The sequence below is a fragment of the Orbicella faveolata genome, unplaced genomic scaffold, assembly GCF_042242905.1.
Source record: "Orbicella faveolata isolate gen_17 unplaced genomic scaffold, um_ofav_v1 contig_2, whole genome shotgun sequence".
Lineage (NCBI taxonomy): Eukaryota > Metazoa > Cnidaria > Anthozoa > Scleractinia > Merulinidae > Orbicella > Orbicella faveolata.
Genome location: NW_028301547.1, coordinates 18661324 through 18765000, shown reverse-complemented (window position 1 = coordinate 18765000; position 103677 = coordinate 18661324). Strand labels below are relative to the sequence as shown.

General features: G+C 40.2%; 7 protein-coding genes across 13 annotated transcripts in view; 3 read left to right on the top strand and 4 right to left on the bottom strand.

Annotated features, from left to right (window-relative positions):
* The window catches only part of LOC110046596 (WD repeat-containing protein 90-like), a 37569-nt gene extending 32204 nt beyond the window's left edge, over positions 1-5365 (bottom strand). For 2 of the 3 annotated variants that reach the window (XM_089290097.1, XM_089290098.1), the window contains exons 1-4: positions 5217-5364; positions 3790-3881; positions 2473-2794; positions 1160-1674 (exon numbers count right to left, since the gene is read on the bottom strand). In XM_089290097.1, the coding sequence (XP_089146223.1) occupies positions 1160-1674; positions 2473-2794; positions 3790-3881; positions 5217-5226 (939 nt within the window). In that variant the 5' untranslated portion in view covers positions 5227-5364. Of the gene's footprint in view, positions 1-1159; positions 1675-2472; positions 2795-3789; positions 3882-5216 lie in introns of all 3 variants that reach the window. The other variant, XM_089290099.1, reaches the window with a different exon arrangement.
* Positions 5299-9981, top strand: LOC110046603 (UPF0193 protein EVG1-like). Its single transcript, XM_020752288.2, has 6 exons — positions 5299-5527; positions 5611-5673; positions 6414-6608; positions 7603-7749; positions 8151-8251; positions 9045-9981. The coding sequence occupies exons 1-6, from the start codon at positions 5314-5316 to the stop codon at positions 9126-9128; spliced, it is 804 nt and encodes a 267-aa protein (XP_020607947.2). The 5' UTR covers positions 5299-5313; the 3' UTR covers positions 9129-9981.
* LOC110046581 (uncharacterized) lies at positions 9932-27539 on the bottom strand. 2 transcript variants are annotated; one of them, XM_089290101.1, is made up of 11 exons: positions 26896-27539; positions 26693-26741; positions 21258-21399; positions 20290-20543; positions 19576-19810; positions 16644-19211; positions 15931-16036; positions 14794-14867; positions 14018-14127; positions 13148-13191; positions 9932-12935 (listed from the first exon to the last, which is right to left on the bottom strand). In XM_089290101.1, the coding sequence occupies exons 1-10, from the start codon at positions 27132-27134 to the stop codon at positions 13174-13176; spliced, it is 3795 nt and encodes a 1264-aa protein (XP_089146227.1). In that variant the 5' UTR covers positions 27135-27539; the 3' UTR covers positions 9932-12935; positions 13148-13173. The 2 variants fall into 2 exon arrangements, with proteins under 2 accessions (XP_089146227.1, XP_089146226.1); XM_089290100.1 differs by having other exon boundaries at positions 14013-14127; positions 26896-27537.
* Positions 27540-34391: 6852 nt separating this feature from the next.
* Positions 34392-71187, bottom strand: LOC110046582 (uncharacterized). Of its 4 annotated transcripts, none has more exons than XM_020752262.2 (25): positions 70771-71187; positions 59206-59419; positions 53738-56334; positions 52654-52949; positions 51779-52084; positions 51328-51694; positions 50008-50908; positions 49227-49557; positions 48645-48707; positions 47866-47995; positions 46836-47471; positions 46387-46436; positions 45705-46166; positions 45343-45543; positions 44047-44388; positions 42832-42898; positions 42336-42450; positions 41807-41882; positions 41372-41480; positions 40489-40605; positions 38722-39617; positions 37982-38045; positions 36800-36903; positions 36406-36576; positions 34392-35854 (listed from the first exon to the last, which is right to left on the bottom strand). In XM_020752262.2, exons 1-25 carry the CDS (start codon positions 71042-71044, stop codon positions 35651-35653), a joined length of 9093 nt encoding a protein of 3030 aa, XP_020607921.2. In that variant the 5' UTR covers positions 71045-71187; the 3' UTR covers positions 34392-35650. The 4 variants fall into 4 exon arrangements, with proteins under 4 accessions (XP_020607921.2, XP_020607923.2, XP_020607922.2 ...); XM_020752264.2 differs by having other exon boundaries at positions 51791-52084; XM_020752263.2 differs by having other exon boundaries at positions 45343-45540; positions 70771-71186.
* Positions 71188-75673: 4486 nt separating this feature from the next.
* On the top strand, positions 75674-95519 carry LOC110046595 (centrosomal protein of 131 kDa-like). Its single transcript, XM_089290095.1, has 29 exons — positions 75674-76062; positions 78383-78458; positions 79304-79439; positions 80081-80159; positions 80420-80977; positions 81731-81877; positions 82415-82624; positions 83154-83260; positions 83380-83507; positions 83958-83989; positions 84216-84268; positions 84513-84554; positions 84963-85029; positions 85548-85618; positions 86202-86325; positions 87361-87593; positions 88022-88118; positions 88230-88319; positions 88979-89106; positions 89964-90111; positions 90531-90608; positions 90738-90812; positions 91186-91248; positions 91830-91915; positions 92214-92298; positions 92686-92840; positions 93584-93712; positions 94268-94328; positions 94939-95519. The coding sequence occupies exons 1-29, from the start codon at positions 75913-75915 to the stop codon at positions 95005-95007; spliced, it is 3477 nt and encodes a 1158-aa protein (XP_089146221.1). The 5' UTR covers positions 75674-75912; the 3' UTR covers positions 95008-95519.
* Positions 95520-95631: 112 nt separating this feature from the next.
* LOC110046589 (G protein-coupled receptor 161B-like) lies at positions 95632-98795 on the top strand. The gene has a single exon (XM_020752275.2). It carries the CDS (start codon positions 97387-97389, stop codon positions 98452-98454), a length of 1068 nt encoding a protein of 355 aa, XP_020607934.1. The 5' UTR covers positions 95632-97386; the 3' UTR covers positions 98455-98795.
* Positions 98796-100325: 1530 nt separating this feature from the next.
* LOC110046587 (uncharacterized) lies at positions 100326-101672 on the bottom strand. The gene has a single exon (XM_020752272.2). It carries the CDS (start codon positions 101584-101586, stop codon positions 100960-100962), a length of 627 nt encoding a protein of 208 aa, XP_020607931.1. The 5' UTR covers positions 101587-101672; the 3' UTR covers positions 100326-100959.
* Between the last annotated feature and the right edge of the window lie 2005 nt (positions 101673-103677).

The window sequence follows — 103677 nt, the reverse complement described above, 5'->3', positions numbered from 1 at the left end:
TCCCCTCCAAAAAAAATTCCTGAACATGATTATCAATGGTAAATCACAGATGCTCCTTCCTAAATTTTTTTTGGAGGGGAGGGGCAGTTGTACACAGGCTAAAAATTTATGACTTTGGCATTCTTTGGAAGTAGCGAAAGTGAAGCCCTTCAAGCTTAGGCCTGGGTCACACTATGAGAGGTTTGTTGGTTTAATGGTTAGTGTGCTAGACTCTGGGGTGGTTCAAGTTCAATGCCAGCAATGTTTTAAATTGTCTTGGACAAGTTTTGTGACAAATATTGCCTTGTGGGCGCACAAAACTGTGTCAGCTGACAACTAATTGGAACTGCACAGGCTTTGTGCTGCCATCTTGAAAGATATGTGACCGAAGCATGCAAAGCAATACAAAGCAAAGATGGAACTTTTTTTTCCCTTTCCCAGGTCCCAGGTCCCTGTGAAAGGACTTGGACTTGGGTAAGGAGTAATAAAGGACACAATCACAATATCATAATATCGCGATATCTTGTCATAATATAGATATTCATATAGTGACAAAAAATATTGCAATTCACCGGTGCATCAGTGTATCGTTGCAGCACTAGTAAATAAGTTGCCCCCTACTTATCACAATGGAGTTCACTAATCCTGACTAATAACAAATTCATCTCTGGCCTTTAGTTATTACTGCTACTACTTCAATCTATTATCCAACTGCTACTGCAAAACATTTTGACAGGGCTGAGATAGGGAAGGGTAGGGTATTCGTAAGGAAGACTGAGATAAGGCAGAGTACAAAGGGTAAGTTAGAGAGGGGTAGGGAAGAGAAGAGTTGGGTAGATCTGGATGTGGAAAGAACAAGGTACAACAAAGGCTCAGTGGAAAGGTTGAAGAATTTTATATTACAATGTAGCTGTCCAATTTGACCAAGTTGATTATTCTCATGCTCACAGAAAAAAGGGATCATGTTTATGGGAGGTAGTGTTGGCTTACACTAATGACTGATACATCGACCAACACTTAGTCTGTCGGCCAAGATAGCAGCCATGTATCAGTCAACACTTGGGTGATACAAGTGTCGGCTGATATATCAAGTGTCGGTTGATATATTAATCAATAGTGTCGACTGACACTACCTATAGTAAACATGATCCAAAAAAAGTGTCCACAATGTAACCCATACCTTGCCTTCGCCTCTTGCATAAATACTTCCCAAGGTCTCTTGCGGTGGCTTTCCACGCACATCAACATGATTGACCTGATTTAACTTTGTCCTTTTCTCCTGATAATGAGCACTTTCCTCCCAAGAATTGACATCAGCTACATCATCTTTATGGCAAGCGAGTGTAGACTTGACATTTGCCATGATTCCAAACTGAGCAATTTTAGAATCAGGTGGAAACTTGATATAGTCATACAGTTCATGCCAATCTGCTCCCTTTGGTAAGGGAAATGTCATTTCTCTTGGCAAGGGACTTACACCTTGGTCCAGCAAGCCTAACTTTCTGGCTTCAGAAGCAGATATCCCAGGCATATAATCTATATCACTCGTGAAGAGTCCTTTAAGAAACATGTTAGCACAGAAGCGCATGGTCTTCATGTATGCATACTGACGGTTTAAGTAAACAGAGAGGATGTATCGGAAGTCTAGTACCAAAACAGTCCAACGAGTTGTCTGAGAAGTTGTGCCAACAAGACCTGATAATTTAACAATAAAATAAAACAAATTAGCACAGTTGTTTTAACTTCCATTTGATGTTGATGTTTCTACCTTGAAAACTTTCTACCTTGAAAATTTCCTTATAATACTCATTTTAAAACAAAATCTTAAACAGCACTGCCCATCAACATGGCTCACTGAATGCTAGTGCTTAAGAAAGGTACAGTACATGAATCTCAAGCTAAAAGGTACCCAGCGATTCACCAATTACTAAACTCATCTACATGTATGTTTGGATAAATACAAAGACAATGAAACAGTAGTAATAAAAGGGTCTTGCTTAAAGTGCATATGACATGAAAAATAATTTCTGCTTATTTGAAAGGCCTTTCAAAATACAGAAGAATGGCATTTTTCTTTTTAAAATATCTTTCTTCATTTTAGAGATATTGACGTTTTTCTGTTATGCAAATTAGATCAGTGATGACGTCATCTTGTTTGCAACTGAAAATGGTAAAATACTGAATAAACAATATCTCTAGGAATATTGAAGCAGTGTTCTTGAAACTTGGCACCACGAATGTACATCACGAAAGAAACAAAATGACAAGTTAAGCTGTTCTTGGATTTGAAATTTTCTCCACAAGCAACAATACAGAGACACTTCATGAACCTCTGTAGAACATGGCACATTATCAGTGTGGAATATAACAGATTAACTCTCACACCTCTCCCAGTCATTATCAAGCGTGAAACAAACTGAGCACGCAAAGGGAAACTTTGCGTACTCATACTAACAATATACAGAATGAATGATTACACAATAATATCCTTACTGCTTATGGTGCCTGCTTCACCAAGAGTGACCTCATCAACCGAACCAGGAGGAGGGCTTGACACAAATGGAAACTGTAGCCATGTTGATGTTGATTTGAACTCCTTAAACATGTTAGAGAAGGAGATCCTAATGGTCAGTCCATCGTCTGTTGCCACGTCAATGTGTACCACAAAATACTTGCCAGCAATTGGTCGCAAGAGACAGTAGAGGTAGCGACCAGTCAATCCCAAGGACTGAGTGCTAGTGCGAGGAAACTGGATAAAGTTGCTGGCAGGAATTGAGCCTGTGATTCTGTAAACTGTGCCTTTCACCTGTTTGTCCTAAAGAGCAAAATATACTCTTTTTTAATGAATTTACTTCCTTGTGGTAATATCTTCTTTATCATAAATCAGATCTCATTTATTTGATAGCTAAGAACTTACATGAAAGGTTAAACAGTGAACATGTGAACATGTGTGTTACAGTGAACATGTGTTGAAGCAATTTACTGGGATATAGCCAGGAAAGAACTAAGCTGCATTTTTCAAGCCCAGTCCACTTTTCTTGTCTTTACACTTTAAAAGTTACCCCGAGTCTTTGTTTTCTAGACGAGTGAAATTTCAGCTGGTGAAAAGCTCTCTTTCAACTTAGCTGTCACCTGGCTCTCAGCTACATCGCTGAATCTACTGTACATCCATACCGTAGTTCCTACTCAACTATTACATGTACATGTCCATATACATGTAGTTCTGAATGAGTGCCAAGCATTATGCAAAAAGTTACTTTAAGTTCTTCCTTGAATAATAAAATGAGATTCTGTAGAAACCAATCCCCTGTCTAGTTCCCAGTCCAGCGTGGCCATCAAATGGTTAAATAGTTTTACTTTTGCGCAGGTTACATGTATGTACCTGTAAATGTAAAAGGGTTGGCTCACATTTAATAAGCAACATTACCTTCATTTATGCCGTCTGTCACCGTATCCCGCAAATCGCAGTCAGGTAAATGTGACCTTTCATCATTTGTCTCATATTTCCAATACATGTTATTTCCAATGTTGTAATAATTTTTAGTTGTTCTGCTCTTAATGTAACATGTTTGTTCCATTTATTTTAAAACCATTGGCAGTGATTATGATTAGTTAAGAGTTGGCGGCGTCTATATTAAACTTCTTTATGACATACAATTATTGTTGGTACGTTGGTTATTAATTTAATTGGCCATGGTGACCAATTTGTACTTGAGCAATATTTCAACAACCTGGTGATACATGTACAAAGCAAAGCCTTCTGAACATTCCTGATTAGTGGTACACGCTCTCCCTTCATGTTTGACTCACCATAATGGTTGACACCTCGCCTTCTTTTGAGCACTTCTTCCATTCTCCAATGTTGAAATGTTTGAAGACATTCACATTAGGATGTTGCCAAACTTAAATTAAAGATGTACAATCTGCTATGAATAACTTTGAGAGACTAATGAATGTGTCATGGAGGGAGCATCAACTTAATTCAGTTAGGGTAAGGAAGAAAAGGGTTTCATTTTGTCTAAAACAAGTCTGCACACACAGTTCTTATGCAATGTGAATGCATCTTTAACTTCCTCCAGTCTCCTTTCTATTTTCTCTCAATTATACAGTAGCTCAAGATGAGAGCCACAATATTGAGAACCGTGAAGAAGAGCTCACAAAACCAACTGTTGGTTAACTGTCAGCCGACAAACAGCCAATAGTCGGCCGACAGGTTTTTTAGGGAGCTGTTCTTTACAATTACCACATTTTGCTGATGGAACTGCTTTCTATATTTTAGCAGCTAATTGAAGCCCTAAGCTATAAGGGTAATATTCTGACATGGAACATGGAATAAACTGCATGGTGACAGCAACATGGAGGTTGATCAGTTCCATGACAGCAATGTGAGGACCTTCCAAAATTGTGATGAAATGGTTTGAAATTCAGATGGGAGACATGCATTGATGACCTTCCTTACTGAACCTTGAATACTTCTGACTGGCATCATATCATTTTCCAAGACAATACATGTCTAAAACTTTACCAGCAAAATCAAATGTAAATGTAGATGTAGAAGAACTGTCTGTAGAAAGAAGTAAGCTTTTTTAGCCATCAATTCTTTGTTTACTCAGATATTTATGGTCAGTGACTGTACCATATTACCTAAACCAGTTACTATAGTTTGTTCATTATCTGCAGTCATACATGTAAGTTCTCCTGAGCTTATGCCAGCCAAAGTGAGTAATAATAAAAACTTTCAAAACAGTAAACTAGCTTTTTCTCCCGGGGGAGGTACTTTGGGAATTTCTGGGTGGGGATGTACTGCTGAGACCCTGGAACCCTTAGCCTATACCAGAGCTAGTTCAGCTGAATTTTGCTAACCTATACTAAGGCTGATTTGCGTAAATTTAAACTTGCCAATTTGATTTTTTTATATTTTTGAGTGGCAATTTCTGGTTTCCTTACCCTAGATAAAATCTTCAACCAACCAGTCAGTTTTGTGAAAAATGATACCCTATTCTAGACCCAAACGCTCTGATTTATATACCCTATCCTAGAGTAAACTGCTTGAAAACCATACCCTTCACAGCGGCACATACCTATATAGCCCATATATGGCAGTGCCCCCCGCCCGGGCCTTTTCTGTACGTTTAAGCTTACGACAGTTGTTTCACAGTGTTAGAATGGAAGTTTTTAAAAACAATGTTAAACTCTAAACGGGTTGTTCATGTTCAAGACCCTTAAGTTCAACTTACACTTCGACATCCTCAGCTTCTTCCTAAAGTCTTTTTCCAATTATTTTCATCTTCTTGGTCTCCAAAGATCAAAATAACTTGGGAAAATGCTTCCAAAATGGCCCCTGGTTCGCGCCATATTATTCGAAGACTATGCACTGGGCATGACAAAATCTCTAATCCGCCGGTCAGCTGTACAGTATGTGCGGGGTCATATATGTCTAGTAACACGAAAACAAAGATGGCGTCGAACAGGCAGCCCGTTGCCAAAGGAGGTTTGTGGACATCACATTCAGCTCCTGTGAGCAAGGAAACTCAAAACCTACTGAAAGGTAATACTAGATTTCTCAGAGATACCTCACAAAGATTTCCAGGCTTTTGATGTTATTTGATACCTGAGGACTTTCATTGACAGTTATGATGGAGGAATCGAAATTAACAAACTTTCAGCGGAGACAGTTGCAGGAAAACATGAAAAGTAAGTTCTGTGTTTGGGCAGCTACATAGAGACCAGGATAGAGACAATTTACTCTTGTACATGTAGATTGTGTTTCTTGATTCAAGTTTTGTGGATTAATCTGTGCCTTCAGAATACATTCAGCTCTTGATCATATCGTCGAAATATATAACCATTTGACAAAATTAATACCAGGGGATACCGCAATTTTGAAATGTGCGCCATCAAATTCAAAATTCTTGTAATCTCCGGCCAACTTAACCGTTACCGTGGCTTGCCAAGACATATTGCCATGCAACGATACCAAAGTGGTGTGAAGTACTTTCCTCTATGTGTCACTTCTTTCTTACTTCGCATCAAGAAGTCCCCTTCTCTCCCTCTTCCTCCGCTCCCCCCCCCCCCCCCCCCCCGCAAGGAAAAGGATTCTAGATTAGGGATCTTCTTGTTATCACAAGCCCTGATTGTTCAAAGAGAGGATGATATTATCTGCCAGAAAAATCACTGTCCAGTGGATAGTGGATAGTCCAGTTTGTTTTGTTGACACTCATCTACTGGATATGCATTTAGTGGATGATGCTATCCACCCTTTGGGCCTAGATGAAAAGCCTCTGTGTTCTCCACATTATCATTCCTTCCCAAAATATTTGTGACAAGACAACACGGAATAGCAAGTGCCAAACTAGGGTTATAATTTACCAATATAGCTTGGAAAATACATGTAGAACATGTAACATTGTTGTTTGTTTCTGCTTGTATTTTAGAAGGTGAATCTCTGCCCGTTGCTTGCAACCCCACAACCAGCAGAAATGGAAGAGTACAGCCAAGAAGCACACCAAAGAAACCCTTACCCAAAGTCATGAATGCCAGGCATCTCTCAGCTGGAAGGAGAACAAAGGAAGCAATTGACATTCAGCAAAGCTCAGTACCACAAGAAATTTACAAACCTCCTCCAGGAAGTATGTTCTGCATTAGTTGTTTTAATTCTCATCATCTGTCCGCTGCTTGACAATGTTTTGATATTGTAAAGAGAGATTACACATTGGTAAATCTTGTCCAGAATAAACCTCATGAGCATTCCCCCCCCCCCCCCTCCACCCCCAACACAACCCTGTCATTCTCAAGCATCCTATTAAGTTGCAGAACTTCATGAAGGTCGTATCAAGATCCTTAAGGGCCCTAGTCAAACACCTTGCCAAAATCCTAGAGGAACCTTGAAAAGATCTTAGCATTTCATTTTTCTTTCATATTCTTGAAAGAGTCACACCAAAAAGCTTACTTTTTTTGTCTTCAACTATAGCAAGTATCATTCAGCTTTTCCACTCACCGAAGTTGTAGCCTCTGAAGTGCCTACTATCCTGAAGAAGTTCGTCTCAAAAGAGGCGACTTCGGAGGCCACCATTTTGAACTGTGCCCCTGTGTATGTGACATCATTCTGTCCAACTCAAAATTGGCAGCAAGGAGAAAAACCTGCTACTGACTTTGCATCCTTCACAAGGTCAGCAAAATGTATTTTTCCAAGCGATTATCCAGTTCACTATCTTCACTGCTATCATTTTCGGAATTTGGAGCATGTTTGGCTCAAAAATTAATATTACAGGTCAAGAGCAGCCATAACCCAGCGTGATAGTTAACAAGGCTTGCCAGAAGCCATTTAGAGAAAATCTCTTGGATGGAATGATATCACAAAAACGTGGCCCGACTGCTGAGTACTGTTCAAAATGGCAGCAATGATGTCAAATTTTGGGCTTCTTTGGAGACGAATATCATAAGGAAACCCTACACTTTAGAGGTTGAAACTTCGGTAAGTGGCTAAATTTAGTGCTAGGTTTTTATTAGCGTAGACATAAAATATACATTTTTTGGAATGACCTTCTCCTTTAAGGACCCTTTTACACTTTAGCAGGTCTAGACAGATCTTGTAAGATCTTTAATATTTCTCTCAATTTCCAGAGTTGATTTCTGAGAAAGATAAAAGAAGACTACAGAATGTGATGGCTTATGGTGAGGATGGTAAAAACATTGAAGATGTTCCAAGACAGAAAAAACCTTCCCCTAGAGAAATGGTGCAGGAAAAAGAAGTTGATCGATTTGATGAAGGTAATCAGTAATATGAAGAATGGTTTGTGGAGCAAGAAACTTTGTTATAAAACAAAATCTGATTTGGATTCTTGTAAACTAATTATCAGTTCCAAGACTTGTAACAGTTTTGGTAGGACGTTTAGAATTTATTGACATTCATGTACAATGTACAGTGTATGACTGTTCTCTAACAACATTATCAACATATGCCACTTGTGTGTCACTTGTGTGTCATTTTCGTAGTTTGTCTTCAGATGTATGTATTATTACCTGGCATAGTAGGCGTGCAGAGCGCTAGGTAACTGAATTTCCTTTGTTTGCAATGCAGGCCTGTAATACTACAAATTTTGTTACGTAGGGTAAGTTTTACCATTTTAGTGTACCAAACTCTTTTTTTTATTATAATTGGTTCTTTACAGTTCTTCAAGAAATAGAGGATAGAAAAGCTTTCTTAGATGAGATGGAAGAGCTTGGACAGGGCAAACAGTATAGAACAATAATATCAACAGAGATATCACAGGTAAATAACAATTACATTTTTCTGTAGTTGGAAACAGCCACAAGGTGCATGTGACAGCATTATGTAAAACTATAATGGTAGTGCATGAGTAGTGGAAAATTCGAGAAAGACCTTATTTGAAATTTGGATCCAATGTCAAAGAAAAAATTTTGATCCAATGTCAGGCTTACCCACAGGTTGAGCTACAATAGCTGAGCTCAGAGGGAGAAAAATGTGGGAAGTGAGAGTACAGGAATAGGAACACAATCAAGCCCTTTGTGCTGAGACATCATCCAGTGTCGTTACATGAAGATGCTGTGACCACCCTCTAGGTGCATTTTCAAAGGGATTGGTCAAAAGTTCATTTCAGTCAAACTTTGTTGTCAACATTTTGATATGCTGTGTATCAAGAACGGTGAAACGTTTTGCATTTATTCATGATGTCAACAAAATGTTGACAATAAGGCATAACAGCACTTGTCTAGAAGATTCTGAGGCCATTTGTCCAGGTGTAAGACTGTAATTTTGTAAACACTAGCTGAATGAGACAAAAATAGAGTAGTATTTGTTTAGAAATTTCACTCATATGAATCCCCTACCACTGGGAAAAATCATCAAGATATCAACCCCCTTGGACAGCCCGGTCAGGTAAGTTTGGTTACACAGTAAACACCTGATATACAACACAGTACAAAACACAACAAATTACTTTGAGCAATAAAAACATTACAGTGAGAAGAGAAACAGTGGCAATGGTTTACATGCATTTCTGTACTGGCAGAAATATTTTAATTACGTCTTCTTTACTCAACAGAAAATAAGAGAGCTTGAACTAATAGACAAAGAAAGAAGCAAAGAGCTCAACCTTGTTGAGCAACAAGAACCAGAGCAACAGTGACAAATAGTGTGGAGTGATCAACAATCATGGCTGAAAAAATTGCAGAAAGTGTAAACTAAGCTTGTAGCTATGACTTAAAATGACAGGGGGGGGGGGGTGAAGTGAATGCTGACAACAGGTCATTTCGAGTGATACATCTTGGGAGCTTTTTATCAGTTATTAATTATTAATAAGGAATTTGTGAAAGAGGTAAACAAAATTATCTTTGATTTTCTCTAAAAGGAATGTTTTGCTCTTGCTAGCGACATCAAAGATGGAGGACTTACATGTACAGCACCACATTTAGGTTCTATAGTAGAAACCCAGCCAGTACTTTGTTGTACAAAATTGGCAAGCTATCAACTGATATCTTGAACTTCTTCAAGGTAAATTTGTCTTGTGTTACAGTTACAATTTGAACAAATAGCTATAAAGCTCCCAACATTTTATGAAGAGTGCTCAGATATAAGAGTCGCAAAATGCTCTGCAGTTAATTACACAAGTGTACAGGATCTAAATGGACAAGACCTTTAAACAACTCTTCCTAGGAGCAGTAAATTTATTTGTATAGGAGGCATGTCTGAGCATTTTAGAAATCTTGTAGGTAAAGGAATTCTTAAAATGGGGAATCTAATCTCCTATAACAATGAAATTTTTGTCAAAAGTTGTTACAAGTTTGGCAATTTGATGCCCTTAGACTTGTTTCTTTGAGAAATGCCTTACCAGTTGAATGGCATGAATCAATGGCTTGCTAGTTTAAAGTGTACTTGTTGCAATGACATACAGACAACACTTTCGGATTTACTCACAATACATACCACAGCTACTTGTAAAAAACACTGTTTATTAAAATTATATTTATTACATCGTAAAATTTTGTATCTGAGATATGTTTATATACATTTGTCATAGTTAAGCATTATTTAATACACATCTAACAATTTATGCAATCAATTAATTCACCCTGTGATTTACCCTTCCATTCCCAAGCCCAAGATTCAATTATTCGTAATTTATTATCTACATAGATATCTACATGTAACCATTTCTCCAAGAGTTGGTTGAGAAAATGTGGTGGTATACCAAGAAATAAGTTGTGCTAGTTAATGATGATTTTAAATATTTTCACTCGTGTGCAATTTGTCGCACCGTGTGACTGAATATTCCCCAGCTAAAGTTGGGGAATATCCAAGTGATATTCCCCAATTTTCAAAACTGCGCATGTTGCAAATAGTATTTGAACGATAATAAACACGATTTGGCACGAGAATTTGGTTGGATATTTGTCGTTGAATGTCCTCTAACTTTGTTCCTCAAAGCTCGCAGATTTCCGCAAGCATAAACTGTTCGTTTCTCAGAGAGATGTCCATGGACAAATATCCAAGCATATTTTCGCACCAAATGGAGGCTACTGTTTATTTAGCCTGATATTATGAGGAGAAAGGTGATCATGGTCAATCTTGGGAATAAAAGGTTAGTAAGAACTGCATGCTTTTCACCAGCAAGACATCATAAAGAGAAATTCAATCGCAGTCTTGCTCTTTCAGAACCACACTGACCTAAATAAATTATATCAAAAGATACAGATGGCTATGAGTCAGACTCCATAGGGTCTGATCACCGTGAAATTTTGCTGGTTTGTAGCATATCAAATGCAGTGAATAATTAAAATTATTGTCCCATCTAGAACATGGTAAAACAAATCCCCACCCTTCCCCCATAGTTACCCAATACAAACCCCCTCAACTCCACCCCACCCAATTTTTGATGAAAACAAAATTTAAGCAGAAAAATTATGAACAAGACACAGAGATTGCTCTGTTAAGACACCTGCAAGTGTGAAAAGCCAACAATATTGCTTATAATAGCATAGCTCTGGTGGCTCAAAGGGCTGCCAAGCGGAGCACCACACCTATATAGGAAACTAAAGGAAACCCAGGCATTGATTTTCTCATGGTTATCATGGCTAGCGGTATTGCTCGTGCACGACTATGACAACAACAGTGGAGTCACGCAAGATAGCGGCCATACTCCAGCTTATAGGTTGACAGAGACATGCAGCATTGGTTTATAGCATACTTCTTTGATATTGGACACAAAACAAGGTATCCACTGACCAGTATCACATGACTATATCACAGGCTCAAGTTAAGAGCTCATCAAGGTCACGTTTTTTTTAAGTTGACTGCTGACCAAGTGCTGGTTTTCCGGTTGGATTGTGGGCTCATGTCAGTTTAACTTGTTGTAAATAGTTGTTTGGAAGCCAGTTAAAGCTAACCCAGGATTAAAAGTTAACCAAAGTATCAATTTTTCTTGTATACAAGTGTTTTTCACTACTTTTGTTTTGTGTAGTTTGAGATTATTCAAACTCAAAACAGAAGGCCAAACCACATAGAGAAAATCTCAACGAAAAGTTATAAAACTCCAATCAAAATTCTCGCACGTCCTGATTTAGCTTAATTGAGCTTTGAACAACCCAGCTCAGGAGCTCCGCTTTTAGGCCTGGCTAAATCTATATATTACTAAAAGGAAAACTGATCAATCGGTATACCACCAACAGCTTGCATTCAGCACAAGTGCCTTATCAAAGGTCATCTGTGTCAGTCCATAACTGGAAAAATATACAGCAAACACAAATAGTAGATTCAGTTTCACTTGTTTATGTGATGTCTGACTACATAATAATCTGACTAATGCCTTAAAATATTAACACTTCCATAACAAAATAAGTTCTTTAAAACTGTGTTTCTCTTATGATAAATAATAGTATTTTACTTGACCAATAGTTAATTGAGGTCGGTCCATCCTGTTTTAGAATTGCAATCTTTTGAATAACACTCTTTTTCTAGACAATTTCAAAAATATTTTGCAAGATTATCTCAGACTGATCCTCAGTGATCCAGGGACACATCATTAGGGCAGAGTAAAGATTAAAATAAGACTAAAATATAAGATACATTAAAAAATAACTCTGATTTTTTTCTTTGCCAATATATTCTGCCCCTGGGTTACCAACATTAAGACAGACTTTCAGCAGAGTTAACTTAAGAATAATCTAGTTGATCCTTTGCTAATCGACATCTTCCATTGGTAACACCTTTACTGTACTGTCATTCTGACCACACACTTCTCTACACCTTTTTAAAACCTCTCGTTCATTCTGACATTCGAATGAATTCATCCCCTCACCTCACCCCCTCCCCCTGCTCCTTACTTTTCTCATTCACTCACAGTTTTGTTCCCTTTGCATGCTTTTCTGGAAATGCCTGCTACACAGGCTAATGATCATTGACATGGCAAATGACACGATGCACCAGAGAGGAATGCTGAGGAAAACACCTTAGGGTTTTTCGTGATCAAGAAAAAAAGTTTTACTGTAGTTTTATCTTTGTCTTCATTGCAGCAAAACAGGAATGAAAATATAACTTGAATACAACAAATAAGGAAAATATAGACCTGACTCACATACAGTTTTAAAACACTACAAATGTTAAAAAAATTAATTTAACACAATTTAATGATTAATCATGCTTGTAAGTAATGATTGTCGAGTATTTGAACCACTTGTGATTGCAGAAAATACAATAGAAACATTTACTGCTTGACAAGTCCAATCTTCATTAGCATTATAAGCATTTGAAACTAATGTACATATGTAAGTACTGGATTGAGGGAAAAGTACAAATTGTAAATTTTAACTTAAAACCTCTAAACAGTGCTATCTGAAACTGCACAACAGGAGTTGCTGTTAGCAATAAAATCTTGAAAATGCGACCTTGGTGCAATCCTGTCTCTGCTCCCAGCTGTTCTCAGGCAATGCTGCTAAGCCTGTCAAAAAAAAATGAAGACATTACTGAATTGCGATTGAAACTGTTGCCACTCAACAGAAGTCTGCAATTGGACACTTTTGATAACTTTCAGATAGGATCCGCTAGTCTAGCACAATATCAAAACTATCATGTTCACTGCGCCATTATAAACAGCTTATGTATAGAGGCATAAACTCAAGTCGCAGCTTGTTGCTCGAGGCCTTCACTTACCATCTGTCAAAGCTTGCTCAACCTTCTCATCCTCGTGGATTTCCCTGTAATACAATGACCATCTCATTATTAACCAATGAACAACAAGTTTCATCTAGGAACAACTTCACCTAAGTAGGGTAAAAAATAACTTAATCAAAATTAGAGAATTCGTGAAGTGTGGTTATTCAGGTACCACCAGTCCTGAGAACATCTGTTTTGGTGACTGAAAGTCTCAACAACCTGAATGGATTAGTCATCCTCTAGTTGTCTCTTATGTCACTAGATTTAAACAATTATTATTTCCATTTTCTTCTCAATTACAACTAGCTTCCATTGACAAGATATGTCCAACAATACCCCCTGCAAGTTATGTTATTTTATTTTTCAACTCTCTTCTCTAAGTCTGGAAATTTAGGGTAAAACAAGGTCTCTCTTGTTTGATACGTTACTTCTCAAACTCATTAATAATTCATCAAGTTAAAACAAAGAAAACCCCAACCGTGAAGGAGCTTTGGATCCCAGATTTTGACAGTTCTACTTCTCCGTTCACTCCTAAGTTTTTGCTTCTGTAGAGAAGATATAATTATCAAACATGCGAGACAGTGTTTTATCAGCTACCCAAACACTTCAAATTTCGTCAAAATACTCTGCTGTGCATCATATTTTCAACTCTCTTCTCGGTGCTTGGATATCCCAATGAAACACTGTCTCCTGTGTTTGATATGTTACATCAAAAATCTTGACACTGCTCTGAACCACAATATTACCAGACTTCCCCCTTTCACATAAATTATGATCAAACAGTGAACATTGCACCTTTGAAAATTGCTTCCAAAACAGCAGTGACCTACTAGATAATTAGTAAACCTAAATATTTATATACCTTACTCTTTCTTCCTCCAGACTGTCGACAATAAAGCTTCTCTTCTGAACCAACTCTAGCAACTCTGACAGTAACTCTCGCTCCCTCTTCAAATCATCAGATGACTTCACTTCATCTAAAGATCAAACAGACAACAAAATTGATGCCGCTGTGATGTTTTTGTCTCATTGTCAAATAATGTACAGCAGTGGCTGTTGTAAAAAAAAAACTGCCAACAAGAATCCCAATTTCTGCCATTTCTTTGTAAAAAGTCAAATCACAGCGAACAGCACTCTTCTGGAACCTAGACCCCTAGATCCATGTCTGCTTAAGACTCGGAGGAGCAAAGGGATTTTAATATTTGCGACGATCTAATCTTATCCAGAGTGTCGCCATCACAGGCACCATTATTTTAATATCGTTTTCTAAGACTTAAAACCAAAATTTTATTGCAGTAAAAATGTTAAGTTTATAAATATTATTATCAATGGTAAATATCACTGTGACCACAACAGGGATCATGGTAACTTGTACAAGCCCATATTGCCATAGAAAACCTACTAACTCAGCTGTGGGAGAGACATTTTATTTGCAAACTGATGACACAGCCCCCAGTGTTCTGAGTCATGCTAAGTCCTGTAGTCATCTCCAATTTAAGTTGTACTAACCTCTAGAACCAATGACTGTGTGATGTTTGCACTACATCAATTATTAGTAAATACATTTTCCTGTTCAACTAACTAGAGGTCCATCTCAGGGATGAACTGAAGCAAGCAAAGCACATAATGGGCCAATGACTTACCTCTCATGGCCACCAGCTTTCTCAGTTCTCCTTCCACTGTTCGGTATCTCTCCTCATAATTGTGAGATTGCAACCTTAAAGGAGAATCATACAAACTGATGACAATGTATCTCAGAGGAAAGCAAGCTTAGCCCATTTACTTCAAAACTCTCTTGTCTGATTATCATACATTTCTTTTAATGTTAGCTATTCATGAGAATTTGGTGACACATCAAGACAATATCCCTAAGGTCACTTTATGTTTGTCACCTGTCTGCTTGACAGTTTGACAGTGGGCAGCCTCTCTTTTGTTCTAAAACCTGTGGGGATGAATTATGAAAATCCCAGGGGGACTCCCATACAAAAGGACAGGGTGCTTGTCTTACCTTTTAGGGGTTAAAAACATGGTTTTGGTACCTCTTAGGGTGCTAAGGCTCAAAAGGTCCACAGCGGGAGCTTTTGCCACACCTTTTAGGGTATTGAGGTGAATTAAATAGGATAGGATACAATGTGTTGCTTTAGAATTGGTACCTGTTAGGGGTGAAAAACACTTCAAGTCACACCCACAAAACAGTATCTTGGTACCTCTTTGGTGGTTCTTTTCAAAATTTCCAACAAGCATCCCCATCCATCTTATATGGGAGTTTCCCGCCTGGGGTGAAAATAGGAGGCAAGCTTTTTTTGTATTCATCCCCACAGATTTTAGAGGAAAACAGAGACTACCTGGAGTCTACTAGCTCAACAGTGTATTGAACAACATTAAATTGTATCCAAAATGTAAGCTCACTTCAGATTTAAATCTCACAGACTGATTAGAAGACTTGCCATTTACTGACCCCTAATTGGAGTTGTGAAGGACAAAAAATTAATCAACTTGTGGAAAAATAACATTGAAAAATTAGGGGGCAAAATTGGGATTATATTGCCTCTCCTAAGCAGAAACAATACAGAAAACATTAACAGCACTTCCAACTCTGCCTGATAACATCCCAACATCAAACTCAAAATTCTCCTTGTCTTAGGAAACTTTGTTTGAGTCCAGAAATGTTCTAAGATGAAATCATCGCGTGTTTTAAGGAAAGAAGAAGTCAGGGATTGATCTCTGCACTGGATTTCTGCCAACAAATGATACCAAACTGTATAATGCTGGTTACTTACAGGTATATTAGTTCTGACTCTCTTCTCAAAATTATGTTTCGTTCATGAACCACACTAAGCCACTCCCGCAGAAGGTCATCTTCACAGTCATTGAAGGGTCTTTCGGCTATCAATTGAATGAATTCAAAATCCTGTCATATTCATTATATAAAGTGTAGAAACTGAATGGGCAATTTTAAGAACCAGATAAAGCATTCTCGCTCAATAGTCACTCATACTGATTCTGGTGTGTTTTTAACCAGCCAACAGAATCCTTTGTTTTCCTCCACCATGCATTGTGAGGACTTTGCAGACAATCACAAATAAAGCTTGTTTTAGTGCTCAAGTTGTTGTCACTGTGTTATAAAAGAAGTGGTTCATGCTTTTAGCTGTGTGTTAAACTCATCACAAATAGATGAGCTTGGGAACTGGTGCCTGAAAGGTTAGTGGGGAGCAGAAGCCGTAAGTGGAAGGGGAGGTATCCATGGCAACCCTGGAAGTGGGAACCACCCCAAAAAGCAGCCACTAACTGGCACTGTCACACTGACCGCAAAGATTTGCCAAAATACAAAGCAAATGATCTGCAACAATCAGCTGGCAGCACAGTACGTGCAATGCAATGTGACACAACAGCCCTGCAAATCTCCAAAGGGCCGCCGGGGAAACCGGACAGCACTTTTTGCCAAGCCCTGTAAGGGGCAATAAAATCTACTAAGAGATCATTCAATACTTACAGTCCATACTTTCTCTCAAGCTGTGCTCAATCTCCACACCTCTTCTTTCCAAATCCCTATGTAATGCCTCCAGGGACTGCAATTCAGAATCAATCTCTGATGGAGATAGGGTTATTTCCTCCTCTTTAATCAGGTCAGCACTATTAAAGCTGCCGCTTTTAGAATCACCCCGCAAAGAAAAAATAGCTTCTCTTTCTGCTCTGCTGGTTCTACTTTTCTCTCTGCCAAAGCAAAACTCACCCTCAACTTCCATCACACACTGATGTTCCTCTGCAATTCGATGATCCTCAAAGTCCCAAGGCTCCATGGTTTCAACAGTAAAAAATCGACTGTTAATTTTGGTTGTTGATGATTCTTGTGCAATGATGACAGACATTCGTGGAGAACTGCATGATGAACTTGTGTCAGTAAGCGAGGTTCTATTACCAGTTGATAAAGGAAGTGACCAAAGAACCTCTGGGGAATAATCACTTCCTGGTGACGATGGATGATTGGAGGTTTGCAGATCTCTGCTGGTTTCATTCAACAGTTGTTCACTTGGTGTCAAAACAGTAGCACCACCCCCGGGAAAAGAAAATTCTGCAGCAACTTTCAAATTTCCAGCCGGGACTTTGCCATCTGGTACAGAACTCAATAAATTACTTTGCGTGTAGGATGGCATGTCGATTCCACTGTCATGTGATGCTGCATGTCTTTTTAAACCTGGAGAACGTCGTTCCCCATTTAAAGACTCAGGACTAGCAGGTTCAATTTGAAGAGAGGGCACCTCATTGGAAACACCATCAGACTTAATAACAGTGTAAGCTTTTGTCTCATGAGACATACTACCAAGGTTTTCTGATGACAGTGGACTTTGACTGTCAGCTGCAACGTTACCTTCTGTTTTGCCCTGATTGGAATCAATATTTATCACTGCAATGTGTTTAGCTTCATCACAAGGCTCCTTTCCATCACTAGTAGTACCTTCCTCATCACCAGTAATACTATCGATATCTCTAGACAGAGATGAATTATCATTCACATCCTTAGATTGAGATGAATTCTCAGCACAGTTGGACTGACGTGAATTATCAAAATCCTTAGCTGATGAATAATTATCACCAACATCCTTACAAGACGCCAAATTTTCTCCAGCTTCAGGTCCAGTAGAATCACATTTTTCTTCAGCACCTCCTGTTGTAATATCTGTTGTTTTTGGTGCACTTGATTTCCGTTCTACACTCTTTGATGACTGAAATGATTTTGACCGCATCAAATTTGATTTCCCTCTTACAGCTTTGCTTTCGCTACTACTACCAGCCATGTACATTTTTCTTAACTCTTTGACGCTTCTGCGGCTTGCACCAAGGTTTGGTTTCTTGAGTTCAGCCGTCTTTCCTGTTCCATTTCCTGAAAGTTTTCTTGAGGTAGCAACATGAGAGTCTGTTTGTTGTTTCCAGGCAGAAATGCACCTTAGTTCTCTCTGAATTTCAACACTTTTCTTCGCTAGGTTGTTCTTGTGCTTCACCTCAATCATGTCATTGATATTGAGAAACTTTTCTCGCAGTTTCTGAACACTCTTTGGAGCCACCGGGGGCTCAATCTCATCAGAAACACTTGTCTTGTGTGACCCCACTGACTTTGTTGAATCACTGTTCACACTTGAACTATCCTCTGAACATTTACGTTTGTCACTGTTTGCCACGTTCTCTTCCTTAAAATCACTCTCACGACTGTCAAGATCACTTTTAGAAGAAATACCTTGTCCCCTTCCATCATTATCAAGTTTTGTTTCATCCTTGTCAATTGACGTTTTTGGTAAAACATCCTCACAGCCATTTAATAATTTACCTCCCTCAGTTACCTTACTTTCAGTTGCCCTCTTAAGCAACTCTTCTTTAAATGAAAAAAACAAGTTTGGGGAAGCCTCTTTCGTAGTCCTATCCTCATCATGTTTCTTCAATTCAAAAGGTTTTACCAGAATTTTCTTCCCTTCCACCTGTTCCTTATTAGATAACAAATCAAACTTTGGTGATGATGACACCAATGGAAGTGTGCTTGGCCCATCTGTATTCAAGGTACAATTTGTTGCATCACCACGATTATTTTCGACACTGTCACTTTTATCAGGTAACCTGGTAACAGGAGCTCGCCTTTTGTTCACTGGTGACCAAGAAGTTTTTTCCCGTTCCCTTGGTTCTCCTGAATTAACACCTTTCCCTTTTCCTCCAAGTTTGCCTTTAACCCTCCCACCACCAGAAAATCTCCTCTTCTTTTCTCCTTCACTCTTGGTCGCCTGTGACTTCTCCGGTCTGTTTGATGAATGTGAATGCCTTGGTCCCTTAACAGTATTAGTCTTCTTTTGGTTTAGAGGCTGAGGTAATGCAGGTAATGTTATTGCATTTCTTTTTACAACAGAAAATTGTCTTTGAAGAGGGCTTTTGTTGTGTTCTTGCTTGGGTGGTTTAGGTGAACTTTTATCAGACAGATTAGGGGAAGATTCAAAGGACAGGCTCGGCTGTGTGTGGGGTTCCTGTGACACATCTGTTAAAGGCTCCAGCTTAATTTTGATAGGTTGCTTTCTTGGAGCTGTTGGTAAAGCAGAGATAGAAATCTATTAGCTTGATTAAGTCCATCATTTGGTTAGTTGGCAACCTGATAACTACTGTTAAAACATACACGTAATGTGTTGTTCCAGAAAATATCCATACCTCTCCCACAGAGGATTTTTTGGTTTAAACCCCCACCCCCACCCCACTCCTTTCGAAATTCCAGTTTTGGTTCATACTTTCCTTTAATTATGTTGGCTTTTGAAACTCCCCTCCCCCCTTGGAATTTCCAATAACCCTCCTTGGGGTAGATATGGATATTTTCTGGAGCCACACAATGATAGTTTTGAGCCAATCAGAGCACAGCTGAGAATCCAATCCGTAATTTAATGATTAATTATTACCTCCGGTACAGTCAAACAAACAGCAAAACTTCTCTGTTTCAGGAAAATAATGATACGTCCCAGGTCGAAGGCATGCACTGCACTTATCACATCTGAAACATGCTCGGTGAAACAGCTTTCTTTCTGCAACCAGCCTCTCCATTAGAAACACTCTACTGTGACAAATAAAACAATCATTTCCCAAGAATGGTGATTTTCTTGCCATGCTAGGAGACCATTCTTCAGAAGTTCTGTTCTAAAGGGAACACAATTAATAGATCATAATTTGTACTTATTTGGTGATGATAGTTACTATTCTACTTCAAGCACAAAAACAGAATGAGGGGTGGTGAATGGTAATTGCAAGGAAGGCCTGGTGCAACTAGCATTTTTCTTTGCAAGCCTGAGAAATTTTGACTTTTTAAATTGCAAGACCAAGACTTTAAAGCGTTTTAAATGTGAGCACGAGACGTTCAGACCTCATATATGAAAACAAAGAAACAAATTGTGACTTCAAGACTTTTTTAGCCTTGCAAAAAATCAATATTCTGAGACATACAGCTTTGCGAAAAAATCAAGGGTGCAAGATGCACATAACCGCTCAAAAAACATGACTATGAGACCTGTGGAATTTGACAAAAAATTTGCATGCAACTAATGGTTTTTGAAGGATCACTCACCACTCCTAGAATGACAAACAAACAATAAACCCTGCTGGCTGTTTTCAACACTTACTGTCTCCAAGCTTGTTCTCATGGGGTCCACACTTAAGTATTTACCATGACTGTGAACCTGTTCCTTGCTCTTTGACGATTCCTCTTTGGTGTCTGACTTGAAAACATTGCGCAAGGCTGTAGCAACCCTCTTAGCGTGGCCGGACAGGAGGTAGATCTGATGCGAGGGTGACGTGCGCTTGCTGCCTTTGTGGCCTGTGGATTCACTTCTTGCCTTAGGCTGGATGTTCATCTTGGTGGAATAACCTTGGTTTGCTTCAAATAAATGAAAAAGGGAGTACACAAGACATTAAGTACTTCCAGGCATTGGAACTCATAGGAAAATCAGATAGAAGGGGGATTTCAAAACGATTTTCAAGGAAAGTATGAAGTAAAATTGAATAATTCCTGAGGGGTTAGGGAAGGAGCTAGATTCAAACCAAAATCTCTGTCATGTTCCATATTCTGGAACAACATGTGACTAGGGGTGCTGTTCCTCTCAATGGGTGGAATACCAGTATCATTCTATTTCAATAAACATATCACCCAAGGGTACTCCCTTATATGGGCTCTATAGGTGTGTGATGCCTTAAAGGGTATGGTTTTGGAGCCGTTTTGGTCAGAAATAGGGTACTGATTTTGGCCATTTTGGTGTCAAATTGGGTACATGGTATTTGCACTTTAGTCTTGAATTGGGTGCTTTTTAGAAGCTAGTTTGTCGTCATTATCAATACGACCACAGACAAAGCCCTTCACAATGCCTTTAACATCAGTCTGAAGTAGGGATCTAATTATAAGGCAGGTCTAAAACAGGGTATTGATTTAAGGGTCAGATCTTATTAGGTTATCAAATTTTTGGTCAGGTCATAAAAGGGTAGGGAAAGTCACAGATTTTGGTCTCAAAATAGCGTAAGGGTTTTGGCAAGCAGGCCACACACCCCCACCAAACTTTTCTGTGAGTACCCCCCTGCCCCCAGGCAAATCACGTACCAGGAGTCTTGTTTTTGAAGTATTCACAGAGCTGCGAGACATATGTGATAACACTCAGCTTATCTGGAATGGCATTCTCTATCATGTCACTTGCATCAAGCACCATTGGAATACCAAAGTGCTTCTCAGCCATGCTAAAAGCCTGTCAAAAGAGATGTTATTCAAGTCACTTTGAAGCTTACTACAGTAACTATAGTCTTCCTGGGGCGAATCTAGGGAATTCAGGAGGTTCAGTCAACCCCCCTAAATTAAAAGAGCTCACCTCGTAGAACTTGTAAAAATACATATTTAATAAATGCATTCTTGAAATCCAACTACTAACAACATTTTCTGACATATTTTCAGACAAATAATTTGACTTGGCCTTAGAAATACACCAAAAATCCCATTTCCAATGACCTCAATTTTAAAAATTTTAAGGGGAAGAAGGTCCCTGGATCCCCCAACAGGGGACTGGCTTTAATTTATCAGTACGTATCTTGAACTCCCTTCTCTAAAACACTTTACCCACCCCAGTCTTGTTATTAATTATTCCCATTATCTGCATTGAAGTTATCAGCCTGGTGTACCAGGTGCAACACTGGGCAGATATCGCCCTGATTCATCACTGTTTACACGTCACTTTTTGGAATTTCCCTTATTGAAATAATTATACAGCTTAAATAACTAAAGCATGTAAAATTCAATTACAGAGCAAAGTTAAAAACAAATATATCAAAAACACAGTTCAAATACATTTAGTGCATTCAAAAATATCTAAATCAATATTCAACATAATTTTCTCATATTTGTTACAGTCATTATTATGACAGACTTTATCAATTTGTTGTTTCTTAAATTTAAACCCAAACAAGCAATACATAACTGGTAAACCTGGTCAATGTTTTTGTGTCTTTAGGACACCGTGAACAAGCCATGAATAACACAAACCTTCAAGAGGAGGCGTGGGGGCGGCGGGCCTATTAGAAACCAGAAAACTACAAAACTGCAATAAATATCATCCAAAATCAAAAACCAAACTCTTTAAGGTTACAGTATACCTTCGGGTCGGCAATTTTTTTCAAATTTGGATTTTTGGGTCAAAATAGTGGTCGAAGAATAATCTCTAATTTCTGAAAAAAAAAATTGAAAAAGGCTAAATATTGGCGGAGAAATGGCGGTTTTACGTTTTCACCAGAAGTAAAAGTTTACCTCTTGATTGACAGCCCTATGGCGCGTATGCAATCAACCGAGACAATTTTCGCGGGAATTACCTATATGGATGTCACGAATTGACTACTCAGTTGATCAGCATTGTTGTTCTGACTACCCAGCATTTTTGGTATTGGGCGTGTCTCTATTAAGTTATAAGTAAACAAAGACCACGTTTAAACCATGGACCAGTTCGAAAAAGCGAAAACAGCGAAGAACGAATGAAAATACATCAATGAGTGAAGAAGCGAAAGTTCGCCACGCGGATGAAGCTATAGTTATCGTATAAGGCGGGCAAATATTCGTGGTAAGAGAAAAGAAAGGTTCTGTAAAAATTTCGGAACTTGACAGCAATAACAGGGATGCTGAGTCCGATATCGACGAATCGTCGGACTCATTGAGACCATTTGAAATATTATCCATGCACAGTTGCCCACACACAGTTCCTCTCTGCGCTTTCTTTTGTTTGTTTCCTTCGCTCAGCCACTCTAGCGTTCGTATCCTTTTCAGTCTTCCCCATTTTGCCAGACCAGCTTCAAGAAAAACCGAGCTACAGAAAAATTATCTCTCTGCCTTCGGTTCCTTGAGCGCATTGCTAAACACAAGCGTTTTTTAGCGATTCGCGCGTAAATTTCACCCGGAGGTTAACGGTAGTAAACTTTCCCTGCACTGATTGGCTTAGTTATCTGAGAACCCAGTTGAAGGCGTTTGTGGGCGGAGTTTGTTTGCGAAGCATAAAATTTTTCTTAGCGCTGTTTTCTCAAATAAATTTTTTCACTTGAAGTAGACACTTTGAAGAGCTATAACTCAAAGGGATTTTGTTCAATTGCTCTTAAATTTGGACAGTGGCTAGTTTAACATATAAACTACAAAAGCGTGTCTGGGAATTGTTAATTTCGAGATACTTTTTCTTCGAGAGCGATTTTTGTACGATCACTCCACATTTTTTTAATCCTATTTCGAAAATGTTCTGTAACTTTTTACTGCAATTGAATATGCCAAAACGCAGACACGCTTTTTAAGCGCTTTGGGCCCTGAAACCGAGGAAAAAATTAAATTGGTGAAAAACGAAATTCGCTTTGACTTGTAGCTTTCGAAAGGTGATTCGGGCGCTCGCATTTAGTGGTCGTGAAAAATTCGACAATTCATTTTCTTTCAAAATTCTTGGTATAGTTTGATAGCCAGCTCCATAAGCTTTAATTTGATATAGGGGTTTAGGTATCTACAGCTTAAACTGCACATGCTACATCGCTTGCGCGCGAGACACCCCTGAAGGTATACTGTAACCTTAATATGTGATTTAATTTTTAGACGTCTAAACTTGTTTTACTTTCCAAGGTTCTTTCAGTGAATCCCCTTGTTCAGTGGCAGATCCAGACCTTGAGCTAAGGGGGGGGGGGGGGGGGGGTAATTGTTTTGCTTGCCCTGCCAGCTTTTCTTCTTTTTTCACCCAAAATAAGGGAGGCCCACGCCCCTCAGGCCCCTCCTCTAGTTCCCCACTGTTGTTAGTGCAGAACTCATCATAATCTAAAAATTTGCTTTTTTTGTAAATTGGAGGCCTATAGCAATGTGAAACTAGAAAAAATTGCACCATAAAATGGTTTTAGGTGACTTTTGTTTAAAAGAAACACCTCATTCTGAAGCTGCTTTTTGATTGCCATTGTCAGACTTTTCACTTGTCAGAATTTTCATTTGTGTGGGTACAATTGGCGGCTGCATTTTACAACCAAACTACTTTATTTTACAACTAAACAAACAGTCTCTCCTTTACTTCTATTCTACGTGAATGGAGTGAGTGTGCCCAATGTTATTCCTGCAACAAAAAGGGGAGACAACTCGCAATCAAGCTATTAATAGAAACTTGATAGTCCACAGTCTAAGGTCAAAGTCCACAAGATATTATCCCGCGTGATACTTGAGAAACAGATTTTAAGCTTTTATATTATCTTTAGCTTTTCATAGTCTGCTTGGCAGTTGTTATGACCCAAATAAGGGCTACTAAAGCCACTAGGCTTGTCACGCATCATCTAAAAGAAAGTCTAGGTAGAAGGCTATATAAGTGGTCCTTGGAATTAGAGTTTTAGTATGATTGCAGGGTGTAACTTCCTTGACAAAACCAGAAAAACCGAGAAATGCATTGGACAGAAAAATCCGAAAAACCACCATCAGTGTTGACAAAAACCGAAAACCAAAGACTGAATTGGAGAAACCCTGCAAACCACACAAGAAACCAAAACAGAAAAACTGCTGTTTTTAAGTGCGAAAACCAAAAAACTGAACCAGAATTGGCCAAATCAGCAATACCAAAAATCCCAACACTCTCCTCCTTCAAACAAATTGTCAGGGGTGGTCATAGCTAGAATTAGCATGTACACTGTATGAGGCTATTAATATTAGCTAAACACCTTAGCACAAAAATTAACACCTTAACAAAGTAACACTCAGCCTTCATGTTCACATTTATCAGTTCTGAGGGTCGCAATGTCTGCAGAGTTTACAGGAGTTTACCTCATTTCTGGCAATTCCTTAGACTTTCAGAAAAGTCCTTCGTCTTGTGTTTTCACAACACCACTTTGCAGCCTAAAACCTCGCAGCTCGCTTCACTAGCTTAGCTATTCTAGCCTGAAACTCATGAGGTCAACTTGTGGCAAGTCTAACAATTCCTAAATGAAGGTTAATATTCTTCACAACTTGATATTGGTGACATGACAATGCCTAAATGTCATTCAGTTTCACTGCAGTTATTTTCTGCTTGTTAGCAAATGAGTTAATCCTTGTTGATAAGGATCTTAAAAATTCCTTGGCTAAATTTGGCCATTTATAAATAACTTTATGCCAATGAGGAGTTGCCTAGCAACTCAAGCTTTAGCATATAGAGAAATGGTTGTTACTATGGTAAAATCCTTCGGAATGATAAGAAGGAAAAAGCACATATGCAGGATTCCTAGGCGTGTTCACAAAAAATGGTAAGTTTGCCAAATGTAGTGATCTGGAACAAAATTTAAAAAAATCAGGAAATATTAGCAGAAACCCCTTTTGTCACATAACCTTCAATTATTGGATTGACCCACATTAAATCTGTCTAATTTATAATTATTGATCTCATGGTTGATTGTTTCATTATGCTGAACTTATTTCTGGAAATGATAAGATTAAACAAAATTCAGTGCATGACAACTGGAGAGGGCAATCTAGTCACTGTAAATACGTTAAATTTTTCGCTGTATTATAAATCAGTCTAAATATACTAATGTTACCGCAGAATTGTGTGACATGCAGTCAGCTGACTTTAATGAGTTTCACCCACCCACCCCATTAAAACCCTGAATTTCTGGCAACTGTAGCGATTAAGGAATTTGAAGCAGTCAGTGTTGACAAAAATGCAGATCAATATCACCACGACATTTACACTGAGATTTACTGTTATTGACGATATGAGGTGAAATAAAAAACAAAACTGCGCTTTTAAAGCAAACCAGACAATCTATCCTACTAGAAAGGACAATTGGATCATATCACCAAATTTAAAGTGCCGATGGCTAAATAACAGGCCCCGTTAACTAAATTTCTAATAGCTGACAAGGTTTAATGGCCACAGTGGTTTCGGGATCGAACGATATAGGTCCGAAAACAGGAATCCAAAAGCATAGGCGTGTTCATTAAAATTCAAGAATTACCAACGGAAGACTGATTCCTTTCACAGCTAAATTAACTGCATTCTTTTTCAAAAGAAAGAACTTTTAGAACCCTGCAGCGAAATCAAAATTAAATGGATCGCATTTGCATTCCGAAGCGTCACGCAAAAAAGTTGCTGTATGCAGAACCCACAAGAGATCAAACACAATATTGAACGCTTCTGTCGCGAAAACAAAAATAATTCGAAAGATCACCTATTCAACGGCGTTAACGGCTTTAATAACAGCCAAACTCTTGTGTTTGTGTACTGTAAACAAAGGTGTCGCTGCAAGAATGTTAGCATTCAATGCTTGCACAGCCGTGGGCCGGAAAGACATAAATCTTTGACAATAATATTTGTTTAGTTTCTCAATGAACCGCACATTTTCTTATCTCCTGCTTTAAGTATCTATTCTAGTTGCTGTGACACCATTAAAGAAAATAATTGACGAACAAGAGCGCTATCACCATGAAAAATTGAATTTCGAACGTGCAGAAGCAGAAGCGTTCTATATAGGAAACGGTTCCCATAAAAATTTTTCTCTTTACAAAGTTCAATATAAACCTACCAATTCATTGTTTTCCAAAATATTTTCTTTGGACAGCCTGTCAAAATCTCTATGGAACAGAAACAAAATTCTCCGTAAAAACAATGAAACAAAGCCGCATTTCAGCGGGCACTAGAGATAAATAGAGCAAAAGCAAACAGCGTGAAAAGCTTGTCAGACAAGCACGTTGCTTTGATTGCCCATCTCGAGAGCTTCAGACTTACATCAAATCCGGTCGGTAACGATGAATAATCGCACAGAACGCTAAACCATCCCGCCATGAGGTTGACATGTTAAACACATTCACCTCGTTGTACCCCTCCGTCTGCTGCCGACACCAAAGTAGCAGAGATCGTGTGCCGGAAAACGCCATTTTTGCAGCCTTCTGCTCGTTCTCCATGTCGGACCACTCGCCTTTTGTGAGCTCTTTGCAGATGTTTGTGTGAAACGATAGCTCAGGCATGCAAAGCGACTAATCAACGTGACGTGTTCGCCCGTCGTTTGAGAACACTCTCCAGCTCCACTGTTCAATCATGTAAATGAGCAAGTGACCATTTATAAACGGACACCAATTCCGTCAATTTCCTCACAGATGTCCTTGAAATCTCGATCCAAGAGCGGATTCCAGCGCATACTGAAAACACTAGCAACCCATCAGGTAGCCCAACTCAACGTTGGTTAAGTCATTGAGCCCTGCATGAAGCCAGAAGTGCACAAACGAAGCAGAAATTTCCGAATGCTATCGCTTTCTTGCAACTTCGTGGTTGGTAGTCTTCAACTACGTTCTTGTCATTCCAGTGCACGCTGACAGAACAGTGACGTTACCGAGGGCTCTAAACAACGCCAAAAATCTTTCCGGATCGGATAAAGTTAGTCTTATTTCTTTGGCTGTATCCGAGCTTAGAGATTTCCCGGTGTAGAAAAAATCCTTTCTAGGTAATTTTCTTGGCAATCAAAATGTACAGTCAAACCAAACTTGCAAAGAATTTAACTCCACCCGCTCAGGAATACCTCCACAGACTCACGCGATGGTTTCGAAGGAAATCATTTTCTGGGTGAGGCACTGGAGAGGAAGAGGGCGGGGACGTGTTAAGTTCTTTTTTATCCCTTCTTTAAAAAGCTGGTATGTTATATAAATTATATGAACGAAGGATTGAATTTACACTTATTCAATAACGAGAAAAGAAGATCGTGGTTATTTTTGAACAGGGGAGATGATGTACCCAATCTTAGCTAATCGATCGTGCTGCGCTCGCATGTCTAAAAGCTATATCACTTGAGTAAAAACTGGACCATTGGATAATGCAATTTAAGAGTTTTCATTGGCTTAACCATCATGGTAGATGAGCCATTATACCATGCTCTACAAATATGGTAAGCGTACGCGTGATTTCTTGGGGCGTTTTCTTTGATTTTAGTTTTTTATATTTTGGGGGTGTTTTTAATAAAACAATTATTCCACTCGCGCTTGTTGGATAGGAGATGGCTATAGCCAACTTAGCGCGCGCTACGCGCCTCGTTAGCTTTCTACCATCTTATATCCAACGCGTGCTTGTGGAATAATTGTTAAATACCCCGGCCGTTTTTTTTTTTTTTTTTACGGAACAAGTCTAGATCGACCTCTAGTGTCAAGTCCAATTGACTGTCGTTGAAAGATAGTCAAAGGAAAGGGTTACGATTAGAAACACACAAAAAAAATATTCATTCAATCAGATGATTTTTTTTTTTTTTTTTCAATCTGAGACGAAGACCACGTGCACAACAGTGAATTGGTCATAAGTAGAGCTCAAATTCTGAGTTGATTTTGTTCTTTAGTTCTCAGTGAGAAGTGCAACGTTTGTGTCTATCAACTAATTTTGATCGGCAAACGCGTTTCTCTGTCTCAGAGCGACTGGAGATCTTGGTCGAGACAAAAGTCTTAAATTCCGTGACTTGAACTAAGAGAGGAATTGGAACAGGCTTCATTGCAATTTTGTTCGACTCACGAGAGATCACGAGAAACTAGTCGACATTCCGTTGCTAATACTAACTCTCGCGTCTTGGCTTGTTTTGAGTAAAAGAACTTCCAAAACAAAAGTACTTACTTGTGTATGATAAGCCTCAACCCGTGAGATCAACCTGATCACTTTATGAACTGCTAAACGGCATAAGTAAATTTGCTTTCATGGGCTTGTTTCTCAAAAGTCCCGGAACCTTTTCGGGCCCGCAAAGCTATTTTCAATTAATCTGTATCTAAAAACAGAGATGTGTTTACGCCTGAAGTTTCTTGTATGAAGGGAACTTCTGTAACAGCTCTGAAATCATAAGATTTGAAATTTTCCTAGGGCATTGGGCGCGAAAACTTTTCGGGATCTTCGAGAAACGGGCCCCAGGTATGAATCCGACTCTGATCCGAGTGATCCATTATCTGCACGTTTCAGAACAGGAGGACTCATCGTGGTGAATTAGATGAACCACGAGCCATGGCCGTTCCGAAGGGACACGAAATCGAAAAGACATCTACGTCTACATCATGACTTTTATCATGAAATTCAAAATAATTACGATCAGACTTAATCTGAGAATCGTGGCTGCAACCATGTATTCATTTGGAGACAAAATGAACAATTTGATCGCGCCGGCAATTAAGAACTATTGCATCTTCGTCTGATATTAAACACAGCCTTTGGCAGTTTTCGCGCCCGTTAATGATCAGAATTCTGAGCCGATGGCGTGAGCCGACGGCAAGACATGAAAAAAAAACACTAGCTCTCTCCTAACTCGATTTAAAACTGTTAAAATATTGACCTTGTGATATACAATCCGAGTGAAACGCCCTTTAAAAAACACTGCTTTATGTCTCCCAGGGGGGATCCTTTTTCTAAGTACCTTCAGCTCCGAAATGAGTGTCGTATGTTCTAAGTATGCACAAAATGGCTATTCACCTTTTAATTCAAGGTGGAGTTGACAAGTTTAGGATCGTTTAGGCGGCACTTAAATCCAGCGCGTTAATCCATTCCTCGTTCTTAACACGATAAAAACTTAATTCGCTTGTTTACAAATAACGCGATACGATTTACGCATCTAAGTTAAGAATTATTCTAATGAAAGCCCCTTGTCCAAGTGTTGACTTCAATGTTTAACATACCGTGACATGATTTTTTTCCGTTGTCTCTATATTGCTAACCAGCGGAGAGATGAGTGGAAGCAACTGCGAGTTAATTGATCGTTGCTCAAAAAGATGCTCTTGAATTAACATTCTTTGGCGGATGAGGAACTATACGTGTTACAATCGAGAATTAAGAGACAAAGATTATGGGATTAAGATAATTTGCACATGCTTTTCCATTATTTTTCTTTGTCAAGAAAATGTAAAGGCTGACCTATATAGATTTTTTGCGGGTCCAAACATCAAGGATGTTGCTTAGAAACAAGGGTATTGCTAGGTTCATAAGATGCAGACTAGAAAAAGCAGTTTCCGAAGAAAAAAATGCACGAGTGGAAAGATAATTTTCTGACCTTTTATGGTATAGTTTAAGACGCCATATGCATTTACCCTCTGAACAAGGCTCATGTCTATCGACACTATGCTACACTTTATCAAGAGATTTTATGCACAGTCCTGCCCGAGTTTATTTCTGAAATCGGAAGGGGGTACTACACTGTTCACACCCCTATATTTTCTCGTATTTCAGTATTCGATCGTTGAACGCGCGGATAGAATCGCGAGAGAACTGGACGCCAGCGCAAAACTGGAGACTTGTCTTGCTCGCTTCCCTCGCAAACCCGCTCGCTTCGCTCGCTTTTTCTTTCGAGTGCATAAATAGAGAGGCTGTGAACAGTCTGGGGGGTACTGCCTTATATGAACCATATATAGGTATGTGCGGCCTCGAAGGGTTTGGTTTTTGAGGTGTTTTGGTCTCAAAAAAGGTATAGATTTTGACCATTTCGGTCTGAAATATGGTATGTTTTTCACTCTGGCTTGGCATTGGGTATTTTGTTTCCAAGGAACTATTTTTTCCTCTTCCACTTATGCACCAAGAAGTTTGTGAAACATAAAATTTAGTCCAGTTCAAATTCGAGAGGGGTGGTACGTATGTTGCATTGTTTCCCGTTCCCCGTTAATCATACCCCTAAAAACACTATCGATCTTATCCAGTCTAACAGCGCGCGTTCAAAGAATCGAATGGCCTTAATTTTAGTGAACCATAACCAGCTTACCCTCCCCCTCCTTCGCAGTTCACCACCTCCATCATGATCTCATACAATGGTCAATGCTAAAAAGCAGTTTTGTTCCAAATCACAAGATGGTGTTTCTGTAGGCTGTTTCAGCGATTTGAAGTTGATAATTCTTTGCCTGTTTTGAATGCTGGGGTTTTCTTTCAGCTATTTTCGGATTTTAAGTTTCCCGCGCGCCGCTAAGTCTATTTGTGCATAGCTTGATGGAAATTTATGACGTCAATGAGTGGCATGGTTTGACGTTATTGAAATACAGCATTGCGTAACTCTAACGGTATAAAAATACTTTAATCATTAAAAGTTCACTTCGTATTCGAACCACTTACAGAGATATCAACTTTTAAAAAACCCCAGAATCAGTTAAAGAGAACCATTAGGTATTCTTTGGAATTTGAACTGCTTTTCAGCCAAGATTTCCTTTACTACCTCTGGCATGACGCATAGTTAATAGGGGGGGATGGCAAACATCAAAGAAGCAAACAAACCGGCTAAGATTTATGTTGGAAGGTCCTTGACCCTGCGCATCTTTTGTTTTATGCTCTGCATAGACTCTGCATGAATTACGTCATCACAATGCTTCTATTGGTTACTTGTATGAGCACACATAACCACCTTTTGTATTTTGCCAGGCTTTTTGCAGGGTCAACCCCCAAAATAGCAAACAAATACATACAACAAAGAGCTTTGCCAGGTTTCATAACCATTCTTTCTATTATAAACTATGGTGTGTAGTGAGTGATGAACAAATCTAGAGATATCCTGAATCAAGCTTAGTTAGTTCTAATTGACTGGTGTTGAAACATAATAAAAAAAGGCTACAGACTGGGGAAAAACGCATAATAAAAATTAATTAAAAGGCTAAGGCTTTAAGAGAGTCTACTCTAGCCATTACGCACGTCAGTAATGGCTATACGTGCAATCACCAGAAAGGTCATAAGTTCTCTAGCTATGTTACTCAGATAAGTCGTTTAATTGAGCAGTAGCTGTTTTTTCTTTCAATCTAAATTGTCTGGACAAGACTGTCATTGATCCTTCCTAAGTTATCGAACTACTCTTGTATGTTTACGTAAAATGAGATACTTCAAAGTTCAAGCCAGTTGGACTACTTAACAGGCTCGTTGTGGCGGTTTATTAGAAATTAAAGAGCTGGAACAATCGCTCTTTAATTCATGAACAGAATGTTTAAAGCCCGTGCAGTTATGAACAATTTCCAATTTCGTTTCCGCTCAGAGCAGTAATAAAGTCAAAAAGTACAGGAGATCACTGAAATGAAAATAGAAAATCGAATTATCTCAGGATTGATATTCAAATTCTCTCAAGAAAAATTAAAGACTGAATGCGTGAAAAGCATTTAGAAGAACATCACTGCTAATGACACTGGTGTAAGGTGAGCCAGGAGGCAACACTGAAGACTTCAAAAAGTAAAATCGGGTAAATTGTGCCTGGAAACCATTTATTTCAGGGTACTTTATCCTTTCCTTTCTAGTCGATCGCCAAAGGATTACTATACCTCAATGAATTGAGCGCCAGAAAGCGCCAGTGGAGTTAGCCGACACGAGGCAAATAATACTACTGTCTAATCCATTAATTGATACTAGGCCTCATTTTCTGGATGGAGTATTATGCTTATCTAACTTTGGACCTCCTCCAGGTTCGAAATCAATATACCCTGTACTTCACTATCAATCAGCTGAGATGTCTACTATTTAATCCAAAGGGGAGTTAGCGTTTTTCGAAAACGTTTATGATGGAATTAATTTATTGACCGTTCTTGAGTTTCTTGCTCTGAAAAAAAAAGAAAGAAAGAAATACAACAAGCCAATGCACTCTCTTATAGAGAAAGGTATTATGCGTTACGAATCAGTCATGAGGTTATCCAAGCGTTGAGTTCAATAATTGGCGTAAAATAACGTGATTTTCTTTGTCTCAGAGCAGAGAGGACAAAGCAGAGAGGACGTGAGAAGAGACATTCAACAATTGTAAGTTAGTCGATCCTTGTTCTCAAAATAGTGCTCTTGAATTAACATTCTTTCGCGGATTAGGAACTATCAAAGGGAAATTATCGAGACGGCGCAAAGATAAAAGATACGATACGGAAAGATTACTAAACAAGCAATGGGCTTTCACACAATCTAGCTGTGCCTTCCTTGAAACAAGAAGTATCATTCTACGTACAAGCCTTGAGGCTCAAGCTGACTTAGATCCACAATGTTTCGAAAATGAAAAGGAACATCTAAAAATGTTTCGTGATAGAAGATCATCAGCAAGATCACTGATAAGAAACTGTCAGATCTGCTTCCGAGAACCGACTGACCCGACAGTTTTTCAGCGTCGGAGATGTTGCTAAGTGACATGACGTAAGATGGACGAGGTATGGAAAGGAAGAATTGTAAAAAAAAAAAAAAAAAAAAAAAAAAAAACTGAACGAGCAAAATTTTAGGGACATTAGCAAAATGAAAAATAAGTATGACGTTTTTCGAAATATAATAACATACAGATTAATTTTAGTTTCTCCTTGTTTCGTGTTGAAATGTCAAACAGTTCATCAACGTAATTATTGTAATCAAAAATAAACGACGAAATATTCCGCTCTGTGGGGTCCAGAACGTGAAATTTTCCTGCGATATGGTTTCTACGCCATAAAATCTATCGTCTGATTTCCCTGTAATTATCGCGATGGTCTTTTCTAATTGGTCCATATGTGCCAAGGGTCCCAAAGACTGCTCTGATTGGCTACCGCTTGAACCGCGACATTGACAACCGCAGATAAAATAAAAAACAAATCAGAACTCATTCGCACAAAGCGCGGGAAAATGCGCGAAGGACGAATCGCGTAGCTCCTTTAGAAATCTTTCAATGTCAGTAGTAGGCATCAAAACAATGCAAAAACGATTTCTCTGATCTGCAGTGAGGGACGAAGGTACCATCTCTCTCTGGTTGCAGGTTTACATTCCGTTTGTGTGATTGCTTAGTTTTCAAGGCACGCAGCTTAAAATTACCGAGGTAATGTTTGAATGGAAGGTCCTATAAACTTCGCCTGCTTTGAAATGTTTATGAAAGAAGGACGAAAGAAGACTAGTAACCAGTGGTAGCTCCCATTACAAGAGTGATGCGTCAACGAGGGCCTGCTGGATTATTGGGCAACCTCATTCCCAGGGTCTCTCATTTTCCTGCCCTTCTCTCGCCCCCGTAGGGTGGGAAGATGAGAGAACCTAGGGACAAGGTTGAAATAATTGCTTGATTGATTGATTGATTGATTATCGGGCCTGGGGGTGCACAATAGACTAGTATGGTGTGTAGCTTTATTTGTTGATTGTAATTCCATAAAGACTCGCAAAGTCACTCTGGCTCCAGCTGGCAGGACCATAACACTCTCTTTCATCTCCCTTGGAGAGAAAGCCTGGGATCTAGGTTGGTTCACCTGGTTGCCACTGTCTCTCTTCTTCTTCTCCCACCCTGGGAACGAGGTTGAACGTGTCGTACAAGAAACGAACAACAGCGCTAGAAAATCTAAAACTTTATTTCTTATCCTAAAACTAAATATTCATTATATTTTCTCTGTATAATATAAACGAGAGATTTCGCTGCACGAGCCAGTAGAGTTATGTTACAAAAGCATATCTTTAGAAGAGTGTACTATACACATATTTACAAGTATCGAGTCGGCTTTTCTTACATTTAACCTACAATACAAAACATTACAAGCCGCATGCTATCTCCACGCTTTCCTTATAAAAAAATATTTTAGAATTTTGTTGTTGCACACAATATATCATTTAAATCTTATGGTGAAGGGGGAATACTTAGTTCTTTCGTTTGTGTGAAAATTATGTATCCGAAATAAGTGAGTGTTTGAGAAGGCGATTTGCGAGTGCGCACGTGACATGCACGAAGCAATCGTTTTCTACGAAGCCACGCGCAGCGAGAGTTTCGCCCGAGGGAATGACCAGCAACATTCCCGCGGGACGCGACTTTCCCTCTTGTTTCTGAACTCGCGCATGTTCAATAGCTGCCAAAATGAAAGACAATGCTCGTAGTCGAAGCAGAGGACAATTAAATGATGAAAATTATGTACAATGATTTTTTTAACTCCGACAAAGCGTGCATAAGAAACTGAACAATCGAACGTGGTAATCAGTGGTGAAGAACGTTTAGGAATATATATCGATAACATTTGAGAGAAATCACGTGTGAAATGCAGAAACCCTCGTCTGACTGAGCATAACCCAGTCTCGTCGTTATATGACCCGTTTCAGCACAAGAAAGGAAACATTGAAAATGAATAATTTGGATGATCATTACATTTTCAACTTTTCCTCGCTAAGCAGGGTGATTTTAGTGATGTCATTCCAGTATCTGGGCTTGTCCCACTCAAGGCATGACTAGTAGCTCTCTAGCATTCGTCTAACTGCTTGTCCCATTTATTCTTAATCAAGGCCCTAACAAGAGGCAGACAGTTCTATCAGCAACACTTGTATCTATATGTCCATCACCCAACTTCGCCATAACTCAAATATTTTTCAACAAGTAACACAACTCTGGCGCTTTCTGATCTTGTCCATGGGATAACCAATAACTTCTGTGTTGCCGGGGACACCGACCTCCCGCGTTCGAAGCATCCGATCTCTGATTGGTTCATTTCAACCAGAAAGACAGCCAGTGACGGCTAATGGGTTTAATTCCCAACACAACCAACTAGAACGCAATGTGAACACGACCATCACTACCTACTCCGTATACCACGCACGTAATATATACACATTACAGCTCTGTCTGAAGAGTCTCACTGTTGGGATCGTAGCTACCGATGCAGCAGAACACGCGATCTGACAGCGAGGTCCTGGTGCCGGGTGTATCTAGAGACTGAGAGCGCCGTTTAAACTCTTCTGGAGTGAGCACCTCACATTTGTGGGATATTGTTTGCACGTCGTTTTCGTCCACGTGGGTTGAGCGATACAAGGATTGCTGTAAACAAGAAAACGGAATCACCCATGATCATTATTACCGTGACAAATAGGATATTGACAATAAAGTTGACAGTTACTTGTTAGCTAACAGGACTTTGAGCGCGATGCCCAACGACTTTACCAAGCAGAAGGGTGTCTGAAGAGTCCCTTAGTCGGGACGAAACGAAAGCGCTGCGTCAGACTAGCAACGATCACCGTATTATCACAAATAGGACATTTCCGCAAATTAGAAGTGCTGCGAATACTGCCACATCACTGACAAAGTGACGTGCTTCGAGGTTTATGATGTACAGATCTAAATTCGCATCGAAAAGAACACCAGCAGCACACAGCGGAAAAGAGAAGAAGAATGTTACTTATCGACCTAATTTTTCAGTCGCACACTTAAATAGCGGAAAACAACTGAGTTCTCTTTAACGCTCTTCAAACTTTCCTTATTACATTAGTCTGGAGAATTTTTTATATTTATCCTTTATTATTTTATCATTTATTTTCTATGGAACGAATTGTACTTATCATGTTCTCTCTGATCTCTCAACTTAACCATACCTTGCCATCTGAAGGCCTTCTTCCTGGTTTAGTTTCTTCCGGATGATAAAACCACTTGACTCGTACCACCATGTTCCCCACGCACCCCTCCCACATGTTCTCGATTCTACCAACATACGGGAGATTCAAGTTCTTTGTTGGGTTGGACATGAAAACTGCGCAATCACCAACCTGTTAAACAAGTACAACAACTTGAGTATGCATATACGAATCTGATTGGCTGAGGACACAACACCTTGACTCTGATTGGTCAGAGGGCGCTGCTTGAGTGTTATGAGCCAATGGGTGACGAGCGCAGCAAAAAGCGAAACAAAAGCAAATTAAGTCGTCGATAAAGCTCTTCAATTATGAGAAAAAACAATGAAAAAGACCGGGAAAAGGCAGAACAACTCACACAAATCGTTTCGTCTCCTCTCACGATGGACTTGTAGAAACTTTTCTTTCCTTTTCCTTTCCTTTTATTTTGGAAACTTCTCCCCGACCACTGCCACAAAGGCCCTGAAATGACAAACCAGAAAGGTAAGTACAAGAAAAAAAATCCTACCTTGTGTATTTCGTTCCTCATACTAACACTCAGGAATGATGGAATGTCATCACTTCAAGTTGGAACGTTACTGATTTGAAACCAACTTCTCCCAGGAAGTGGTTAAAAAATCTTTAAAACTGTGAAGAGCTACGTCACGGTTTGCGAATCTTGTAAAGGTTCGCCTAAATTTTTCAAGTTCGCCGTTTGTAATTCACGCAAATCTTGTCCATCCTTAACCATTCTTCTGTCTTTATTTAGCTCTTATTAACTGAGCAGGAGGTCTGTATGGAGGAATCTTGACCGAGCTCAACATTCTGCCATACAGACCGACTAAGCTCGGTTAATAAGATGTTTATTATATGCCAAACAAGAAAAATTAATCCATTTAATGTAACTGGTTTGTACTGTCTGACACTTCGCTTGCGAACGGAGATGAGCTGAACTTAAATCTGACAAAGTTTGCTAGATAGACTGAAAATCTAGAAATCTGACAAAGTTTGCTCGTCCTCTTTACTGTTTTTGTTGTTGTTGTTGTTGTTTCTCGTCAAGGTTTTTGGCACTTCCATAAATTATAAAGAAGAGAATAAAACAAAATAGTTAATATTTTTGTATTTTAGTTTACAACTTTGTTACCGCAAAATGTGAACGGTCTAGATAACGGTCTAGATGCCGGTCTATATGGGGAAAAACTATCGTTTTCAGTCAATCAAATTCGTGAATTCAGTAGCTCCCAGTCCCTGTGAGACAGTCTTATAATAAGGATTATTATTATCTCTTTGGTGTTTTTCTACCTTTGTAAACTATTATTTTCAGGTTTCCTTCAATTTAAAGGCAATTTTGCGTGTGGGTAAAATAACTCAAAATACCGTGACTGAGCTGCTTTAAGACAACAAGAGAAACAAGCCTCGTTGATCATCAAAATACACCGTACAACAGAAATTCCTCATCAAGTTTAAAATTTCAGCTAACTGGAAACTGGTGATTTAATGACTGACTCCAGATATTGAGCAAAAAAGAAAGTAAAAGCATAAACTATGGTACGCATCTCACCTGAATATTTCATGTCCACCTGCAAACGATCAATCTCTGAGCGACGTCTCCTTGCAAAACGAGGCTGAAATCGATGAAAGAAACACGATAAGATGTCAATACCCGCTGGTGATTGTTTGCAGAATCCTGGCACCCTTATTTGCAAGTGGAAGCGCTCCGCAATCTATGTCAGAGTCGCGAGGGGCACAATCAACATTGTTTCCCAAACGTAACGTAAAACACTTCGTATACACTAGTGCCGCTTTCAACTGAGTGTCGCAAAACCAAAACAAAAGTAATCGCTCTAGCCAATCACAAAGGACACAGACAGTACAGCGAACCAATCAAAACTAGAAGGAATTACATGTAACAGATGCAAAGCGCGGGAAAACGTTTACGAAAGAGTTATCAATAGTTTTGATTTACTTCTGATTGGATGAAAATGGGGCGCGAGTTTTTTTTTTTTCTAAGCCAATCGTGTAGCGTAGTTAGTGCAAAACTAATTGCTTTTCGACACTCAAATGAAAACCGCTCTAATCATGAAATTAAGGGAATGAGTTTTGCCAGCTGATTGGCGACAACACATGGTGGGGCGACACAACAGGCGTTTGTGAACAGTCGTGTCGTAGTTACAGACACTTCCCTGGGGCTTGTCAACCTTAAAATACACTAAATATTTTCACAACGCGACATCATAATATTATTCAATTTGGTTGTCTTGGAGTAAACTAATGCATGAATTTATGATAGTGCCATCTCACCTGAAAAGACTTATTTTCGACCAGCGGACTCTCGTCAAAAGCGTCACTGTACGACTCGCTGTCCTCGTCTTGTGACGTAGACAAAACATCACGTGTCGGGCTCTCGCCTTCGGCCCGTGAAGAACGAAACGAGCTACTTAAGCTCAAATTAAGGGACCTCCTTCTGAGGTCCTTTTCAGACTTTCTTGAGGAACCTTTTGTTCCAGCTCGAGGTCCTTTTTCGTGTTTAGGCGTTTCTACATCCGATGTGGCTTCACTTTCTTCTCCCTGATCAGAGGACTCCGTGTTATTGTCCATAGCTGTGCGCGTCTTCTCAGACGATTGTTTAGAATTATTTTCATAACCCTCCGTTTTGAGGGACGAGTCGCTCAGGTGAATCTCCTTCTCGCATTCTTTTAGTTCCGCCGAAGCAACTGTAGCCAAGTCTTGTTTTGTGTTCTCCACAGTTCTAGATGCCGCTTCCTTGTTCTCTACTTTCGTCTCCGTTTTGCCGCGCACTTTATTCGCCTTCTGTTTTGGTGCATCCGCAACTTTGCTTTCTTGGCCATCGTTACCACTTTGACTCTTATCTTTGACTCTTGTGAGAGATCCCATGTTTTCAGTGTCACACTTTTCCGCATCCTTCGTTTTATTCTTCAATGTTTCTCCTTTACTTGAACCAGTCTCTTTAGCGGTGTTAGCCAAGCGTTTTGAAGGAAGCCATGAGTCATCCTTGCTCTTCCTTTTCCCTCTCAGCCTCCGTCTCTTCGCATGAAGCTCGCCAGAACTCTCGTTCCCGGATGAAAACTCTGACGTGTTTTCCTCTGCTCTTAGTCTTAACCTTGAACTCGCCGTAGCACCTCCCAGGGAACTGGACCGAGATCTTTTCTCTGGCAGGGTGGGAATGGACTCCGAATCTGAAGGAAACATTGTATATGGGTTAGATATTGCAAATTAAGAAATGTCACCACCCCTGCTAGTACTTAACAAACCTCCGGATATCTATAAATATAAAAAAACAACAACAAAAGAACGATCCCGCCAGATTCTCCACTTAAGAGAAATGCCAAGCGAAATAATAGTTTTACCCCTGGAGATCATATTTTTGGAAGAAAATGATAGATTAATGCTAAAAAAAGTTCAGATACATGTGTGATAACCAACTGGCACGTTGGTAGATTAGTTTTGGCGACGAGAGTGAAGGCGAGGAATTAGAATGAAGAGATTTCTTAGCAGTTTGCGGGGAGTTTAGGCCCTGTCAACACTACTCCCGGGAAATTTAAAAAACGGCGTTTTCACTCTGAAAACACATCAAATATTTTCCGTCCACACTACGCCGGAGAAATTTGAAAACGCATCGATCACCGGCCATTTTGGATTTGTGTTTGAGCAAAACTCGGGAAGGGAAATCACGTGATTGCCGTGATGTCATCGTTTTCGAAAAAGCTCTGTTTTGCAAACATTGTCTGTCCACACTAAAACGCCGGGCACGTTTGAAGGAGCGTTTTCGAAAAGCTCCGTTTTCGGTTCAGATTAGTGTGGACAGTAGGCTTACCCATAGAAATAAAACTGCGTTTTCAAATTTCTCTGGCGTAGTGTGGAGGGGACCTTGGCCACTACCGGTCTCCTATATAGTCCAGGGGCATAGCCTGGTCTCCTATATTGCCCACGGGTACAGCATTCGACCAGTCTTACGGGAAGCCATGGGTCTCACTCCTAATAGGAGAACTCGCAATTTTTTCTGTATTACTTGAGTCGCTGAACAAGTTGAGCTAACGATACGTTTACCTTCAACAGGAAAGTCTGGATGTATTCTTTTGATTTCATTCAGCTGGAAGAAGCCGCTGTCTCCATCGTCAAACTCGATCCAGATTTTCCCATCCACTTCCTTCTCGTCCGGTGGAGCTGCAAATAACGACAGGAAAGTTAGATGTACATAAGACCCACGTGTTACCCATAAACAAATCAGTATATAGAAGAACCTTGACGATATAACAAAAAGCTCTGGCCAAACGGACTTGCAAGTAGTCGCAAGTAGCCGCAAGTTGAACTTGCGTAGAAACTTGTGTTGGGTGGCCAAAACGACTAGCACGTTTCCTCGCAAGTCGCAAAAAAACCCGCTTCCAGGGCTACACATCCTGTATTTCAATGACGTAACATGAACAAGGAACAATTCAACTGAATTCACTTTACGTATACGAACACTTTTAAAAATCCTTAGGTCTTGCTAACAAAAACAGCCGCAACCACTTTCACAGTCTGTCTCAGGTTCAAATGAGGTTCGTTAAACCATAAGGGAAAACAATTCTGTAGTTTCTCACGCTTTAAAACCAAAACATGCATATAAAATGACGAATATTGAGAACTGATTCTTCAAAACGTGTATTATTACGAAATATCACACAACTTCAAGAGTTTGCCCCATTAGTATGGGGAGTTTCAGGAGTTTAAGGGGTTTGAGACTGAATTGCAAAGACCTTGCCTTTTAGTTAGAGCGCCTCGGTAAACATAAACGACAAGCGCGCGTTGTCTAGGTTATTGTTTTCTTATAGTCAGTAAAATAGAGGTCATTTTATACTAAGCTGGAAAGACATTGATTTTGACCTACATAGGCTTGATTCTAAACAATGCAGATGTAATTTCTCACTTTCAATTTCAGATGTAAGCTCACCTTCTGTAACAGTTCCCGGATAGAAGCACCTGTATTGAGGACTCCAGTGGGCACAAACACGTGTTCCAATGGAAAGAAACTTGTCGCCAGGCGGTTGAATATCCTTCACCTGTTCCAAAACAACATAACAACATCAGGTTCAGGTGAAAGAAAAATAAAGGAAGGAATGGCTCTCAATGTAAGGGGAAATGAGAACAATTCTTCGTAAATCTACGTAAAAGAGCAGGAATGGATTCCCATTTCAGTCGTCCAATCAGCAAACAGCGTGAGCAATGGCGTCACTGTTACTAGGCAACCCTTCCAACGCAACTGGCGCACTAAGTCAAATTGCGACCTAAAGAAGAACTCGCTCTTCCGACTTAACGACGATGTGGAAGACAACAAAGATGACAGAAGATACTCAGAACACAATACAAGGTTAATCCCTCGACTTACCGCCTGATCAAGCAGTTGTTCCGTCGATTTCCAGTGTGGCCTTCTGCCCCTTTCACCATCCAGGACCACTCCGAATCTGAAAATAAGACACGGTTAATTTATTCACTCGGATTACGTAATGCTGTTAAGTCATGTTCATTTGTGCCCAGGACTTTGGAGACGCGCACTGCCGGACGACGGACGGCAGACGGTCCAGAGACCAAGCTTGGTTGTTTTAAATTGGGTCATTTTGTACTTCAAGTTGAAGGAAACCTCGAAATTTGCAGTCAATTAAGGTGGAATAACACCAAAGGGAACATGGATGTTAAAGATTCGGGAAGACTGAGAAAGATCTTTTTCAAGATGCGACTAACATCAAACTCGCTAACTCTCCTTCTGATTAATTCCTAGCTTCTCTTTTCTTTTTTACGAATTAAGGACCTGGTAATCTTGGGGAAAATGTATTGAATTGAAACCAATTTCTCCCAAAGAGAACTCTAGAAAATGAGAGAACAAGAGTGAGGAGAATTTTGACATAGATTATACTTACAAGTCGGGTTCATTGAATGTACTGATGCGTCCAGGATAGAAAACAGAATCCACAGGAAGCAAGAGTTTGACGCCTTCTACTAGTTCGTCGACGAGAAACGTGAAACGGACGTCAACTAGAAAAGGAAAGAAAGGACAAAATCCAGTCATTGAATTATGCAAGGTTGATATATACATAGAGCGTTTAGTAGGAGGACAATGTACGTTCTGGGTTGTTATTTTTTTTGCGCACAGTACTATAACAACAAACGCAAACAACGTAACTCGACTATGAATCAATCAAAACTAGGAACTAGAACATGCAGCTGGCGCAAAGCGCGGGAAAGCGTGTGACAGGCTAGAGACGACCGGTTTGGAGGTTGCTTCTGATTGGTTAAAAAAACAAGCATGTTTCCTTTGACTGGCTAGGACTGGCTGTGAGAAGGTTTAAAAAAACGTACGACCACAACATACAGAACTATTTTCGACAGTCAATCGATACGAAGAGAGCAACACACCTGGTGATGTGGGACGTTCAACAACAGCTTCTTCTTGTTCCTTTATTTCCTCATTCTTGACATATTCCTGTAGAAAGCATAAAAAAGGTTATTTAATAAAAGGAAATACGAGTCATGTTACTATACTTAACTTATTGTAAACCAGTTATTATCGCAGAAGGTGCTGCAACTACTGCATATGATCACTCTTGCGGTTTGTCTTCCTTTCTCAAACTTCCTGAGGGAGAAACACGTTAATTTGTCCATTAAGCATATACGGCAGATTATCCGAGAACACAAAACCACACAACCAGTTACGCGACGCACCTAAATTGGTCCCAACATTGGGATCCTTTATGAATGTGACCTGTTTTCCTGTTTCCTGTTGTGCATCACGTGAAATGTTACAAGGATTGCGGTATCAGATAATTCTTTTCCGCCGGGTTTCAGTCTTATAAAGAGGCACGCAGCGCAAATTTGTAACTAAAACCCGGCAGAGGTCCGTGGTTGATGGACGGAACGCGCAAAAGGAAACAAAAGTTTACACTTCAAGTTGCCCCCACGTTGTTTACTGCCTTTAATCGTTTAACGCCGCAAATTTAACGTGGAAATAACAGGAAACGGTGCTTCTCGCTTCTCCTTTATTCGTTTTTGAATTTACGAAACAGAATAAGTCAAACCACCGGAAGAAATGAAGAGCAACTTCAATACTTCACTACCATTTTTTAAATGTTCCTTGTGAATATCGCAGCAACTGTACATGTAGTGTTTCTTAAATCTTCCAGAGCAGTTTTCAATAGGCCAAGTTCGATATATCAATACTCTAATATGGCGTCGAGGCTTTCAGGACAAACTTCTATATTTGGTTGTGTTTTCTTTGTATCCAAGTCTCTTTAGGGAATCGAGAGACAAAAGAAACTTTAAAAAAATTGCGATTTTGTCCTGAAAGCCCCGGAGCCATGTTAGAATATTGATATATCGAACGTGGCCTATTGAGTATCGTAAAACCGAAACCAAAGTAATCATCACTCTAGCCAATCACAAGGACACAGACAAAGAACCAATCAAAGTGCGAAGTAATTACATGTAGCTGATGTAAAGCGCGGGAAAACGACTGCGAGTACGTAACAATTGATTTTGGTCTTACTTCTGATTGGATGAAAAAGTGGCGCGAGTTTTTTTAAGCCAATCGCGTAAACCAATTATCTTTCGACACTCAAATGAAAAAACGCTAACCTTTTTGACTTCTCCCTCTCCGGGTTTCTCAATCACTTCTGTATTTCTTATTTCGTCTATGACATTTCTCTCGTCCGCTCTCTCGTCTTCTTTCATCTCAACATCTACTTTCCCTTTCTCGTCCTTTTGGTCTTCTTCTATTGGCTCTACTTCTGTTTCCGGTGTTACGTCATTTCCGCTCTCTGCGCTGGCCACCTGTACACTAGGCTCTTCGACTGGTTCGTCTGTCGACTCTGTCTTGTCAGTCACGTTGATTTCCACGTCAGTTTCACCTTCTTCGTGTTGTTCTTCTTCGTCTTGAAGCTCGTCGGCTTCTTCCTCGTCCGCGTCATCAAAGTCAATCTGAAATCGAAAGATAACACCCCTAAATGAACACCAGATATAGCCCTCTTCCGATGACGATCGAAACGCGTGACCCAGAGGAATCAAGAATCACAGGGTAGCATAAACTTCACAGCTGTAGCACGGATGCTAACAAAAAGCAACTTTAAATTTATTCACCTGCATTACTTGCAAAAACTGTCGGACGAAAATAAAACCGTCCAACATTTTTAAGCGTCTGAACTATTTACAGTAGAGTATAAGACTTTTAAGAAGCTCCAAAGCTCTTAGTTTCCATTATGGAGCGATCCCTTGATGAGACACTGGTTGAGGTAAGTAAGAATTTGTTATTTTCTCGTCGGTGCATCTGTAAAACCCAGGGTACAGTAAAACTATCATTTACATAGATGTTGCTTCAGTGTAATTCGCGTTTTGTATGCGTAAATCTACTCATGTTACGTTTCCTCCGAAAGTTTAACGTCCGAGAGTTTTTGCAAGTAATGTATGTTTTGGTGTGAATTAGAGCGTTTAGAAAGCCGGATAAGCAGATGTTGTTTATTCAGGCGCATTTCAAACACGACCGTTAAATCACGTAGGAAAATGATCCAGTTTAAACTTCTAAACATATTTCAACAGGGATAGCGTCTCCTTTTAAAATTTTCACATTTTAAAGATCGTCATCTAGTAAAAGGGCTTTTGAAATTTTCGAAGCATTTTAAACGGTAAAAACTCTTGGTCACTGAGTTTGGAAAACACCGAAGGAAAACTGGCAGCATTACTGACCACGTTACAATCTAGGACAAAGTTGATTTAATACTCCAATATACATAAGCAAAATCCAATAAGCAAGCCTCAATCTATCAAAAATCATCGCCCCCTCCACCCCCCGTAAACATAGAAATTAACATTCCCCCCCCTTTCTTTCAAAGCATTGCCGTCCCCACCCCTCCCACACTAAAGTGAAAACCATTTTACCGTTTGCCGAGACTTGGAGCGCACTCTCCTGGACAGTTTAGATGATTCGTAGTCCTCAAATTCAGCAGTATTAGAAAGGTTTCTTTTCTTCCCTTTACCAGGCCCTTTCTTCTTCTTTGCTTTGGCCTTCGCTTTCTGTGGTATGACGTCACTCTCTCCCAGTTCCTCCTCGCCCTGGGACCCTGACCTGCTTGTTTTCTGCTTGAAAAGAACATGGAACTGATATCAACTCATTGTCAAGCTGTTGTAAGGTTAACTGTCGTTAGAAATTCGTCTTCGTCTCTCACTAAGGACTCTAGATGACTGTTGGCCATCTTCGGAGACCTCTTCAGCTAAAACTAAAATCCTTAAGTTCTACTCACCACCTTGGTTACGGACATCCTCTTCGTCTTCTTCATGTAAGAGAACTCACTTCCCTTGCTAGTGGGTGAGAGAGGACTGGAACTAGAGTTGGTGGTCACGCTGCTGTTGATGAAGATTCTCTCACTCCTTCTCGGTTGCCACTCGTCGCTTAGCAACGATGACACGCTCCCCTTCAATTCGTCACTCTCCCTCGGAGTGCTGGAGCCCGACTGTGTTGTCCTGACCTCCTTACTCTGCTCGGAAACTGGACGAAAGACTTCTTCATCTTGTTCGCTGTCTCCAGTCGCCATGGACGATTCCGGAAGCTTCTTGTCAAACTCGTCATGACATTCGAAAGTCGAGGGCACAGTTTCTTGGTGTTCTAGTGGTACTTCCGCGGGTCTCTCTTCGATGCTTTCGTCCTTTGGGGCACTGTCCTTCTTCTTCTTCTTTTTCTTCTTTTTGGGCTCTTTCGTTGAATCCTACAGAACAAAACAACAGTTTTTAAAATTAGGGAAGCTGTTGACAAGTTAAAACGCCGATCAATAATTTTAACTCTTGGCTTTTAAATCTCGGTCAATTATAGCGACAGAATGCAATGCCGCAGAGAGATAAAATAATACATTCTCGACAGTTTGAAGATGAACTGAGTTATTTGCAGAGAGGAGACTAGCGATTTTGAGCTTGAGAAATAAACATTACCTCTTCTATAACCTTCTTCTTTTTCTTCTTCTTTTGTGTTACTGGGGCATCTTCAATGAAATGGTGGAAGCATTTTTAATATTTTTCAATATTTTAATATTCAATATTTTTTAGAGATATCGATTTCAAATTCAGGATATCAGTAAAACCTAAATTAAAGAGGAACATCACATTTTACATTTTTGCTCACCTCTCTTCTTTTTTGCTCTCCCTCACTCCTTCCATCTCACGCCCCCTTCTCTCTTTCCTATGCCCCCCCCCCTCTATTACTCCCTATCTTCTTCCTCCCCATCTCATCTCTCGCTGCCTCCTTCTTCTACTCCTCGCCCTAACCCTGTCCGTCCCTCCCGACATTTCATCATCTCCCTTTCTCATTACCCCCAACTCCGTCCTTTCTCAGCTCCCTCTCTCTCCCACTTCCTCTCCCGCTTGACACTATTGTAATTTACCTGGTTCCAACGGTGGCGACTCCGTGGCTTTCTTGGGTCTTCCCCTTTTCTTCTGAGACAGGTCTTCTGAAGGCGAAACAGCTTCAGATCTCTTGCGTTTCGTAGGCTTATCAACACTTGCAAACGACGCCTGCGCTAACAAACTCAAACCATCGCGTCCATCATGGCTCGGAGAAAAAACATCGTCATCAACATCACTCGTCACCTCTCTGTTGTTCTTCTGCGCTTCCAGTTGCTTCCTCGCTTCTATGGCAACAACCTCTTTTGCAATATCGTTCGGAGACACGCTGCTGTTTTCGGAGAAACTATCGTCCTGTAACGTCACTTCTGGGAATTCGAATTTTGCTTTGGGAGGAGTGGTTGTGGAGGACTTTCGCTTCTTTTTGGTGCCCTTGGTTTTCTTGCCTTTGGTCGGCGATGGTACTCGAGGCGTTTCACACGTCGTGTCAGCACTCTCCGGGGGTAACTCGTCGTCCGCTTTCCCGTCGTCGTAACCTTCGCAAGTCTCGATGGTAAATTTCGGACGAGCTCGTTTCTTTGGCTTTGGCTTCTTCGCTTTCGCGTTCTTGGTCGTGTTCTTCGGCTCCGTAAAATCGGCGTTGCTGTCAAAGTCGTTGGCGGACCTTTCACTGATAGCTGCAAACAATAAAGAAATCCGCTTAGAAAACTAATAAAAGTACTCATTTTGGAACAGTGCCATGAGACAAAGAATTCAAAAACAATGAAACTTTGCCTGAGGTGTTTCCTTCGCGTGCTCACTTTCTCTCACCCTCCCCCTCCCCCCCCCCCCCCAAACCTCCAGCGTCAGAAAGAGGAACTCCATGCTGATGACGCACATTACGGCTATACGTGTAGTGTTTTCATCGGGTCGGTCATTGCTTGATTCGCGCGCACGTAACAACCAATCAGCGGCAACGAAAGAATCTCTGTAGGGCTGCGTCATCACACTGGAATTTTCTGGGTCAAACCTCAGGCGTCTTTGAATGAAAATGACCTCGCGACAAGAAGTAAATAAAAACAGTTTATTTACCAGCTGGTGGCTCTGGGGTAGTCTGTCGGTTAAGTGTATCTTCTGTTGGCGATCCTTTCCTTCGTTTCCCAGTACCAGGTCCCTTCTTCTTCACGTTGGTGGGTTTGTTCTTGGAAGGTGCTACAGTGGGCTGCAATGCAAGTAAACAAAATATAAATTTAGACGGAACGTTCGTAAACAGACATCGAAGGTGCAATGGGTTAAATTCACGTTATTTAAGTAACGTAAAACGATAGACTCAAATTCTTTTTAAGCCGAGCCCAAAATAGTTAAACAAAACACCGTCATCTTCACCAACAACAGTGATATTTTGCATTTTCAAAGCTGGTTTTCACTAGCGACGGAGTTGAAGTCGGAGTCGCACTCAGAAGCGTAGAGCCATACGATCTAGTTAAATTCAAATTGACCGAGTTGGAAGCAGAACAACGATTGCGCTTATAAATTCTTCGCTACTGTGAAGACTAGATTGTCGGAGTCGCAAAGAGACATTTATAGCATTTTGCTTGGTTGGTTCTTCCGCTCCTACTTCCAACTCCGACAATCTAGTTTTCACTGGATCACAACCGACGGAATCGGAAGCGGGATCGAAAAAACAGAAAACGTTTTTGAACCGTCCAACTCAGATTCCGCCTAGCTTATGACTCCGCTAACGACTCCGTTTTTCGATTTTAACTAGGTCATAAGCACTCTTCAGACTCCGACTCTGACACCGAATCCGACGTTAATGAAAACGAGCCTTCATTCACAACCATAATCAAAGATGAATTGCATTCCTTTACCTCCTCTTCCATGCCAGGTGGCTTACGAGATTTCTTTTTCTTTTCAACAGGGACCGGAAAATCCTAATAAAAAAGATAGCCAGATGAAATAAAAACAACAACAACAAAAAAATGACGCTGAAAAACAGATACTGCCTAATAGGCCTTTCGCAGCTGGGGTAACGTGACAAAAGTTTTCCTAGAAAATTTTTATATTATGGGCTATAACTTAAAGAATGCCAGAAATGGAAAGAGCGTATCGAAAATACGAAAATGGCCAAGTTTGAGGCCCCTGGAGTAAGTTTATACGACAGTTTGAATTTTCGGAAAATTTAGAGGATTTGTATGTAAAATGTTGCTGGAGAACAAGGTCTTGCTCTCCAGCAACTTTTTCCATACAAATCTTCTTATTTTTTTAAAAATTGGGACCGTCATAAAATCTCCATCCTTACTGATGGGGGCCTCAAACTTGGCCATTTTGATATTTTCGACATGTTTTTCCCATTTCTAGCATTCGTTAAGTTATAGCCCATAATTTTATGAAAAATAGGTCACGTGATGGGTTAGCTGCAAAGGGTCTATACTTCACATCACTCCACTTACCGTAAACTCCACGGGACTGAGTCCGCGGGAAGGCGGCGCTGACCCGCGATCGTCCCGCTCTACGGGACTCTTCTGTTTGGCCCTTTTCTTCTTTTTCTTGGGCGGCTCGCTTTCCTTGGATACCAGGCTCTCCGACTCACTCCCGACAGCGTTCAACTCGGGCGACTGGGCCCTGCTCACTGGTAGCTTTTCTTCGCCTTCTTTGCCATAACTAGTTGGGGGTCCTGGGGAAGACTTGTCACCCTTGGAACTTGCGCCAAAGTACTTCCGCTTCCGGGGTCTTCCAGGGCCTCTTTTGATTGGTGTCGATTTGCCGTTTCCATCGTCGGCCCTGTGGAGGAGACAGACAATCCAAGGCAATGAGCTGATGCCTCAAAGTATTCACAAGTGTACCTACCACCTCAGCCGGTTTTCGTGACCTCGAAGTTTATAAGAGATCAAAGCGAAAATATGCAGGATTTTTGTTACAAAACAAGCAGTGGTAAATCAAATTTCGGCCGATAAACTAGGTGGATAACAAGTATTATTATATTTCCTTTTTGGCATATGCGGCGTAAAAAGCATAACTTTTCAATGAGTGACTCAAACGACGGGGGTGAACAGCGCAAGCGCAGTACGTTTGAACGCCGTTTGACCGCTGTGGTTAGAATAGTAAGGCAACACAACATCTTCGCGCTCTTACTTATATTGGGTTCTTTTAAAATCAAATGTAAAACGTAATCGAGGAAATGCTATATCTTCCATTGCAACTGGAAAAATAAAATTTTATTGAATTACATACCCGTACTTGGGCTGCAGTCGGGCAAGTTCCCTGACCTTCTCTCTGTATTTCTTCTGTAACTCAGCTAGTTTCATCCGCATCTCTTTCTCCACCGACTCCACGCCCGCCACGTCACTGATAGCACTCGTCACGCTGTTCAAAATCGTCGTCGGACTCCGAAGATCTTTCCGACGACTAAACACCATGAATCGGTCTTTGCTGTTCCGTCGCTTCGCCATTGACCGGAGTCGATCGATGTTTTCTCGGATTTGTTTTCGCTCGGCTTCGGACCTGAACGGCCTCAGTGAAAAGATTGTGGAATTTTCCTTGTTTTCAAGGTCTGTTTTAAGAGGGACAAAAGACGAGGCTATTCTACGAAGTTCGCACTTTGTGTTAAAGTCATCTTCCAACTCAGAATCGCTACCCATCTGGTCTGGAGGCGACAGTTTTTCGTACGAAGACAGCGCTTGAAAATTTCCCCTGTTATCTTCTAAAGAGTCCACGTTTTCCCTTAATCTAACGTTTGCAGGCTGCAATCCCCTTTCTGATCGTTCAATGTCTGATTTAACAAACGAGTTCGTCATCTCTCCATAGGAGTCAACTCTTTGAGAGTGTTCCCGTCGCGGTAAATGACTTTCCAAGTTCGGCACCATGGCTTTCTCAGAAACATCACGCACTATTTCGTTGTAGCTTACAGGAAGTCCCCTCTCGTAAGCCCTGAAAGAACCCTCGAACCGCTCTCTTTCTGCCTCGTGATCAGGTTTCTCTTGAGCTAGACGTTCAGAGGCGACATTTCCGAACGCCATCAATTTTTGAGGAAATTGCAGCGCTATCTGTCCCGCGGGGACTTCACGGGATTCCCGTGAGACGAGCCTCTCGCCAGCCAAGTTGGGTTGAGCCTCAAGTCTTCGGGGTGTTTCCACTACAGAAAGAACAAGAAAGATTTTGCTGTTTAAGAAATAAGTTTTGACAGTCTACTTCATGGGACAACAAACAACTTAACTGTGCATAAATAAAACAAATTCCTGCTTGTTTGCTATGTTTTTGCGTCCTCGTCAACTATCACGCGATAGAAATCTCGAGCGCATAATCTAACTGTTTTTGAATACATCCGTCTTCTAGCCGTTTAAACCTCTATCGAAATCCTCTTTAAAAGACAATTCAAAAAGGTCAATAAGCGGCCACCATATTGTTCACAACCGCACTCTATTCCGCTACTCACTATCTACAACACAATAGATAGTGATCAGCATAGCCAATTAGAGAACGGCATTCGTTATACCAGAGCTCAAGAGAAACACCGGAAATGTTTTCTATTTCTTAAATACTACTTTTCCTTACCTATTTCTTTGGTAATCGCTGACTCCACGCCAGGCAGCATGCTAGGAGACTTCACCCGATCCACGACGCCGTTACCCCCGCTAACAACCTGGGTATCATTCTTTGCAGGGGGGGTTAACCTTGAGGTCCACTGAGCCTCTTCACCGCGCGCTTTTTCCATGCTGGACAGCGTAACGGCAGCCGAAACAGTCTTTGGAGACACGCTGTCTCGGCCGACTTCCGATATCCCAGAGGAGGTGGTAGACACGGGAACAGTTAGGTTAACCTTGGGGATGTCCCTGGGAAAAGGGACTTGTGATCCCGGAAAAGAAAACTGAGAGAGGGGATCCCGCGATAAGTAGTCTTTAAGCTGTTTGGCGATCTTTCCCTGTGGATCAGATCAAAGGAACAAATGTAAACGTGTAATCTTCGGCATAATGATTTTTCGTGATGTGATGAAACGAACTCTTACCTGGGCACCCACCTGTGCATCTAATTGAGCTAGAACAGCATTGTGTCTCTCAGTTAGCTTTTGGTGGGCTTCTTTCAGCCAGCGGCTGTCAATCGCCGACTTCTCTTCACGCTGACTGGATGTTTCTTGCTGCTGAACGGTATCATTATCACGTGATGCAGGTATGCGCTGCACGTGATCTTGCGACGTGGATGTCTCGGGTTTTGGTCTCGGCGCAGGTTCTTTGGCTTGACTTTCGGAGTGTTCTTGCGTTACTTCACGTGCCTTCTGTTGCAGATCTGCAGACTTTCCATCTTTACTCTCGTCCTAGACGAGCAATTTACAATTGATTTTTCTCAGCATTTTAAGAGGCAAGTTCTTGTAATATTAAGATTCCACGACAAACGAACGGTCTTAAAACTGAATCAAACTAATTAACAGTTTGAAATGATGGGGAAAGAAACAAGAAAAAGAAATACAAAGCCGTAGAAGAAGGGAGTGGATGGTCCAAACTATAGTGGAATGAAACAGCTCGCGGCGTGACGTGACACACCTTGTTATCAGCGTTATGCCCAGTTTTATGTACAAATTGCTAGGCCCAGGTCAAACGTCGAACTTAACATAAGAAGTACTAAATTGAGTGAATTAAGTTCATGGAGAGTACGACGTTAGTCTCAACTTAGATCGATCTTAATTCGAATTAAGTTCGACGTTTCACTGAAAGGTCGAGCTTTACCCGTTTGAATCGACTCAAATTGCAATTAATTTTGTCTCATGTGAAGTTCGACGTTTGACCTGGGCCTTAGTGTATTATATGCCAAGGGAAAGAAATCTTTTGACTGTACTTTGTTGCACTGATCAAACTTTACATTAAAACAATGAAGTTTGTTAATCACCTTCTGCTGTTGATCAAAGTGTTTGTCGCTGTAGTAGAACGGATAGGCAGAGAAAGGAAACTGGCTGCCCTGTTTACCCAACAGGAATTGCTTGCTTCGTTCGTGAATTTGCTGTTGTTGTTGCTGCTGCTGCTGTTGTTGCTGTTGTTGTTTATGTTGTTGTTGTTGAAAAGGCTGCATCATTTGGTAAAACTGTTGCCACTGTGTCTCGTCCCAGGCTCCAGGTATTCCCCACATGCCGGCATATCTCGGATCCATGATGGCCGGGTTCATAAACGCCGCATTCTCGGCTGCAACTGAAAAAGAACATATTACGCGTGAGCGAAAGGTCACCTTTTAATTTATACCTCAAAGAGCCAGTCACGGGATAGCCTCCTAGACAGACGTTGGGCTCGTCACGCAATCTTCCTCACCCACGACCGGGGGAGGAGATTGCAAGACGAGCTCAAAGAGTGTCTGCGTAGGAGGCTGGTAACGGGAAAACGAGATTAATTTCATATCATGTAAGGTAACAGTTGCTCTTGAAAATAGACAACTGGTATGGAGAAGTATTTTTCGGAAATACATCTGCGATCTACTGACAGTAATCTTCCTCAATTTCCAGTTGACAATAACGTAGTATGCAAGAAATTACAAGCGAAAAGATAGTAGTATCTCCCTTTCAGCAATGATCACCTCCCTCGGCGTTAATGTAATTCATAATAAGTTATTTGACTGTCAATTTCACCGATAAGAAACTTGTCAACAAGCTACTTTCTACCCCATGGTTGCCACAGACATCACTTTTCAAAATTCCTGGGTTTTTTTTCCCTGATAACAATAAAATTTCCCTGACCACATAAATACAAAATGCCAGATACAGTGGCGACTTCCAGCCTCCCCTTACAGCCAGACTGGTAGGTTTTAGGAAATGACCCCAAATGTTTCTTCCAGCCTTCAATGGTATTAAATTAGCCATGTTAAATTATTTCAATTTTCCGTGACTTTCTCGTCACCTTGAAGAATATTTTTTCCCTGACCATTTCCTGACCTGTGACAACCCAGTACCCCTTCTCCTTCGAGTTAAAGAGTACGATATTCTTACCCATCGGCATGTAAGCCTCAGGAGGAATCATCATAATTTGGCCCGTCACTGGATCAGCAGCAGCAAATGCTCCTGGTGGAAACATGCCGGGTGGGGCGGCGGCCTCCATCATGGGTGGACGGTACATAGCGCCGTAAATCGACGGATCGAGCACTACAAACGGCCCGGCATCCGGGATAGCTTGGGGCGCCGCAAACAACGGTGCAAAGTACGGGTTGCCGAATGCACCGCCATCCATTCTTAGAAACTGGGCGGCACCTGCATTTCCTAGACCAGACATCCCAGATTCTGGAGCAGAATCCCGTGAATGGCCTTCGCTACCATCACTTGCCATTCTTCTGCTCTGAGGGCCAGACCCAAAAGACGCGCCGTAAGGATTGGACGACGCAGCGTTTCTCTGCTCAGATAAGGGTGACGATAGGCGGCGCTGCCGTACGTTGCCAGCCGTCGGCGAAACGACGGTTCTCTCCGAAGATTGAGGAAGTCGAAGCTGAGCTCGTTTTTCCGGAGAAATCGATTCCCTTGATCCATGCCTCGCTGCATCCTCATTCTCGTCAGAGCTGATTTCTTCCGTTTCATCCCGTATTTCGTTCTCAAATCGCCCCGTTGGCAACTTCGGTTTCACTTCGTCCCGTCTCGGCGCACCTCGTCTGTCATCGTGTCTTTTCGCGCCTTCGTCGACTGAGTTTGACACATGACTACTTTCCACGTTTCTGGCAAAAGCGTTAAAGTCGGTTTTTTTGAACCCGTTCTTCTCCATTTCTTGCTCTCTTCTCTCGTACATCTCGATTGTGGCATTCGGAGGAACAAAAACTTTATCATCGTTCACAGCGCCGCCGCCACGCTCAACGTATCTCATTTGCTCTCCGTTGGCAACTGAAGTGAAACCACCTTTGCTGTATTTAAAGAAAGGAAACGCACTCAAAGCGGTACTGTTATTGTTTCGGTCATTACTCTTTTTGCCATCGCCCATCGCTGGAAGTTCTCGCGAGTCCGGTTTTCGTACCGCGTGTTCTTTGTACGAGGTTTGGTCTTTAGCGCGCGAGGGCTCACCGGACCTCGCGCGATCAGTGCCTTCCTTTTCTTTATCCTCTTTAGCAGATGATCTAAGCTCCGCGCGCGGCACGCCCATAAAAGTTGTCTCGCTCTGTTCTCGGCTATCGTAACTACTAAAACTGCCAGCAACTGGTCTGTTTTCTTCCACTCTCAAAGGTTTTGTCATTTCCGACTTCAAGTATTTTTGGTTCCCTTCTCGCCTCTCGACTGAGAGTCGGTAAGACCCTAATTCTTTGCTGTGAACAATAACGTTACCCAAACTTCCTTTTCCGTCGTCGCTTTTGTTGTTGTAATCTTTAACATATTCTCCGATAACAGACTTCTCATTTCTGCTCACAAAGGACTGGCTTCTTTGGTACTCCCCGTGGCTTGCGCTTAGCGGCATCTTAGCGCTTGAAAGATCTGCTTCTTTTCGTAAACTCGCTTGTCCAGCACCGAATTTGAACGTGCTCTTCGTAACTTTACCTTGCGTCTGCTCGGAGGACGACAAACCCTCGCGTGAAGACTCGCGTGACACATCCTGGGGATCGTCTTCAACATCTTTCCCGCCAAAACCCTTGTCGTTGCCGACCGCGCGTACCTGGGGTGGACGAGGTCCGTAATATGGCGATCGTTCCCATGGTGGCTGATAAAAGTTTCTCGCAACATGTTTCTGCGCATGCTCATAACCGCCTGTCCTATTCAGGTCGCGTTCCTCGCGAGGGGGTTGTTTAGTTCGCCAATTGTTTTCATCTGCCTTATCCTCCTGAGGTTGTTTACCAGGATAACCAGGATAACCAGGATAATTTGTAGTCCAAGGAACAACACCGCTGTGACTCGTCACAGACGGCGCCGACGATACGGAGCTCGAAGGATAAGAATATGTTTGTCTCCACGCTCCGGAAGAAAAACCTTTGCGTTCAGCATCGGACGAATAAGGTACGGTCAGCGGCGAACCGTTGTTTATGCGCGGCGCAATAGGTGTAAGTTTGGGCATCGTCGACGGTACATTCGAGTGCGTCGTACTTGAAGAGGTTCTAGGAGGTACGGTGTTGTGGTACGCAATAAGCGTTGGTGGTTCGTTTGCGGGGTACGGCGAAGAGCGCGCTTCAGTGTTATAGCTTTTTTCCTGCGAGGAAAACGTCACAGCACCGTTTTCAACAATCCGAGGAGGCGGTCCATTACTGAGCCTTTTAGTCCCGCCGGAATCAACTCCTAAATGTTCAAAGGTTTTCGGTTTTGACACTTTCTCGCGCGTCCTATCATAATCGCCCACGACCGATTGTTTGTCACGGCGAGACAAGTCCTCGTTGCTTTGAGTGTCACGCAGTGGAATGTCACGCAATGGTAACCCTTTGTTCTTTCCATCGTCTGAGTTTAGTTCGCTTCCTTTTCCTCTATCGGTGTACCTCAAAGGAGCATTTGAACTTTGCGTGTCAGCTGCTTTTCTTTTGTCGGGATCGCTAGGTTTCTTTGCGGCTTCCTGTTTGTCTGTTACTGTTTTAATAACACTTTCCGTTCGCATGGGCTCTTTAGCAGAGCGGGAAGGTGGCTCTGTAGGTCTAGTGAAAGGAAAAATATACATAAAATATAAATAAAAATACGAATAAACTTCTATTTTGTAAAAAGAAGGGAAGCATTTGCCAAGAACGGCCAAACCCTCGCGTTTGCCCTGCGAGGATATTCGTGAAAGAGAGTACATGTAGTTTCTCCTTTGCTGTGAGCGTGGCAATTCTTTTTCGGTTTTCAAAAATGGATTTCAAGGCTAATTCATCAATGACGAACAGAATAAACGGCAAACTTACGTTACTTTACGTTTCGAGCTTGCGGTATAACTGCTTGTTCTTACAAGTCTTGCATATTTATACCGGCTAATATTTTCCGCGAAAACATGAAGCTAAAAAGGAGCATTATAAATAAACATACAGTCGCTCACCAGACAATAGCCCACAAAAATGTCTGACGAAATTTCAAACATGAGAAAATGAAATATAAATATACTTGAACAAATCGAACTGAGCATAACTTTCATGTACACTCATTCTGGAATGTTCTTTTGCATGTCGAAAATTAGAATCAAGTGTAAAGTTAAAAAATATAGGCAAACTTCAAAATGTGACGGTCCGACGACATTTCTGTGACTGAGGTGGGCATATGTCCTTTCTAGAAAAACAAAATTATTTGCAGCCCTATTTGAAAATGCCATGTGCGTGTTCACACACACAGCTGAAAGTTTCGAAAGTAAAGTGTCCGCAAAAACCACAATGATCGCTTACGAGCAACTAGGCTTCAACCAGACTTCAGTTTGTCTTAATTCTCTCCAATCTTATCAAAATGATATCTGATCAGCCATCGGAGTAACAAATTACAGCTGAAAACTGAGTAATTGTTAACCTTTCTACTCCAAAAGAAATGAAAATGTGGTCATCATTAACTACTTCCGAAGAATCCAGAGAATCTTTAACACACACAAAAAGAGAATCAACAGAAGAGTCCATTTTCTGTTTTAATTACAATTAGCTCCCGCCTTTATCATTCTAGAAACTTGTTGTTTTTCTTCTTGCTCACCTGTCATGGCAGAGCAATTACACAGCAGAACATTCTGGACGCAGACATAGTTCACAAATTAGAAATACCACTGTCAGAAATGCGAAATTGTAGTGTATATAATTCAATACATGTCGGGAAAATGTTTCTTGAAAAAGGCAGGACAAACTCACGATATATTTGGACAGTGCGGAGTGCACAAAATAAAATAAATTGATGAAGAATACTGTTAACTACCAAGTTATAATTGGGGAAAAATGTTTAAAAATAGACGATTCAGTCAACAGACGGTTGCCGGATAACAATAGAATATCGCTGGAGTTAAAAAAAAAAAAAGAAAACGTTCTTTAAATATTAGCGGTTGATTTTCATACGTTGAAAAAAAAAATTAACTTTGAAAATGTTTGCTATGTCTAAACGTCGATTTCTAGAAAGAAAAGATACCGTTCATGTATGCCCCGTTTGGTTTGGATAGCTCAAACGTTGGTGAGTCTTATCAGAATGTGTTGCGGCTTTACGAGGTTCTTACAACAAAAAAAGAGGGAGGCATATTAAACATGGTTTGTAACGACGTTCAGTTAGCTTAAATTACGAAATTGAAGCAGTATCCCAGACAATTAAAAGAAGGAAACTTATGGACAAAGCAATCACTGAGATTGTCGATTGAACTGCTCTGCTGAAGTACAGAGTATAGATGAATATTAATGAAAAGACGGTTGTAACAAACGGGTTAAATGAACGTGCTTCCTGTACCGCGTGGATTAAATCTTCCTTAGAAACCAACTCCAATGCAAACAAAATTTACAGCGTTTAATTTACATGCTAAACATGTTTTGCAGTTCGCGACAATTTCTCTAAGAGGCCATTACTGAAGACATTATTCATTGTTAGACCATTTTGCTCAGTTACACGAAAAACGGAGCGTTCAAACACAATAACGAAAACGTAACAGCAAAAATAGACTATCAACGAAAAATGGACAAATTAATGGATTTCCGTCTTTCGAAGCTTTTTTTGAAAAGCAAACAATTCTGAAGTCTCTTCTTTTAGAGTTCGACTCTGTCTTCTCCGTGCGATTTAAAAAGGCTTTAAAAATTATTTTGGCTACATAATGAAAGTTGCAAAATACTATGGTAACAAACACAAAATAATTCATTAGAAAAGTATGCTTTACAACGAGGGCTTCAGAGTTCAACGCGAACACGTGGTTAACATAATCATTTCATAGACTTCTTAGTGACAAGCACACTTCGAAATAAAACTACAGAACAACCGGCAGTGTTCCTACCGGAGTTCCGCCTGGATGAGATGTTAGTCCCCCGGTAGGGTTACCCTCTCACCACAGCATTTACAGTGAAACCTGTATTAAGCGGACCCTTGGGACCCTCACTAGCGTCCGCTTCATACAGGGTGTCCGCTCAAAACAGGGTCTAATATGTTGTGTAAAAATAGTTTACTATTAACCCTTTTGTAAAAGTGTAACACAGTGTAAGATCAAAGACTAGCATAGTACAATGTCCAGTCAATCAATGCATCAATTTGGAATAATCTACTTAGTTTTGAAATGACATCACTGAACAATGTTACAGGAGTCTCAGCTGAACCTTCAGAAGTAAAAGTCTGCTTATTGCAGGTTTTGTGCAACAAAATGGCTTAATATTGTTGTCCGCGTCCGCTTGTCAGGTGTCCGCAGAATGCAGGTTTATTTTACAGTAAATGTGGGAAGAAAATTTTGGGACTTCAGCTGGTGTCCACTTAATAGGGGGTGTCCGTTTAATGTGGGGTCTGCTTAATACAGTTTCACTGTAATTCGCCGGTCCCCACGAGAGGCAACTGTCCTTGACCAAGAATACAACACAAAGAACTAAGTTTCTCATTTTACTAACCTTAACTGGGAGGATGAGTTGGTAGTTTTGTCCAACGTTGTTGCTTCTTCGCTGTTTTTCACGCGTTGCCCTTGTCCGTAAGCAGCAGAGAAGTTTGGAAAACCCATCATAGGGCCGCCGTACGGGTAAACGAGATTTCCCGCGTTCAAAGCCCGCGAGTCCATTCCCGGTCCCGCGATCATCCCGCCAACGTATGGGAAACTCATACCGAGCGCTGAAAAGACAGGAGATATGACGGTTAGATAGAGACAGTAACGAAACTTTAGCTAGAACAGCTTGTTGATACAGCTTGACGGAGGGAAGTTATTCAACCAGTTACGTGGGTTAAACGTTGTGGAACGGTATCTGATTCAGTTGAATAACTTAACAAGGGAAATTGTAATCCTACATTTTAAAGACCGGTCTATGAGACTTCTGCACAGCCGAAACTCGATTAACCGGAAGTGGCGAATCAGCAAAGACACAACGCCAAGAACCAATCAGAAGTCGAACCGAAAGCTTGCGACCCATGCGAAGCGAGGGAACATGCGCGTAAGCCATTCACGATAGGTTTTGGCTTTGCTACTGAATGGAACATATTTAATATAATTGGTTAACGTACGTTGCAGAAGTTTTTGTGCAGAAAAGATGGGTTGCTACAAAGTAAATCTACAACAAACGCAGAAAGCGAGGAGCACACGCGCGCACACTACCGTGCACAGTAAAATTACTTTATATCAATGCCAAATGCATGAAGAGAATAAGTTAGACTTTGAGCCAGATATCAGGACACATGACGTCAAAATCACATGACAATCAGCAATAATTTCGTTTGCAGTACTTTTTGAGAGCTTTCTGTGTCATCCGCGAACAATTTTTTGCATGCACACAATTAGTACATTTTTAAGCTTCCACCGACATCTCCCTCTTAAATCAAATCAAAACACTGTGTATGGAGCTGCATTAAATCCAGGTCATGAATATTTTCTTCATAATCCACAGGTATTCATTTCAGTTCCGCATTCAACACAATCCAAAGAGTGTCGTTGCTAAGCTTAATCTCGACCCTGACAGGGAAAGGACTACGAGATCACATTACAAAGCCGGGTGATTTCATGAAACGGGGCAGAATTTTCTTCAAGCAGCAACAACAGGAACAACTGTGTTGCCAGAGCGTCTTGTAACACACTCATGAAACTGCACCGACACAAGCAAGCCTGGGCTTTCGTCAGTTAAAGAAGCTTTGACAAGATACCACGTGTTTTAATCCGTCTTCACGTTCCTCAGTCGCCACCGTTATTGTTTCTTTTTGGTTTAAAATAATCTACTGTCTGACATAACTCCATTTAACTATCAACTGTAGTAAGAACTGTACGACTTCCGTCTTTGAGTTGGATACACACCACTATATGTACACGAGTCAGCTCTCTCCCTCTCGTGACTCGTTTATATTTAACAATTAGATTATGAGATCAACCTTTCTGTGGCGTGACTGAGTAAACTATCACATATAGAAATCGTGAGCGAATAATCTAATTGTCGTAGTATAAATCTACTAGTCGTTCGAAACCTAATACAAATCCTCTTCACAGACACTTCGAAAACGCAAAGAAGCAACGGCCATTTTTTTACAACTGCACACTGCCAGGCTACTCACAACCGAATAGCAAATAGCCGCCGTACGTAGCCAATAAGAGCACGGCATTCGTTATAGAACGTTTATAGATTTATACTAAAAGATTACTGATGTCAGTTTTAAATGTTCTTGAGGTGGGCGGAAAACCAGAGAAATTCCTTTCAATTAACATAACACGCTACGCCTGGAAAAAGAACTCCATGATCGAGCAGAAAGCGAAAGATTTTCCCTAAAACAAGACGCTATTACTCAGTAAACAAGAGTAAAATATTCAACTGCCTCATTGAAAGTTGATACCGCAAATGAAACACTCGATTATGAAATTTCAGTACAACCACATATGACTTCTGAACAACTGTACACACATCCTAATTGGTCTAATATTTTATTTTGTATGTCCAATGCCAGCAGAAGTTTGATCGTTACAATCGGTTTTTAATAACGTTCTGCAGTTTTGCCATCAGTACATCTTTTTCACTTTATCAGTATTATCTTTGCTGCTTTTTATCCTTATGTAATCTCATATCACAACTCTATATAAGAGGTTGTCATTCTTATTTTAAGATCATTTCGCATGTGAAATGGCCTGACATCGCGTGATCAAAGTAGCTTAACACAAGCGTAGCTGACATTGTTCGAAATACCAGCAAGAATCATAGAGTAGACACGACATCTTTTTACACGCCATGCAAAGTCTCATTTTCATAAACTAGAGTTTTAACCTTTTTATAGAGTGAAATGTTTTGTTCACTGTTTAGGTCCAGTTCACAAACCTTTACTATTATGAACGGGCTGATACCTCTAATTAGTACGTCTTACGTCGCCAAGGAAATATGCTTGCAATAATAACAATGTTCCTTGTTTAGTTTGGCCACGAATCCGTTATCAGTGAAAGACAAACCGTAAAATAACTCGGTTGCCAAAAGGAAAATTACGCAACAGTGCAACAATAAACTGAGCTCGCGGATCAAATTTAGAGACATGAATACAATGTACCTGAATTATTCATTTTCTACTTTCAAAAACCACAAAATCAAAACAAAAATTAAACCTTCGTGTACATCGCGTTTCTATATGCATGATGAACGACTTAACACTCAGTGTAATTCCACAAGACATTCCTCTAGACTTCTCTAGGATTCACGTTTCTTTCATGTAAAAAATTCAAACAGCGAAAGACTGCTAGCAGATCTAGATAACTTCTGCTCCTTTTTTTACGCAAATGAAGTCGTAACGACGTATGTCTCGCCTTAACATTGCAAAACATAAACACAGTCGCCACCATCTTCATGCAAAGGTGCACGCCTGGAAATTGCGCCTAAAGCAATGGTGGTGGTCACATCACGACCATTGACTAAAGTTAAGATAGAGACGAATTAAGTTAGCTATTCCGATAGTGTGACCCCTTCTCTATTCACTCTAACTAGTTCTTAATCTAACTTGGCTGTAACAGTTAGGAAATTCATGCTCCGATGATCCAAAACTTTAATACGGTTATAAAGGTATATTTCTATCTAGAACAATATACAAACTAAATCATAGTTATGCCTAAGTTAGATGCTTGGGTTAAGCCTGAAAAGCCAATCAAAACGCAGTCAAGCACGTGCGGGATAAACATAATCATACAAAATCAAAAACCGTATTGAAGCGTTAAAGCGTAAAGAATAACGGGGTGAAAAAACAAAACAAAAACAAAGGAAAGAAAATATTTGCATCATGCAAAAACATCACGTCTATTCTTAGTAACACCCTATGAATGTTTGGCCATAATTCCTTATTTTCGACGACGTTTCCCCCCACGAAGAAATAAAACGAGAACGACAGACAGACAGCCTTTTAACGGTCAGCCATGTTTGCATTTCACAGATCACCAAATTAGGTCTGTCATGACCTACATGTACGCGGGATACGGTACTTCAAAGACTGACGTCATCCAAAGCCTAATCAGGACTAACTACAGTGAGCAATACTGGTGTTTTGTGACCGTAAAGTCCACTGCAACTAACTAACTGACGTCATTTAAGCTACGACTAACATGAACAATTTATAGCCAACGTTTAGATGTTACTGCAGCCATTTATCACTCATCCGAGAAGATGATTCTTTTAACGCAAACCGATGGAAAAGCCATCAATCTGTTAATTTTCGCTGTTAATCTCTTTTAGTGAGTGTATCCACTTAAGTAACATTTCTACGATTCAGGGAGCGAAGACAGAGGTTCTCGTGACGAAACTCAATGCATTATTTACAAGACTATTGTTAAAAGAAACACTAAAGTTTCAAAATTCAAATGAAACTTGCACGAAAACGTTACAAAGTTGATCGAAATGATAATAATTACGAAAGAATTGGTCCGGAACACACGCCAAACCAAAAAATTCGTACCACCCATACACCGACTTGTCACATACAAGACGAACAGGTTTGTGTTTCATCTGGGTAGCAAATAAATAACACCGACAGAGACGTACCGTTTCAACCTTAACAGCTATAACTTAATCCCATGACAAGGGTACAAAGACTCTCATGCGAAGCACGTGACAAAGGTGATTGGTGAGAATGTTGTAAGCACATCCGTTATTTTATTTCTGAACAAGGAATAATCCCTGAAGCTCTCCTTTGCAACTGATATCCTAGTCTGAAAGCAATTTGAATTGAAACAGGAGGATATTTTTTGTGGCACAAACAACTGAAAAATGGACTACTTGGAAAATTATTAAAATGCAACCAAAAAAGGAATATGTTGTAAATCTAATTGTAGTTTACGGATGTGTTACTTTAAATGTCATATAACAAAGATAAGAATTTCGAGTAAAAACATAATTCTTCGAAATAAAAAAACTGAGATTTTAATGCGTTCGAAATAGAGGTATATAACATACCTGAAATAAAAGGCCTAGGTAACGCTGAAATGAAAAGATTGGTGGAACACCGTGAAATAAGATACAAAACTGCACAATATTGATCTAATTGTGCAATATGAAAATTATGCTTTTAGGAACTCAAATAATACTTTTTTCATCGTACTTTAAATCGTTTTTAATCGATGATAACCAATTTTTCTGGACACTATTTTTGTTTTTCTACGAAGGAGTCACAATAGGCGGAAAAATCTCCCGTTTGCTTCTTAAAAGTAATAACAACAAAATAAAGATTTATTTTCGACCGGCTTTCACTACAAACTGATGTTTTTTCCCCAGCTTCCGTTTGCAAAAACCGGAATTAAAGGATCATTGGGCAATTAAGATGTTCGTTCTGTTCTAAGAATGAATACTAAACGATTTCTGGTTCGTCATAAATTCTGGTCAAATTTTTCATCGTTATCAACAAAATTTTAGCACGACAAAATTTAAACGACCTCTTATCCAGCAAAACGATGTGTTTATTTGCAACTTTGTTTTGGCAATAGACGCAAACAGGCATAACAAATTCGACGCTTACAGCACTTTACTGATATAGTCTATTTAAATCAAGCGGTTTTTAATGTACACCTCGTTTATCCCGTTTATCATTTCGAGAATTTATCGACGAGGAAACCGGGTGTTTAGACGGCGAGGCTCTTAAAGAGTAAAAAGCGTCTTCACTATTCAAAAGCAGTGACTGGGTTTGAACAAATAGTGCACAACACAAATACATCGTGTTTTTATTTTTTCCTCTCCTGTCTTTGTCTCCCTGAATCTTTTCCTCTCCGCCTTGAGGCAATCCACGGTTGTTCAGTTCAGTATTTCGCCTTAGCTTTGTGTATTCAAAAACCGAATTCAATCAATTATTCGTCAAAACTGCAACGAAACGGCGTGTGATTAAAATTAACTATTCCGCCTCCGTGTTACGTGACCCATTGCATTTCGAGGGCAAAGCGAACACAAAGCTGTTTTCTACTCGGCGAAAAATAGCTTTTAGTGCTTCCTGGTTAGGTATAAAACGACGCCCTCGACGAGTATAAACTACTTTTATTTGAGAAACAGTTACGTAAGCTGTATTGTGCGATATTTTTATCGATATACGCACAACCGTCGACCAAAGCACATCGACCTCAAGCAAGAATTAAAAATAAAAGAAAGTGAAGGCTGCAAAACGGAAAAAAATAGAGAGTTGTAATGATACAGTAATTCATTGGACGTTTGGACTGAATGCACGTCTGAAAATGTTATAGCCAGGGCTACCATATCGACACGACATATGTCAGCTATATATGTCGTCCCTAGCAGGTTTTTACAAATATAACCGGGGCGATATAACGTCTCTAGAGCTTATGAATTCACGGAAATTGTAACGAAAAAAGTGAGCGACATTTGTCATTGCTGTATTTATAGGTTCAATTCCGAGGTCGATCAGCTTAAGATATCAATATCGAACGCTTTGAAACCTAAAGAATAGCAGAGTAGAACTCTAGCCTAAAAAATATCGAAAACTGAAGGTTTTAGGCACGAAATATAACGGGGAAAAAGTAACAAAGGGGTCAAATTTGCTGAAAAATCCGCGGGATTGGTCGAAGCTACGTACCATGCAGAATTGCCATCAGCTGTCGCAAACAGAATCAGTAAAATATACAGTATACGGCGTCTGGCCCTGACGTACATCGCATGTTTGTTCGACGTTTTAGTCATTGGTTGGCTTATTCGCAGCGCATTGGGCACGGAACAGGCGTGAAATAAAAGCTTACAGTAGCTTTTAACAAGAGAGAAATCCAAATCACTGTGAACAACTGGTCACAGACAGCAACTAGCGGTTGAATTTTCGTTTTGAGAACAAAGTACAAACACGGTAAATTTTCGTTTCAGAGACCGCCTCTCTCTCAAACAAAAACAAGACCGTTTCAAAACACGGAATTCGGTTTGAAATAAGCCATCACAAAAGAAGAGGAACATACCTAAGTTTCGACGTTATTAGAGAGCGTCGAATCCGGCCATACCGACCTTCACTTTCCGTCGATAACGCCTCGTAAATTGTTTCAGTTAGGTCAAAATGCACACATCGAAGATTTCGTTATGACTTTCAAGCACATCCCCGAAGACACATGTTTTTTAATAACACGGACAAAAGATTTTTCTTGTCTTTTGAACGGCACTTAAAATACACACGAGAAAGTGTGAGCCGTGTAAATAGAGAATTGCCTGCAAGCGGGGGCGCACTATACTTGTTTGATAATTATTATGTAAATCTCTTCTTTTATTCAAATCGGTCGCAGAGCCACTCTTCACTCTATTGTGGATTGTAAACAACGTTAGCCGTTCAACAGTTTTCGCAGCCATGCAATATCCGTGACCCTTTTAGTTTTCTCGGACACACACAGACATGAAAAATCTCCCAGCTGATGATATGCACAGTGCCAAAGAAAATAGTTCAGAAGCTGTAGCAATTTTGTATGTGTTTCGAAAATATTCCCATCCCAATTGGCGCCTTGGTACCTGTAGTTTGTTGTCAATAGATTATAAAAGCCGACAAAGACCAGGTTAAATGTTTTCATTTTGATTAACACCTCGCGAAACTTAGGATTGAGAGTTTTATACATCGGCCGAGAGGAGGCCGAGAGTGTTAGCTAATGTTTTAATACGCGCGCGAGCTTGACACGTCAAATATATAGCTCATATACATAAATAAATCTTATTTTGCATTTCTGGTGCTTTCTGTACTTTGGTAGGGAAGTTCTTTTTTTAATAACTTTTGGTTTTGTTATCTTCGTTAAACTTTTAATGACATACACGGTAGTTTTTATTAGTGTTTTGCACAAACGTTTTCTACGTTATGGTGGACAAAAAGTCACATAACATGTGTTCATTTACGTTGTCTCTGTTATGAATTCATGACGGGACAATGAAACCGAAATTTTAAACAGCAGGGATGATATTTGGTTAGGTGTCTCTTAATATATAAAAATCTTTACATCTCTTTCAGCTAGGCTCTTTACTTTAGATTCCAAAAAACTGAACTTAAAAAAAAACCTACATGCAGACTTGCTCAAAATTTTAACTATAGCAACCAGAAACTTGCAGCTCTCAGATCTGTCTAAAACAGGGTTTTAATTAACGTACCTGATTAAAACCTAAATCTCACAGCAACCAACGTTTATAATAACTATTTTTTTATCTCCTCTGGATGACATTACTTTTCTTTAAACGTTTACTCCTAAAAATTAGACGTTGCGGAGCCAGAAACAGTCTTGAGGGTATATTTTTTTGAAAGCAACTTAGACTCACGTTATATCTTTATACTGATATGACATCATCAAACATGTTGAGCGGTAGAAGTTAAGATTCATTATACAAAGTTCATTACAATTTTTCCCTTTCAAATAAGCAACTCGGAATATTTCTTTATTATCGGTTAAATCCGTATTCTTTATAAATACAGATTAAAAAACTTAATCGTTTTTCCCGATTTAAAAGTTCTCGTGCGATTATTGCAGTAACTGTAACCTTTTTCTCCCGAGCGTCGCATGGCTATGGCCGTCGAATTAAAAAATATCCCGATTTGACGAAAAGGTATACAGCAAGAAAGCGAAAAATTCAACTGAAAAACATTAAATCAATGGATTCACTGTTATACATAACTATCTTTTGTGTTAGCATTCGATTTTGTCTAGAAAAAAGTCCAACCATTCCATGCACAGACTACACAAGGGTCGACTGTACTAGTGTGTTTGAGCAATGTATTTGTCTTGACTGAATAAATAAATAAGTGTCTTAGTCACAAATAAACGAATTTTTTCATAACAATTGTTGCTTCAAGTAAAGGAATACCAACTCTCCGACATGTGCTTTTCGCTTTCGTTCGTTGACAACCAAACAGCTAGAAGATGTCAGTTATTAATGTTTCGTTATTTTTCTTTCGAAAGCTCTTCATACGCTGAACTAGCTCTGCTTCCGACCGTGCTAGAGGGAACATAAGATTGTTAAATCTACAAAACTGAAGGAAACTCATTCTGTTACCTTATCGCGGTTTATAAAACCGTGAAAAAATCTTTGGCCGTGCGTCGCGAGTGTTTCATCAGTTACTAAGCCATTAAAGTGATACGACACTTCGCGAACCCACAAAGACAAGATTGCAGTACGTGAAAATAAAGAAAGGAAAGCAAACCCGGAAAAAAGTCGAGAAATCGAACATTCGACGCTATCGTTTATGACGTAACGCACTAATTCGGCTTTAGCGCTTTTCGGTATCGCTTCATCAGTGAATTCTTGTTTGAGTTAGCTGTCCTGGTTTGAAACATCTACAGAATTAAACGTCTTTATAAACTGCGCACTCAAATCGATTACAGTACTTTCGTAGTATCGAGCTTTTTTCGGGTCGGAAAAGGAAAAAAAAGATATTTTTACATGTAAAAGTCACAACAAGACAAACGTGATATCTAAATATTAAAGAACCCGAAGAGATAGTTTGTGGCTCAAATTTGCATTCCAATAAGAGTACATTCTATTTATGTTTTAAACATAGTGACAATGCTCGCTTCTGCGCAAGCATGCGTGCGGATCAGATGTAAATTACAACGCAACAATGGACTCTGTTCAATATTACGAGCCAACTTGGGTTAATATGCGAGTACATCATCTCTCAACCGTGCGTAACACAAAAACTTGTTTGGCGCAGAAGTCAAGAATTTATATAAAATTCTCGCGACAACTCCAGATATATTTTTTTTTCGACACCGGCTTCACTGACGCAAATGAATTCGGCCGGATGTCAACATTATATCGTCTGGTATTTGTTATGGTTATATGAGTAAATTGAAAATGCCTGGGTTTTCAATTACCAAGACTCAAATCATGTTATTTGACCACGCGACGCGAGGCATGCACCAACAACACTGAAAATTTCTGCTCACTGTAAAAGGCCTTTGCTATTCGAGCTCAGAATTCCAAGAAAACTCTGTTTCCAAGTCGATAAAAGACATCTCAAACAAACATTATCAAACAATCATGAGGGTGAAAGAAGGCTTCCAGTTTCGATATTTTTGTCGCCCGAATCAATTTCTGTGTGAATTAAGTCTCGTATTTTAAACCTAAGAAGAAAGGTTCTTCGAATACAGATTCAAAGAAGAGATCGCCCTGAGGTCGCGCGAGCGCCCAAGAGGTTACCACTGTCTCTCGTTTCGAGATCAACCAGTATTAAATGCAGATTCGACCAACCTCAATTTGGTTGCGGTTTCTCCAGTTTTTTTGCGCTAAACAGTGAATATTTTCCCTACAGTAATATTTTTCCGTGAAAGTTAAAACATTGAAATCGAAGAATTTCAAACGTTAACAAAGTGTAGAATAACGGGGAAGAAATAAAGTAGCCGTTTAAATAACCATTGTTGGCCGAGTTGAAATTGAACATGGTAAGAGAACAGGGATTCCATTTGAAAAACACGTTCTTGACTCGCCTACGAACACTGAGCCGCGAAATGTATTTACAAATAGCTGTTCATTTTCCCGCTTGAAAGCGATGAAGGAACACACAGATTTCTTTGAAGTAAACGAAGGCACACTATTTTCGGCGAGCACACACGAACGGATCACGGACAAAAATATAAGGGGCCACCGAAGAAATCAAAGACGCATTAAAGCCCAGCGCTTAAAAACACAATTTTAGCAAAACTAGCAATCACAATAAAAACAAAGCAACCAAACAGGGAGTTTTAGGCCAAACAACATAGCGAAAATACCAAAATATGGGGGAGAGAATATCGAATGCCCAATCTGGCGCAAATATTGCGAGATCGCGTGTTGGCGACTTGACGAATTCGCGAGAAGGCAAAACGCTCAAAAAGCGCTAGATTGCATTTCGTGTGCAAAATCAACGTATCAATAATTTTCCCGTGGTCTGTAAGCATTGCCCTACACTTCGGCATGTCGATTCAACATTTTCGTTGCTTTCCGCGACAGTTTCAACTCGATGTGGACGACGCCTTGAGGAAGTGGATTTACAAAGGACGTACTGACCACCGCATCGGAAAATGGAGTAACAACTTCTCAATTTGAAGCGTTCGCGCCCTTGTTTAAGTCGTGCTGTTGCAGTTTTTCTCGTGTTGTTTTTCTTCTCGCCTACGCTTGGCAAAGAAGAGAACGATAAAAACCCCCAATGACGGTAACGAAACACATGGAGAGATATCCGTATGCCGTGATGAATATCACTTAAAATACTCGACGAGACCAACGCGCCACATATACAGACAGAGCTTGTTTTAGCGTGATCCACACGAAAATTACCAATAACACTGAGTGAGCATTGTAACATGGTCCTACAATTACTTGTGCGAGTGAAGGGCTCTTTCAAAGCATGACTTGGCATTTATTGTCTGTCCTCCTACTGAAAGGAATCACCCTTAAACGATTTCACGTTTTCGAAATCCACCAAAATAAAAATTTCCCGTTCCGCTGCAACACAGGGAATTACAACACTTTACTCGAGTTCGATTATAACAGTTGTTTCAATCGATCTAACTTGAGATTACATTGAGTCACGTAGAACTCACGAGGGCGAAATAGCTTTTGCTCCTATTAGCTATGAGGTACGTAACATGATCGAATACACATCGTCTGAGTCCAGATTCCACCTCATTACACGATACACGCTCGTTTCGTTTTGCGACAAGCTAGGGCACACAGACCGCCGCGAAGATGCAAGTTCCTAACACACTCTGTACAACCCACAGGCTCGGTAATTCAAAAATATTAATTTTTGGTCTGTTATTTGCGCTTCCTTCGCAAGTTAGCTAATATCAGACGAACCAGCAAACCGTGGCACAACGTTTCAGAGTGGCGATTACGTATGTGCAGCGCGGCAATAATTCCAAACTTCGCCCCTTCGAGTAAGCACGAAATATTACAGAAATGTGCTACGACAAAGAGCAGTTTTACGTCCCACGTGTTAGTTGACAAAAAAATCATTCAAGCCGTGGGCTGTCTACGATTTTGCACGAACTCGCACAATAAATAATTGAACAAGGGAAGAAAACTGCGCGGACTTACCTGCACTGGGCACCGTTGGTGAATAGTATTGCGCTTGTAACGGAGAAATAAACTGTTCTGAATTTCTTCCAATTGCTACTTCTGACGAGGAAAAGCCTGCAGGAATAGAGCCATTTTCCAGCGTCGTTTGCGAAGGAAAAGCCTTGAGCTGTCGAAAGATCGGGTTTGTTGTTACAGCCTCATGGGCGAAATGTTGCCGAGGGTTTGCCGTCTTCGCTTCCAAACTGTGTACTTTTGTCGACAAAAGGGCTGATTTTTCTTGCGATCTGTCCATGTCTATTTGTTAACAAGCGAAAACATCGGTCCTGCCGGGCGGCAAAATTCTCGTAAGCATAGTTTCGAACACAGTAAAGCGACTCTTCGTGCCATTAGCAAGTGAGGCGGAAACGTGCAAAGCTAAAATTGCTTTCAATTCAAGTTGTCTGTGATGTTGAGTTCTGTACAGAAACAATGATCTTGCATGCTAATTGGTCGACCGCACGCCCCCTGCAAGCCGAATTTCACTCATTCACCAATCACGTGGCGGCATAGTTGACAATTTCCTTGATACCCAACACTTCTTATTGTGAACAATGCGAGGCGTTTTGGCATATATACGTAATTTAGCGCAGAAACAAAAATGTGCTGGAGTTTTCCCAGAACAAATTTAAAACGCGGCGGTGTTATGATTTAAGGAATCATTATCGAAAGCCACACACACGTCTGTTTAATCGAAAACGACGATAGAGGCGTGTTGCGTAACGAAAGCAGTCACTCGATTTCCATTTAACAAGCGCGCTATGGAATCCATCACAGATATCAAAGGTTGACATTTGCTTTTTTGGCCTAATCGCGTTTTGAATTCCGTTCTCGACTGGTAGTCTATCAGGATTTGGGTTTTTTTGTACCGTCGTAATCCTCAAGTGGCAATTTGTTTAGCGACTTTAATTTTAAACCGAGCATCAGATCAGCGTAGCACCAGCTGTACTTTGTTTACGACGTGTACATTCAAAATAAAGGAATATTGAGCTGACAACATGTTTTTTAATTCTGCCGAATCACTCATTTCATCAATATCAATGAAAGACCGACATTTGCCCCAAGGGAAGGTGTTGTGTTTCTTTTGTCGACCAAATCAGCTGAGGCAGAACCCAAATAAACAAATCGAGTAGTTCGACCATCAACTCATCTGTACGCAAAAACGTTTGCGCGCTATTTCACCCATGTTTCATTTTCGTGAGTCGATCGTATCAGCGGCCAACAAAGATGCTTCACTTGTGGCTTTAAGATCGGCATTCATATCAGTTTTTCAACATGCATCTTTCGATCTGCTGCTTGAAGAGGATGCCATGTAAAGGTGTGAGAAAATCAAAATATAGATTACATCAAAAGTTATTTTGGTAAATTGGCGTCACGCAACGCCAACGTGGCCTGATCAATAAGTCATTTATTTACATCTTTTGCGGTTTTGATGCACTCAAATGCGAGCACGTCTTCAGAAATTGATTGACTTTTAGCTGTAAATCTCCAGATTTCAATCAAAGGTCGAAAAAAAGAACGTTCTTTTTTTCAATTTGTTTTTTTTTTTTGGAGTCTGTGTTTTCAGTAAACTCCCCACGGAGAAACGTTATTGAGTCTATATTAATTATACCCGTATGATACGTGTTACGTAAATTGAGCTTAAAAGCACTTTTGTAACAGTTTATAAATATAAATCATTGGCTAGGCTACGTTGTAATATGCTGGAATAAATTGGTATAACCCATTTAAAGAAAAAAAAAAATCCGACAATTTTACCGCTTCGTGTTCGTGTTCCTGTAACTGAATGATTTCGGAACAACTGTTTACACACGTTTCATTGACCCGAGGTATATGGTTTCGTTCGCGAAAATTATTATTTACTATGGAAAAACGTCAGATTGGTTTTCAATTTCTATATTTAGTTTCGAGGCGTGAAATCGTGTTAACGCGCGCGAGAATTCCGCGAGCATACGTTACCCCTGCGGCGAAAGCGGAAGTCGAATTTGAAACTTGTGGTGACTGTACTGTTTCGGAAATCAAGCCTAGACGGTCGACCGATTGCAAAAAAAATACAGACATCCCCTTCAATGACTGTATAAGAGTCACACCATTGTAATCGAGAATAAAACTTTGGGTGTAGCAGACTGTGAAATTCTTCGCTTAAAACTCTGCTGAAAAGCACAGATTCAATAAATTTTTATGTTAATGCTAGTGCCGTAAAATCAGTCTAACTTGTAGCTTGTACAGTCACGGACTATGACCATTTAAGGCCCTCATTCTTTCAAGCAGTGGTTAGTCATGTGCTGCAGCTCTGGCAAATTACTCCGCTCAAAGAGAAAGCATAAAGAATCCCGGTTTCACACTAGTTTTACACAATAGAAGCATTCAAGACATCAGGTGATTCCTGGCATCATACAATTATACAAAAGTAAATTTAAGGGTCATATCCTAAAATGGTGATGAATTACATTGTAATCTATTGGAAGAATAATTCTCAACCTATTAGGTCACCGACAATTACAACAAAATTGCCTCGCTGACTCCCCGACTATACTAATAATGGAAATAACTGACTTTAATGAACTGTTTTTCTACGATGCACAGATCCCTTACTCTCGCATGTTTAGCCCTTGCCTGTTTTGTCTGCCCGTTTGCATCCACTGTCAGACCACAGGATTAGCTTCCTGTTGACAGAGAGCACAGCCAACTGGTGCTTGTTGGTGTGAAAAGGATATAGGATTTCTGGGGTCATATCATTGCTCAAATCATTGTCATATCATTACTCAAATAACTAACTTGACGCAATATTGTCCGGTTGAAAGACACGCGAGAAATTTCATCATTGTTTTCCTTCTGTAATAATATCAGTGGTGGATCTAGGGGAGGGGACCGGGGGACGCGTCCACCCCCTCTTATTTTGGGTAAAAAGAGAAAAAATCACAGAAGGAAGAAAAGCCGGCAGGGGAAGCAAAAAAGAAAAAACCTCGCCTCACGCCCCCTCCCCCCGTTAGGTCAAGGTCTGGATCCGCCACTGAATATGATTACTTTTTAAAACGTAATATTAGATCTGAGCTAAACATACTTTTAATTCGATCACATCTTGTTTTTTCGAGCTCATCGAGTTCATTCGAACTACTTTTTACAACACAAAGTAGTTATTTAGCTAGCGCCAGGAGTTTAAACTGGATAATAAATTTAATTAAAGAGCGTTAGTGTAGCAAAGGACTGGGAGTGTTTCTACATCTACCGTACAATTTGCTGTCTGATTTAGGGAAAGGTTTTTGGAATAGGCATCTTGTAGCAGTGTTACAGTGGTGTTACACTGTTACACGGACGAAAACATAACGAAATTCCCCAGAGTAAATGGCGGATTTAAATATTTAAGCATCATTTATTCATTTATGGGTGTTACACTTTTCCTCGCCCCCATTCTACCCTAACAACAAGTGAGCCTGCTCGCAGGCTAAACAGCGGGGCTCGGTCAACATCACAACGATTTCGTAGTCCTTCTGTGTCTGCTAGTGAAATTCACACTGGTGTATCAAGCGTGCATCATGTTAGACTTTTAGTTTATTTACTGTATGCAATAGCCAGCAATCGATCGCAAGCACGTCAATTCATAATGTCCAGTAAGAGCCCTCGAAGATCTCTTGACGATCTAGATTCGCAAACATTCTTTTCGGTGGCTGGTAAACTACATAATGTTTCTTCATTGGCAAGCCTATCTACCACTGATGTTTTGAGGACACCAGGTCTATCGGAGGAAGAAGTTTCGGCATATTTGTTAGTGAAGTTTGGAGCGAAAAGATTCCATATATTACAATCTGCTGTTTTGAAGGTGACGAAAGTATACCGAACACATCGCTTGCCTGTCATCAGGGAGAGATATCCTCAATTGAGTGACATCACGGCAGAAGACTTGCCAAATGCCATACTGTTGGCCGGCAAATTAGTTAGTACTGACGAAAGCACGGAAGTGTTCAACTGTTTTGGGCCACCTACCAACAGCTGCATGGATTGTGGCAGAGAACTGCAGTTACATTATGAGCCCACCGAGGATATGTTTTTACGTTTATGTATAGTACAATTGTTAGCCCTAGCCCGTTTGCACTGTATTTTCTACGTGCATGCATGAGCTTGTATGGTGGAATTGTCACAATTCGGTGATAATATTTGCCTTCTAAGTACCCCGGTAAGCAAAGAGTTACGTGTCTTACTGTAGACCGCAGAGATCTCTCCTAAAAAAAAAAATAGATCTGCAGTGGAAATGTTTATTATAACATAACTAAAGCAAAGCGCGCGCTCTGATTGGTTAATTTAGCATCTACTATTTGCCCATGGGTGTACGCTGCTGACGTGTGTGCTAATGTTTACAAAGTAAATCTTTTGACAGACATTGTTTCCAAAGTAATGGCCGACGTTCTTCTGCCAGAAATGCGAAACTGTCTTCACAGTTGTCTGAAGATGAAACTTTATCGAGCTACTGGTGTGCAGTCGGTTGTCATGAATGAATTTTCGCGCGCTTGTTTTCTCTTGTCATGCAAGACTACATGAACATTTTTTTGTGATGTAGCTCAATAAAAGGACTTCTGTTGTTCCAATGTCTCAATGTTATGTTATAAAACAAATGGTAAACGCCATAGCGAGCACTATTGAATTATGGATGCACTTGGGAGGTTTGCTAAGCACTCAAGAAGCTAGAGTCGCACTCGGCTATCGCCTCGTGCGACTCTTACGCTTCTTTCGTGCTTAGTAACCTCCCGCGTGCATCCATAACTCAATAGTGTACGCTATGGCGTTTACCATTTGTTAATTATACGGTGTTTATTCGATTAAAACGCGTGTTTGTCTCTTGTCCCTTCATTGACGTCACTCCTGTTGAGTTTTTATGATCCCATAAGGCCAAGCAAGTAGTGGGAATGCTTGGTAACCGCGCAATACTTATCAAACCGTAATGGCGTCGAAGAGCGCCAAATTTTGTTGTCAACAACAAGAAAATTGTTGTGTGACCCAGTGAGTGGTTTTTGATTCTTCCAGTTCATTTGTAGAATCACGGTAATAATGCTGTGCGAAGAACAATATGTTTTATGAAACCTTGGGTTTATAAGAATATTTTACCGGTTGAGTAAAGGACGAAAAAAAATGTCTGCTAAAAATAAGAAATTTGAACGAGGATCGGTCACTTCTGGCTCGTCTGAAAACTTGTCGGCAAAGAGACTTGGCTCAGCTAAGGTAAACAGGCCTAGTTCTGCAGATGGAAGCAAATATTCAGCGCGATCTACGGCAAGTTTGGTAAGTTTTTAATTTGTCAGTACTGTGTATATTAATTCTATCATTAGTTGTATTTGAGCTTAATGTGTGTCCACATCACTAGAAGATATGGAACATTTAGAGTGTGATATTGAGCCTAATGATCGAAGTCAAAGACTATGTTAAGATTATTTTTTCAGTTAAATGGAAAACTTAATTAAAACTCTTGAAAGAACCAAGGTCAAGTCAGACTTTGGAAACCTCATTGATATGTATTAGAAAACACAATCTGTGGTAAATAAATGTTAACTTTAAACTCTTTATTTGTAAGTTTTTCTTTCATAAGCCAATATCATAGTGCAGATGCGAATGCATAGCCCATGTATCCTCGAAACTTCTCTCTTACTTAAAGTTGTACAATATCTGGTTTAAATTTTTTTTTATATTAGGAATGAATACTTTTTGTGTCTAGTCAAAACATGTAATGTAACTCAGGGTATTGCTCAGTATATCAAATGGACATGTGGCAAGATTCAAGATTGTAGCCAAGATCTGACTGGGGAGCGTCCTAAATTAAATATAGAGCAATCAGACCTCACTGTTCTAGTGGTGTCTATGGACATGCTCCCCTGGAAATATTTGACAATATTGAATTGTCTTCAATTCAATACATATAACAAAGAACTCTGGACCTGACATTTCAGCCCCAGGGTGAAGAAATTTATTGATCAATATTTAAGAAATAACAACAAGTAGATTTACACTAAAACAATATTTGCTCTTGATTTCTATGCATGACAGATGACTTGAGCTGCACCCTCGTCAATTATCACGCGATAGAAATCTTGAGCTCATAATCTAATTGTTTGATAGAAACACAAGTGGAAGTTAGAGAGAACAAGAAATGCTGAGTTTTTCCACAGCTTTTTCAAGTTCTCCTAAACTTTCACAAGTGTTTCTATTAAACAATTAGATTATGAGCTCGAGATTTCTATCACACATAGAAATCAAGAGCAAGTAATCTAATTGTTTTAGTATAAATCTGCTAGTTGCTCAAAACTTTATCTAATGCTCTTCACAGACACTTAAAAAATGTCAAGAAGCGGCCATCATTTTGTTAACAAGGGCACACTGCTATGCTAATCACTCTCTATTACAGAACAGATAGTGAGCAATGTAGCCAATCAGAGAATGGCATTCGTGATAGAACGCTAGTGGATTTATACTTAAACTCGATAGAGACAACAACAACAACAAAAAAGAACAACAAAAAAAAGAAAACAACTTGTTTACTTTGATTATCAAAATGTAAATTCTCTTTAATTGCGCCATCATTACGTCAACAGCTCATGCTAGTTCTGTGTTTCTATCAATTTATAGAAACATGATTTTTAAACAATCATCGCATATATTTTTTGGGCTAGATTCTATATCCAAACCATATAGGTATCTACAGGATGTCTGTACACTCATCTAGCTTAAAGCCTGCCAAGACTGCGCTTTCAGTATTGACCATTGCTGCCAGCTGAATTTATGCCTTATATATAAATATAATCACATTATTATTCTTGAAATAATTTTTCTTTTCCAAAACAGGTATTGGTAATGCTGACTTGACCTTTGTTCTTTAAAAAATATGGGTTGCAACATTTGAAAGAAGCATGTGCTCATTTAGAGCTGTTATAAATTTTTGCTTCCTAATGCAAAGAATACAACGTAACACATACTGAATGTTTTGATTTCAAGTTCTCAACTTCAGTTAATCCAATATCACATTTTATACCATGCCATTGGAACTTAACAACCAATCAGAATACAGGAAAGCAGTTGCATACTTAACGGCGTTACACCCAACCTTCCCATTGGAACTGCGTGTATGCTGTATTAATTGTGTTTTCCACTGTAATTTCTATGGCATGGTTGTATTTATTGGTCTACGCAATTGCTTGTGTATATACCAAATAAATACAAGTGATTGTGAGATGTTCCATGGTACATGTATACTTCTCAAGACCATTGCATAACCAGTACATATATATATAAATGTTTATGCATAGCCTATATTAGTCTTTGATTTGTAACTCATCAATTACTGCCAAAATCGATGACTAAACAACTGATTTGCCATTTATTACAAAACAAAACATATTATTATCTTTCCACTGTTGTCATGCTATGTTTTGGGATGTTAAGTTAAGAAATTAGTTTTTTAAGAATGAAAACTATTCAAACCATGACTCCTCTTATTTGGCTCCTTGAAACTGTTGTTCATCTGACAAAGAACCCTTGTATTTGTAAACCTCGCCAATTTTTTTGATGTTATTAATGTTATGTTAGTAAAAGTTTTTTGTCTTTATTGTAGGATTCGGATGTGAGTGACTTTCTGTCAGTCACTGGAACAAGTAAAGTTCCTCAAAAATCTGGACAACATAAAAGGAGTAAGTTAATGATATGACTCTCTGTATCTGTGGAATTATAATCTGTAACTTCTAGTACTGGGGTTGTCTAGAAAGTGAATACAGTGAATACCAAGCACAGTGTAGGACAGGATAACAAGGTTCTAATACTGTTTTTCTTAAGACAAAATCTGACTGCATTAAATCCCAAATGTTAGATTTTATTGTTACCATTTTGTGCTGTGATTGGTTTTCATTGTCTAACTGCTTTCTTTGTCACCGTAGCATTGTTACGCAGACTACAGGCCTGGTATTTCTGGTGGTTTTTGGTGGAATAAGTTACTCAGATCTGGTCAGGAAATTGTACAGTAGTACAGTAGCATGCATGCAATCTTAGTGTAAAACTTGTGAGCTCAAACCTTGCCAATGGCAATGGCAAAATTCATCCTATTGTCTTGTCACAACCAATTTTGTTAAGAATGGTAACTGAAAACAAAATTATACATATAGGAATGAACATCAAAATTACACATACAAGAATGAACATAAAACAACGTGCTGGAACTGACATAAAAAATTCAAGAAAATGAAGCAAAATTAGTGAAGAAAACTTACAAGGCAAATGAGAAAAGCTTTAAACAGAACAGCAAACATAAACTTGTTACTGGAGCAGAAACAGCTAAAAACCCATACTGAAGAGATAAATATTTACATGTACATGCCGACCAAATATACAATGTGCATAATACATATGAAAAATACAGAAAAAGAAAGAAAGAAAAAGTTACACTAAAACACAGAACTGTGCATTTGAATTCCTGGCAGCTATAGATATCAAGAAAATTTTATTGCTATTTCAATTTCCTTTTTAATTAATTGTTTTGCAGGTGGAAGTGCAGGCTTTGTCAGGTCACGGCACAATGAGGTTCATGTATCTGGGAGTGACAGTGACAGCACAAGAACCAGCAGTAGCTCAGGAACAAGAAGAAAGACTGCAAACACAAAAAAGACTGCAACGACAAGGTAACCTTTACAGGGCTAGAGAGAGGATTTTTTTTTATTTCAGCAGCGTGGATTAATGTTTTAGAATACTTAAGGTATATCTAGCAGACTAAGCATTGTACTATTTGTGTGAAAAATTAGTCTGTTGAACCCTTGTTGTTTCAAACCTGGTTACAGTATCTCAGACCCTCTGCTTTCTCAAACTACCCATTATCTCAAACTCAAATCCATGTTTTTTAATTAGATAAATTATACATTTTTACTTTGTACTAGTTATCAGATTTCCTAAATTGACGATTTCCCCTTGGATATGCATTTTCAGTCATTTACTATTGGCTGTCTCAAACCCCTACCATTTTGAACATTCTTCACTTCCCTTGAGAGTTTGAAATAGCAGGGTTCTAGTACACTGTACTTCTTGTCCCTTAATTTTGGTAACCAGATCTAGTAACAATATTGTTGACTGTTTGACCGAGACATACCTTTAACCTTTATGTCCTTTCCTCTTCAAATCCTCAATTACGTGTACTTCTGTTTCTGATTTTGTTCCCCTAAGTGGTTCACTTTGACAATCCACATTGACCTTCTTTACCAAATGAACATTGTGCCATACGTGTCTAGAGTCTATATACAAAGCCAAAATTCTTCTTTGTCTTTGTCAGGTTTTCTGAGGATCATATCCCTCTTATTATGTCACAAGCCAAAGCTAGAGCTAAACCTAAACTGGCCACAACTTTTCAGGTAAGTTAATCCTCTTTGGCTGAGTAGTTTGAACTAAAGTTGACAAATAGATTTATGTCTCACACTTTCTAGAGAAGCTGTTACCATCTCCAAAAGTTTCTCCCAGATGGAGGACACCTAAACTCCAACTCGGGGTGAGGGGGCTTAGGCAGTTGGGGGGTGGGGGTGAAAATTGTCCTGGTCAGTAACTTAATACTGCAGAAATCAGAATTAGTTGTTGTCCTGTCAGGCCACTAGATGTTTTACTTTTTTTAATTCAGCGACATACCAATGCTGCCAAGGCCAGCCCTGGCGCTCTGCCAGACAGACCATCAGCATCATCCCAGAATAACTTACAGCCTGACGAGGTTGATGAGTGGTGGCTGTCAGTTGCTGATCCTACACCAGTCCCTCCATTGTTTCTGCAGTCCCCTACAGAATTGAACAAGGAAAATGACTGGTGGCCTGGTTCGAACAAGACAAGCAATCACGTGGGTGAGGATTTTCTGTTGGGTGATGTCAGTAATGCCCGGCCTGTCACGAACAATTTTGATCAAAGTGATCCTGACTTTGACATGCTTGAAGGAAACTCCAGAATCAAACCTGACAAGTCAACTACAAGAAGGGAAGACATACCTAAACTATTTCTTGATGATCTTCTGGAAGACGAGGGTGACAGCAGGCGTAAGAAGGCTGCTGTGAGCATTCAGCGCTGGTTCCGTGGATGGAAAACCAGGAAGCAGCTTAGTGGACAGAATGCTGTCAAGGAATTGTTAAGTCAAAAGAAAATGGAAAAGGAGAAAGAGATGTTGGGTGACCATACAAGCATGCAAACTGAGGTACATTTATAAGTACATGTAGTTTGTTTATTAATAAATGTAATTTTCCTGGCAGAGTTAGTCCTGGAAAGAGCTGTTTAATGTTGGTGACTGACGAATCAACAACCTGACTGAAAGTCACCTTCGGAGACAAGTGTGAAGGTTGTTGAAACATCAGTGCTCCTGATACTTCTGGCCATGGGTTTGACAAACAAGAGGAAGATTTGTATTAAAGTTAGCAGGTTTACCCCAGTTCTCATAACTTCAACAGGGTGGTACATGGAGGCAGTATCCACTGCAGGGTTCCATAGTCAAACTCTTTTCGTTTGACGCAAACTCTGTGATGTTACAGCAACATTTTGTTAACTCAAATTGAAAGTTGTCCGTTCCTTTGAACAAATTTCAAACATTGTGTCACAACAGTGCAGAGCTCCCTTTAAGGGAACATCCAGTTAGACTGTAAGGCAAGACAAGATTGATACACCAAAAAAGAACTACATGTAGTTTCTGGTTTCAGACTTTCAACAAACTAATTTCGTGAACAGTGCATTCTCTGAATGTATATTTGTGAGTATTGTGAGTCCACTGGACAATCCAGAGGATTGAGAATAAAGCAGATCAAGGACTAAATCTAAGTATGGGTAAATTTTCTTTAGCATCTCCAACTTGTTGATAATTTGTGGTTTATGAAACTAGCTTACTTTTGAAGCTCATAATGAAGTTTGTTCACATGTTCTTCTGTGTCATTACTCCTATTTAATGTTTAATTCACAGGAAGAACTTAAAGATCAAAAGGAAGATGAAAAGAGAAAAAGACGTGAGGAGAAAGCAAGACTAGCAAGACAAGCTGCTATACAGGAACTACAGAAAAAGAGAGAAGAAAAACGACATGAGAACCAAAGAAAGGCAGAAGCAGAATTGGTACAGTTTTGTTGTTTTGCTTGCCTGGGTAAACAGAAGTGTCTCTTTACATGCTTCTAAGTTATTTCTTTCGGGAAAGACATGTTAGATTTGACATAAGAGAAGTCCAGAGACATAGTTGATGAAACTACATTAATATGAACACCGTCTCTGATTGGTTGTTGTTAACTTGTAAAAATTCTAAGCATACCATATTGGCCAGTCAGTAACATAAGGAGTTACATGTACATGTCAGAGGTGAATTCAGTTATTCCTGTTGTGCAGGAGGACCTGAGCAAATGAGGGTAGAAGTCTGTTTACCAACAGGTTCTTGTCTGTGGAAAGTTTAACATATAGATAATCTTATGTCATGCTAATTGTATATCTTGAGAGGAGATCCATGTCATTTTACGTGTAGTGTTAATCAAAGGAAAGCTAGCGATGAAATAATAAGGTTGCAATTTGAGAGACTGCTGATGTATCTACTGTTGACTGCTGATGTAAGTACCACTTTTCAAGAATTAGTCTTTCATTAATTTCATGAAACCTTTTTGGTAGGTTTTCCTCCAAGCCAGTGGAAAAGTTAGTAAAAAGAAATCAGGGAACTCTTTATCAGCAACAAAGCCGAAACCTAAGGGAAAGAAGAGCACAGGTGTTGGTGTGTCTAGCAGTGCTGTAAAAAATAACGAGGCAGTAAATTCTATTGAAACAGCATCAAGACCTGGGACAGCCAGTAGTGTTGGAAGGAAGGTTGATGAACTATTCCAGGTGAGTTACACCTAGAACTTCCATATGAGACTCCTGTAGGAAGCTTCCTGTGAGTGGTAACTACAGAGGTCGACATGCAGATGCAATGTACCTTCAATAAGGAGGCACCTTGTACAAATGGATGAGTAACACCTGCATTAAGTGGCCACCTTCTTGTAAAGCTGTCACCTTCCATAAGGAGTTGCTCTCAATAAGTGAAGATATATTAACAACCATATGTGATACTGACATTTTAGCATTAGGCCCATAAACATAAACAGCCTGCCACCTCCCATTGGCACTCACCTACTGCAAGTGGCCATGTTACCATGTTACCATAAACCCGTTACACATGCAGATGCTTTCCTGAAGTTAATGCCTCCTAATATTTACTTATAAGTACGGTATATACATAAGACCTACACTGTAGTGGTTGCCACACGATTGTATGACCATCGTTTATACATTTGGTACATTTAAACCATTTTCAACTGATTGTGTTAACCCACAATAACACTACCTGCAGTTATGTTTTGCTTTTTACTCTCAGGAATCTCGAGAATCACAAGTGAGTGCTGCCGCCTCTGCTGCTGATGAGCAAGCCACAGGACCTCTCTTCTCTGATCGCACAGATGACACAGATAAAACAGTAACAAGGTACAGTGTACATCCCATGAGTAGACAAATGCTCTGCTGGGAATAATTTCCAAATGTTTGAATACATGTACTTCCAAGATGGTTTCCTATTTTGAAGCTACTTGAATGCATTTCTTCAGCTCCCAGGTTGGTGGAGAAAGTAAGACAACCTTTGATGATCTCCTTGAGTCCCTCAAACAACTGGAGGAAGAACCACCAAGTCTAATACCCATGGAGGAGAACAGTGCACCTAAATTTGGTGGATGGGGTATGAGCCCTTAAAATGTATTCATGCAATAGACTTGGCCTGTATTTTCTGGGTAGCATCCATTGTAGTCTTCTTACTAATGGTTAGATTTTCAGTCTCCAGATTTTGTGCAATGTTTCGTTGCTGCTGAGCAAGTTACATTACCCATACAGCGCATACCCTCTCTCCACTCCAGGATCTAAGAGTATATTAAATGATCGCTTTATAGCTAGAAACTCCTGTTAGCGTTATGATGGCAATATTATAAGCTGTAGTCAATGGATAACATCCTTCCAAGTTGAAGAAATGACACGTTTTGAGAATTGGAGTTCCATACCATCTGCATCATTATCGGTGTCTGATGTTTCCACTAGTAACAGTTTACATACTAAGTCTTGTATTGACATGTAGGTGATTAAGGCTTACATGTGTGCACTTTTTTAACCTTCTTGGTATTCTTTATGTTTGTAGGGCAAGATTTTGAAGGTGGTGATCAAGACAAGGTAAGGGGTATTCATTTGATTTGATTGTGCACATTATACAGTGGAACCATGCCTTACGGTCACCTTGTTGATACGGTCACCTTGTTATTGTGGCCACTTCTTTTTGTCCCGCCTAAACGCCAATACGTTTTCTTATAAGAAAAATGGCCAATGTAGTTGAACCTGTTTGTATGACTGTACAGGAATCTCAATCCTGAGGGGTTTTGTTTTTGTATTCCTCTCGTAGCCTTACCTTTCTTATGCTTCTCTGGACCAGTTGAACAAAGCCAAATTAGAGAGGTTAGTTTTCAGAACTTCATTTAACTTATTTTGTTATCTGTTTAATTAGTACTTGGACTGGCTAAGAGTTTGAGAATCTTGTTTAAATGCAGTTAAATGCAATTTAACATAGTTAGAACCAGGAGCACTTGTCAAGCACCTTTGCAGTCAGACACACGTGCAAGGACTCTGTATGCTCCGTTGTAGCCCAGTTTGCTGTTGTGAACTTACAGCATTTCTAATTCATGTCTTGCTCTCACTGCAGTCAAGGCCAATCAGGTGCTGCTCTATCAGCTGAAAAACTAAGGTATTGTCTGTCATGCATGCACGCTTCATGTTGACTTCAGGAAATAAAAATAAAGTATTGTGATAGTGAAATGAGTAAGTCAATCAAATCTAACACGAAATGTGGTTAATGATGTTAAAATTGTGTTACAAATACATCCAAACCAAAGAGTGTCTATTTCATATTCCTAAAATGTTATTTTTTGAACTTGGCTTTTCACTTATACCGACTCTGAAGTTAATAATGCAGTTATTACATACTATACCAATCCTGTTACTAGCCTTCACAAAGAAATATTTACAATCAGATAGTTGTCGCCACTTAATTTCAGTGTGTTCATCTTTCTAAGACGATTTTGCAGTTCAAGGTGTATGGCTGTTTGCCTGGCGTGTGTTCCATGCACAGAATATGATTTCTTTTCATTTTTAGGAGTATTTTGACATTCTTGGATGAAGTGGAGAAGGCCGAAGACGATGCTGTCAGCGAGATAGGTCAGGTAAGTCCCAGCTAATACATTAGCAAGTTTCTTAAATTTCCATCCTTGGCCCAATCTTTTAAACAGTGTTTTGTGCCTTCTCTGCTTGCCCAAAGAATAGCAGCCCACAGCTTCCTGGCCTGAGCTCGCATTACTGTGCAACAATTGAGCAAAACAAATTTATAGCCAAATATGGCTATGGGCAAAAGGTGCATAGCCGCCTTTATTGAAACATTCGAAGCAATGATTAGTTCTTGATACATAGTTCTACCCAGTAAAGGTGAGGGCCAAGAAAATGCCAAAAGCAGATGCGCTGAAAACACATATCCTGCCCCACCCTAGGCAAGCGCAACAGAAGAAAAGATGCGCTATGCATTTCAGTCACCAATATGAACTGGTTGAGGAATATTTAAAACAGTGCTTACTCTGTGACCACTTGAGGCTTAATGTGTGACATGGTTTGATACGGAGTGATGAAGAAGGCCAAGAACTTGGCTCAAAAGGAAGCTTTGTTTTTACGTTTGTTTTGCTCTTGTCAGGCGCGGGATGGTGCCATATCTCGTGGATTACCATCATCAAGCACCTCAGCGTCTGTAGCAGTTGATAGGGAGTAAGTAAAACCAAACAAATGTATCATCTACTTAGATTTAAAAAAAAAAAACGATTTTCTAGAGTGCAGTCACTAGAACAGGTTCTGTTTTAAGCAGGAGTTTCTGATTCGTGCTGTCCAGTCATCAAATTATATCACATATTGTTAAGATAACGTGCTAAATATGGCGGCAGGAGTAGTGTAAATTTCTGTCCATTAGGCTGTGGTTCTAATTGTTAGCCTGTGTATAAGACCTTCATGTTGTGTATGACCATTTAAATGAAAGTTACTGAGCAGTAATTTCATGTGTTACCCTTTACTATGCTGTAAAGGGATGGTTCTAACTTTTGGTCTGGATGAAAACCTAGTTTGGGACCATTCAAATAAAAGCCGTTGCAAATACTTTCATGTGGTACTGTTTATTTACGCTGTAAGACGTGTTTCTACACACTGTAACTTATACGTAAGGAGATGAAACCATAGCCTGTGTCTATCCAACTAGCGTTCATCTGTGATTTTCAATAAACTGCCATTAATTCTGACTCTGATGTATTTAGTAGCTCGTGGCCTTTGGTTTGACAGGCGATTCTTTTTCTTGCTGTAGGAAGGACGAAGCCGCCCTGGAGTCGGCCGCAGCTGCAGCCTCTGACGTTACAACAGCCATGATGGCGGTGAAGATAGAATTAGAAGAGAAGAAAAGAACTAATGACTTGCTTCAGAGAGCCTTGGTTAGTAAAAACCCACAGGGAGCACTCCAAATAAAACTTTCCAGAATTTTACCGTGAAGTGCGTCTTGCAGTTCTTAATTTGTGCATTTTGAAATAGTGGCATAGAGACTCCCTGTACCAAAAAACTGTAATGTAATGTGCTGTAGTATCAAAATGGTTTCTAACCGTTTTTCTAACACTAAATTACAAAATCGTTGCTTAACAACAAATTTTATCTCTTTTCCCCATTGGCTTCTTGGAGGCGAATAATTAAAATTTCTTGGACTGCCTGAAATTTCACCAAAACATTCATTCGAACGGGTGTTCCAAGTTCCAATCCCTTGTTAAATTTTAAAGGAATTCAAGCCAGACTTGAAAACTTGAACCATTTTCAATGCAGTATGCCCTTTTCCCCTTTCATCCTATTTCATCGTTGCCTCTTTGTGGGTTCGTGACATCTGTTGGGTATTCTTCTGCAAGATCAACTATTCTTGTTGGGTTTCCTGTGGTCTTGATGTGTTTATCTTTAACTTGGGCGACACTTACGTAACAAAATCTTAAGTGGAGGCGCAGTGGCCTCGTGGTTAGTGCACTCGACTCCGGCAAGCAAAATCGCAAACCCTGTGACTGCAGAGCTGTTTTATGCACAGAGATTCTTTTCATCAAGAAGTTTCAGGCGTATACTCTTCTCTGTCTTGAAATACCGATTAAATGAAAATGGCTTTGCGGGCCCGAAAAGTTTCCGGGCCTTTCGAGAAACAGGCCCCTGGCCAGGGATATTGTGTTGCAGTGTGTTCTTGGGCAAGACACTTTACTCGCTTTAGTGCCTTTCTCCACCCAGGAGTACAAATGGGTACCGGCGAATTTAATGCTGGGGGTAACCCTGCTATTCACTAGCATCCCATCCAGGGGGGAGTAGAAATAGTAAATACTCCTAGTCGCTTCATGCTGTAGAAACCGGGATAAACTCCGGCCTGATGGGCTACTTGGCTTGTATGCAGACTTTACCTTTGAGCGACAGAGCATCTTTAAGTAAATTCTTCCCTCTCCTATCAGAACCAACAGCGTGAATTCACGTTACGACAAGCCAAGGAGATGGAGAAAGACGCCAAACAGCGCCTGGCGATACAGCGACAGGAGTACGAGGCAGCGATTCAGAGACATTTGTCGTTCATTGACCAACTCATCGACGACAAAAAGGTTCTTGGCGAGAGATGCGAAGAAGTGGTGAACAAACTTAAAAGTACAGACAAGAAGTATGGAGATAAAGTCAAACAAATGGAAGAAAAGTAAGTTCGTTCGTTGGGGAGGCAAATTAAACCATTAAAATGTGAGGTTAAGAATTGCAATGAGAATTACGTCAGCCATAGCTTGCTAGGAAACTATGGCTGACGTCAGGTAGTAATATATAGATCGTTTGGATTGCGTGTCGAGCCCGAAGGGTGCTTCGTGAGCCGCAATGAAATAATGAAATACATGGAAACCAAGCCGAAAATGTAAACCTATCCTAAGCGCGAAAAACATCACGTGATCTAAATGGCTTTTGTTTAGTAATTGATTGGCGAGAAACGCACCATCGTTGCCGTCTTTGATTTGTGAGAGCGCGTTGCTCGAGTTTTTTTTTTTTTTACCAATTAGGGGTCGTCAAATGTAAAAGCCGTCGGAATGGCGCTCGTTGGTGCAATGTAAAGCTTGATAATTAATTGTTCCTTTTCAGTCATCAAGTTGAATTGAAGAAACAGAAGGAAGTTATACTGGCGGCAGAGAAACTCAGACGAGAGAAATGGATAAATGATAAAACTCAGCAAATCAAGGTGAGAAGTGGAGGATACTGGCAGAAGATTAGCCGCAAGTCGCTTTATACCTGGCTTTTATGATGGTCTGTCAGTAGATTTTCGTATCAAGCGTTCTTTATGATTTAACAGGAAGTCACTGTCAAAGGATTGGAGCCTGACATCCAGAAGCTGATCGCAAAACACAAAGCGGAATTGAAGAAACTCAAATCTACCCATCAGGTATTCCAACTACTTCCGGGTAGTCAAAACGAGTGCAGTGATGGGCTAAGCACTTTAGGCCCTGAACTGTCCTTCTCTCGCTCTATACAGGGGTTAAAATCAGGAGGGAGACTCTCCTCTCGCGTCTGGGGTCAACCCAATATAGAGCGAGGAAATGAGAGTTAAGGGTGTGGACTTGGACGGGTTGGACTGAACACAATCGTGGCAAAAGTGAAAACACACACCACATAAAGGCATTTTTAGGTGTTTGTTTAAGAGCTCTGATTCGATCTCCTTTAAATTCAAAGCATTAAGTCTGTGTAATTGATTGATTGACTGATTGACTAATTAGTTGATTGATTATGTGCTTTGCGGCCTTACTGTATTTGATGATGGCAGAGGAGGCAGTTCTGTTCTTTCATTTGTTATTATATGGTATTGCGGGTTATTTGGACGGTCTTTTCCAGAAATACAATCAGTCACGTTACGCTTCAGGCCGCCAGTTTCCGAGTGTCGTAAAGTTTTGAGGATTGTTGTTATCGGCAGGTCGAAACTTTCGATTTTCCAACCACCTTGACACTTTCTCACGACTTGCGGGCGGAAGTTACCAGAAATTTAGAGCAATTTTACCAAGTAAACTCATGGTCTATAGCTAGTTATTGTTAATGATTTAACGGCAGGCGGAGTTACTTGAAGCTGATGAACGTGCAGGTAGAAGATATATTCAACAGATAGAAGAATTAAGAGATCAACTGGAAAGAGAAAAGGAAAGCGCCTGCTCGCGGGAGAGAGAACTCTCTCAACAAAGGTACATTTTGTTCTCGTAGTTTCCATTTTCACTGTTAAGGGAGCTAAGCCACGTACAAAATCGCCTTTAAATTGAAGGAAACCTGAAAATAGTAGTTTATTAAGATAGAAAAACACCAAAGAGATAGTAATAAACCATAAAAGAACAAGGATGGTGAAGAATGGAGAAGATTGACACGGATTACAAACAACAAACCTATAGAAATTATAGGCTATTAACGATGAAAAATGCATTGAGACTGCATGGTTATTGCTTATGGACTTTTATTTTTTTGCAATTTTTTTTTATTTTTTACCAAATTTTGTTAATAATATATTACAATTCCATGCCTAAAGATAAGTTACATACAATGAACTAAAATCCTGTTTATCGACTTGCTCGTGAAGAAACGCTGATGGATTTTACAAGGATTAGAATAGATAAGAGCGAAACTCACAATTGGCATGCGTGAAAGAGTTTGACTGGAAGGCTAACTGACAATATGATCAATACTTGACAAAAGCAAATTATACTATGTAAATTCTGGATTTTTGTCCTTCTCCTTCTTAGAATTCGCCTTGTTTTTGACTTTTAAAATCCCCGTTGTAATGATTGAAATGGTGTAGTCGAGAATGAGGTGAAGAGAAAGCGAGGCGAAAGAGAAGAAAAGAGAGAGAAGGTGGGAGAGGGCTACCTCACCCCCCACTGCACCCCCCCCCCCCTCAGCCACGTCACTATCACCCAGTTCACCCAGTTCCTTCTCGACATTTCTAGTCGCAGTCAGACCGGCACCCTTCCAGTCGGAACCGTTTCACAGGCACAGGCTACATTTACTAGTAAGGTGCCAACTTGAGGGTTTTTTTGTTTTTTTCGTTAAGATATGAGAAGCAGCTGGAGCAAGAGGAACAAGCCTTTCAGCAGCAGAGACGGCGGCTGTACGCTGAGGTGCAGGAAGAGAAGGAGAGAGTAGCACTGCAGGCTCAAAAGCAGCGGCAAGAACTGGATGAGGCACGAGCAGCCCTGGAGGTGAGTGGGTATGCTTTGGTTTCGAAATCACAGGCAACCAAAGAACACCTTGAGTATGGCCAATATGACTTTGTAAACAGAAGTTAGGTCGACCATAAGCAAAGTCTACTGGTTTTGAACAATTGTTTGGCAAAAACCTTGGTTAGAAACTTTCGACTTTCGTCTGCTGTACTCCGAGAAATGAATACTGGCTTATTGTTGACAATATACTGGTCAGAATAATCTGCTAGAGATCAAGGACCTATTTAAGAAGATTCAGGAGTAAAAACTGTTTGTGGATTAATCCAAAAGAAACCAGAGTTCAACCCTAACTACTCTGACAGGCCTCGAACCTGTAAGAGTACTTCTAAGAGTACAACACAACCTGTTTCCTAAGTTCAATTTTTGAATTTGGTTTGTGTTTGTCTCTTTTGTGGCAGGAGTCCCATAAGAAGTCTATTCTGGAGATGCAAACATCCCATCAAAGAACAATCGATGATCTGGAAAGAAAACACCAGGTAAGAACAAAAGATTGTACAAAAAACAAAGAGTCATATATAGGACGAGTGTACTGGTATGAAGTGATATTACTGGAGTGAGGAGTAAGCCGTTAATTGAAGTAAATTTCGAATTTATTTTAATTGTAGTTGGAAATGAACGAGTTGAAGGAAAGACTGGAGATCGAGAAGCAAGGCTGGATTGAGAACTACATGAAGAAACAGGTACAAACTCCAACCATATATGGTCGATTAATTTGCCTTCTCAATTTACGCCCCGTCCACACTACGTCGGAGAAATTTGAAAACGCAGCTTTATCTCTACGGTTAGGCCTACCGTCTGCGCTAGTCCGGCACGAAAACGGACCGTTTTTGGAGAAATTTGAGAACGGCGGCTTTGCGTTTTAGTGTGCACGGAAAACATTTTGGAAACACTCAGAACTCCTTTGCAAGTACAAAACTCCAGCCATACAACTGGGGTAGAGTTCTGTTATCACACCCACGTTACATCACCTCTCATCCTGTGAGAAGTTGTTAACCATGAAAAAATGAGTACAGCGTGACATGGTTAGCAAAGTGGTTTCTTTTCATCTTTTAGGACGCCATGCTAATGACTAAAGAGCGGGAGTTGAAAGAAGCAGTCCGCGAGGGCCGTGATAGGGTGAGTATATTTGGTTTTTTCTTGTCTTTCACACTTGCGACAGGGCATGGCAAGCAACTTTGCGTGAAGTTTGTAAATCAGTGAATAGTGTGGTCTATTTCGAATTTCAACAGCCAACCAGGAACAAACTAAAAACACTTCATGTGCTCGATTTACGGTGCGGTGTCGTAATCTCTGCTGTTTAGGACAGGTGGTTTCCTGCTGGTGTAACATATCTGCCCTTTATTTCTCGAGGAGGTTTCTAAACTTATTGCACTCGATCCAAAAACTTTGTAACACCAGTTGTTTGCGTGTGACCTAATGGGTAAACTGGCATGAGTAGCTTCGATGGTGTTGATGACTTGTTTGGTTTTTTCCACCTTACGAATTCGCGAGTAAGATGTCGACAGAACAGTAAGAATATACAGTAATGCAACTAACCGTTCACGTGACTATTGTGTTGTAAAACCTGTTGACCAGTCGGTGGTCACGTGTTTTACGGTGACTCGTAATTGGCTGAATCCACTGTGTGCAACTGCAGTGGTTGTATGATTTCAGCTGGAAATGGCTTGACGTGTTCTGTAACACTTAAAATTCTTTAGGAAATTGAAATGGTGATTTCAAGACTGGAAGAAGAGACCTCGCTGGCGAGAGAGGAATGTGAACGAGCTGCAGAGAACAGAATCAAGTAAGCAGTCTGACAGGACGGGGCTGTCTTTGCCTGGGTCCTATGCTCCACCAACAGATGGGTTGGGACAAGGGGCGGCAACCACGGAGTAAAGAGATCGGAAAAGCTACGGGAGGCTGGAGAAGAGAGGGTGGGAAGGGAGACTTCTAGTTAGTGGGGTCCGAGTTCTTCTGACCCTTCCCTCCTCACTAACAGTTCACTTCCACCCACTTCAGACGAACTGTTGTGCTGTTGTTGCTTCAGGATCAGTATGAAAAGTGCTTTGGTAAAGAAAATTGTCTTTTTATTGCGTTTGTAGGCGGGTGAGAGACAAATACGAATCTGAACTGAAAGAACTGGAGGAATCTGAGAGGAATATGCAGGAGAAATACAACAACATGAAGGTAAGTGCCAGATTCGGCGGCACCAGTGTTTGATTTCTCGAATAGAATCTTTCACCGCGGTTATATTGCTCTTTGTAAAACTCCTTCGTAACCGTCATGTGATTCATTCCGCAACTTCGTCTTTTCAGAAGTTGAAACATTTTGATTCTTTTGGTACACCAGTCAGTCAGTCGGTCGGCCGGTCGGTCGGTCGGCCACTTAAAGATATACAGACAGTAGAATCAATTTGAAAATAGTGGACGCTAGAAACGATGTACCAGCTTTGCAATAAGCATTTATGTATAGAATACAAGAAAAACTTAGGACTGGGAGTGGTATATGGAAACCCATTCATTCCATAATAGAAATTCGCAATTACTGTTTATCTGCTTTCATTGCGGTATCTAGGCTCGGTTATCCGAGGTTGACGGAGAAAATGCGCGGTTAAAAAGCACGGTGAAACAGAAGGACGAAGAAGTGGAGGGAATCGACAAAGTGGCCAAAAGACTGCAGGAGGAAAGAGGAAAAGTGGCTGACATCATTCGACAGGAGTTTGCTGACAGGTATGCAACTTTACGTGACCGATCAGCATCGAATGTCTTCTTGCAGAAAAATTGGCTGGGAAAAAAAAATGGCTGGGGGTGTCCGGCCCGCTTCCTAAAACTCTTACGCCATTTAGACCAAAATCTGCAATTTTCCCTACCCTTCAGACCTGCCATTTAATTAGTTACCTGGTTCTGAACGATGTTAAAGGCATTGTGAATTGCTTTTGTTGATGGTCTTATCGATAATGATGAAAAAGCAACCTCTTCTAATAAACATACCCTCTGTGATGTGCTAGTGTGGTTACTACGATTATCGGTTGACTAAGGCACGGCGAAAGTTTTGTCACAAGGTTTCAACGTGAAAATCGTGTTGTTGTCGCGGGCAACTGGCTCCTTTTCCAGCGGCAACTTGCCGGTCTTTGACGTCATCGGCAGCAAAGCGCGCGAAATTGTAGGCGACGCGACAGGCGACGCACGTCTGTTGATATTGTTACCAATGGAAACGAGGTAAGTTGCCCGTGACAACAGCGCAATTTTAAGGCCAAAAGTGCGTCACTAAACTTCCGTCACGCCTTGCTCAACTGATAATCGTAGTACTTTGGTTTTGGTGTTACAACACTCAATTATCAACCGCTCAAAGGTGGACACATCTCAAAGGCAGACAGCTACATGTAGAACCGTTACTCAGGATGTCCGCCTTAGAAATAGTCCACTGTGTATGTTTTTCTTTTATTATTATTATTTCTGTCTCGTTACATCAGGCTTGTGACAACTGATGAAGACAACAAGCGTCTGAAAACTGAACTGAGTGAAATGAAGGCTCGACACAGACTGGAAATAGAACGGGTCACTAGAGAGAAGGAGCAGGAGATGGATGAAGTGCATAAGAGGTTTGTGAGGGATGATTTGTTAGTTTGAAATCTCAGTAGTTCAGTTTTGTTGGTCATTATGGGAGGTGTGATGGCCTAATGGTTAGTGTGTTGTGACCTGGGTTTATCAACTGTTATTCAATTCGATATCTACGTCCAAGACTATGGAGCAAACTAACAAATAAAGAAAGATCGGCGATAAATCTCAAGCAGTTTAAGACCCACGTACGGAGGCTAGATCTAGACAACATCCTAGATGGATGTAGTGGCTGCCATCTTTGTAACTCATAATTTTAATTTCTCTTATAAGACTTTTCTGTATATTATTTTTAGATAGTTCTAGTTAGGTGTCCCATTTTAGCAGTGGGGATTCTCCACTGCTAGATGTAGTTAACACAATGTCCTCAGCCAGGGCTCGAACCCGGACCTCTCGATCCGGTGACGCGCGCATTAACCATGAGGCCATCGCGCCTTCAGAAAATACTTGGTGCAATGTGACAAAAATTCCGGGTAAAAGTCAGTGTGTTTGTTTGATACACCTGCTAGCAACCGTTAATGCATTTGTTTGTTCGTTAGGGTGAAGCAGGCCATCGCCAAAAAGGAGGAAACATTGAAAACTTTACGAGAACAACACCAGGTGAGAGAATCCATCATATCGTTTCGTTGCTATCAACTTAATTTGAATTAATTTAATATAATCTATTTTCACTGCACAAATTATAAGCCATAAGAAAACATACCAGTAATAAATTATATAATACAAAAGAAAAAGGAAAAGAAGAAAAGCAGCGAGGAAGGACTAAAAGGGAACATAGGAACCATACGTGCTAGTCTAAGCAAAATATATAACAAAACAAAGAAAAAAGCTGTTTAAATACAGCGTCAATTTAACATCAAAGGGCTACTATTACGCCCAGCCGGTAACATTTGGGTGGTCAGGATCAAAGTTCTTGCATTTATAAAAGTCTCTGCATTGTCTGTTGGAGCATGACAGGTTAAGATTATCAGTCCTAAGCCCTTCGGGTAGGTTATTCCATAATAATGAATTTTATTTTAGAAAAGTGCCCTTACAAAGGTCAGTTCTTGTTACCAACATGGGTCATCTCCATGTAGTCCCCATGGAATTACAGGCATCATTTGACTCCCATGCTAGCGCTTGTTAGATGTATTCAAGTTAACGGTCAGCTTTTCATGAATAGTGTCGTTTGCTTTGTTTTGAAATTCGCTCGTTTTCTGTTTTTGCACAGGCGGCCATGAAGCGAGCGGAACATTTGGAATTTTTACTCCAAGAGCAAAGAAAGAAGTTACTGTCTTGAAGCAGTATTGTCTTAAATTCGAACAGCGACGGCTGATTGCAACACTCCTCCGGTTTCCATGACAGTCGGAAGCCCTTCGTCCAGTCGTTAGCCTGCGAACGTCTCCGAAGTGTTGCCGAGTTTATCCGAAGTCAGTATACGACATAGAGGCAGTCACCTGGCTTGTGTTAATGAATCAACAATCCCTGTCATTACTACCGTCGCCTCATCAATCAGATTATGGGCATCGTTCGTATTCACAGACCATAAAGCACTGTAAAATATTCGGAGAAAAATTAAACAAAGATGGATTAAGCATCAAGAAGACAATTCTGTTAATCGGTTTGGTCGGCGTCTGTTCCATTCAGTAACACGATAATTTTGGTCAAGGTGGAATAAGACGCTAAGAGAGCAACCTTATTCATTGGTCTGTTTTTGAGTGCCAGTGTTTTTTAACCAACCTCTATTCATATATTTATAACACAATCTCCATTTCGGCGATCACACAAATAAAACAGGCTTTTTGAACCGTTTATATGAAGTTAAAAATTGTTAGATTACTGCAGGGCTCGAAATTGCGACTCACTGGTCACCAATGCGACCAAAAATTGAGCACTGGCGACTCGCGTTTTGTCCGATAACTAAAGAAAACCACGACACCACTTTTGTTTTTATATCTTTATATTGGGAAATCAATCGGATATGGTAGCTGGTATACAACTCACCTTTCCGTCCCTAGTAAAATAATGTCTGAATATTACAAGATAATCGAAAAACTTGAACGTATTTCGACACGTCGACACTGCGTTCACGGCGCGTCATATTGTTTCAGCGGCTTCTTCCAAAACTGGGATCGCAGGCGCACTTCAACACCATGTGCTTTTCATTTGCCGTGAAAATGGCGGCAGATACCAGTCAGTTGAAGGAATTACGTGAGTTTTTACGTGGAGAATGAAGATTCAGCCAAAATGTTAATCCAAACTTTGAATCCTTCATCAGTTGTTGAATAAAATACGAAAATAAGCAAGGACCCGTGTTTGTCTCATAATGAAAACCACGGACTTAAAACGTTTTATTCTTCGCTTCATTTAAAATGACAACCATCACCTTCGGACCAGAGACATATCACCTGAGAACAACGGTAGCTTTATAACTAAGTGTTACTCGTGTTGTTTCTACTTGTTTTCGCTCTTCAATTGTGACTTTTCTTGCATGCAAAGTAAACTATAAAATCGTGTTCTTGTGTGAGTTATATATAAGATAAGTTGGCGACCAAAATTTACGATCTGGCGACCGAAATTTTTCCGTTACTCGCCAGCTGGGTCCCGAACGAACAAGTTAATTTCGAGCCCTGTTACTGTAGTTGGGTTATTCAGTCAAGTCTTCTTTCAAGTCTGAAATCTTCACATCAAACCCACGTATTCCAACTTTCTGGTGGGGCAAATTTTAATTGAGGGTAATTTCTTTCTTAACGCCCACTAAAAGTTCAGGAAGTGGCTGGTGTGGCATTGTGAGGAATTCACCAGGAAAACAACACAACCAAATTTCCTTTTACGTAGTTCCCTTGACGTATTTCGTCAACAATGTGCACAGTTCTTGACAGGTTTACCAACATCGACAAGAAGCACGTACATGCAAGACACCAGTTTTAAATCTTAAAGTGCTTTAAGCAGGCGGTCTTAACGTTTAAGAACGCTGAAAGAAGTGAGTGTTCCTGGGTATGAAACAACCTCGTTCCCAAGGTCTCGGGAAGATGAGAGACCCTGGGAACGAGGTTGGGGATGAAACTGTTGCCCGGCAGAAGATCACGTGATCAATTACGTTATTACTGTTTACGACAGGTGCGAGATAACAAAAATATCCACCTGCAGAAATAAATTCAAAGCAGTCTGAAAAACATTAATTACAGAGACAAAATACATCCTTTGTCTCTTGTCGAACTTAGTGGCCATTTTAATGGAAAGGAAACAGAAACCTTTTGGTTGCGGATTAATAAAGCCAGTCAGAGGAAATTCTCCAAATGCGTCCATTTTTTAAACGTTTTTTTAAGTCTATTTTAGAGCCAAGCAAAAAAAGGGAATTTTTGTGTTTTCATATGACAGCTATTACACTATTTCCACTTTAATCGTACCTTAGACAAAAGCATTTGAACTTATATTGTAAACTAATCGTTTGCTTACTCTTGAATATAATTTTTTCCAAAAGCACCCCATTTAGACGAAACCAGACTTCTATTTCCTGTTTTCTGTCCTTACATTTTTATTCAAATGACGCTTTTGAATCACAAACGGACTAGAATATCCATAAAGTCGCATGCACAGTCGGTAAAGACATTTACAGCACGACCTCAGATCGTTCTCTAATACATTAGTTTTGATTCGCGGAATTTAACGCTCCGAAATGTCGTTAAGTCTGTCAGTCACGATCACCGAGACGACCATCCTCAGTTTCATTTGTTTAGTGGCTCTAATCGGTAACTTGAGCTTATACATCATCGTTTACAAGAACAAAGATCTTCAAACCATCGCCAACTTGTACATTCTAAACCTGGCCGCGGCAGACATCATGGTGTCAGTTCTAAGCATTCCATTCACTGTAGTGACGGTCATTACAGGACGCTGGCTGTTCGGTGATACAGCTTGTGTGGCGCTCGGCTTTTTCACGATTTTATCCTTCATTGCGTCTGTGATGTCTCTTGGTATGATCGCTATCAACCGATATTTTTACATCGTCAAGTGGAACACTTACAAAAAGACTTTCTCGAAGAAGAAAAGTTTGCTCTACGCTGCTGCAGTGTGGGTCGTGTCGATATCTTTGGCTTCTCCTCCACTTTTCGGCTGGGCAGAATACCGCTTCATTCCTGGAAAATCCTACTGTTTCGTTTACTGGCCTTCAGATGTGTACTTCATGTATTTCATGATCTCAGTCTGCTTTTTCGGGCCCCTTTCCGCGATCGCTTTTTCATATTACAACATTTTGACGTTCACAAAGAACTTGAAAAGGCGAATTGCGGTTTCAAGGAATAACCTCGCACCGCCGCCTCAACTCGAAGCGCCTTTAGCAGGAAAAGAAACCCAAAACAGCAACCATCCAGATAACAAACTAGACCGCGACATGGCTGACTCGGAAAGACCACAGGTGAACCGACTGAGCCATTGCAAACTGGATTTGAAATCGAAATCCGAAGAGTTTCAACTAACACCGGAAGAAACTAAGATGACAAACACAGTTCTTCTCGTAGTGGCGCTGTTTGTCATTTGTTGGGCTCCATTTGCTATAACCATGTTTTTCGATGTGTATCATCCCAGGCCCTTACCTCGTGTCGTCGATATCGCAGCCTTGCTTCTCGGTTATCTGAACAGTATGTGCAATCCTATTCTGTATGGACTGCGTAACTCAGCTTTCAAACAGGGATTTCTGGATCTGTATTCGAGATTTCTACCCGAACGGTACAGACCTAACAAGTAACACTTCTAGAAGCCTCTCGATCCGTGCAAGCTGTGCGAGTGAATTATGAGATAACCTCTTTGTAAAGTGCGTACTGTTGTTATGTTTCTATCGTTAAGCTTGTTTTGAAAATGACTTTTGTTTTCAATGTAGAAACCCCGGTAGAAACGTCTAAACTGCTCGATCTGAGATTACATTCTTTTTTTGCCATAAGAATATATTTGCGAAATTTTAAGAATGTTTTAGGAACAAACCCGAGGCTGAGATTTTGAAAAGAATACAATTCTGCGTGTTGAAAATTTTAAAAACATATATTTCTAACTAATCCGTATACATACAATTCTTCGTTTGTCTAAACGGCAAAACTAACCCCCCCCCCCCAAAAAAAAAAACAACAACTAAAACAGTACTAGCCGTTTGTTCGATTTTAATAGAGAGGTTAAGCACGACGTTAACGGCAGACGGCAAACGGCAAAGATAACTCCTTAATCCGTAAATAAAGCACACAAAAATGGAATAACTACTCCTACTATTCATTGCAAATACAAATAATTTCACTCTACTGTACACACAACTGTAAGGAAGACGGCAAAAGTTTCGTTTTTGGCGTTTGCCGTAAACGTCATGCTTAACCTCTCTAATAACATTTCTTCAGGACGTTGTGTGTGTCATGTCAAGCTTTATAGCCTGCAGTTTGGGTCCAAATGACTTCAACACCAACAAAGTCAGTAAAACAGAAATGTCACACGCTCTAATCTAGTAATATTCACAAGAATATTGGCAGCCTGAAATCGACAGGAAAATAAGAATATTCAACCTGGGCCGGAAAAACAATATCCTTTTTAAAAGAAGAGTATATTAAACACATTAGAAAGTAACCGTAACGTAACCTTTCTCTTCGCTTTCTGTAATTTTTCGATTAAGAATTCCATGTTAATCTAGGCACGTTGCTGAGGTGGAACGGCAATAAAGGAGTTTAAACGAACAGCACCAACGCATTGTTTGATCTAAAAAGTCACGACTCGCCTAACCTTTTCTATATTTTTCTAACAGACTTTTTCAGATTTGCAGCGCGATAAACATAAATGATTTCGCCTTTTTAGACCCGACGCACGGTTTGTACTCGAAAAGCAATGAAACTTATGGGGTGGACCTTTGAGGGTTTGGGGGGGGGGGGGGGGGTGGTGGGGATGTGATCTGGTACGGGCACAGTTTTGTCTTTTTTTCTTAACCATTTCATGCCGGCACTGACGGAGAAAACATTTCTTCGGGGCATGTTTATTTGATATTTTCCTGCACTGATGTAACATGCTTTTTTCGGCTGCCCGAATGTGCGTGAATTTTTTCTTTCGGCAGTAGTCGTGTGCATTTATTTATTTATTTATTTATTTTGGAACAATTACGCTTGATGGAAGGGTTCGGAAACGATTTCTAGTCACGCGGAACCGGCTTCAAATTTCTGACGCACGTCGAAAGCAAAACAAGTCAATTTGAAATCGTTAAGTCGTTAGCACGTTTTGATGCACAATTTAAAGTAAAAGGAAGTTTTTTTAAACTTTTACTTGCTATAAAAGTTAAAAATACTTTGCGATAAATCACGAAACATTATGGCAACAAAAACAGCTTTAAATTTTAGCGGGCCACACGCCCGCTAACTTGACAAACCGCAGCGCGCGTAGTAACTGAGAGATGTAATAAAACTATTTTGTACCATGCCATAGACGAAACAGTGAACGACCTGGTCCACTGCATGTTCACAATGGTCTGCAATCAGTATTCGTTGCTTACTATAGCTTGGGCATAAAAAAAGTGATTGTAATAGCGAGGGAGCTGTATAGCTCGCAGTTCTAATATCCGAACTGAGACAACTCCTTCAAAACCTTAACACGCTATCCAGTCAGATTGTAAACTTTATTACATTTTGGTCTTTGTTGCCTTACATGTTCCATCATCGATAAAAAACGGCTTTATAGACAACTTCAAAGTACTCTTGCTTTGTTCAGTGTGAATCAGCCACTTTGTGGTGATTTTGACACGAGAAAAAACACTGACATGAAATAGTAGCATTGCTCTGTACTCAGTCTATCTTGACCTAACATAAAGGGCTGATTATTTAACAAACGCTTGGTCAGACCTGGTTTATATTGTAGCTAAATTCGGGTTGAGATGAGGGTGATGTTACATGTAAGTCGAGGCTGCTATCTTATACAGCACTGATGAGCTTCATCTCACGTAGCCTGCGGTTAGACCAAACACTACAGTGCTCAGAGTAACCAGCCTTATCAGTTTTGTTCACAATCACTCCTAAAATTAAAAATCGATTTAGGATTGACTAAAAATCATATTGCGTAATCTTGGCCATGTGAATGTCAAAATCACTGTAAGTATTTTTAACACTTGACTATTTATATTACAAAATATATATACATGACTGTCCTGCTTGTTATAAAGGATAGCTACAACGAAAACCTACTCACAACAAAATCGTTTCTTGAGTGAGCATGTAACAGTTCGATTTGACGGAGTTTACTTCTTGGAAGCAGCTCCTTTCTTTGCCTTTTTAGGTGACTTCTTGGCTTTCACGACCTTGGGCTTTTTCGGCGAGGCAGCCTTTGATTTTTTCGAGCTCTTCTCCTTAGTTACCTTTGGCTTGGCAGTTTTGGCGGGTTTTGAAGGCTTGGCTGTTTTGGCGGGCTTTTCAGGCGCTGGTGCCGGTGCCACTGGCGGCGTTTCCGCTGGCAAAGTAGCAGGCACGGCCGATTTGGCAGGCTTAGTTGAAACCTTTTTCTTCGAGGGCCCTTTCTTGGCAGCACTTTTCTTCACCGGCGCCTTTTTCTTCGCTGGTGCCTTCTTCGCGGCCGGTTTTGCAGGCTTTACCGGAGCAGGTTTAATCTTGAAAGATCCAGCCGCCCCCTTGCCCTTGTTGTGAGCCAGTGGACCGTTTGCACCGGAACCCCGCTTGAGGGCTTGTTTCAGCATTGCGTTGTGGTGATTGTTCTCGGTCAGGTTGTACTCCTTCACAATGTACTTATTGATGGCCTGTCGAGACGAGCCGCTTTTGTCAGCAAGTGCTTTGATTGCATTCACTATCATGTCGATGTATTTTGGATGGGAGGCGGGGGTCTTAGCGGGCTTGGCTTTTGCGGAAGACATTTCTATTTTAGTTTCTTCGCGTCGACTTTAGCAAACCCAATTCGCGTTGCGTGAGAGAAGCGTTTAGGCCGCGAAACTCGTGACGTTTTTTTTCAACACGTTATGCGGACCTCCGAGGAAACAACCACAACGAAAGGGTTCGAGGTTGAAGTGACTTCCATTTTGTGCTTGTTTCATATTTTGTCTTTCATCAAAATACATCATTGACCGCGCAAAAACTTATTGTTCATCCATGTATGGAAAGTAAATTTACTGGATAACTGATCAAAGTACCATTAAAGATTTTGCAATCCGTAGTGAATGAAAATAAGGACAAAACAGTGTTTTTCAGGTCTGAAATTCTACTCGCATTTGTTGAAAATACCGATTTCTTTTACTTTTCACCCAACGAGTCCGTTTTGTTTCGACTTTGAATAAAAGATCATTATTTTGTGATGTCAGCCGTGTTAAGTTTCAGAGAGAATCCGACAGCAGAAAAGAGATATTCTACATTTTCGACAGGGCTACAAACACAACGAGCCAAGAAATCGTCACAACTGCGTTGTTTACGCGCGAGGCTCTAAATTAAACATTCAAATCACTATTCTGCGGTTAAAACTGGCACTATACGAATATGACAGGACCTCTTTACTTCGAAACTCTTTTCACACTTCCTCTTGAATAAAATAGCTCAATAGGACCGTTAAAGCTACGGCAAAAAAAAAGACATCCGAAAATGTCGCTACGGTACGTGATCAAATATCTAAATGCAAATTTATCTTATGGCGTCGCTTCCCGTCTTAAGTGAGTCTTGTTTTCGAATATCTCTTGAATTTTCCGCCCAAAGCCACCGCTAAAGATCGCTTATCACCCATGACGAAGGAAGTAAAATGTCCGGTGTTTGCAACAAACAAATCATATAAATGTAATCTGTATGAGTTGAATAGTTTTTAAGCTTGCACGCACGATATTTCATTGTACACGACTGTGCATTATAAACAGCTTGTCAGCAAATTTCAAATGCTAATGTCGAAGTGCCGTTGAACATCTTTCATAGTGAAAATCAAACCAAACTGCTGTTTCCAACTCCCAAAGAAAAATCTTTTTATTGCCCAAAATATTACAAATCTTCAGTTTTATGACATTTTTAAGGTTCAAGCGAAGCAGTTGATAATGGACTTGCAAATCCAAATCCAGTTTTAACGTTGTTTGCTTAGCTAACCCGTCCTCTTATGACGCATAGTTTGTTTGTCGTTTTGTTCCAGCGTTTCAGTCTTCTGTTAGCTGTGTTCTTATTATTGTTTTGATGCCCAAAGAACCTCAGAATTCCCTTAGAAAAAGGTGGTGGGCTGGTGGCAGCGGCTTGGCTCACAGCCGCATGAAAGAAGGGTTATTCCACACTTTACTATGGAACATCACGAGCGAAAGTCTACAGTCAGTACAGTGATACATTATATTCTCTTATGACAACAAAGGAAAATAAACTGTAAGGACACTTGCTTAAAGAAGTAACACAATGTCACTGCTTCGACGTAAACCGATGGCAAAAAAAAGCTTCGGTTTGCACCTCAGTTTCCCCATGCGTGGTCTTGTTGCCAGCAATTAATTCGGCGAATATATGGCCCAGATAAACGAAGAAAGTGTTCGGCAGTGTAATTTCACCGATCACAGTAGTAGAATGGATAGTTTTCTTGCTTGTGTATCGATTCCAGTCATTACAGCTACGAGCTCCACGAATGTTTTTAAATAAATAAGTACCAGACCTTTTGTAAGTGTAAATGCAGGCTATGTTTCCTGCTAACAAGCTTAATAACCTTTGTTCCTCTTCCACACTTCGCAGGTGAAATTTGAAAACGCAGCTTTATTTCTACATTAGGTCTACTGTCCACACTAATCCGTCACGAAAACGAAGCTCAGTTTTCGAAAACCCTCTTCAAACCGGAAGAATTTAAAATAAAAAAAACCGGAGTTGCGTCACTTAGGTCAGGTCTACAATACGCAGGGGAAATTCTAAAACGCAGCTTTATTTCTACGGTTAGGCCTACCGTCCACACTAATCCGTCACGAAAACGGAGCTTTTCGAAAACGCTCTAATTCAAACCAGAGGCCGGC

Bases quoted from the DNA above. Each gene is read 5' to 3' on its own strand.
- LOC110046595 (XM_089290095.1), top strand. From the start codon at position 75,913: ATGTCTGCTAAAAATAAGAAATTTGAACGAGGATCGGTCACTTCTGGC. The intron at 83,261-83,379 runs GTACAGTGTACA...GCATTTCTTCAG, and splicing joins ACAGATAAAACAGTAACAAG to CTCCCAGGTTGGTGGAGAAA. The intron at 90,609-90,737 runs GTAAGAACAAAA...TTTTAATTGTAG, and splicing joins ATCTGGAAAGAAAACACCAG to TTGGAAATGAACGAGTTGAA.
- LOC110046581 (XM_089290100.1), bottom strand. From the start codon at position 27,134: ATGCCTGAGCTATCGTTTCACACAAACATCTGCAAAGAGCTCACAAAA. The intron at 21,400-26,692 runs GTAGGTTTATAT...CTCTTTTGACAG, and splicing joins TTTTGGAAAACAATGAATTG to GCTTTTAGCATGGCTGAGAA. The intron at 12,936-13,147 runs GTAAGTGAAGGC...TTTTTTTGACAG, and splicing joins TGAGCAAGCTTTGACAGATG to GCTTAGCAGCATTGCCTGAG.
- LOC110046587 (XM_020752272.2), bottom strand. From the start codon at position 101,586: ATGTCTTCCGCAAAAGCCAAGCCCGCTAAGACCCCCGCCTCCCATCCA.
- LOC110046582 (XM_020752262.2), bottom strand. From the start codon at position 71,044: ATGGACAGATCGCAAGAAAAATCAGCCCTTTTGTCGACAAAAGTACAC. The intron at 47,472-47,865 runs GTAAATAAACTG...TATTGTTTGCAG, and splicing joins TACCCCAGAGCCACCAGCTG to CTATCAGTGAAAGGTCCGCC. The intron at 36,577-36,799 runs GTGAGTTGTTCT...CTTGTTTAACAG, and splicing joins GAGGAGACGAAACGATTTGT to GTTGGTGATTGCGCAGTTTT.
- LOC110046589 (XM_020752275.2), top strand. From the start codon at position 97,387: ATGTCGTTAAGTCTGTCAGTCACGATCACCGAGACGACCATCCTCAGT.
- LOC110046603 (XM_020752288.2), top strand. From the start codon at position 5,314: ATGGCCCCTGGTTCGCGCCATATTATTCGAAGACTATGCACTGGGCAT. The intron at 5,674-6,413 runs GTAAGTTCTGTG...CTTGTATTTTAG, and splicing joins GTTGCAGGAAAACATGAAAA to AAGGTGAATCTCTGCCCGTT. The intron at 7,750-8,150 runs GTAATCAGTAAT...GGTTCTTTACAG, and splicing joins AGTTGATCGATTTGATGAAG to TTCTTCAAGAAATAGAGGAT.